We start from the raw sequence: 141756 nt of genomic DNA on the forward strand, positions 1-141756 counted from the left end.
GGACTCCAGCAACGGCCCAGAATTGCCACTGCTGCAAGGCAGCAAAGAGCAGGGCTCCCCAGGCAAAGCCGCTCTGCTCCTGGCTACTCAGCTCCAGGCTCCTCAGCTCCTGGCTCCTTTGCTCCAGCTCCTGCAGCAGCCGAGTCATCTCCTGGCTCAGCTGCTCCGCACGCTGCTGCATGCGCTCGCGTGTGGCCTCATCCAGCTCATCACCGACCATCTGCGGGTACTGGAGGAGGCTTTGCACAATGAGTGCGAAGAATTCTGTGACAGCCATGGCCTGCAGGAGGAGGGAGAGAAGGGGTTCAGTGGGGCTGGGATGGAGAGAGCTGGGGGCGCGGGGGGCGGCGGGGACAGGGACGGGAGTCGCAGGGATCTAGGGGAAGGTAGGAGAGGGGGCAAGGCATCTGGGAGGCAGCAAGGCCTGCTCTCAGCCCCGGCGGTGGCGGCGGCACAGCGCCCTGCTGCAGGAGCTCCCACGAGCGTGGTGAGAACCCACCCCCCTGGGGCTCCGCGTTCCTGCCCACGCCCTCCTCCAGCTCAGCCTCCCCCCGCGTGCGCACTCACCGCTGGCCCAGGCCGGACTGGGGCAGCGCTGCCTGCTGGCGCCCCTTATAACCACCCCCATTGTGACTCGTGCCCTGTGCTGTCACAGGCGCCAGAGCGCATCACAGGCACGCCCGCCAGCCAGCCCCAGCCTTTGGCCCTACCCCGGCTCAGCGACTCACAGCTGCCCCAGGCAGCCGAAGCCCCGACACCCACAAAGTGCAGACCCACCCGGCAGGACGTGGCTCCCAGGGGCTCCCTTTACAAAGCAGACAGAAGCCTCCCAAGCCCTTACCAAACATAAAATCGGGTGCCGTAACCCGTGGATGCTTGTTCCTTGAGATGCCATCCTGTGAGATGGGATCGGCTCCCTTGGTGCTGACCTCTGTGCTTGTGGACATGGGTGTGCTCTTGGGGCCTTCGTGACACCGATGGTGGGTGGTGGTGTATATCCTGGTGGTGGGGTGGGACCTGCCCATGGCAGGACCTCTGCTCCTGCTGTGCCACTGCGAGAGGACATTGCTTCCAAAGAGAAATTTCCCAGGGCGATGAGGGGGTGCGGGTGGAGATTTCCCAGGGGGAAACTCGCTCTGCCGATAGAGCAGCGTCTTCTCCATGTCCAGCATGTTCAGCTCTGCGGTACCAAGTCCCTGGGGAGTGTCTGGGACAGGCAGATTCTCTACCCGGAACCCAGTGAACAAGCCTCTTGCTTGGTCCCTGCCCAGACGGAGCTGCCAGGGAGTTTCCCGGCCCTTGTGAAATCGCCACCATGGCCATGGCAGTGCGAGGGGAAAGCAGGCGAAAATCATCTTTGTAGCCACTGTGGTCTTCACCGGCTGCTGCGCTGGGGAGACCATTGAGAGGAGGATGGTGCCGCTCTCGGCAGAGGGCTGCTGCGCAGGGATTTCCCTTTCCTTTCTGTGTCCCACGTTCTCCCCTCTTTTTCCCTGGGGTATGGGGTCAGGTGAATGCCATCAGCTCCCAACAAACCTGGCTTCTCAAAGGTAGAGCCATGATCAGAGAAGCCAAAACCTTGAGTACCAGCTACGCAGCCAGGCATTCAGTGCTCAGTTTGTCTGCTCCTCCTGAACCCCTTCCTCCTCCTGGCGGGATAGAGGAGAACACCACCTGTGCTCCTGATCCTTTTGGCCTTGCTCTGAGGGACACGCAGCCTCTTTTGCTGCTTCTAAGTTGCCTCGTCACAGTATTGTTTGACCCTACTTTGCATAGTAGGACTGGATGATATCCTGTACCATTCAGCAGGCTTGGCAGCCTCTCAGTGGCGTCAAGAATGTGAGCTGCTGGTGGGCAGCAAACTTCTCTAGACAAATTGTCTGGATGGCAAACAGGCGCTTCAGTGCCCCTCAGTAAGGAATCTCCAGTTGCTAATAGCTTACGCGCTTTCCTGGTGGCACTGGTTCTAATGCGGGCGGGTGGGTGGCTCACCTTTGCCTGCTTGACTTTTCCGGGATCCTGTCCCTTACTCACGTGCTCTGAATTCTCCAATCCCAGACTATCATGCCTGCTTCCTAGCCCCTGGAACACCTCTGTGAAACCCTCCCAGTATCTGGCATCATTGATAAGTAACTGTAGCAAGACCAACTCAGGGTCCTTTAGATCAAGAAGGAAGCAGGGGGATGGTGACGCCGCAGATTTATAGCTGCTTTGCAAAATAGTACTACGCGTGTGTTAAGTAGCGATTGGTCAAATCCTGTTGTACCTGGTCGCCCAGGAAAGGTATAAGAACCTCGTGTAAAACCTCGTTCGGGGTGCCCCAATTTGAATAGGACACCTCATGCGCACGAATAAAGAATTGCTCTTGTAATTCTGTCCTTTGCATCCTGGGTTCTCCCTGGGTCGGCACGGGCCCCTACAAAGTGATACACAGACACCCAGAAACGCAGCGCTTATTCAAACACACCATTTATTGGCAACTTGGCACAGAGTAAAGCTCCCAGAGGGAATAGACTCTCTCGAAGAGGCGGGGGCGGTCGCTGTCCAGGTGGTAGCGGGAGTCTCTGTCACAAGCCTTCTTGCAACAGCCTCTTCAGCTGCATCGGCTCAGACTCCCCAGAGTGTGCTTTTGCTCTGGAGGAAAGGTGTGTTCAGCAGTTCCCACTGCCAACTGAGCAGTGTCTTCTCCATATGCTGCGTGCTCGGTTCTGCGGCACCAGCCTCCCGGGGAGCGTCTAGGATGGGTAGACTCTCCACCCGGCCCCCAGTGAGCACACCGAGGCACATCAGCAGTGCCTCTTGCTTGGTCCTTGCACAGCCGGAGCTGCCAGCAAGAATGTCTGAGCCCCTGTGAAATGCCCTCCCGGCCGCAGCCAGTGCGAGGGGAAAGCAGGGCGAAACTCGTCTTTGTCGCCACCATCGTCATCACCGTCTGCTGCGCTGGGGACACCATTGAGAGGAGAACGCTGCTGCTCTTGGCAGAGGGCTGCTGCGCACGGGGTTTTCCCTTTCCTTCCTGTGTCCAGCCTTCTCCCCTCTTTTTCCCTGGGGTACGAGGTGGTTGTGTGCCATCAGCTGTGAGCCGTGCAAACATAGCTCTGTGCATGAAGACCTCTTTCATTGTCCATAGAACAGCAGCCTCGTGAGCCTATCTTGCAGCTCATCGAACTCACGCAGTGCCTCAGCGTGGGCAGCAGGATCCTGTGCCAGGTGCTGGAAGAGGTTGAGTGGCTCGGCCGTTTGGAAGGCTGGGGGCAAGGTGATCTCCTCGGGCACGGTCTCATTGCCAAAGAAGAAGTGATCAAGGCGTTTCTCCTCCAGGCAGCAGCGCAGGTACTGCATGATATCCTGCAGCCGCGGCAGGAAATCCCTCCTGCGCCAGCTTGACAGGGGTATGGAGGTCAGGAGGTGCATCACAACTGTCTTCAATATATAGGTGGAAAAGCCTGTGCCCACCAGGATGCGGGCGCAGATATGCAGGCATTTGAGGTGGCAGCTGTCATGTGGGGCTTGCCTGGCGATATGCCTGAAGAACTTCACCTCTGCCACAGCGTAGCTCTCTGGCCATGTCGTGCTTGGGGTGAAGATGGCCTCCGTAGTCTGGCTGCTCAGGAAGATGTCCGAGTCACCTTGCTGCACCCCAAACATCATCTCAATGGTGAGGCTCTCCGTGTGGCCTTTTGCCACCTGGAATTTGCAGGAGCGGCTGGAGGGCAGCACTTTTAAACAGCATTGGCACGACAGAGGCAAAATCACCCATGCTGCTTTCACCAATTGATGGAACTAGCGGGCAGTTTTCTGCCCATCTAGGTAGGATTCATCAGTGCAGAGGGTGCGTAGGAGGCTGGGGTCCTGATTCCTCCTCAGCTCCTCCTCGGGGTGGTGGAGAAAGCACAGCATCTGTCCTGCCAGCCACTCCCTCATGCAGATGCATACCAGCTCTACACCCATGGAGAAGGTCCTTGCCAGCATCTCCCCTGCAGTGCCCAGCTCCAGGTGGAAGGCATGCCCACGGGGGGGCTTGAGGGGCACAAGCAGGCGGTAGACAATGTCTTTCTCACGGGGACTCCAGCATTCAAAGGCGCTGCCCACCCCAATGGCTGATTGCAGCACTGGGAAGAAACTCTTTGACAAGAGCTGTTGAAGGCAAGGATGAAGTTGCCCATGAGCTCCTCTGCCAGCTGCCTCTCTTTGGCCATGTTCTGAACTGGCCACTGTATGTGCTCCTCCAAAAACCTTCCCACGTCATTTGCATCATCACTGTCATTATCTTCTTCCTCCTCCGCCTCCACCGGCTCCCTGTCGCTGCTGGAGCTTTCCTCGTCGCTGCTGATGTCTGGCTCATGTCTCTTTTTCCTGAGCCACCAGCAGAACCCAAAGAGCAGGACCAGGACTCCAGCAACGGCCCAGAATTGCCACTGCTGCAAGGCAGCAAAGAGCAGGGCTTCCCAGGCAAAGCCGCTCTGCTCCTGGCTACTCAGCTCCTGGCTCCTCAGCTCCTGGCTCCTTTGCTCCAGTTCCTGCAGCAGCCGAGTCATCTCCTGGCTCAGCTGCTCCGCACGCTGCTGCATGCGCTCGCGTGTGGCCTCATCCAGCTCATCACCGACCATCTGCGGGTACTGGAGGAGGCTTTGCACAATGAGTGCGAAGAATTCTGTGACAGCCATGGCCTGCAGGAGGAGGGAGAGAAGGGGTTCAGTGGGGCTGGGAGGGAGAGAGCTGGGGGCGCGGGGGGCGGCGGGGACAGGGACGGGAGTCGCAGGGATCTAGGGGAAGGTAGGAGAGGGGGCAAGGCATCTGGGAGGCAGCAAGGCCTGCTCTCAGCCCCGGCGGTGGCGGCGGCACAGCGCCCTGCTGCAGGAGCTCCCACGAGCGTGGTGAGAACCCACCCCCCTGGGGCTCCGCGTTCCTGCCCACGCCCTCCTCCAGCTCAGCCTCCCCCCGCGTGCGCACTCACCGCTGGCCCAGGCCGGACTGGGGCAGCGCTGCCTGCTGGCGCCCCTTATAACCACCCCCACTGTGACTCGTGCCCTGTGCTGTCACAGGCGCCAGAGCGCATCACAGGCACGCCCGCCAGCCAGCCCCAGCCTTTGGCCCTACCCCGGCTCAGCGACTCACAGCTGCCCCAGGCAGCCGAAGCCCCGACACCCACGAAGTACAGACCCACCCAGCAGGACGTGCCTCCCAGGGGCTCCCTTTACAAAGCAGACAGAAGCCTCCCAAGCCCTTACCAAACATAAAATCGGGTGTCGTGACTGGTGGATGCTTTGTTCCTTGAGATGCCATCCTGTGAGATGGGATCGGCTCCCTTGGTGTTTGCGGACATGGGTGTGCTCTTGGGGCCTTCGTGACACCGATGGTGGGTGGTGGCGTATATCCTGGTGGTGGGGTGGGACCTGCTCACGGCAGGACCTCTGCTCCTGCTGTGCCACTGCGAGAGGACATTGCTTCCAAAGAGACATTTCCCAAGGGCGATGAGGGGGTGCGGGTGGAGATTTCCCAGTGGGCAACTCATCCTGCTGATAGAGCAGCGTCTTCTCCATGTCCAGCATGTTCAGCTCTGCATAACAATCGTTGAGCTCTCTACAATCAAAACACTCCCTAACACAAAAAGCCACCCCACCGCCTCTGCTTCCTTCCCTATCCCTGCTGAAGAGCTTATAGCCATCCATACAGCACTCCAGTCATGCGAGTCGTCCCACCATGTTTCTGTGATGGCGACTATGTCATAGCTGTCCTGCTGCACAATGGCTTCCAGCTCCTCCTGTCTGCTGCCCATGCTGCGTGCATTGGAGTAGACGCACTTGAGCTGGGCTATCGATTTCGCCCCCAACATCGGCATGCCACCCCTAGGCTCATCTCTAGGGAGCCTGGTTTTATCCCCTTCCCCCTTCAAATCTAGTTTAAAGCCCTCTCAATGAGGCTTGCCAACTCATAAGTGAGAATCCTTTTCCCCCTTGGGGATAGTTGAACTCCACCTGCTGCCAGCAGGCCCGGTGCCCTGTAAACCGCCCCGTGGTCAAAAACCCCAAAATTCCAGCGACGGCACCAGCCTCTGAGCCACGTGTTAACCAGGTGCGTTTTCCTGTTCCTTTCAGTGTTCCTCTCTGCCACTGAAGGGATTGAGGAAAACACTACCTGTGCTCCTGATCCTTCAACCAGTCGCCCCAGTGCTCTGACGTCCCTTTTAATCACTTTTAGGCTTCTTTGCGCAACCTCGTCGCTGCCAAACCAACAGCAGGCAGTGATCAGTGGGCCGTACCAGACCTGGGAGTTTCCTAGTGACCTCTCTCACCCGGGCCCCAGGGAGGCAGCAGACCTCCCTGTGGGTCGGGCCCGGTCGGCACATTGGGCCCCCTGTTCCCCTCAGAAGGGAATCGCCTACGACAATTACCCTCCTTTTTGTCTTAGTACAGGTAGTCGTAATGCGTGGGGCAGACTGGCTCACCGGAGGCAACCCCCCGGATGGACTTTCATCCACATCCTCATTATCCTGGCCCTCAAGTTCCAGAGCCCCCTATCTGTTGTGTAAGGGCAACTGGGAAGGTGAGGGAGGCCGGGAGGGGATTCGCCTGGTGCCCCGAGCAGGGACCTCTTTCCATTCCCCTTTGTCTCTTTGGCCCCCTCCTTCTGCCTGGCAGGAAGAGGGTAAGGGATCCTCTGCTTCTTGTGGAGCCTCCATCAGCTGCCTTTGCCTCAGGGACGGTAGGGCGTAGCTCCACCAGTCTACCTCCCTCTCGCACTCCCTGATACTCCTCAGCCTCTCCACTTCCTCTTTCAGCTCTGCCACCAGGCTGAGCACATCGTTCACCTGGTCGCAGCGCACACAGGTGTCGTCTCCCCCGGCCTCTGGCACGAGCAACAGGCTCAGGCACTCCCGGCAGCCGGAGACCTGGACAGCCGTGTGCCTGAGCGGGAGCTCGGTCTGGGTCGCCACATTCCTTCTGGCAATGGCTTTCAGCCGAGTGGAGACCAGAGCTGGGCCTCTTCTGGGAGGGCCATGACCACTCGTCGAGAAAGCCTCTAGAGCCAGGAGGGAGGCCTGCGCCCTGCCCACATGCCTTCCCTGCACACCCTGCCTGTGTGAGCTGCCGCTCAAACTGACGTGCCGCGCCCTGTTTGCCCACCCTATTCACCGCACTCCCGGTCGCGTGCGCGCCATGGGGGCTGCTCTTGCACGTGAGGGGCTTTGGCCACCGCCGCTCTCGTCCCCGCCCACGCTGAGTCAGAGCTGCCGCTTGTCACCAGCTCGCTCTGCCGGCTCGGGGTGGGGGGTTAAGGGGCGGGGTTGGGCACCCTCTCTCTCCCTGCGCTTTTGCCTTTGCAGTTTTGCCGCGTTAGGAAGGGGCCCCTGGCGCGACCCTCCACTCCAGAGCCCTTCGCCTTCAGTGGCTTCAACTCGCTGCACCTCTCACTACACCCTTCAGCGGTTCTACTGGTAGGAGCTGGCATTTTGCTCTCGCATTGGGGCTGGAGGAGAGGTTATCGGCAGCTCAGAGCCCGGTGCCAGGAGAGATGGACAGCATGAGCCGGCCCTGACTAGGCCTGCGGCAAAAAAGGGCAAGAGCAGGGTTTGTAACAGCATGGCCCTTGGAGAGCCTGGAAAAGCCACGCCCCTTGGGCTGATGGGCAGTGGGCACCCGTTGGGCTTCTTTAGCACTCTGTCATGGACAGTACTTCTGGTGTGACAATTGTCGAAGATCTTGCAAATCTTCGCCCATATACCATCGTTGGATTTCCACTGGAGGTGTCCTGAATACAGATGTGAGTGCACCTCTTCTGCCACACAGCTGCCGTCAGGCCACTGCTTCTCCTAAATGTGGCATAGACTGCGCAAGTGCAGGCTTTGAACGGGAGACATCTGAAAAGCTTTCTTAAACCTTGCTGCACGTGTTAAGTCTCCCTCGTTAAGGTGGTGGGAACCTGAGCTTGCAGGTCACGAGAGGGTATGGTGAATGAGTCCCGTGCTCATAGAGGAGCCAGAGCAGCCAGAGGCCTGCTCTGCAGTCGAGGCACTTGTCCGCTGTGCAAAGGGCTCCCCACTCCGATACTGTGATACCCACCTCACTGGGGTTGCCCGAGGGCAATGCTGTTGGGCTCCCAGCGCTTGGTTGGCGTGTGGCTCCCAAGGAAGCCACTTCAGGCTCCCTGTGGCACAGAGGCAATGTGCACAGCTGTGGAGGGTGACAAATTATTCCGATGGTGCAAGCGCAGGAGCGTGAACAGTTACAGAATGAGTGAAACCAGAGCCCACCGCATCAGCTCTTCTGCAAAATGCTGCCTGACTCTGTGGCAGCTCAGCAGTCAGCACCCAATGCCCACGTTCCGCGACAAAGTGATACACGGACACCCAGAAACGCAGCGCTTATTCAAACACACCATTTATTGGCAACTTTGCACAGAGTAAAGCTCCCAGAGAGAATGGACTCTCTCGAAGAGTCGGGGGCGGTCGCTGTCCAGGTGGTAGCGGGAGTCTCTGTCACAAGCCTCCTTGCAACAGCCTCTTCAGCTGTATCGGCTCAGACTGCCCAGAGTGTGCTTTTGCTGTGGAGGAAAGGTCTGTTCAGCAGTTCCCACTGCCAACTGAGCAGTGTCTTCTCCATATGCGTTGTGCTCAGTTCTGCAGCACCAGCCTCCCGGGGAGTGTCTAGGACGGGTAGACTCTCCACCCGGACTCCAGTGAACACACGGAGGCACATCAGCAGTGCCTCTTGCTTGGTCCTTGCACAGCTGGAGCTGCCAGCAAGAATGTCTGAGCCCCTGTGAAATGCCTTCCCGGCCGCAGCCAGTGCGAGGGGAAAGCAGGGCGAAACTCGTCTTTGTCGCCACCATCGTCATCACCGTCTGCTGCGCTGGGGACACCATTGAGAGGAGAACGCTGCTGCTCTTGGCAGAGGGCTGCTGCGCGGGGTTTTCCCTTTTCTTCCTGTGTCCCGCCTACTCCCCTCTTTTCCCTGGGGTATGAGGTGGTCGTGTGCCATCAGCTGTGAGCCCCGCAAACACAGCTCTGCATGAAGACCTCTTTCATTGTCCATAGAACAGCAGCCTCGTGAGCGGATCTTGCAGCTCGTCGAACTCACGCAGTGCCTCAGCGTGGGCAGCAGGATCCTGTGCCAGGTGCTGGAAGAGGTTGAGTGGCTCAGCCGTTTGGAAGGCTGGGGCAAGGTGATCTCCTCGGGCATGGTCTCATTGCCAAAGAAGAAGTGATCAAGGTTTTTCTGCTCCAGGCAGCAGCGCAGGTACCGCATGATATCCTGCAGCCGCGGCAGGAAATCCCTCCTGCGCCAGCCTGACAGGGGTATGGAGGTCAGGAGGTGCATCACAACTGTCTTCAAAGTATAGGTGGAAAAGCCTGTGCCCACCAGGATGCGGGCGCAGATCTGCAGGCGTTTGAGGTGGCAGCTGTCATGCGGGGCCTGCCTGGCGATATGCCTGAAGAACTTCACCTCTGCCACAGCGTAGCTCTCTGGCCCTGCCGTGCTGCTGGTAACAACTGCCTCTGCCTACTCGATGCTCAGGAAGATGTCCGACTTGCCTTGCTGCACCCCAAAAATCATCTCAATCAGGAGGGATCTCTTGAAGGCATTTGTGATTTGGAGCTGGCAGGAGCGGCTGCGGGGCAGCACCGTTAGCCTGCATTTAGATGACAGAGGCAAAACTTCCCAGGTTGTTGTCAGCAGCTCTTGGAACCAGCAGGCAGTTTTCTCTATATCTAGGTAGGACCCGGTGCAGAGGGTGCGTAGGAGGCTGGGACCCTGTTTTTTTCTCAGCTCCTCCTCGTTGTGGTGGAGGAAGCACAGCATGTCCCCCACCAGTCGCTCCCTCATGCAGGTACAAACCAGCTCCACGCGGAGGAATGAGTTCTTTGCTGGTAGCTCCCCTGCAGTGCTCAGCTTCAGGTGGAAGGCGTGCCCAGTGGGGGCCTTCAGGGGTACCATGAAGCGGTAGACAGCATCATGCTTACGAGGAGTCCAGACATTGATGGCTCTGCTCACACTGATGGCTGGCTGCAGGTATGGTATGAAATCATCCCTGGAAAATATCTGACATGCAGAGAGAAGATTGTCCACCAGGTCCTTAACGAGTTTGGAACTGTAGGTCAGGTCCTGCACGTGCTCCTGGAAGCGATTTTTCAAAAATCTTCCCACTTCTAATGAAACAGCGGGGTTTTCTTCTTCCTCCTTCTTATCCTCCGTGCTTCTGGAGCTGCTCTCCTTGCTGCTGTTGGCTGGCTGACAGCTCCCTTTCCTGAGCCACCAGCAGAGCCCAAAGAGCAGGACCAGGACTCCAGCAACGGCCCAGAACTGCCACTGCTGCAAGGCAGCAAAGAGCAGGGCTCCCCAGGCAAAGCCGCTCTGCTCCTGGCTCCTCTGCTCCAGCTCCTGCAGCAGCCGAGTCATCTCCTGGCTCAGCTGCTCCGCACGCTGCTGCATGCACTCGCGCGTGGCCTCATCCAGCTCATCCCTGACCATCTGCGGGTACTGGATGATGCTTTGCACAATGAGTGCTAGGAGATTTGCAGCAGCCATGGCCTGCAGGAGGAGGGAGAGAAGGGGTTCAGTGGGGCTGGGAGGGAGGGAGCTGCTGGTGGTGGGGGGGCAGGGATGAGAGCCGCAGGGATCTGGGGACATGTAGGAGAGGTGGCGAGGCATCGTGGGAGGCAGGAGGGCCTGCTGTCAGCCCCGGCGGCGGCAGCAGCACAGTGCCCTGCCCAAGGCGCTCCCACGAGTGTCTGGGCCCTCGAGGCAGGGTGAGAACCCACCCCCCTGGGGCTCCGCGTTCCTGCCCACGCCCTCCTCCAGCTCAGCCTCCCCCCGCGTGCGCACTCACCGCTGGCCCAGGCCGGACTGGGGCAGCGCTGCCTGCTGGCGCCCCTTATAACCACCCCCATTGTGACTCGTGCCCTGTGCTGTCACAGGCGCCAGAGCGCATCACAGGCACGCCCGCCAGCCAGCCCCAGCCTTTGGCCCTACCCCGGCTCAGCGACTCACAGCTGCCCTGGGCTACTGGTTAACGCTGGACTAGAGTTAATTTTCTTCACAGGAGCTTGTGTCGTGCTTTATTTTGGATTTATTATCATCTGCCTGCCAACAGCAACCTCATAATCATAGAATACCCTGAGTTGGAAGGGAGCCACGAGGATCATTGAGTCCAACCGCTGACTCCATGCTGGGCAACCTTAAGGTTAAATCGTATATCAAAGAGCCTTGTCCAATTGCTTCTTGAATACCAGCAGGCTTCGGGCCGTGGCCGTTTCCTGGGGAGATCTTGTTCCACTGCCTGATACCCTCTCAGTGAAGCACTTTTTCCTAATATCCAAGCTGAAGTGCCCTTGACGCAGCTTTAAGCCATTCCTTTGCATCCTATGACTGGACCCCAGAGAGAAGAGATCAGCCCCTCCCTCTCCGCTCCCCGTCCTGAGGAAGTTGTAGGCAGCAATGAGGTCACCCCTCAGTCTCCTCTCCTCTAAGCTGAACAAACCCAGTGTCCTCAGCTGCGCCTCATAAGGACATGCCCGCTCGTCCTTTCACCATCTTTGTTGCCCTCCTTCAGGCACATTCTAACCCTTTTATAAGCTTCTTACACCATGGTGCCCAAAACTACGCACAGTACTCGAGGTGAGGCCGCACCAGTACTGGGTGTAGTGGCTCAATCCTTTCTTTTGACTGGCTAGCTCTGCTGTGCCTAATGTGCCCCAGGAGATGGCTGCGTCAAGGGGAGTGCATTCTCCACCCCTTATTCCATACCATTTACGTCATGCTCATGTCTCATGCTATCCAAAACAGTCTCTCTAACCACCACCCCCCTTCCCATCCTTTGATACAATACACAGATACCATTCCCTTAGTCTGTGGATCACCCCTGTGAAATGTCTGTAAAATGTCCATAAATGTCCACAAAACGTCCATTGAGTTAATTTAGTCCATGACTTTGGGCTCCATCTGTTATGGTGGTCACTCAGGACAGGAGAGATGTTGTATGGCATGGGGTTATTGGGCACTAAAGCCAGCTCAGGTGGGGTCACTGCTGCACTTGCACTGCTTCTTGTAAGGCTTGTCCTCCCTTGGTTCATGCAGTTCTTGCTGTAGTTATTCCTATAACATGCAACTCCAATCATGGGCTACAACAATTTAAAGGTATTTCCATTACAATCTCTACCCGTCTTCCCTTTGGACCAGACCACAGGGTTTAACATTGCAATGAAGTCCTCCCCTTGCCCCTGCTCCGGCTTGGACTTATCCACAGATTGCAGTCCCTTAGGGTTGTACCTGCTCCAAGTGGAGCCTTATCTGTGCACCACAGTCTCTTCAGGGGTATACCTGCTGCGGCATAGAGCTATCCACAGCCACAGTCACACTGAGGTGCACCTGTTCCAGCATGGCCTTATCCATGGGTCACAATACCTTCTGAGATATACCTGCTCCAGCATGGCCTTACCCACAGCCACAGTCCCTTCAGAAGTAAACCTGCTCCACCATTACCTTTCCCATGGCTGCAGTCTCTCCAGGGGTGTACCTGCTCTGTTGTGGGCTTATCCATGCCCACACGCTTTGAGGTGCTCCAGCATGACCTCATGCACAGCCACTGATGCTTCCAGGTGTACCTGCTGCAGCATGGACTTATCCTCGGCCACAGATGCTTCGAGGTGTACCTTCTCCTGCGTGGGCTTATCCTTGGGCCACAATCCCTTCAGTGGTACACCTGCTGCAGCACAGACATAACCCCGGCCACAGACGCGTCGAGATGTACCTGCTCTGATGTGGATTTATTCACAGCCACAGACGCTTCGGGGTGTCCTGCTCCCATGTGGACTCATCCAGTCCCTTTCACTCGAGTTCACACTGGAGTTCCAGCCTGTCCAGTACAGCAGCACAGAAAGAGCAGCGATGCCCTGGCCATCTGCCAGCCCAGGCGCATGGCCATTGCTGTTATCAAAATGTTCCTAGGCACAGCAGAGCAAGATGATAAGCAGTATGGCAGTACAGCAAGCAGCGAAAGCAAAAAGCAGCCACTAATGAGCGCTAGACTCTAATATACAGTAAGGCAAGCAAACCCCATGGCAAGCACAGGAGCCTGCCGATTAATAGCTAAACAGCAATAACAGCTATAAATTCGATCTAGCACATTCTAATCAAACCTGTCGTTATCTTGAACCCTTCGAGCGCCACACTGGGTGCCAAAAAGGACTGTCGTGGTTTAAGCCCAGCTGGCAACTAAAGACCACACAGCCACTCACTCACTCCCCCCAGGTGGGATGGGGGTGAGAATTGGAAGAGTAAAAGTGAGAAAACTCATGGGTTGAGATAAAGACAGTTTAATAGGTAAAGCAAAAGCTGCACAGGCAAGCAAAGCAAAACAAGGAATTCATTCACTACTTCCCATCGGCAGGCAGGTGTTCAACCATCTCCAGGAAAGCACGGCTCCATCACGCGTAACGGTTACTTGGGAAGACAAAGACCATCACTCCGAATGTCCCCCCCTTCCTTCTTCTTCTCCCAGCTTTATATGCTGAGCATGACATCATATGGTATGGAATGTCCCTTTGGTCAGTTGGGGTCAGCTGTCCCAGCTGTGTCCCCTCCCAACTTTCTGTGCACCCCCAGCCCACTCACTGGCGGGGCGGTGTGAGAAGCAGAAAAGGCCTCGACTCTGTGTAAGCACTGCTCAGCAGTAACTAAAACATCCCTGCTTTATCAACACTGTTTCCAGCAAAAATCCAAAACACAGCCCCATACGAGCTACTATGAAGAAAATTAGCTCTACCCTAGCCAAAACCAGCACAAATAGTTTCATGCCGCGACTGAAGCCAGCCATTGGGGTGGGCAGCGCCTTAGAAGGTTGGAGTCTCCGTGAGGATGATGCTGTCTCCAGCCTGCTCGTGCACCTGCAGCCCCGCTGTGGGCATGCCTTCCACCTGAAGCTGGGCACCACGGATGATATGCCGGTGAGGGAGTCCAGCTTCCACGTGGAGCCAGAGTGCACCTGCACGAGAGAGCAGCTGGTGGAGGACATGCTGTGCTTCCTCCACCACCTCAAGGAACAGCTGGGGAAAAATCAGGAGCCCAGCGTCCTAGGCACCCTCTGCACCGGCAATGATTCTGTAACTGAATCAGTGATTCTATAACTGTCCGTGCTCCTGCGCTGGCACCATCGGAATAATTTGTCACCCTCCACAGCTGTGCGCATTGCCTGTGTACCGCAGGGAGCCTGAAGTGGCTTCCTTGGGGGCCATACGCAAACCAAGTGCTGGGAGCCCGACAGCATTGCCCTTGGGCGACCCCAGTGAGGTGGGTATCATACTGTTGGAGTGGGGAGCCCTTTGCACAGCGGACAAGTGCCATGACTGTGGAGCTGGGCTGTGGATGCTCTGGCTCCTGTACAAGTGTGAGGCTCGTTCACCTTACCTTGTCATGACTCGCAAGCTCAGGTTCCCACCACCTTAACGAGGGAGACTTAACACGTGCAGCAAGGTTTAAGAAAGCTTTTCAGATGTCTCCCGTTCAAAGCCTGCACTTGCGCAGTCTATGCCACATTTAGGAGAAGCAGTGGCCTGACGGCAACTGTGTGGCAGAAGAGGTGCACTCGTATCTGCATTCGGGACACCTCCAGTGGAAATCCAACGATGGTATATGGGCGAAGATTTACAAGATCTTTGATAATTATCACATCAAAAGAACTGTCTGACTGTCCATGTCCGAGTGCTAGAGAAGGCCAGACTTCTCCCAGTCTTCAAGTTAGACATTGCCGAACATGGCCAGTTCTTCCATGATACGCAAAGCTACCAGAACCTTCCTCACCTAATGATGTATCTTTGGAAAATGAAGTTAAAATTAAGGTGAGATGCTATCTGCATCTTTCACATCAGTGGTTTTCATTCTGTGGCCTAATCTTTCTCCCCAAAATTTTGTTTCATTGGAAAATGGCCATAATAACGCTGTATTTACCATGCATCTTTGGTGTTTCAAAGAGCTATAGCACATTATGGTTTTGGTATATGAATGCAAGAAGAGAAACATGTTATTTAAGATCCCCTTGTGAATTTTTTCATTTGAATACAGCCATGGTATTCTTTTTTAGTGCTTTGCATCCCTCCAGCTTCAAAGAGCAAGCTTTGAGCTACAGTTAATGATCTTTTGCTGATCTCTCCTCTTGAACCTGTTGCTAGTTTCTTGGGGCTTGTTTCCCTCTTGTGTACCTTTGAGCTTTTGAACCAATGTAAATGCTTACCTAGCAGGTTCATCTCGCCAAGTTCTTTTGATCAAGGACAAGGCTGAGAATCCGGGGAACAAAGAAGAATGACAAGCACTGATTGACTCCATGAAGACAATGCAATCTGCTCAGCCCTCTGCATCCCAACAGATTGTTACCACAAAGTCAGGCTTGCCAATGACCCAGGCCATCACATTAACTGGTTCCCGTTCCAAGAGGGTCCGGGTTTTCCAGGCTCTTTGGCAATTTCCTGTCACTTCCTCAGACTTGCTTACCCTTCTGCAGTCTCTTCTCAGAGAGAAGAGTATCCTAGATTTAATTTTCTCTCTTTTGTATTCGGTAAAAATCCTGATACACTGACAACTCTGGTCACAGCAGCATTATTAAAAACTTTTCTTGACTAGTCTGTTTTCTGACTCCCAGAGGATAACTGGCACAGATAGCCAGATGCTGCAGGATGTCTGTCCCAGCTGTGTTCAGGCACAACTGAACACCCACAGTACAGCCCCTGGGTCCCAGCAGTGCCCCAGCCAGCAGCTGTTTCTTGCCCAAGAGCATGCTGCAGGACCCGCCTGGCAGCACTGGCAGCTTGCTGCCAGTTGTCATCTTTCCCTGAGTCCCTTGGCTGTCATGCTGCAGAGACACGATTCCTCTCAAGAAGGGAATTACTACAGTCCAGGGCTAGCTCCTGGGAGTCCCAAGATGCCAAGGAAGGAGGACTGTCAGGAGCAGGCTGCCTAAGAAGGAAGGTTGTTGTCTGGTTTTCTGTGCCACTGTGAAGACCTTTAAATGCCGAGAGTCTGTAGGCACAAGGGATGCTCACGTTGCAAGCTTACAAGCATGAGAAAAGCTCGCAAAGAAAGAAGTGCTTCAGGCAGTACATAGATTCATCCATGCCTGACACTATTCACTGTGTAATAGCCAGGTCGCAGTTGCATGTGAGCCTGCGGGCTATGACAGTGGCCCTGAGCAAGCATGCCAAGAGGTGTGCCTAGGTGCAGAGGTGGTTAAGGACAGCACAATGTCTAGAGAGGATCCCATAGGTTATACTGTCCCTGTCTGTGTGCAGAGGCTGCTCTGGGGGCAGTTGGTTTCAAGTCGGGGGTGCCCTGGCTTGGCAACAGGCTGATGCCGCAGCTCTGTCGACAGGTAGCAGGATCACAGCCATACGCTGCACCACACCACAGCTGTCTGGCACCACATGTCTCCGAGTAGGAAGGCTGAGGGAGATCTAATTGCTGTGTTCCACCACCCAGAGCCTGTCTTTTCTGAGAGGTGCACAGTGAAAGAACATAAGGAAATGGTCACACATTGCACCGAGGGAAGTATGCCATGAGAGCAGATAAGCCCTGGAAGAGATAGCCAGAACGGGTGGAGAATCTCCTTCTTTGGCATCTTTAAAAGTTCAGCTGGACAAGACCCTGAGCGACATGTCCTAACTTTGGTGTTGGCCCTGCTTTGAGTAGGGGGCTAGACTAAAGACCTCCAGAGGTCTCTCCCAACACAAATTCTCTATGTTACTCCGATTGTGACAGTGAGGATCAAATGGCCTTGGTGACCTTGTTGTGTGGGTGAAAGACCTTATAATGCAGGTGTTTCCATTGCTCTGGAGGCCTTCAGGTAGAGCTACCAGTAATGAAAGCATTGTCCAAAGATTGTTGGAGGGGGCACTGTTGATGCTGGGGGGAGTCTTTTCTTTGATAATGACAACAGCGTAGATGAGCTTGTACAAAACTGCATTAGTTGAATCCCTAATGTATATGATGAACAAAGAAAGAGCCAGCACATGTCCCCTGATGAGCTGTTAGTGATGGCAGATATATCACTGAGCAAAAGGAGTTGCTGTTTACAGTTGCCAACACTGTGACCAGGAATCACCCAGCACTTGGGCAGTTTTCCATGCTGGGCTGCCTGGCACAGCAGCCCTTACCTCCTGCATACTAGAGCTCTTATCTAAGTGTCAGCCAGCTAGCAAAGGCAAGTGATCAGCTTTAGCATTTTCTTCAGTCATGGAAATCAGCCCATTTCCTTGACAGCTGATAGTTATCTGCAGGAATTTGGCTTTGCAGATCTTAAATAACAAATCAGGAAGTCTGAAGATCTCTGTTGAAGAAAGCTTTGGCATAAGTCTTTAATAGCCTGGCATAAGATCACAGCGTAAAAACCAAAATGACCCATGTTAGAAGACTGAATGTTCTGACCACAGTTATGAGTAACAGGTATTTATAGGAGAACTGTAAGAAAGTGTAGAAGTGAGGGTCATCTAATGGTTTTAGCCCTAAGCACAACAGGAAGTACAACCACAATCACATGGTAAGGCATTTCCATGGCAACTGATAACATTTTCCATTAAGCTGGAATTAATTTCAGGCTATAATCTGCCTAAGGACACAGAACACATAAGGATGCAGTAAGATAGCTAACGCCGTATTTAAAAAAGGAAATGGCTGGACTGTGGGTGTGATGGGAGTGGGAAGGAGCAAGAGCAGGACTCAGCGTAAGAAAACCCTGTCCCAGCGTGTCATGTCACGGGCAGGAAATGCTCCCTGCCCTCCATTACCACCGGATCTCACTATGTGGGTTTCCCTGCAATGGACTGGGCAAATAATGCAGTTGGGAGAAGTCTGCATTGCTTCTCTTTCCCTGGTCCCATAACTGCATCATGGGTCTCTCCTAGCTTTGGAACAAAAAGTATCAATTAAGTGCCTTACCAGACACGCTGCCTCCATGGTTGCCAGGGCCCTGACCAGCCCCCCAGGGCTTCTCTCCACCCTGTCCATGGCCCAGGACCCCCCTCCAGCCTAAACCAGGGCTGTCAGTCCTGTCCCAGTGACACTGCAGGTTGTCAGTTTCCCCCAGCCTTGCCTGGCCTAGCCATGGGCCCCAACGAGCCAGGCCCACCATTGGGCCAACATCCCAGTCTGTCCTCGGCCTGGCCCCGTCCCCACAGACCTGTCCGGCCATCCCTGGACTTGACTCTGAGCTGCAGATCATCCTGCCTCACCAACATGATCCTGCTTGATGATCTGCAGGCATGATTGATCCTGCTGAGGGTCTCCAGGCCTGCTCTGTTCCCTGGATGGGAGTGGTGGGACAGGCCTTGGTGTTAGCACACTCAGCTCCTGACCCTCGGGCCCTGAGGAAGCTGCCGGCCCTCCCTGCACCCTGGCACAAGTGTCCACAGTGCTGTGATACCTAGGTTCTGCTGCAAGTCCTTGCTAGGAAACGACACCCCAACCCACTCACAGCCTCCTGCACCCTAATAGGTCCTGTTGTTGCTGTAACTGCAAGCACAGATTCAGTGGCAGTGGGGCAGTCCCAAGGGGAGGCTGAACTGGGCCAGCGGAAGTCCTCCTGTCAATTTATGAGTTGTGGAGAAGCGTTACTGCTTGATAGCTGGATCTGTTGGTTTCCCACAACTGAAAACTACAGTGATGAGGCATTACATCCTCTTCTTCAGCTCCTTGAGGAACGAGGGGCATTGAATAGGTCTGTTAGACCATCTGGCCCAAGGTCTTGGGGAATGTGAGAGAAGAACTGCCCTCACCAGTGATTTATTTTGATTAACTAGCATCTAGGAGGGTTGTATTAACTTGCATCTAGGTGGGGGATAATGGCTGCTAGTTCATCAGATAGACTGTCCCCATTTGCCTTCCCAGCTATCTAGACAGGTTATCACCCTGATTATGAAGCAGATGTGAGTTGCCAGCATCAGCCCTTGGATGAGGATGTTGTACCTACAGCAGCTCCCAGCACTTAGGAAATGCTTAGTTTCATGACTGGGGTGAGTGACATCAGGCTAACCCAGTGTGCAGATCCCTGGGGTGGGACGGAGTCAGTGATGGCGCTTTGGCTCAGCCCAGATCCCTCTTCTCTCAGTGACTCTCACTCAGTAGCTACAACAATTGGCACACCTCCAGCAGCCTCCACCAAGAGCGTGTTTTGCAGCTTTTAATCTAGGCAAAATAAGGAGAGGAACACAGTCACAGCTAACGGAAATTATTCTTACCTTTATGAGGAATGGCTTCAAGTGGAGCACTCCACTGAGTGAATATGGATTCCCCCTTTGATTTTTCCCCAAAGCAACTTATTTGTGAAGATCCCAGTAGTGAAAAGATACTGTGCTTTCTTTCCCTCTTTCCTTCTGCAAGTGTCAACCCAAGTATGAAAAAGATGCTGTCTGATGGGACACTCCTCTCATGTCAGAACAATCTGTAGTGATTACTAAAGATTCGCAGGCAGATATGAAGAAACAGACTGAGAAAAGATGTGTATTCCCTGTTGCAGAGCTAGAGGAAAACAAAGGTCACCAATCTTCTGAATGCTTCCTTGCAGTCAAGGGCTTCTGGAGATGCATGCACAAATAGCAAACCTGCTATCTTGGAGATGGGGCTAGAGGGAAACCCAGCTTAGTATATATACACTTCAGAGGAGACAGCATGAGAAAGATGAGGTTTCCTAGCACCTTACCCACCCTGCTGCAACTGAAGTCAGTATCAAAGTTCTCACCATCTTCCATGAGTTTCATTGTTTTCCATCCATTTTCCCTGAGATGTATTGAGGAAAGAATCCACCTGTATTATTTTCATGTCTGCTGTGCAGACGAGGAAATGCTGCATTTGTACATGTAAAGGGATTTCTCTTGTCTGAGAGACAGAAAAGGGTGAAGCCATAGGTGTCATTATTTGTATAGATTGACACGCGGAAACGAACTTCGTAACTCACACACAGTTATAAAGCAGGCATGTTTATTGTGGCGCCGGGTGCAAGGGGATTTCTCCACAAAGCTTGCACACAGGGTTAAAATCATGACAGGTATTTAAAACAGTTAACAAAGTTAGTTACGCCTACTGGTGCTACCCCTTAATTAACTATTGGTTAATACTTTTCTTACTTCATCTTAAAGTTACAGTTCTCTTTTAATTCACCACGCATGCTCAGAGAGTAGGGGGCTAAATTGGGTTGAGGCTTCTCTAGCTAGGAGGTGTGTTTTTTAGTATTAAAATGAGATTATAATGAGACAAGTTAACTCTAGGGCATTATTTTGGCAGTCTTTTCTATTTTTCTACCATTCGTCCTTGTGCTAATCATTATTGCTAGTTAGCAGAGAGTCAGTGGAGACAGTCTTTATCTCTAATATGACTAAGTACCGGGTGCAGTTGTTACAAAGTATCTTCTCTACACTTTTCTTTCTTACTTTTAACCCTTGTTTCTCAAGATGCCCTGTAACATTCCCCCCTTTTCTTTCCCTTAAGCAAATTCTTTTGCTCTTAAAAGTGGTTCGTTATGTTTCATCATTACTTTTAGTGTCCATACTTGCCCAATAATTTCCTTTAGTTTACACCAAAGGATAAGATTCACTATTGTTAATGTTGAGGTGGCTATTAGTAACACCAATATTGGGTGGGTCATTATGTTCAAGATTTTGGTAGCTGACGGGGAATAACCCCTAAACACATCCCACCAATTGTGCTCTCCGTCTGCCTTCACTCGTTCCACTACTTGGTGTATTTCCTCTGTATCATGATGGACAGTAATTAAAGTCTTTCTTCCACTTTCTTGAACTTGTTTTAACAATCTTTTTAAATTTTCATGTTGTAATAGTTTTCTTATTAGAGTGAGATTCATTCCAATAGGGGTGGGCTGTATATCCTGAATCTACGTATAATTAAATTGTAGCAATTGATAAGTAGTAACAGGAGCTGTGTAGTTCAAATCACATCCTGTAAGACTAACAAAGTTGTCCACCATTTGATCATCTACTTGTACAAGATCACATTGAGATCTCAGACAAACACATCCCATACCCCTGTAAATTATGATGGTTCTTAGGGTCTCGTTGGGATGCACCTCAAAGTGACAAACATTTTGTTCAGTGTCAAGACAAATATCTTGCCCTTTGATGGTGTTTCCTTCACAAATAAATCCTTGTTGGTCTCGTACGATACAGGCCTCGACATCAATAGTTTGCCACTTATTCCTGTTTTTCATAGCCCATACCCTATGTCCTAGGGGATAAAGTACAGTTCCATGGTAATTTAATCCTAGTGCAACAATTGGGTATATGTTATACACTAAAGCTTTGTATATTGTCAGTACAAAAGCTGTAGCTGTGTTGTTAGTAGGGTCAAAGGTAAAATTAACCAAATGCCACCACAATTGGAATCTCCTTTCAAATTTCGTTGCGTTATTCCAAATCACCTTTCGGATTTCTTTTGGTAGGATTCCGTCTTCACCTTCCCTAATGATTGCAGCTGCTATTGTCTGTAACCATAATTGAGCTTGGATACAACTGAGTGCTGTAGAAATGTTAGTCTGAGCCATGTCTAATGCATTTATAATCAATTCATTGTCCTTTTCATTAAGTTTTTCCCACTGTGGTAACATATTTGCTGTAAGCCATTGGCTGGTTCCTAAAGTTAGGAGGGAAGATCTTAAAGGGTTCTGTATTTTGTTTAGATCACTGGTCAGCGTTGGGAGTTTGTTCCTTATTATCTCAGTATCTATACTATTTAAAACTCCCAGTCCTGTTCCTACTGCACCATTCACGTCTCCTTTTTCTCATTCGGGAGGGAAGGGTCCTCTTATGTAACCATGACGTCCACCCTATGTGTAAGGGTCTTATAAATGATGAACAGGCTGGTTGAACGGTGGAAATATCGTTCTGTATTAATAATTCCACTCGCTTAAGAGACCATATTGGATTAGACATTACCTGTTGCTGACCAACATATTTAATTACGTATGGTCCTGTCAGATACACATACGGTCCTATTTGCTCAGGCTCTGTGGGACTTGATTTAGTAGCCTGAGTCGAGGAAGTGTAGGCAGGGGGAGTAGCGGTTTCCTCTGGTGTCTGCAACCGAAATCTAAAAGTTAGAGCTTGGGCCCCCTTTTGAGTTGCCCCCAGACATATTATGGTCACCGTTTGAATTGTATTGAAGGGATACCGACAAACGTCCTTTCTTTTACATATTGTGCTACCTGTTCTATTGGCAGAGTCCCAGACAGAATCATTTTTGACAGGAATTTGGGTCTGGAGAGGAAGCGGCTTACTTACATTAAGGAGTTTACAACCTATCTGGACCTCCTTTCCTTTCTCAATCATCCAGGTATAGACCAATTCTATTCTTTCCCATTCAGTTGGTCGCAGTGTCATGTTATTATTACATATTGCCACAGTTGCCAAATTCAACCCGTTCCTGAGCTTCCCATATACCCAAAATAAGCGTTTGTCCAAGGCCACTCCCAACAGTGGCTACAGTTCAGTAGAGTCATAAGAATCCATATCACCGCTTTCGAATGCGAAGCTTCAATGGTCCCATAGGTGTCAATTCCCATCATGGCTTAGGGGCTTTCTTCACTCTGGTGTGATGTACCCACGAGATCTGCTCTTTAATCTTGATCGCTGTAGGGGTTGTCAGCAGCACCTGGAAGGGGCCTTCCCATTTCGGTTTCAGAGGTGAATCTGTAAAGGACTTCACATACACATAATCACCAGGCTTAATATTATGCACCGGCCCATCAAGACCTCGGGCTCTGGTTCCTAAGACAAGTTTCTCTATCTCCCGAAGTTGTTTTTGCAGGTTTACAATATAATCAGATAACATTTCATCTCCAATCTGAGTTGATATTCCCGCCTGTACAATATAGGGCCTCCCGTACAGTATTTCAAAAGGGCTCAACTCCTCTTTAGTTCTGGGCTTAGTTCTAATTCTCAGGAGTGCCAGAGATTGTGGCAATCCGGCCTTCTCCTGCCCAATTTTACAATCTGTAACTTAATTAAGTGGTTCATCTTTTCCACTTGACCACTTGCTTGTGGCCTATATGAGGTATGTAACTGCCAATCTATTCCCAAGAGTCTACTAACTTGCTGAACAATTTTTGCAATGAAATGTGATTCTCTGTCCGAGGAGATTGTTGCAGGAATTCCAAATCTCGGTATTATTTCTTGTAATAGTGCTTTAGTTACTTCTCTAGCCTTATTAGTTCGGCAAGGGAATGCTTCTGGCCAGCCTGAAAAGGTGTCTGATAGAACCAGCAGATATCGAAACCCCCCTTTTCTTGGAAGTTCTGAGAAATCAATTTGCCACTGCTGCCCTGGATAGTTTCCTTTCCCTATCTGTCCAAGTTGGACTTTAGGGCTTACCTTAGGATTATTTTTCAAACATATTTCACACTGCTGTGTCACTCGTTTAACAGTGGTGTAGAGGTTCCGGGCAACTATACGCTGACTCAGATGTTTATACAAGGCCTCAGCTCCCCAGTGGGATTTCCTGTGTTCTGCTATAACTATGGCCCACAATAACGCAAATGGGATTATTATTTTGCCCTGCGGAGTCTTTGCCCACTTACCTTTCTCTACTTCTCCCCCTACATCTTCAACTAATTCCTGATCTTCTTTGGAATACCTGGGTTCACAATCAATTTGTATTTTACCGTCTGGGACCAAAGACTGCACCTCTCATTCACCTTTCTCAGCTGCTCTTTTGGCTTCTCGGTCTGCCATAGCATTGCCCAATTCTTGAGCGGTATGTCCTTTCTGATGAGCCTTGCGATGCATGATAGTCACTTTTTCAGGTTGCGGTACTGCTTCCAGGAGCCTAAGAATTTCTTCAGCATGTTTTATATGTTTCCCTTGGGTGGATAGGAGTCCCCTTTCTTTCAATATGGCTCCATGGGCATGGACTACCCCAAAAGCGTATTTGGAGTCTGTCCAGATATTAATCTTTTTGTCTTTGGCTAGCTCCAACGTTCGGGTTAAAGCGATTATTTCTGCTTTTTGTGCCGTAGTATTTGGGGCAAGGGCTGCGGATTCTATTACCTGATTCACGGTGGTTATTGCATACCCTGCTCTGTGGACGCCTTGTCGAACAAAGCTACTTCCATCTGTGTACCAGGAATCCTCAGCGTCTTCCAGTGGCTCCTCCTTTAGATCTGGTCGGCTGGAATAGACCGCTTCAATCCTTTCCAGGCAGTCACGTGATACCGGTTCTCCCGTGGTTCCACTGAGGAAAGTTGCTGGATTGACAATATTAGTAACAATTATTTCCACATCATCCTGTTCCACCAGAACAGCTTGATATTTAAGGAATCTCTGTGGTGAGAGCCAATGCCCCCCTTTTACCGCTAATACTGTGGATACAGTATGAGATGTCAGCACTGTAATCTTTTGGCCCAATGTAAATTTACGTGCTTCTTGAAAATTTAGCACCAATGCTGCTACCGCCCTTAAGCAGCTAGGCCAACCTTTACTTACTTCATCAAGTTGTTTGGAGAAATACGCCACTGCTCTTCTATATGGTCCCAAGTTTTGGGCTAGGATTCCCAGAGCTATTCCCTGTTTCTCATGGGAGAGCAACCAGAACGTCTTAGTAATATCTGGTAACCCCAAGGCAGGGGCTTCCATTAATTTCCTTTTCAGTTGCTGAAATGCTCTTTCTGCTTCCCCATTCCAGGTGAGGTCTTTTGGATTAGATTTTAACAGTTTATAGAGTGGTCTTACCAAGAGTCCGTAGTTATAGATCCATAGACAACACCATCCCGTCATCCCTAAAAACGTACGGAGTTCTTTAGCCATCTGTGGTCGAGGAGTTTGGCAGATGGCCTCCTTTCTTGCTGTTCCTAGGGTCCTTTGGCCAGCAGTTATCTCGTACCCGAGGTAAGTTACCTGCTGCTGAGCTATTTGGGCTTTCTGTGGAGAGACTCGATAGCCATTAAGTCCAAGGAAATTCAGCAGACTAACTGTCCATAGTATACATAGTTCTTTTGTTTTAGTGGCTATCAATAGATCATCTACATATTGTAACATTATTCCATCTCCATGTGGTTGCTCCCCCTGTTCCAAGTCTTTAGCTAGTTGGTTCCCAAAAAGAGTGGGGCTATTTTTAAACCCCTGTGGTAACACAGTCCACGTTAGTTGTGTCTTTCTCCCAGAGTCCGGGTTTTCCCCCTCAAATGCAAACAGCAACTGGCTCTCTGGAGTCAAAGGTAGGCAAAAGAAGGCGTCTTTTAGGTCCAATACGGTAAACCAGGCCAATTCAAGTGTCAACTTAGTTAATAATGTATATGGGTTTGCCACGACAGGATGCAAATCCTCAACAATTTTATTAATAGCTCTGAGGTCCTGTACCATTCGATAATTACCATCTGGCTTTTTGATAGGTAGAATGGGAGTGTTATATTCCGATTCATACTCTGTTAGTATCCCATATTTGATAAATCGGTTGATTATTGGTCGGATTCCTTCCCTATCTTCAGTTCTGAGGGGATATTGCTTAATTCTTACAGGCCGCGCCCCCAGTTTGAGCCTGATCATTATTGGGGAGGCATTTTTGCTTTCCCTGGTATTTCTGAGGCCCATACTCCTGGATATACTTGGTTCTGGATTTCGTCAGGTATTTCTGAGCTAACAGGAGTATCTATGAGGGCCAGACTCAGAAGTTCAATTAGCTGGTCATCCCCCACTCGAAGCTCTATTTTTCCTTTTTCAAATTTTATTTCCGCTTTTAGTTGTTCCAGTAAGTCTCGCCCCCAATTGAGGTTTTGGTGAGTTGGGCATATATAAGAATTTGTGTATCCCAAATTGTTTTCTCAATCTAAATTTAAGAGGCTTTGAAAAGTACGCCTTTTCACTTTGGCCAGTAGCTCCTTTACCGTTACAAAATCATCATCCGTAGGTTTTAAAGCTTGGTTAATAGGTTTCATCTTGAGAAAATAAAATCAAGGACAGGGTCTGCCCTTTCTCTGTGATTCTAAGCAGCTGTGCTGCTGCCTCCGAGAAGCACCTTTGAGGCAGGAGAGGCCCCCTTGGGCACACACCACGCAGCACCGAGCTCAGGCCTCGTCACAGTGGTTTTACTGGGCTCCAGCTCCGTTTCCTAGCTGGGGGAGGCCACGGGACCATTTCCCTGCTTCCACCCCATCTGGGAAAGGTGGTACCGGCTCCCCCTCAAAAACAACATCAGTTGCAACAAGATATTGTAATTCAAGGTTCCGTTAAAGGGCCATTTCTCCTCATCATTTTTATTAAAGTCTTTCTGCTCACACTCCCTCCTGGCAGCTCTCCTATCTCCTTCCAGTGAGCTAAAATACAGCCTAGAAGGCTCCTTTTCAATATTTTGCCACTTTGTTTACCTCCCATAATGAACACCCTGCCCACAGGGGCTTATTCCTCAGCCTAAGAATACAACTGGATTGAATTGACAACAATAATACCTTGTCCAAGGCAAAAGATGCAAGGGTGTACTCGCCCCACAGCGAATGCACCTAAATTCAAGACAATTGTCAAAAAGGAAATAATGTACTTATGACACTCCAAACACTTAGCACAAACAAACAAGCAGCACCAATGGCAAATCAGACAGTGCTCCACGCCAAATAAATCCGTCACTATTCTGTTCTACATTCCCCCCCCCCCCACATTCCAGCGACATTCTTACTGATTCCTTATACCTTTTATATTTTCACAAAGCACCTGCTTCCTTGACACTCACTACGCCAAAAATCATCTCGTCCCCAAACCGTACTCAAACGTTCTGTTTACAACCAAAACATTCAACAACATCATGAAAAATCCTGATATCTGTGTATAGGACAATAAGGGTTAACAATCAGTTCGGTTAACACAGTCTGTCATACGCTTCGTCCGTCTCCGGCCGCTCTCCTCGCGGAGAACATGGAACCGCGGATCAGGACCCCGCACTCGCCCCGCAGTCCGACTGCGTCTCACTCACTCAAACACTCACCCAACTTAAAACAACTAACAACAACATTAATTGTATATAATGAAGCACTTTTCACAAAATACACAGTACCGGGCACAAAACTTCTTAAGTATATAGATTGTAGTGACTATCATAAAATGCCAGTTATAGCCACAATAATATAAATTTCAATTCCCATGGGTTATAATAGTTGGTACAAACGATAGCAACTCTGCGTACTTCCCTTAATCAGGGATTCCCGCGTTCCTGTAGCTATCCCATACTCCCGCAATTTCAGCGAAGAGCACCCCCCGCGCGTACTTCCCTATCCAGGGATTCCCGCGCCCTCACTACTGGATTCCAATCCCTCCTGGGGCGAGCACCAATACTCTTTACCTCACGTAGGACATCTCCTCACGACTTACAGGTTCCCCTTCCTTAACATACCTGGTCCGCTGATGGTCCTTGTCTGTCCCTGCAGTGATCGGGCGAGCGAGGGAGGTCCTCCGAGAAATCTCGGGGCGCGCCAAGGATGTCCCCCTCTCAGCCGGTCCCGCAGCCGGGCAGAGAGGGTCCCATCTGGGGTGCCAAAATTGACACGCGGAAACGAACTTCGTAACTCACACACAGTTATAAAGCAGGCATGTTTATTGCGGCGCCGGGTGCAAGGGGATTTCTCCACAAAGCTTGCACACCGGGTTAAAATCATGACAGGTATTTAAAACAGTTAACAAAGTTAGTTACGCCTACTGGTGCTACCCCTTAATTAACTATTGGTTAATACTTTTCTTACTTCATCTTAAAGTTACAGTTCTCTATTAATTCACCACGCATGCTCGGAGAGTAGGGGGCTAAATTGGGTTGGGACTTCTCTAGCTAGGAGGTGTGTTTTTTAGTATTAAAATGAGATTATAATGAGACAAGTTAACTCTAGGGCACTATTTTGGCAGTCTTTTCTATTTTTCTACCATTCGTCCTTGTGCTAATCATTATTGCTAGTTAGCAGAGAGTCAGTGACGGCAATCTTTATCAGCAGAGAGTCAGTGAAGACAGTCTTTATCTCTAATATGACTAAGTACCGGGTGCAGTTGTTGCAAAGTATCTTCTCTACATTTTTCTTTCTTACTTTTAACCCTTATTTCTCAAGATGCCCTGTAGCAGGAGTCTGATCCACGCTCAATCCCTTCCAGTCTCACTCGCAAGGTCCCATCTGGGTCGCCAAAACTGTTACAAATCTGTAATATAAAAAGTCATCTACACAATGTACGTAGGTGAGCAGGTGCTTCTTTATTGCAGCGCTGGACACACAGGGGATCACTCCACCTAGTACCGCGTGCTTAGTTTCTCGGCTGCAAAAGTTATATACAATCAAAGTATACATATTCATCATATGTCCAAGAAACAGTTAACACATTCATACAATTTCCGAGAACTCATTAATCTATGTAAATGCTCGTGACCCATGTGCCTCCAGGTACACAGCTGGTCGGCTAAGATCCTCTGGTGGTCGTCCATAGTCTTCCTCATGGCATTCGCTAGTTGAACCCAATCTTTGCGCATGCTCAGCTTACTTGCAAAATTCCATTCTTGGAATCTTCCTAAGTTTTCCTCCGTTTACTGACCAGGCCTACAATTTATCATTCTCTTGACTAGCAAATCCTACCTATTCACAATGCTACATTGTTCAGCAGTTAGTTGATGGTTAAATCACAGATAAGTCATACCTAGTTATCATTACACAAAATACATAATTTAATTTTTCATTAATCGCTCTCTTGATTATACCATTCTATCAATATCCTTACTTGAAATAATCAATGTTTATTTCTATTAATACCTATTGTTTGGCATTCTTGATATTCAAATCAAGATGGGAAACGTAAGGAAATTTCCAAGCAGCATCACTGGTTCCTATCAGGTCACATTGTTACAGGACTCAAACAAAACTTCTCTATTGGATTCTTCATTGTTCCATCCTGTTACGATTAGTTCCTTACTATGGAACAGTGACTACCTGGTGAGGTTCCTACCAGTATAGTTTCAAACTTAACAATCCTAACTTATACATTTCTACATTATTATTTTATTTATTAATCAAACTTAACTTTTCTGTATGATCAAACGGTGATTATTTGAAAATTAGAGTATTTGCAAGATCGTAGTCTTCACCGACTGCAGCGCTGGGGAGACCATTGAGAGGAGGATGGTGCCGCTCTCGGCAGAGGGCTGCTGTGCAGGGATTTCCCTTTCCTTTCTGTGTCCCACGTTCTCCCCTCTTTTTCCCTGGGGTATGGGGTCAGGTGAATGCCATCAGCTCCCAACAAACCTGGCTTCTCAAAGGTAGAGCCATGATCAGAGAAGCCAAAACCTTGAGTACCAGCTACGCAGCCAGGCATTCAGTGCTCAGTTTGTCTGCTCCTTCCCGAACCCCTTCCTCCTCCTGGTGAGATAGAGGAGAACACCACCTGTGCTCCTGATCCTTTTGGCCTTGCTCCGAGGGACACGCAGCCTCTTTTGCCGCTTCTAAGTTGCCTCGTCACAGTATTGTTTGACCCTACTTTGCGTAGCAGGACTGGATGATATCTTGTACCATTCAGCAGGCTTGGCAGCCTCTCAGTGGCGTCAGGAATGTGAGCTGCTGGTGGGCAGCAAACTTCTCTAGACAAATTGTCTGGATGGCAAACAGGCGCTTCAGTGCCCCTCAGTAAGGAATCTCCAGTTGCTAATAGCTTACGCGCTTTCCTGGTGGCACTGGTTCTAATGCGGGCGGGTGGGTGGCTCACCTTTGCCTGCTTGACTTTTCCGGGATCCTGTCCCTTACTCACGTGCTCTGAATTCTCCAATCCCAGACTATCATGCCTGCTTCCTAGCCCCTGGAACACCTCTGTGAAACCCTCCCCGTATCTGGCATCATTGATAAGTAACTGTAGCAAGACCAACTCAGGGTCGTTTAGATCAAGAAGGAAGCAGGGGGATGGTGACGCCGCAGATTTATAGCTGCTTTGCAAAATAGTAGTACGCGTGTGTTAAGTAGCGATTGGTCAAATCCTGTTGTACCTGGTCGCCCAGTGTCGCGTTAAAAAGAATGCAGTTTGGAAATTTGTCTGTCAGAGTCCCAGGACTTTCACTGACCCATTTATCAGAGCCCCAACAAAAGGACTTGCACTGAGCAGATGCACAAAAATCGAAATTAGTTATTTTATTGAAAGCGACAGAAACAGATTCGAGATTGCCGTTGATAAATTCACTAACTACAATAGTGCTACTAATTAAGGTTAATATTGCTAGCAAACTTGATAGTAATACAAGAACCCGGGGATGACTTTCACCCAGAGGGTGAGAGGCGCAGCGCTTACCCAGAGAGGCGTCCCTGCCTGGGGTGGAGGAAGAGAACACAGCCCGTCGACTGGTCCGTCAGGTATCGAGGTTCTTCTCTCCCACCTTAACAATCATTTTCTCTGTCTTTTATCCCCAAAACTATGAGGTTCCCCCCCCATATGTGACGTGTAGCATGATTTGGGTGGAGAGACGAGTGCTATAGTCATATATGTTTAGCATGACCTCTATAATCTTCATTAGCATATGCAGGGGTGTGAGTTGTAATATGCATTTCACAGGTAATGAGGCAAAGGTCAGTTATCGGACACGAAGCCTTTTCAAAGAACAAAGGACCTCTCACATTCCTGTTATCTTACTGTCTTTGCTGACCATAAGCAGGGCTGTCCTGCCTCCACAGGGCCCCCTCCTTATCTGCACCCTGTGTTAGCCGGGTGAGTCTCCACTTCCCCGGGTCGCACAAGAGATAGCAAGGGCAGTCTTAACAGATCTTTGTGCACAGGAATCCCACCTCATTATCCAAATTCCACACCCAGGAAAGGTATAAGAACCTCGTGTAAAACCTCGTTCGGGGTGCCCCAATTTGAATAGGACACCTCATGCGCACGAATAAAGAATTGCTCTTGTAATTCTGTCCTTTGCATCCTGGGTTCTCCCTGGGTCGGCACGGGCCCCTACAAAGTGATACACAGACACCCAGAAACGCAGCGCTTATTCAAACACACCATTTATTGGCAACTTTGCACAGAGTAAAGCTCCCAGAGGGAATGGACTCTCTCAAAAAGGCAGGGGTGGTCGCTGTCCAGGTGGTAGCGGGAGTCTCTGTCACAAGCCTCCTTGCAACAGCCTCTTCAGCTGCATCGGCTCAGACTCCCCAGAGTGTGCTTTTGCTCTGGAGGAAAGGTCTGTTCAGCAGTTCCCACTGCCAACTGAGCAGTGTCTTCTCCATATGCTGCATGCTCGGTTCTGCGGCACCAGCCTCCCGGGGAGCGTCTAGGATGGGTAGACTCTCCACCCGGCCCCCAGTGAGCACACCGAGGCACATCAGCAGTGCCTCTTGCTTGGTCCTTGCACAGCCGGAGCTGCCAGCAAGAATGTCTGAGCCCCTGTGAAATGCCATCCCGGCCGCAGCCAGTGCGAGGGGAAAGCAGGGCGAAACTCGTCTTTGTCGCCACCATCGTCATCACCATCTGCTGCGCTGGGGACACCATTGAGAGGAGAACGCTGCTGCTCTTGGCAGAGGGCTGCTGCGCACGGGGTTTTCCCTTTCCTTCCTGTGTCCAGCCTTCTCCCCTCTTTTTCCCTGGGGTACGAGGTGGTTGTGTGCCATCAGCTGTGAGCCGCGCAAACACAGCTCTGCATGAAGACCTCTTTCATTGTCCATAGAACAGCAGCCTCGTGAGCCTATCTTGCAGCTCATCGAACTCACGCAGTGCCTCAGCATGGGCAGCAGGATCCTGTGCCAGGTGCTGGAAGAGGTTGAGTGGCTCGGCCGTTTGGAAGGCTGGGGGCAAGGTGATCTCCTCGGGCACGGTCTCATTGCCAAAGAAGAAGTGATCAAGGCGTTTCTCCTCCAGGCAGCAGCGCAGGTACTGCATGATATCCTGCAGCCGTGGCAGGAAATCTCCCCCCTGGTGCCCAGCTCCAGGTGGAAGGCATGCCTACGGGGGGGCCGAAGGGGCACAAGCAGGCAGTAGACAGCATCATCCTCATGGGGACTCCAACCTTCAAAGGCACTGCCCACCCCAATGGCTGGTTGCAGCACCGGGAAGAACGTATTTGACAAGAGCACTTGGAAGACACGGAGGAGGTCACGCACCAGCTCCTCCACCAGGTTCCTGTAGGCCAGCTTTTGCACTGGCCACTGGATGCGCTTTGCAAACACCCTGCTCACATCCCTCTCATCATCAGCATCTTCTCCTTCACTTTCTTCCACCTCCTGCTCCTCTTCCTCCTCCTGCTCTGTGTTGCTGCTGGAGCTTTCCTCTTCCCCGCTGCTGTCCACCTCACGGCTTCTTTTCGTGCGCTGCCAGCAGAGCGCAAAGAGCAGGACCAGGACTCCAGCAACGGCCCAGAATTGCCACTGCTGCAAGGCAGCAAAGAGCAGGGCTCCCCAGGCAAAGCCGCTCTGCTCCTGGCTACTCAGCTCCAGGCTCCTCAGCTCCTGGCTCCTTTGCTCCAGCTCCTGCAGCAGCCGAGTCATCTCCTGGCTCAGCTGCTCCGCACGCTGCTGCATGCGCTCGCGTGTGGCCTCATCCAGCTCATCACCGACCATCTGCGGGTACTGGAGGAGGCTTTGCACAATGAGTGCGAAGAATTCTGTGACAGCCATGGCCTGCAGGAGGAGGGAGAGAAGGGGTTCAGTGGGGCTGGGATGGAGAGAGCTGGGGGCGCGGGGGGCGGCGGGGACAGGGACGGGAGTCGCAGGGATCTAGGGGAAGGTAGGAGAGGGGGCAAGGCATCTGGGAGGCAGCAAGGCCTGCTCTCAGCCCCGGCGGTGGCGGCGGCACAGCGCCCTGCTGCAGGAGCTCCCACGAGCGTGGTGAGAACCCACCCCCCTGGGGCTCCGCGTTCCTGCCCACGCCCTCCTCCAGCTCAGCCTCCCCCCGCGTGCGCACTCACCGCTGGCCCAGGCCGGACTGGGGCAGCGCTGCCTGCTGGCGCCCCTTATAACCACCCCCATTGTGACTCGTGCCCTGTGCTGTCACAGGCGCCAGAGCGCATCACAGGCACGCCCGCCAGCCAGCCCCAGCCTTTGGCCCTACCCCGGCTCAGCGACTCACAGCTGCCCCAGGCAGCCGAAGCCCCGACACCCACAAAGTGCAGACCCACCCGGCAGGACGTGGCTCCCAGGGGCTCCCTTTACAAAGCAGACAGAAGCCTCCCAAGCCCTTACCAAACATAAAATCGGGTGCCGTAACCCGTGGATGCTTGTTCCTTGAGATGCCATCCTGTGAGATGGGATCGGCTCCCTTGGTGCTGACCTCTGTGCTTGTGGACATGGGTGTGCTCTTGGGGCCTTCGTGACACCGATGGTGGGTGGTGGTGTATATCCTGGTGGTGGGGTGGGACCTGCCCATGGCAGGACCTCTGCTCCTGCTGTGCCACTGCGAGAGGACATTGCTTCCAAAGAGAAATTTCCCAGGGCGATGAGGGGGTGCGGGTGGAGATTTCCCAGGGGGAAACTCGCTCTGCCGATAGAGCAGCGTCTTCTCCATGTCCAGCATGTTCAGCTCTGCGGTACCAAGTCCCTGGGGAGTGTCTGGGACAGGCAGATTCTCTACCCGGAACCCAGTGAACAAGCCTCTTGCTTGGTCCCTGCCCAGACGGAGCTGCCAGGGAGTTTCCCGGCCCTTGTGAAATCGCCACCATGGCCATGGCAGTGCGAGGGGAAAGCAGGCGAAAATCATCTTTGTAGCCACTGTGGTCTTCACCGGCTGCTGCGCTGGGGAGACCATTGAGAGGAGGATGGTGCCGCTCTCGGCAGAGGGCTGCTGCGCAGGGATTTCCCTTTCCTTTCTGTGTCCCACGTTCTCCCCTCTTTTTCCCTGGGGTATGGGGTCAGGTGAATGCCATCAGCTCCCAACAAACCTGGCTTCTCAAAGGTAGAGCCATGATCAGAGAAGCCAAAACCTTGAGTACCAGCTACGCAGCCAGGCATTCAGTGCTCAGTTTGTCTGCTCCTCCTGAACCCCTTCCTCCTCCTGGCGGGATAGAGGAGAACACCACCTGTGCTCCTGATCCTTTTGGCCTTGCTCTGAGGGACACGCAGCCTCTTTTGCTGCTTCTAAGTTGCCTCGTCACAGTATTGTTTGACCCTACTTTGCATAGTAGGACTGGATGATATCCTGTACCATTCAGCAGGCTTGGCAGCCTCTCAGTGGCGTCAAGAATGTGAGCTGCTGGTGGGCAGCAAACTTCTCTAGACAAATTGTCTGGATGGCAAACAGGCGCTTCAGTGCCCCTCAGTAAGGAATCTCCAGTTGCTAATAGCTTACGCGCTTTCCTGGTGGCACTGGTTCTAATGCGGGCGGGTGGGTGGCTCACCTTTGCCTGCTTGACTTTTCCGGGATCCTGTCCCTTACTCACGTGCTCTGAATTCTCCAATCCCAGACTATCATGCCTGCTTCCTAGCCCCTGGAACACCTCTGTGAAACCCTCCCAGTATCTGGCATCATTGATAAGTAACTGTAGCAAGACCAACTCAGGGTCCTTTAGATCAAGAAGGAAGCAGGGGGATGGTGACGCCGCAGATTTATAGCTGCTTTGCAAAATAGTACTACGCGTGTGTTAAGTAGCGATTGGTCAAATCCTGTTGTACCTGGTCGCCCAGGAAAGGTATAAGAACCTCGTGTAAAACCTCGTTCGGGGTGCCCCAATTTGAATAGGACACCTCATGCGCACGAATAAAGAATTGCTCTTGTAATTCTGTCCTTTGCATCCTGGGTTCTCCCTGGGTCGGCACGGGCCCCTACAAAGTGATACACAGACACCCAGAAACGCAGCGCTTATTCAAACACACCATTTATTGGCAACTTGGCACAGAGTAAAGCTCCCAGAGGGAATAGACTCTCTCGAAGAGGCGGGGGCGGTCGCTGTCCAGGTGGTAGCGGGAGTCTCTGTCACAAGCCTTCTTGCAACAGCCTCTTCAGCTGCATCGGCTCAGACTCCCCAGAGTGTGCTTTTGCTCTGGAGGAAAGGTGTGTTCAGCAGTTCCCACTGCCAACTGAGCAGTGTCTTCTCCATATGCTGCGTGCTCGGTTCTGCGGCACCAGCCTCCCGGGGAGCGTCTAGGATGGGTAGACTCTCCACCCGGCCCCCAGTGAGCACACCGAGGCACATCAGCAGTGCCTCTTGCTTGGTCCTTGCACAGCCGGAGCTGCCAGCAAGAATGTCTGAGCCCCTGTGAAATGCCCTCCCGGCCGCAGCCAGTGCGAGGGGAAAGCAGGGCGAAACTCGTCTTTGTCGCCACCATCGTCATCACCGTCTGCTGCGCTGGGGACACCATTGAGAGGAGAACGCTGCTGCTCTTGGCAGAGGGCTGCTGCGCACGGGGTTTTCCCTTTCCTTCCTGTGTCCAGCCTTCTCCCCTCTTTTTCCCTGGGGTACGAGGTGGTTGTGTGCCATCAGCTGTGAGCCGTGCAAACATAGCTCTGTGCATGAAGACCTCTTTCATTGTCCATAGAACAGCAGCCTCGTGAGCCTATCTTGCAGCTCATCGAACTCACGCAGTGCCTCAGCGTGGGCAGCAGGATCCTGTGCCAGGTGCTGGAAGAGGTTGAGTGGCTCGGCCGTTTGGAAGGCTGGGGGCAAGGTGATCTCCTCGGGCACGGTCTCATTGCCAAAGAAGAAGTGATCAAGGCGTTTCTCCTCCAGGCAGCAGCGCAGGTACTGCATGATATCCTGCAGCCGCGGCAGGAAATCCCTCCTGCGCCAGCTTGACAGGGGTATGGAGGTCAGGAGGTGCATCACAACTGTCTTCAATATATAGGTGGAAAAGCCTGTGCCCACCAGGATGCGGGCGCAGATATGCAGGCATTTGAGGTGGCAGCTGTCATGTGGGGCTTGCCTGGCGATATGCCTGAAGAACTTCACCTCTGCCACAGCGTAGCTCTCTGGCCATGTCGTGCTTGGGGTGAAGATGGCCTCCGTAGTCTGGCTGCTCAGGAAGATGTCCGAGTCACCTTGCTGCACCCCAAACATCATCTCAATGGTGAGGCTCTCCGTGTGGCCTTTTGCCACCTGGAATTTGCAGGAGCGGCTGGAGGGCAGCACTTTTAAACAGCATTGGCACGACAGAGGCAAAATCACCCATGCTGCTTTCACCAATTGATGGAACTAGCGGGCAGTTTTCTGCCCATCTAGGTAGGATTCATCAGTGCAGAGGGTGCGTAGGAGGCTGGGGTCCTGATTCCTCCTCAGCTCCTCCTCGGGGTGGTGGAGAAAGCACAGCATCTGTCCTGCCAGCCACTCCCTCATGCAGATGCATACCAGCTCTACACCCATGGAGAAGGTCCTTGCCAGCATCTCCCCTGCAGTGCCCAGCTCCAGGTGGAAGGCATGCCCACGGGGGGGCTTGAGGGGCACAAGCAGGCGGTAGACAATGTCTTTCTCACGGGGACTCCAGCATTCAAAGGCACTGCCCACCCCAATGGCTGATTGCAGCACTGGGAAGAAACTCTTTGACAAGAGCTGTTGAAGGCAAGGATGAAGTTGCCCATGAGCTCCTCTGCCAGCTGCCTCTCTTTGGCCATGTTCTGAACTGGCCACTGTATGTGCTCCTCCAAAAACCTTCCCACGTCATTTGCATCATCACTGTCATTATCTTCTTCCTCCTCCGCCTCCACCGGCTCCCTGTCGCTGCTGGAGCTTTCCTCGTCGCTGCTGATGTCTGGCTCATGTCTCTTTTTCCTGAGCCACCAGCAGAACCCAAAGAGCAGGACCAGGACTCCAGCAACGGCCCAGAATTGCCACTGCTGCAAGGCAGCAAAGAGCAGGGCTTCCCAGGCAAAGCCGCTCTGCTCCTGGCTACTCAGCTCCTGGCTCCTCAGCTCCTGGCTCCTTTGCTCCAGTTCCTGCAGCAGCCGAGTCATCTCCTGGCTCAGCTGCTCCGCACGCTGCTGCATGCGCTCGCGTGTGGCCTCATCCAGCTCATCACCGACCATCTGCGGGTACTGGAGGAGGCTTTGCACAATGAGTGCGAAGAATTCTGTGACAGCCATGGCCTGCAGGAGGAGGGAGAGAAGGGGTTCAGTGGGGCTGGGAGGGAGAGAGCTGGGGGCGCGGGGGGCGGCGGGGACAGGGACGGGAGTCGCAGGGATCTAGGGGAAGGTAGGAGAGGGGGCAAGGCATCTGGGAGGCAGCAAGGCCTGCTCTCAGCCCCGGCGGTGGCGGCGGCACAGCGCCCTGCTGCAGGAGCTCCCACGAGCGTGGTGAGAACCCACCCCCCTGGGGCTCCGCGTTCCTGCCCACGCCCTCCTCCAGCTCAGCCTCCCCCCGCGTGCGCACTCACCGCTGGCCCAGGCCGGACTGGGGCAGCGCTGCCTGCTGGCGCCCCTTATAACCACCCCCACTGTGACTCGTGCCCTGTGCTGTCACAGGCGCCAGAGCGCATCACAGGCACGCCCGCCAGCCAGCCCCAGCCTTTGGCCCTACCCCGGCTCAGCGACTCACAGCTGCCCCAGGCAGCCGAAGCCCCGACACCCACGAAGTACAGACCCACCCAGCAGGACGTGCCTCCCAGGGGCTCCCTTTACAAAGCAGACAGAAGCCTCCCAAGCCCTTACCAAACATAAAATCGGGTGTCGTGACTGGTGGATGCTTTGTTCCTTGAGATGCCATCCTGTGAGATGGGATCGGCTCCCTTGGTGTTTGCGGACATGGGTGTGCTCTTGGGGCCTTCGTGACACCGATGGTGGGTGGTGGCGTATATCCTGGTGGTGGGGTGGGACCTGCTCACGGCAGGACCTCTGCTCCTGCTGTGCCACTGCGAGAGGACATTGCTTCCAAAGAGACATTTCCCAAGGGCGATGAGGGGGTGCGGGTGGAGATTTCCCAGTGGGCAACTCATCCTGCTGATAGAGCAGCGTCTTCTCCATGTCCAGCATGTTCAGCTCTGCATAACAATCGTTGAGCTCTCTACAATCAAAACACTCCCTAACACAAAAAGCCACCCCACCGCCTCTGCTTCCTTCCCTATCCCTGCTGAAGAGCTTATAGCCATCCATACAGCACTCCAGTCATGCGAGTCGTCCCACCATGTTTCTGTGATGGCGACTATGTCATAGCTGTCCTGCTGCACAATGGCTTCCAGCTCCTCCTGTCTGCTGCCCATGCTGCGTGCATTGGAGTAGACGCACTTGAGCTGGGCTATCGATTTCGCCCCCAACATCGGCATGCCACCCCTAGGCTCATCTCTAGGGAGCCTGGTTTTATCCCCTTCCCCCTTCAAATCTAGTTTAAAGCCCTCTCAATGAGGCTTGCCAACTCATAAGTGAGAATCCTTTTCCCCCTTGGGGATAGTTGAACTCCACCTGCTGCCAGCAGGCCCGGTGCCCTGTAAACCGCCCCGTGGTCAAAAACCCCAAAATTCCAGCGACGGCACCAGCCTCTGAGCCACGTGTTAACCAGGTGCGTTTTCCTGTTCCTTTCAGTGTTCCTCTCTGCCACTGAAGGGATTGAGGAAAACACTACCTGTGCTCCTGATCCTTCAACCAGTCGCCCCAGTGCTCTGACGTCCCTTTTAATCACTTTTAGGCTTCTTTGCGCAACCTCGTCGCTGCCAAACCAACAGCAGGCAGTGATCAGTGGGCCGTACCAGACCTGGGAGTTTCCTAGTGACCTCTCTCACCCGGGCCCCAGGGAGGCAGCAGACCTCCCTGTGGGTCGGGCCCGGTCGGCACATTGGGCCCCCTGTTCCCCTCAGAAGGGAATCGCCTACGACAATTACCCTCCTTTTTGTCTTAGTACAGGTAGTCGTAATGCGTGGGGCAGACTGGCTCACCGGAGGCAACCCCCCGGATGGACTTTCATCCACATCCTCATTATCCTGGCCCTCAAGTTCCAGAGCCCCCTATCTGTTGTGTAAGGGCAACTGGGAAGGTGAGGGAGGCCGGGAGGGGATTCGCCTGGTGCCCCGAGCAGGGGCCTCTTTCCATTCCCCTTTGTCTCTTTGGCCCCCTCCTTCTGCCTGGCAGGAAGAGGGTAAGGGATCCTCTGCTTCTTGTGGAGCCTCCATCAGCTGCCTTTGCCTCAGGGACGGTAGGGCGTAGCTCCACCAGTCTACCTCCCTCTCGCACTCCCTGATACTCCTCAGCCTCTCCACTTCCTCTTTCAGCTCTGCCACCAGGCTGAGCACATCGTTCACCTGGTCGCAGCGCACACAGGTGTCGTCTCCCCCGGCCTCTGGCACGAGCAACAGGCTCAGGCACTCCCGGCAGCCGGAGACCTGGACAGCCGTGTGCCTGAGCGGGAGCTCGGTCTGGGTCGCCACATTCCTTCTGGCAATGGCTTTCAGCCGAGTGGAGACCAGAGCTGGGCCTCTTCTGGGAGGGCCATGACCACTCGTCGAGAAAGCCTCTAGAGCCAGGAGGGAGGCCTGCGCCCTGCCCACATGCCTTCCCTGCACACCCTGCCTGTGTGAGCTGCCGCTCAAACTGACGTGCCGCGCCCTGTTTGCCCACCCTATTCACCGCACTCCCGGTCGCGTGCGCGCCATGGGGGCTGCTCTTGCACGTGAGGGGCTTTGGCCACCGCCGCTCTCGTCCCCGCCCACGCTGAGTCAGAGCTGCCGCTTGTCACCAGCTCGCTCTGCCGGCTCGGGGTGGGGGGTTAAGGGGCGGGGTTGGGCACCCTCTCTCTCCCTGCGCTTTTGCCTTTGCAGTTTTGCCGCGTTAGGAAGGGGCCCCTGGCGCGACCCTCCACTCCAGAGCCCTTCGCCTTCAGTGGCTTCAACTCGCTGCACCTCTCACTACACCCTTCAGCGGTTCTACTGGTAGGAGCTGGCATTTTGCTCTCGCATTGGGGCTGGAGGAGAGGTTATCGGCAGCTCAGAGCCCGGTGCCAGGAGAGATGGACAGCATGAGCCGGCCCTGACTAGGCCTGCGGCAAAAAAGGGCAAGAGCAGGGTTTGTAACAGCATGGCCCTTGGAGAGCCTGGAAAAGCCACGCCCCTTGGGCTGATGGGCAGTGGGCACCCGTTGGGCTTCTTTAGCACTCTGTCATGGACAGTACTTCTGGTGTGACAATTGTCGAAGATCTTGCAAATCTTCGCCCATATACCATCGTTGGATTTCCACTGGAGGTGTCCTGAATACAGATGTGAGTGCACCTCTTCTGCCACACAGCTGCCGTCAGGCCACTGCTTCTCCTAAATGTGGCATAGACTGCGCAAGTGCAGGCTTTGAACGGGAGACATCTGAAAAGCTTTCTTAAACCTTGCTGCACGTGTTAAGTCTCCCTCGTTAAGGTGGTGGGAACCTGAGCTTGCAGGTCACGAGAGGGTATGGTGAATGAGTCCCGTGCTCATAGAGGAGCCAGAGCAGCCAGAGGCCTGCTCTGCAGTCGAGGCACTTGTCCGCTGTGCAAAGGGCTCCCCACTCCGATACTGTGATACCCACCTCACTGGGGTTGCCCGAGGGCAATGCTGTTGGGCTCCCAGCGCTTGGTTGGCGTGTGGCTCCCAAGGAAGCCACTTCAGGCTCCCTGTGGCACAGAGGCAATGTGCACAGCTGTGGAGGGTGACAAATTATTCCGATGGTGCAAGCGCAGGAGCGTGAACAGTTACAGAATGAGTGAAACCAGAGCCCACCGCATCAGCTCTTCTGCAAAATGCTGCCTGACTCTGTGGCAGCTCAGCAGTCAGCACCCAATGCCCACGTTCCGCGACAAAGTGATACACGGACACCCAGAAACGCAGCGCTTATTCAAACACACCATTTATTGGCAACTTTGCACAGAGTAAAGCTCCCAGAGAGAATGGACTCTCTCGAAGAGTCGGGGGCGGTCGCTGTCCAGGTGGTAGCGGGAGTCTCTGTCACAAGCCTCCTTGCAACAGCCTCTTCAGCTGTATCGGCTCAGACTGCCCAGAGTGTGCTTTTGCTGTGGAGGAAAGGTCTGTTCAGCAGTTCCCACTGCCAACTGAGCAGTGTCTTCTCCATATGCGTTGTGCTCAGTTCTGCAGCACCAGCCTCCCGGGGAGTGTCTAGGACGGGTAGACTCTCCACCCGGACTCCAGTGAACACACGGAGGCACATCAGCAGTGCCTCTTGCTTGGTCCTTGCACAGCTGGAGCTGCCAGCAAGAATGTCTGAGCCCCTGTGAAATGCCTTCCCGGCCGCAGCCAGTGCGAGGGGAAAGCAGGGCGAAACTCGTCTTTGTCGCCACCATCGTCATCACCGTCTGCTGCGCTGGGGACACCATTGAGAGGAGAACGCTGCTGCTCTTGGCAGAGGGCTGCTGCGCACGGGGTTTTCCCTTTTCTTCCTGTGTCCCGCCTACTCCCCTCTTTTCCCTGGGGTATGAGGTGGTCGTGTGCCATCAGCTGTGAGCCCCGCAAACACAGCTCTGCATGAAGACCTCTTTCATTGTCCATAGAACAGCAGCCTCGTGAGCGGATCTTGCAGCTCGTCGAACTCACGCAGTGCCTCAGCGTGGGCAGCAGGATCCTGTGCCAGGTGCTGGAAGAGGTTGAGTGGCTCAGCCGTTTGGAAGGCTGGGGCAAGGTGATCTCCTCGGGCATGGTCTCATTGCCAAAGAAGAAGTGATCAAGGTTTTTCTGCTCCAGGCAGCAGCGCAGGTACCGCATGATATCCTGCAGCCGCGGCAGGAAATCCCTCCTGCGCCAGCCTGACAGGGGTATGGAGGTCAGGAGGTGCATCACAACTGTCTTCAAAGTATAGGTGGAAAAGCCTGTGCCCACCAGGATGCGGGCGCAGATCTGCAGGCGTTTGAGGTGGCAGCTGTCATGCGGGGCCTGCCTGGCGATATGCCTGAAGAACTTCACCTCTGCCACAGCGTAGCTCTCTGGCCCTGCCGTGCTGCTGGTAACAACTGCCTCTGCCTACTCGATGCTCAGGAAGATGTCCGACTTGCCTTGCTGCACCCCAAAAATCATCTCAATCAGGAGGGATCTCTTGAAGGCATTTGTGATTTGGAGCTGGCAGGAGCGGCTGCGGGGCAGCACCGTTAGCCTGCATTTAGATGACAGAGGCAAAACTTCCCAGGTTGTTGTCAGCAGCTCTTGGAACCAGCAGGCAGTTTTCTCTATATCTAGGTAGGACCCGGTGCAGAGGGTGCGTAGGAGGCTGGGACCCTGTTTTTTTCTCAGCTCCTCCTCGTTGTGGTGGAGGAAGCACAGCATGTCCCCCACCAGTCGCTCCCTCATGCAGGTACAAACCAGCTCCACGCGGAGGAATGAGTTCTTTGCTGGTAGCTCCCCTGCAGTGCTCAGCTTCAGGTGGAAGGCGTGCCCAGTGGGGGCCTTCAGGGGTACCATGAAGCGGTAGACAGCATCATGCTTACGAGGAGTCCAGACATTGATGGCTCTGCTCACACTGATGGCTGGCTGCAGGTATGGTATGAAATCATCCCTGGAAAATATCTGACATGCAGAGAGAAGATTGTCCACCAGGTCCTTAACGAGTTTGGAACTGTAGGTCAGGTCCTGCACGTGCTCCTGGAAGCGATTTTTCAAAAATCTTCCCACTTCTAATGAAACAGCGGGGTTTTCTTCTTCCTCCTTCTTATCCTCCGTGCTTCTGGAGCTGCTCTCCTTGCTGCTGTTGGCTGGCTGACAGCTCCCTTTCCTGAGCCACCAGCAGAGCCCAAAGAGCAGGACCAGGACTCCAGCAACGGCCCAGAACTGCCACTGCTGCAAGGCAGCAAAGAGCAGGGCTCCCCAGGCAAAGCCGCTCTGCTCCTGGCTCCTCTGCTCCAGCTCCTGCAGCAGCCGAGTCATCTCCTGGCTCAGCTGCTCCGCACGCTGCTGCATGCACTCGCGCGTGGCCTCATCCAGCTCATCCCTGACCATCTGCGGGTACTGGATGATGCTTTGCACAATGAGTGCTAGGAGATTTGCAGCAGCCATGGCCTGCAGGAGGAGGGAGAGAAGGGGTTCAGTGGGGCTGGGAGGGAGGGAGCTGCTGGTGGTGGGGGGGCAGGGATGAGAGCCGCAGGGATCTGGGGACATGTAGGAGAGGTGGCGAGGCATCGTGGGAGGCAGGAAGGCCTGCTGTCAGCCCCGGCGGCGGCAGCAGCACAGTGCCCTGCCCAAGGCGCTCCCACGAGTGTCTGGGCCCTCGAGGCAGGGTGAGAACCCACCCCCCTGGGGCTCCGCGTTCCTGCCCACGCCCTCCTCCAGCTCAGCCTCCCCCCGCGTGCGCACTCACTGCTGGCCCAGGCCGGACTGGGGCAGCGCTGCCTGCTGGCGCCCCTTATAACCACCCCCATTGTGACTCGTGCCCTGTGCTGTCACAGGCGCCAGAGCGCATCACAGGCACGCCCGCCAGCCAGCCCCAGCCTTTGGCCCTACCCCGGCTCAGCGACTCACAGCTGCCCTGGGCTACTGGTTAACGCTGGACTAGAGTTAATTTTCTTCACAGGAGCTTGTGTCGTGCTTTATTTTGGATTTATTATCATCTGCCTGCCAACAGCAACCTCATAATCATAGAATACCCTGAGTTGGAAGGGAGCCACGAGGATCATTGAGTCCAACCGCTGACTCCATGCTGGGCAACCTTAAGGTTAAATCGTATATCAAAGAGCCTTGTCCAATTGCTTCTTGAATACCAGCAGGCTTCGGGCCGTGGCCGTTTCCTGGGGAGATCTTGTTCCACTGCCTGATACCCTCTCAGTGAAGCACTTTTTCCTAATATCCAAGCTGAAGTGCCCTTGACGCAGCTTTAAGCCATTCCTTTGCATCCTATGACTGGACCCCAGAGAGAAGAGATCAGCCCCTCCCTCTCCGCTCCCCGTCCTGAGGAAGTTGTAGGCAGCAATGAGGTCACCCCTCAGTCTCCTCTCCTCTAAGCTGAACAAACCCAGTGTCCTCAGCTGCGCCTCATAAGGACATGCCCGCTCGTCCTTTCACCATCTTTGTTGCCCTCCTTCAGGCACATTCTAACCCTTTTATAAGCTTCTTACACCATGGTGCCCAAAACTACGCACAGTACTCGAGGTGAGGCCGCACCAGTACTGGGTGTAGTGGCTCAATCCTTTCTTTTGACTGGCTAGCTCTGCTGTGCCTAATGTGCCCCAGGAGATGGCTGCGTCAAGGGGAGTGCATTCTCCACCCCTTATTCCATACCATTTACGTCATGCTCATGTCTCATGCTATCCAAAACAGTCTCTCTAACCACCACCCCCCTTCCCATCCTTTGATACAATACACAGATACCATTCCCTTAGTCTGTGGATCACCCCTGTGAAATGTCTGTAAAATGTCCATAAATGTCCACAAAACGTCCATTGAGTTAATTTAGTCCATGACTTTGGGCTCCATCTGTTATGGTGGTCACTCAGGACAGGAGAGATGTTGTATGGCATGGGGTTATTGGGCACTAAAGCCAGCTCAGGTGGGGTCACTGCTGCACTTGCACTGCTTCTTGTAAGGCTTGTCCTCCCTTGGTTCATGCAGTTCTTGCTGTAGTTATTCCTATAACATGCAACTCCAATCATGGGCTACAACAATTTAAAGGTATTTCCATTACAATCTCTACCCGTCTTCCCTTTGGACCAGACCACAGGGTTTAACATTGCAATGAAGTCCTCCCCTTGCCCCTGCTCCGGCTTGGACTTATCCACAGATTGCAGTCCCTTAGGGTTGTACCTGCTCCAAGTGGAGCCTTATCTGTGCACCACAGTCTCTTCAGGGGTATACCTGCTGCGGCATAGAGCTATCCACAGCCACAGTCACACTGAGGTGCACCTGTTCCAGCATGGCCTTATCCATGGGTCACAATACCTTCTGAGATATACCTGCTCCAGCATGGCCTTACCCACAGCCACAGTCCCTTCAGAAGTAAACCTGCTCCACCATTACCTTTCCCATGGCTGCAGTCTCTCCAGGGGTGTACCTGCTCTGTTGTGGGCTTATCCATGCCCACACGCTTTGAGGTGCTCCAGCATGACCTCATGCACAGCCACTGATGCTTCCAGGTGTACCTGCTGCAGCATGGACTTATCCTCGGCCACAGATGCTTCGAGGTGTACCTTCTCCTGCGTGGGCTTATCCTTGGGCCACAATCCCTTCAGTGGTACACCTGCTGCAGCACAGACATAACCCCGGCCACAGACGCGTCGAGATGTACCTGCTCTGATGTGGATTTATTCACAGCCACAGACGCTTCGGGGTGTCCTGCTCCCATGTGGACTCATCCAGTCCCTTTGACTCGAGTTCACACTGGAGTTCCAGCCTGTCCAGTACAGCAGCACAGAAAGAGCAGCGATGCCCTGGCCATCTGCCAGCCCAGGCGCATGGCCATTGCTGTTATCAAAATGTTCCTAGGCACAGCAGAGCAAGATGATAAGCAGTATGGCAGTACAGCAAGCAGCGAAAGCAAAAAGCAGCCACTAATGAGCGCTAGACTCTAATATACAGTAAGGCAAGCAAACCCCATGGCAAGCACAGGAGCCTGCCGATTAATAGCTAAACAGCAATAACAGCTATAAATTCGATCTAGCACATTCTAATCAAACCTGTCGTTATCTTGAACCCTTCGAGCGCCACACTGGGTGCCAAAAAGGACTGTCGTGGTTTAAGCCCAGCTGGCAACTAAAGACCACACAGCCACTCACTCACTCCCCCCAGGTGGGATGGGGGTGAGAATTGGAAGAGTAAAAGTGAGAAAACTCATGGGTTGAGATAAAGACAGTTTAATAGGTAAAGCAAAAGCTGCACAGGCAAGCAAAGCAAAACAAGGAATTCATTCACTACTTCCCATCGGCAGGCAGGTGTTCAACCATCTCCAGGAAAGCACGGCTCCATCACGCGTAACGGTTACTTGGGAAGACAAAGACCATCACTCCGAATGTCCCCCCCTTCCTTCTTCTTCTCCCAGCTTTATATGCTGAGCATGACATCATATGGTATGGAATGTCCCTTTGGTCAGTTGGGGTCAGCTGTCCCAGCTGTGTCCCCTCCCAACTTTCTGTGCACCCCCAGCCCACTCACTGGCGGGGCGGTGTGAGAAGCAGAAAAGGCCTCGACTCTGTGTAAGCACTGCTCAGCAGTAACTAAAACATCCCTGCTTTATCAACACTGTTTCCAGCAAAAATCCAAAACACAGCCCCATACGAGCTACTATGAAGAAAATTAGCTCTACCCTAGCCAAAACCAGCACAAATAGTTTCATGCCGCGACTGAAGCCAGCCATTGGGGTGGGCAGCGCCTTAGAAGGTTGGAGTCTCCGTGAGGATGATGCTGTCTCCAGCCTGCTCGTGCACCTGCAGCCCCGCTGTGGGCATGCCTTCCACCTGAAGCTGGGCACCACGGATGATATGCCGGTGAGGGAGTCCAGCTTCCACGTGGAGCCAGAGTGCACCTGCACGAGAGAGCAGCTGGTGGAGGACATGCTGTGCTTCCTCCACCACCTCAAGGAACAGCTGGGGAAAAATCAGGAGCCCAGCGTCCTAGGCACCCTCTGCACCGGCAATGATTCTGTAACTGAATCAGTGATTCTATAACTGTCCGTGCTCCTGCGCTGGCACCATCGGAATAATTTGTCACCCTCCACAGCTGTGCGCATTGCCTGTGTACCGCAGGGAGCCTGAAGTGGCTTCCTTGGGGGCCATACGCAAACCAAGTGCTGGGAGCCCGACAGCATTGCCCTTGGGCGACCCCAGTGAGGTGGGTATCATACTGTTGGAGTGGGGAGCCCTTTGCACAGCGGACAAGTGCCATGACTGTGGAGCTGGGCTGTGGATGCTCTGGCTCCTGTACAAGTGTGAGGCTCGTTCACCTTACCTTGTCATGACTCGCAAGCTCAGGTTCCCACCACCTTAACGAGGGAGACTTAACACGTGCAGCAAGGTTTAAGAAAGCTTTTCAGATGTCTCCCGTTCAAAGCCTGCACTTGCGCAGTCTATGCCACATTTAGGAGAAGCAGTGGCCTGACGGCAACTGTGTGGCAGAAGAGGTGCACTCGTATCTGCATTCGGGACACCTCCAGTGGAAATCCAACGATGGTATATGGGCGAAGATTTACAAGATCTTTGATAATTATCACATCAAAAGAACTGTCTGACTGTCCATGTCCGAGTGCTAGAGAAGGCCAGACTTCTCCCAGTCTTCAAGTTAGACATTGCCGAACATGGCCAGTTCTTCCATGATACGCAAAGCTACCAGAACCTTCCTCACCTAATGATGTATCTTTGGAAAATGAAGTTAAAATTAAGGTGAGATGCTATCTGCATCTTTCACATCAGTGGTTTTCATTCTGTGGCCTAATCTTTCTCCCCAAAATTTTGTTTCATTGGAAAATGGCCATAATAACGCTGTATTTACCATGCATCTTTGGTGTTTCAAAGAGCTATAGCACATTATGGTTTTGGTATATGAATGCAAGAAGAGAAACATGTTATTTAAGATCCCCTTGTGAATTTTTTCATTTGAATACAGCCATGGTATTCTTTTTTAGTGCTTTGCATCCCTCCAGCTTCAAAGAGCAAGCTTTGAGCTACAGTTAATGATCTTTTGCTGATCTCTCCTCTTGAACCTGTTGCTAGTTTCTTGGGGCTTGTTTCCCTCTTGTGTACCTTTGAGCTTTTGAACCAATGTAAATGCTTACCTAGCAGGTTCATCTCGCCAAGTTCTTTTGATCAAGGACAAGGCTGAGAATCCGGGGAACAAAGAAGAATGACAAGCACTGATTGACTCCATGAAGACAATGCAATCTGCTCAGCCCTCTGCATCCCAACAGATTGTTACCACAAAGTCAGGCTTGCCAATGACCCAGGCCATCACATTAACTGGTTCCCGTTCCAAGAGGGTCCGGGTTTTCCAGGCTCTTTGGCAATTTCCTGTCACTTCCTCAGACTTGCTTACCCTTCTGCAGTCTCTTCTCAGAGAGAAGAGTATCCTAGATTTAATTTTCTCTCTTTTGTATTCGGTAAAAATCCTGATACACTGACAACTCTGGTCACAGCAGCATTATTAAAAACTTTTCTTGACTAGTCTGTTTTCTGACTCCCAGAGGATAACTGGCACAGATAGCCAGATGCTGCAGGATGTCTGTCCCAGCTGTGTTCAGGCACAACTGAACACCCACAGTACAGCCCCTGGGTCCCAGCAGTGCCCCAGCCAGCAGCTGTTTCTTGCCCAAGAGCATGCTGCAGGACCCGCCTGGCAGCACTGGCAGCTTGCTGCCAGTTGTCATCTTTCCCTGAGTCCCTTGGCTGTCATGCTGCAGAGACACGATTCCTCTCAAGAAGGGAATTACTACAGTCCAGGGCTAGCTCCTGGGAGTCCCAAGATGCCAAGGAAGGAGGACTGTCAGGAGCAGGCTGCCTAAGAAGGAAGGTTGTTGTCTGGTTTTCTGTGCCACTGTGAAGACCTTTAAATGCCGAGAGTCTGTAGGCACAAGGGATGCTCACGTTGCAAGCTTACAAGCATGAGAAAAGCTCGCAAAGAAAGAAGTGCTTCAGGCAGTACATAGATTCATCCATGCCTGACACTATTCACTGTGTAATAGCCAGGTCGCAGTTGCATGTGAGCCTGCGGGCTATGACAGTGGCCCTGAGCAAGCATGCCAAGAGGTGTGCCTAGGTGCAGAGGTGGTTAAGGACAGCACAATGTCTAGAGAGGATCCCATAGGTTATACTGTCCCTGTCTGTGTGCAGAGGCTGCTCTGGGGGCAGTTGGTTTCAAGTCGGGGGTGCCCTGGCTTGGCAACAGGCTGATGCCGCAGCTCTGTCGACAGGTAGCAGGATCACAGCCATACGCTGCACCACACCACAGCTGTCTGGCACCACATGTCTCCGAGTAGGAAGGCTGAGGGAGATCTAATTGCTGTGTTCCACCACCCAGAGCCTGTCTTTTCTGAGAGGTGCACAGTGAAAGAACATAAGGAAATGGTCACACATTGCACCGAGGGAAGTATGCCATGAGAGCAGATAAGCCCTGGAAGAGATAGCCAGAACGGGTGGAGAATCTCCTTCTTTGGCATCTTTAAAAGTTCAGCTGGACAAGACCCTGAGCGACATGTCCTAACTTTGGTGTTGGCCCTGCTTTGAGTAGGGGGCTAGACTAAAGACCTCCAGAGGTCTCTCCCAACACAAATTCTCTATGTTACTCCGATTGTGACAGTGAGGATCAAATGGCCTTGGTGACCTTGTTGTGTGGGTGAAAGACCTTATAATGCAGGTGTTTCCATTGCTCTGGAGGCCTTCAGGTAGAGCTACCAGTAATGAAAGCATTGTCCAAAGATTGTTGGAGGGGGCACTGTTGATGCTGGGGGGAGTCTTTTCTTTGATAATGACAACAGCGTAGATGAGCTTGTACAAAACTGCATTAGTTGAATCCCTAATGTATATGATGAACAAAGAAAGAGCCAGCACATGTCCCCTGATGAGCTGTTAGTGATGGCAGATATATCACTGAGCAAAAGGAGTTGCTGTTTACAGTTGCCAACACTGTGACCAGGAATCACCCAGCACTTGGGCAGTTTTCCATGCTGGGCTGCCTGGCACAGCAGCCCTTACCTCCTGCATACTAGAGCTCTTATCTAAGTGTCAGCCAGCTAGCAAAGGCAAGTGATCAGCTTTAGCATTTTCTTCAGTCATGGAAATCAGCCCATTTCCTTGACAGCTGATAGTTATCTGCAGGAATTTGGCTTTGCAGATCTTAAATAACAAATCAGGAAGTCTGAAGATCTCTGTTGAAGAAAGCTTTGGCATAAGTCTTTAATAGCCTGGCATAAGATCACAGCGTAAAAACCAAAATGACCCATGTTAGAAGACTGAATGTTCTGACCACAGTTATGAGTAACAGGTATTTATAGGAGAACTGTAAGAAAGTGTAGAAGTGAGGGTCATCTAATGGTTTTAGCCCTAAGCACAACAGGAAGTACAACCACAATCACATGGTAAGGCATTTCCATGGCAACTGATAACATTTTCCATTAAGCTGGAATTAATTTCAGGCTATAATCTGCCTAAGGACACAGAACACATAAGGATGCAGTAAGATAGCTAACGCCGTATTTAAAAAAGGAAATGGCTGGACTGTGGGTGTGATGGGAGTGGGAAGGAGCAAGAGCAGGACTCAGCGTAAGAAAACCCTGTCCCAGCGTGTCATGTCACGGGCAGGAAATGCTCCCTGCCCTCCATTACCACCGGATCTCACTATGTGGGTTTCCCTGCAATGGACTGGGCAAATAATGCAGTTGGGAGAAGTCTGCATTGCTTCTCTTTCCCTGGTCCCATAACTGCATCATGGGTCTCTCCTAGCTTTGGAACAAAAAGTATCAATTAAGTGCCTTACCAGACACGCTGCCTCCATGGTTGCCAGGGCCCTGACCAGCCCCCCAGGGCTTCTCTCCACCCTGTCCATGGCCCAGGACCCCCCTCCAGCCTAAACCAGGGCTGTCAGTCCTGTCCCAGTGACACTGCAGGTTGTCAGTTTCCCCCAGCCTTGCCTGGCCTAGCCATGGGCCCCAACGAGCCAGGCCCACCATTGGGCCAACATCCCAGTCTGTCCTCGGCCTGGCCCCGTCCCCACAGACCTGTCCGGCCATCCCTGGACTTGACTCTGAGCTGCAGATCATCCTGCCTCACCAACATGATCCTGCTTGATGATCTGCAGGCATGATTGATCCTGCTGAGGGTCTCCAGGCCTGCTCTGTTCCCTGGATGGGAGTGGTGGGACAGGCCTTGGTGTTAGCACACTCAGCTCCTGACCCTCGGGCCCTGAGGAAGCTGCCGGCCCTCCCTGCACCCTGGCACAAGTGTCCACAGTGCTGTGATACCTAGGTTCTGCTGCAAGTCCTTGCTAGGAAACGACACCCCAACCCACTCACAGCCTCCTGCACCCTAATAGGTCCTGTTGTTGCTGTAACTGCAAGCACAGATTCAGTGGCAGTGGGGCAGTCCCAAGGGGAGGCTGAACTGGGCCAGCGGAAGTCCTCCTGTCAATTTATGAGTTGTGGAGAAGCGTTACTGCTTGATAGCTGGATCTGTTGGTTTCCCACAACTGAAAACTACAGTGATGAGGCATTACATCCTCTTCTTCAGCTCCTTGAGGAACGAGGGGCATTGAATAGGTCTGTTAGACCATCTGGCCCAAGGTCTTGGGGAATGTGAGAGAAGAACTGCCCTCACCAGTGATTTATTTTGATTAACTAGCATCTAGGAGGGTTGTATTAACTTGCATCTAGGTGGGGGATAATGGCTGCTAGTTCATCAGATAGACTGTCCCCATTTGCCTTCCCAGCTATCTAGACAGGTTATCACCCTGATTATGAAGCAGATGTGAGTTGCCAGCATCAGCCCTTGGATGAGGATGTTGTACCTACAGCAGCTCCCAGCACTTAGGAAATGCTTAGTTTCATGACTGGGGTGAGTGACATCAGGCTAACCCAGTGTGCAGATCCCTGGGGTGGGACGGAGTCAGTGATGGCGCTTTGGCTCAGCCCAGATCCCTCTTCTCTCAGTGACTCTCACTCAGTAGCTACAACAATTGGCACACCTCCAGCAGCCTCCACCAAGAGCGTGTTTTGCAGCTTTTAATCTAGGCAAAATAAGGAGAGGAACACAGTCACAGCTAACGGAAATTATTCTTACCTTTATGAGGAATGGCTTCAAGTGGAGCACTCCACTGAGTGAATATGGATTCCCCCTTTGATTTTTCCCCAAAGCAACTTATTTGTGAAGATCCCAGTAGTGAAAAGATACTGTGCTTTCTTTCCCTCTTTCCTTCTGCAAGTGTCAACCCAAGTATGAAAAAGATGCTGTCTGATGGGACACTCCTCTCATGTCAGAACAATCTGTAGTGATTACTAAAGATTCGCAGGCAGATATGAAGAAACAGACTGAGAAAAGATGTGTATTCCCTGTTGCAGAGCTAGAGGAAAACAAAGGTCACCAATCTTCTGAATGCTTCCTTGCAGTCAAGGGCTTCTGGAGATGCATGCACAAATAGCAAACCTGCTATCTTGGAGATGGGGCTAGAGGGAAACCCAGCTTAGTATATATACACTTCAGAGGAGACAGCATGAGAAAGATGAGGTTTCCTAGCACCTTACCCACCCTGCTGCAACTGAAGTCAGTATCAAAGTTCTCACCGTCTTCCATGAGTTTCATTGTTTTCCATCCATTTTCCCTGAGATGTATTGAGGAAAGAATCCACCTGTATTATTTTCATGTCTGCTGTGCAGACAAGGAAATGCTGCATTTGTACATGTAAAGGGATTTCTCTTGTCTGAGAGACAGAAAAGGGTGAAGCCATAGGTGTCATTATTTGTATAGATTGACACGCGGAAACGAACTTCGTAACTCACACACAGTTATAAAGCAGGCATGTTTATTGTGGCGCCGGGTGCAAGGGGATTTCTCCACAAAGCTTGCACACAGGGTTAAAATCATGACAGGTATTTAAAACAGTTAACAAAGTTAGTTACGCCTACTGGTGCTACCCCTTAATTAACTATTGGTTAATACTTTTCTTACTTCATCTTAAAGTTACAGTTCTCTTTTAATTCACCACGCATGCTCAGAGAGTAGGGGGCTCAATTGGGTTGAGGCTTCTCTAGCTAGGAGGTGTGTTTTTTAGTATTAAAATGAGATTATAATGAGACAAGTTAACTCTAGGGCACTATTTTGGCAGTCTTTTCTATTTTCCTACGATTCGTCCTTGCGCTAATCATTATTGCTAGTTAGCAGAGAGTCAGTGGAGACAGTCTTTATCTCTAATATGTCTAAGTACCGGGTGCAGTTGTTACAAAGTATCTTCTCTACACTTTTCTTTCTTACTTTTAGCCCTTGTTTCTCAAGATGCCCTGTAACATTCCCCCCTTTTCTTTCCCTTAAGCAAATTCTTTTGCTCTTAAAAGTGGTTTGTTATGTTTCATCATTACTTTTAGTGTCCATACTTGCCCAATAATTTCCTTTAGTTTACACCAAAGGATAAGATTCACTATTGTTAATGTTGTGGTGGCTATTAGTAACCCCAATATCGGGTGGGTCATTATGTTTAAGATTTTGGTAGCTGACGGGGAATAACCCCTAAACACATCCCACCAATTGTGCTCTCCGTCTGCCTTCACTCGTTCCACTACTTGGTGTATTTCCTCTGTATCATGATGGACAGTAATTAAAGTCTTTCTTCCACTTCCTTGAACTTGTTTTAACAATCTTTTTAAATTTTCATGTTGTAATAGTTTTTTTATTAGAGTGAGATTCATTCCAATAGGGGTGGGCTGTATATCCTGAATCTACGTATAATTAAATTGTAGCAATTGATAAGTAGTAACAGGAGCTGTGTAGTTAAAATCACATCCTGTAAGACTAACAAAGTTGTCCACCATTTGATCATCTGCTTGTACAAGATCACATTGAGATCTCAGACAAACACATCCCATACCCCTGTAAATTATGATGGTTCTTAGGGTCTCGTTGGGATGCACCTCAAAGTGACAAACATTTTGTTCAGTGTCAAGACAAATATCTTGCCCTTTGATGGTGTTTCCTTCACAAATAAATCCTTGCTGGTCTCGTACGATACAGGCCTCGACATTAATAGTTTGCCACTTATTCCTGTTTTTCATAGCCCATACCCTATGTCCTAGGGGATAAAGCACAGTTCCATGGTAATTTAATCCTAGTGCAACAATCGGGTATATGTTATACACTAAAGCTTTATATATTGTTAGTACAAAAGCTGTAGCTGTGTTGTTAGTAGGGTCAAAGGTAAAATTAACCAAATGCCACCACAATTGGAATCTCCTTTCAAATTTCGTTGCGTTATTCCAAATCACCTTTCGGATTTCTTTTGGTAGGATTCCGTCTTCTCCTTCCCTAATGATTGCAGCTGCTATTGTCTGTAACCATAATTGAGCTTGGATACAACTGAGTGCTGTAGAAACATTAGTCTGAGCCATGTCTAATGCATTTATAATCAATTCATTGTCCTTTCATTAAGCTTTTCCCACTGTGGTAACATATTTGCTGTAAGCCATTGGCTGGTTCCTAAAGTTAGGAGGGAAGATCTTAAAGGGTTCTGTATTTTGTTTAGATCACTGGTCAGCGTTGGGAGTTTGTTCCTTATTATCTCAGTATCTATACTATTTAAAACTCCCAGTCCTGTTCCTACTGCACCAATCACATGTCTCCTTTTTCTCTTTCGGGAAGGAAGGGTCCTCTTATGTAACCATGACGTCCACCCTATGTGTAAGGGTCTTATAAATGATGAACAGGCTGGTTGAACGGTGGAAATATCGTTCTGTATTAATAATTCCACTCGCTTAAGAGACCATATTGGATTAGACATTACCTGTTGCTGACCGACATATTTAATTACGTATGCTCCTGTCGGATACACATATGGTCCTATTTGCTCAGGCTCTGTGGGACTTGATTTAGTAGCCTGAGTCGAGGAAGTGTAGGCAGGGGGAGTAGTGGTTTCCTCTGGTGTCTGCAACCGAAATCTAAAAGTTAGAGCTTGGGCCCCCTTTTGAGTTGCCCCCAGACATATTATGGTCACCGTTTGAATTGTATTGAAGGGATACCGACAAATGTCCTTTCTTTTACATATTGTGCTACCTGTTCTATTGGCAGAGTCCCAGACAGAATCATTTTTGACAGGAATTTGGGTCTGGAGAGGAAGCGGGTTACTTACATTAAGGAGTTTACAACCTATCTGGACCTCCTTTCCTTTCTCAATCATCCAGGTATAGACCAATTCTATTCTTTCCCATTCAGTTGGTCGCAGTGTCATGTTATTATTACATATTGCCACAGTTGCCAAATTCAACCCGTTCCCGAGCTTCCCATATACCCAAAATAAGCGTTTGTCCAAGGCCACTCCCAACAGTGGCTACAGTTCAGTAGAGTCATAAGAATCCATATCACCGCTTTCGAATGCGAAGCTTCAATGGTCCCATAGGTGTCAATTCCCATCATGGCTTAGGGGCTTTCTTCACTCTGGTGTGATGTACCCACGAGATCTGCTCTTTAATCTTGATCGCTGTAGGGGTTGTCAGCAGCACCTGGAAGGGGCCTTCCCATTTCGGTTTCAGAGGTGAATCTGTAAAGGACTTCACATACACATAATCACCAGGCTTAATATTATGCACCGGCCCATCAAGACCTCGGGCTCTGGTTCCTAAGACAAGTTTCTCTATCTCCCGAAGTTGTTTTTGCAGGTTTACAATATAATCAGATAACATTTCATCTCCAATCTGAGTTGATATTCCCGCCTGTACAATATAGGGCCTCCCGTACAGTATTTCAAAAGGGCTCAACTCCTCTTTAGTTCTGGGCTTAGTTCTAATTCTCAGGAGTGCCAGAGATTGTGGCAATCCGGCCTTCTCCTGCCCAATTTTACAATCTGTAACTTAATTAAGTGGTTCATCTTTTCCACTTGACCACTTGCTTGTGGCCTATATGAGGTATGTAACTGCCAATCTATTCCCAAGAGTCTACTAACTTGCTGAACAATTTTTGCAATGAAATGTGATTCTCTGTCCGAGGAGATTGTTGCAGGAATTCCAAATCTCGGTATTATTTCTTGTAATAGTGCTTTAGTTACTTCTCTAGCCTTATTAGTTCGGCAAGGGAATGCTTCTGGCCAGCCTGAAAAGGTGTCTGATAGAACCAGCAGATATCGAAACCCCCCTTTTCTTGGAAGTTCTGAGAAATCAATTTGCCACTGCTGCCCTGGATAGTTTCCTTTCCCTATCTGTCCAAGTTGGACTTTAGGGCTTACCTTAGGATTATTTTTCAAACATATTTCACACTGCTGTGTCACTCGTTTAACAGTGGTGTAGAGGTTCCGGGCAACTATACGCTGACTCAGATGTTTATACAAGGCCTCAGCTCCCCAGTGGGATTTCCTGTGTTCTGCTATAACTATGGCCCACAATAACGCAAATGGGATTATTATTTTGCCCTGCGGAGTCTTTGCCCACTTACCTTTCTCTACTTCTCCCCCTACATCTTCAACTAATTCCTGATCTTCTTTGGAATACCTGGGTTCACAATCAATTTGTATTTTACCGTCTGGGACCAAAGACTGCACCTCTCATTCACCTTTCTCAGCTGCTCTTTTGGCTTCTCGGTCTGCCATAGCATTGCCCAATTCTTGAGCGGTATGTCCTTTCTGATGAGCCTTGCGATGCATGATAGTCACTTTTTCAGGTTGCGGTACTGCTTCCAGGAGCCTAAGAATTTCTTCAGCATGTTTTATATGTTTCCCTTGGGTGGATAGGAGTCCCCTTTCTTTCAATATGGCTCCATGGGCATGGACTACCCCAAAAGCGTATTTGGAGTCTGTCCAGATATTAATCTTTTTGTCTTTGGCTAGCTCCAACGTTCGGGTTAAAGCGATTATTTCTGCTTTTTGTGCCGTAGTATTTGGGGCAAGGGCTGCGGATTCTATTACCTGATTCACGGTGGTTATTGCATACCCTGCTCTGTGGACGCCTTGTCGAACAAAGCTACTTCCATCTGTGTACCAGGAATCCTCAGCGTCTTCCAGTGGCTCCTCCTTTAGATCTGGTCGGCTGGAATAGACCGCTTCAATCCTTTCCAGGCAGTCACGTGATACCGGTTCTCCCGTGGTTCCACTGAGGAAAGTTGCTGGATTGACAATATTAGTAACAATTATTTCCACATCATCCTGTTCCACCAGAACAGCTTGATATTTAAGGAATCTCTGTGGTGAGAGCCAATGCCCCCCTTTTACCGCTAATACTGTGGATACAGTATGAGATGTCAGCACTGTAATCTTTTGGCCCAATGTAAATTTACGTGCTTCTTGAAAATTTAGCACCAATGCTGCTACCGCCCTTAAGCAGCTAGGCCAACCTTTACTTACTTCATCAAGTTGTTTGGAGAAATACGCCACTGCTCTTCTATATGGTCCCAAGTTTTGGGCTAGGATTCCCAGAGCTATTCCCTGTTTCTCATGGGAGAGCAACCAGAACGTCTTAGTAATATCTGGTAACCCCAAGGCAGGGGCTTCCATTAATTTCCTTTTCAGTTGCTGAAATGCTCTTTCTGCTTCCCCATTCCAGGTGAGGTCTTTTGGATTAGATTTTAACAGTTTATAGAGTGGTCTTACCAAGAGTCCGTAGTTATAGATCCATAGACAACACCATCCCGTCATCCCTAAAAACGTACGGAGTTCTTTAGCCATCTGTGGTCGAGGAGTTTGGCAGATGGCCTCCTTTCTTGCTGTTCCTAGGGTCCTTTGGCCAGCAGTTATCTCGTACCCGAGGTAAGTTACCTGCTGCTGAGCTATTTGGGCTTTCTGTGGAGAGACTCGATAGCCATTAAGTCCAAGGAAATTCAGCAGACTAACTGTCCATAGTATACATAGTTCTTTTGTTTTAGTGGCTATCAATAGATCATCTACATATTGTAACATTATTCCATCTCCATGTGGTTGCTCCCCCTGTTCCAAGTCTTTAGCTAGTTGGTTCCCAAAAAGAGTGGGGCTATTTTTAAACCCCTGTGGTAACACAGTCCACGTTAGTTGTGTCTTTCTCCCAGAGTCCGGGTTTTCCCCCTCAAATGCAAACAGCAACTGGCTCTCTGGAGTCAAAGGTAGGCAAAAGAAGGCGTCTTTTAGGTCCAATACGGTAAACCAGGCCAATTCAAGTGTCAACTTAGTTAATAATGTATATGGGTTTGCCACGACAGGATGCAAATCCTCAACAATTTTATTAATAGCTCTGAGGTCCTGTACCATTCGATAATTACCATCTGGCTTTTTGATAGGTAGAATGGGAGTGTTATATTCCGATTCATACTCTGTTAGTATCCCATATTTGATAAATCGGTTGATTATTGGTCGGATTCCTTCCCTATCTTCAGTTCTGAGGGGATATTGCTTAATTCTTACAGGCCGCGCCCCCAGTTTGAGCCTGATCATTATTGGGGAGGCATTTTTGCTTTCCCTGGTATTTCTGAGGCCCATACTCCTGGATATACTTGGTTCTGGATTTCGTCAGGTATTTCTGAGCTAACAGGAGTATCTATGAGGGCCAGACTCAGAAGTTCAATTAGCTGGTCATCCCCCACTCGAAGCTCTATTTTTCCTTTTTCAAATTTTATTTCCGCTTTTAGTTGTTCCAGTAAGTCTCGCCCCCAATTGAGGTTTTGGTGAGTTGGGCATATATAAGAATTTGTGTATCCCAAATTGTTTTCTCAATCTAAATTTAAGAGGCTTTGAAAAGTACGCCTTTTCACTTTGGCCAGTAGCTCCTTTACCGTTACAAAATCATCATCCGTAGGTTTTAAAGCTTGGTTAATAGGTTTCATCTTGAGAAAATAAAATCAAGGACAGGGTCTGCCCTTTCTCTGTGATTCTAAGCAGCTGTGCTGCTGCCTCCGAGAAGCACCTTTGAGGCAGGAGAGGCCCCCTTGGGCACACACCACGCAGCACCGAGCTCAGGCCTCGTCACAGTGGTTTTACTGGGCTCCAGCTCCGTTTCCTAGCTGGGGGAGGCCACGGGACCATTTCCCTGCTTCCACCCCATCTGGGAAAGGTGGTACCGGCTCCCCCTCAAAAACAACATCAGTTGCAACAAGATATTGTAATTCAAGGTTCCGTTAAAGGGCCATTTCTCCTCATCATTTTTATTAAAGTCTTTCTGCTCACACTCCCTCCTGGCAGCTCTCCTATCTCCTTCCAGTGAGCTAAAATACAGCCTAGAAGGCTCCTTTTCAATATTTTGCCACTTTGTTTACCTCCCATAATGAACACCCTGCCCACAGGGGCTTATTCCTCAGCCTAAGAATACAACTGGATTGAATTGACAACAATAATACCTTGTCCAAGGCAAAAGATGCAAGGGTGTACTCGCCCCACAGCGAATGCACCTAAATTCAAGACAATTGTCAAAAAGGAAATAATGTACTTATGACACTCCAAACACTTAGCACAAACAAACAAGCAACACCAATGGCAAATCAGACAGTGCTCCACGCCAAATAAATCCGTCACTATTCTGTTCTACATTCCCCCCCCCCCCACATTCCAGCGACATTCTTACTGATTCCTTATACCTTTTATATTTTCACAAAGCACCTGCTTCCTTGACACTCACTACGCCAAAAATCATCTCGTCCCCAAACCGTACTCAAACGTTCTGTTTACAACCAAAACATTCAACAACATCATGAAAAATCCTGATATCTGTGTATAGGACAATAAGGGTTAACAATCAGTTCGGTTAACACAGTCTGTCATACGCTTCGTCCGTCTCCGGCCGCTCTCCTCGCGGAGAACATGGAACCGCGGATCAGGACCCCGCACTCGCCCCGCAGTCCGACTGCGTCTCACTCACTCAAACACTCACCCAACTTAAAACAACTAACAACAACATTAATTGTATATAATGAAGCACTTTTCACAAAATACACAGTACCGGGCACAAAACTTCTTAAGTATATAGATTGTAGTGACTATCATAAAATGCCAGTTATAGCCACAATAATATAAATTTCAATTCCCATGGGTTATAATAGTTGGTACAAACGATAGCAACTCTGCGTACTTCCCTTAATCAGGGATTCCCGCGTTCCTGTAGCTATCCCATACTCCCGCAATTTCAGCGAAGAGCACCCCCCGCGCGTACTTCCCTATCCAGGGATTCCCGCGCCCTCACTACTGGATTCCAATCCCTCCTGGGGCGAGCACCAATACTCTTTACCTCACGTAGGACATCTCCTCACGACTTACAGGTTCCCCTTCCTTAACATACCTGGTCCGCTGATGGTCCTTGTCTGTCCCTGCAGTGATCGGGCGAGCGAGGGAGGTCCTCCGAGAAATCTCGGGGCGCGCCAAGGATGTCCCCCTCTCAGCCGGTCCCGCAGCCGGGCAGAGAGGGTCCCATCTGGGGTGCCAAAATTGACACGCGGAAACGAACTTCGTAACTCACACACAGTTATAAAGCAGGCATGTTTATTGCGGCGCCGGGTGCAAGGGGATTTCTCCACAAAGCTTGCACACCGGGTTAAAATCATGACAGGTATTTAAAACAGTTAACAAAGTTAGTTACGCCTACTGGTGCTACCCCTTAATTAACTATTGGTTAATACTTTTCTTACTTCATCTTAAAGTTACAGTTCTCTATTAATTCACCACGCATGCTCGGAGAGTAGGGGGCTAAATTGGGTTGGGGCTTCTCTAGCTAGGAGGTGTGTTTTTTAGTATTAAAATGAGATTATAATGAGACAAGTTAACTCTAGGGCACTATTTTGGCAGTCTTTTCTATTTTTCTACCATTCGTCCTTGTGCTAATCATTATTGCTAGTTAGCAGAGAGTCAGTGACGGCAATCTTTATCAGCAGAGAGTCAGTGAAGACAGTCTTTATCTCTAATATGACTAAGTACCGGGTGCAGTTGTTGCAAAGTATCTTCTCTACATTTTTCTTTCTTACTTTTAACCCTTATTTCTCAAGATGCCCTGTAGCAGGAGTCTGATCCACGCTCAATCCCTTCCAGTCTCACTCGCAAGGTCCCATCTGGGTCGCCAAAACTGTTACAAATCTGTAATATAAAAAGTCATCTACACAATGTACGTAGGTGAGCAGGTGCTTCTTTATTGCAGCGCTGGACACACAGGGGATCACTCCACCTAGTACCGCGTGCTTAGTTTCTCGGCTGCAAAAGTTATATACAATCAAAGTATACATATTCATCATATGTCCAAGAAACAGTTAACACATTCATACAATTTCCGAGAACTCATTAATCTATGTAAATGCTCGTGACCCATGTGCCTCCAGGTACACAGCTGGTCGGCTAAGATCCTCTGGTGGTCGTCCATAGTCTTCCTCATGGCATTCGCTAGTTGAACCCAATCTTTGCGCATGCTCAGCTTACTTGCAAAATTCCATTCTTGGAATCTTCCTAAGTTTTCCTCCGTTTACTGACCAGGCCTACAATTTATCATTCTCTTGACTAGCAAATCCTACCTATTCACAATGCTACATTGTTCAGCAGTTAGTTGATGGTTAAATCACAGATAAGTCATACCTAGTTATCATTACACAAAATACATAATTTAATTTTTCATTAATCGCTCTCTTGATTATACCATTCTATCAATATCCTTACTTGAAATAATCAATGTTTATTTCTATTAATACCTATTGTTTGGCATTCTTGATATTCAAATCAAGATGGGAAACGTAAGGAAATTTCCAAGCAGCATCACTGGTTCCTATCAGGTCACATTGTTACAGGACTCAAACAAAACTTCTCTATTGGATTCTTCATTGTTCCATCCTGTTACGATTAGTTCCTTACTATGGAACAGTGACTACCTGGTGAGGTTCCTACCAGTATAGTTTCAAACTTAACAATCCTAACTTATACATTTCTACATTATTATTTTATTTATTAATCAAACTTAACTTTTCTGTATGATCAAACGGTGATTATTTGAAAATTAGAGTATTTGCAAGATCGTAGTCTTCACCGACTGCAGCGCTGGGGAGACCATTGAGAGGAGGATGGTGCCGCTCTCGGCAGAGGGCTGCTGTGCAGGGATTTCCCTTTCCTTTCTGTGTCCCACGTTCTCCCCTCTTTTTCCCTGGGGTATGGGGTCAGGTGAATGCCATCAGCTCCCAACAAACCTGGCTTCTCAAAGGTAGAGCCATGATCAGAGAAGCCAAAACCTTGAGTACCAGCTACGCAGCCAGGCATTCAGTGCTCAGTTTGTCTGCTCCTTCCCGAACCCCTTCCTCCTCCTGGTGAGATAGAGGAGAACACCACCTGTGCTCCTGATCCTTTTGGCCTTGCTCCGAGGGACACGCAGCCTCTTTTGCCGCTTCTAAGTTGCCTCGTCACAGTATTGTTTGACCCTACTTTGCGTAGCAGGACTGGATGATATCTTGTACCATTCAGCAGGCTTGGCAGCCTCTCAGTGGCGTCAGGAATGTGAGCTGCTGGTGGGCAGCAAACTTCTCTAGACAAATTGTCTGGATGGCAAACAGGCGCTTCAGTGCCCCTCAGTAAGGAATCTCCAGTTGCTAATAGCTTACGCGCTTTCCTGGTGGCACTGGTTCTAATGCGGGCGGGTGGGTGGCTCACCTTTGCCTGCTTGACTTTTCCGGGATCCTGTCCCTTACTCACGTGCTCTGAATTCTCCAATCCCAGACTATCATGCCTGCTTCCTAGCCCCTGGAACACCTCTGTGAAACCCTCCCCGTATCTGGCATCATTGATAAGTAACTGTAGCAAGACCAACTCAGGGTCGTTTAGATCAAGAAGGAAGCAGGGGGATGGTGACGCCGCAGATTTATAGCTGCTTTGCAAAATAGTAGTACGCGTGTGTTAAGTAGCGATTGGTCAAATCCTGTTGTACCTGGTCGCCCAGTGTCGCGTTAAAAAGAATGCAGTTTGGAAATTTGTCTGTCAGAGTCCCAGGACTTTCACTGACCCATTTATCAGAGCCCCAACAAAAGGACTTGCACTGAGCAGATGCACAAAAATCGAAATTAGTTATTTTATTGAAAGCGACAGAAACAGATTCGAGATTGCCGTTGATAAATTCACTAACTACAATAGTGCTACTAATTAAGGTTAATATTGCTAGCAAACTTGATAGTAATACAAGAACCCGGGGATGACTTTCACCCAGAGGGTGAGAGGCGCAGCGCTTACCCAGAGAGGCGTCCCTGCCTGGGGTGGAGGAAGAGAACACAGCCCGTCGACTGGTCCGTCAGGTATCGAGGTTCTTCTCTCCCACCTTAACAATCATTTTCTCTGTCTTTTATCCCCAAAACTATGAGGTTCCCCCCCCATATGTGACGTGTAGCATGATTTGGGTGGAGAGACGAGTGCTATAGTCATATATGTTTAGCATGACCTCTATAATCTTCATTAGCATATGCAGGGGTGTGAGTTGTAATATGCATTTCACAGGTAATGAGGCAAAGGTCAGTTATCGGACACGAAGCCTTTTCAAAGAACAAAGGACCTCTCACATTCCTGTTATCTTACTGTCTTTGCTGACCATAAGCAGGGCTGTCCTGCCTCCACAGGGCCCCCTCCTTATCTGCACCCTGTGTTAGCCGGGTGAGTCTCCACTTCCCCGGGTCGCACAAGAGATAGCAAGGGCAGTCTTAACAGATCTTTGTGCACAGGAATCCCACCTCATTATCCAAATTCCACACCCAGGAAAGGTATAAGAACCTCGTGTAAAACCTCGTTCGGGGTGCCCCAATTTGAATAGGACACCTCATGCGCACGAATAAAGAATTGCTCTTGTAATTCTGTCCTTTGCATCCTGGGTTCTCCCTGGGTCGGCACGGGCCCCTACAAAGTGATACACAGACACCCAGAAACGCAGCGCTTATTCAAACACACCATTTATTGGCAACTTTGCACAGAGTAAAGCTCCCAGAGGGAATGGACTCTCTCAAAAAGGCAGGGGTGGTCGCTGTCCAGGTGGTAGCGGGAGTCTCTGTCACAAGCCTCCTTGCAACAGCCTCTTCAGCTGCATCGGCTCAGACTCCCCAGAGTGTGCTTTTGCTCTGGAGGAAAGGTCTGTTCAGCAGTTCCCACTGCCAACTGAGCAGTGTCTTCTCCATATGCTGCATGCTCGGTTCTGCGGCACCAGCCTCCCGGGGAGCGTCTAGGATGGGTAGACTCTCCACCCGGCCCCCAGTGAGCACACCGAGGCACATCAGCAGTGCCTCTTGCTTGGTCCTTGCACAGCCGGAGCTGCCAGCAAGAATGTCTGAGCCCCTGTGAAATGCCATCCCGGCCGCAGCCAGTGCGAGGGGAAAGCAGGGCGAAACTCGTCTTTGTCGCCACCATCGTCATCACCATCTGCTGCGCTGGGGACACCATTGAGAGGAGAACGCTGCTGCTCTTGGCAGAGGGCTGCTGCGCACGGGGTTTTCCCTTTCCTTCCTGTGTCCAGCCTTCTCCCCTCTTTTTCCCTGGGGTACGAGGTGGTTGTGTGCCATCAGCTGTGAGCCGCGCAAACACAGCTCTGCATGAAGACCTCTTTCATTGTCCATAGAACAGCAGCCTCGTGAGCCTATCTTGCAGCTCATCGAACTCACGCAGTGCCTCAGCATGGGCAGCAGGATCCTGTGCCAGGTGCTGGAAGAGGTTGAGTGGCTCGGCCGTTTGGAAGGCTGGGGGCAAGGTGATCTCCTCGGGCACGGTCTCATTGCCAAAGAAGAAGTGATCAAGGCGTTTCTCCTCCAGGCAGCAGCGCAGGTACTGCATGATATCCTGCAGCCGTGGCAGGAAATCTCCCCCCTGGTGCCCAGCTCCAGGTGGAAGGCATGCCTACGGGGGGGCCGAAGGGGCACAAGCAGGCAGTAGACAGCATCATCCTCATGGGGACTCCAACCTTCAAAGGCACTGCCCACCCCAATGGCTGGTTGCAGCACCGGGAAGAACGTATTTGACAAGAGCACTTGGAAGACACGGAGGAGGTCACGCACCAGCTCCTCCACCAGGTTCCTGTAGGCCAGCTTTTGCACTGGCCACTGGATGCGCTTTGCAAACACCCTGCTCACATCCCTCTCATCATCAGCATCTTCTCCTTCACTTTCTTCCACCTCCTGCTCCTCTTCCTCCTCCTGCTCTGTGTTGCTGCTGGAGCTTTCCTCTTCCCCGCTGCTGTCCACCTCACGGCTTCTTTTCGTGCGCTGCCAGCAGAGCGCAAAGAGCAGGACCAGGACTCCAGCAACGGCCCAGAATTGCCACTGCTGCAAGGCAGCAAAGAGCAGGGCTCCCCAGGCAAAGCCGCTCTGCTCCTGGCTACTCAGCTCCAGGCTCCTCAGCTCCTGGCTCCTTTGCTCCAGCTCCTGCAGCAGCCGAGTCATCTCCTGGCTCAGCTGCTCCGCACGCTGCTGCATGCGCTCGTGTGTGGCCTCATCCAGCTCATCACCGACCATCTGCGGGTACTGGAGGAGGCTTTGCACAATGAGTGCGAAGAATTCTGTGACAGCCATGGCCTGCAGGAGGAGGGAGAGAAGGGGTTCAGTGGGGCTGGGATGGAGAGAGCTGGGGGCGCGGGGGGCGGCGGGGACAGGGACGGGAGTCGCAGGGATCTAGGGGAAGGTAGGAGAGGGGGCAAGGCATCTGGGAGGCAGCAAGGCCTGCTCTCAGCCCCGGCGGTGGCGGCGGCACAGCGCCCTGCTGCAGGAGCTCCCACGAGCGTGGTGAGAACCCACCCCCCTGGGGCTCCGCGTTCCTGCCCACGCCCTCCTCCAGCTCAGCCTCCCCCCGCGTGCGCACTCACCGCTGGCCCAGGCCGGACTGGGGCAGCGCTGCCTGCTGGCGCCCCTTATAACCACCCCCATTGTGACTCGTGCCCTGTGCTGTCACAGGCGCCAGAGCGCATCACAGGCACGCCCGCCAGCCAGCCCCAGCCTTTGGCCCTACCCCGGCTCAGCGACTCACAGCTGCCCCAGGCAGCCGAAGCCCCGACACCCACAAAGTGCAGACCCACCCGGCAGGACGTGGCTCCCAGGGGCTCCCTTTACAAAGCAGACAGAAGCCTCCCAAGCCCTTACCAAACATAAAATCGGGTGCCGTAACCCGTGGATGCTTGTTCCTTGAGATGCCATCCTGTGAGATGGGATCGGCTCCCTTGGTGCTGACCTCTGTGCTTGTGGACATGGGTGTGCTCTTGGGGCCTTCGTGACACCGATGGTGGGTGGTGGTGTATATCCTGGTGGTGGGGTGGGACCTGCCCATGGCAGGACCTCTGCTCCTGCTGTGCCACTGCGAGAGGACATTGCTTCCAAAGAGAAATTTCCCAGGGCGATGAGGGGGTGCGGGTGGAGATTTCCCAGGGGGAAACTCGCTCTGCCGATAGAGCAGCGTCTTCTCCATGTCCAGCATGTTCAGCTCTGCGGTACCAAGTCCCTGGGGAGTGTCTGGGACAGGCAGATTCTCTACCCGGAACCCAGTGAACAAGCCTCTTGCTTGGTCCCTGCCCAGACGGAGCTGCCAGGGAGTTTCCCGGCCCTTGTGAAATCGCCACCATGGCCATGGCAGTGCGAGGGGAAAGCAGGCGAAAATCATCTTTGTAGCCACTGTGGTCTTCACCGGCTGCTGCGCTGGGGAGACCATTGAGAGGAGGATGGTGCCGCTCTCGGCAGAGGGCTGCTGCGCAGGGATTTCCCTTTCCTTTCTGTGTCCCACGTTCTCCCCTCTTTTTCCCTGGGGTATGGGGTCAGGTGAATGCCATCAGCTCCCAACAAACCTGGCTTCTCAAAGGTAGAGCCATGATCAGAGAAGCCAAAACCTTGAGTACCAGCTACGCAGCCAGGCATTCAGTGCTCAGTTTGTCTGCTCCTCCTGAACCCCTTCCTCCTCCTGGCGGGATAGAGGAGAACACCACCTGTGCTCCTGATCCTTTTGGCCTTGCTCTGAGGGACACGCAGCCTCTTTTGCTGCTTCTAAGTTGCCTCGTCACAGTATTGTTTGACCCTACTTTGCATAGTAGGACTGGATGATATCCTGTACCATTCAGCAGGCTTGGCAGCCTCTCAGTGGCGTCAAGAATGTGAGCTGCTGGTGGGCAGCAAACTTCTCTAGACAAATTGTCTGGATGGCAAACAGGCGCTTCAGTGCCCCTCAGTAAGGAATCTCCAGTTGCTAATAGCTTACGCGCTTTCCTGGTGGCACTGGTTCTAATGCGGGCGGGTGGGTGGCTCACCTTTGCCTGCTTGACTTTTCCGGGATCCTGTCCCTTACTCACGTGCTCTGAATTCTCCAATCCCAGACTATCATGCCTGCTTCCTAGCCCCTGGAACACCTCTGTGAAACCCTCCCAGTATCTGGCATCATTGATAAGTAACTGTAGCAAGACCAACTCAGGGTCCTTTAGATCAAGAAGGAAGCAGGGGGATGGTGACGCCGCAGATTTATAGCTGCTTTGCAAAATAGTACTACGCGTGTGTTAAGTAGCGATTGGTCAAATCCTGTTGTACCTGGTCGCCCAGGAAAGGTATAAGAACCTCGTGTAAAACCTCGTTCGGGGTGCCCCAATTTGAATAGGACACCTCATGCGCACGAATAAAGAATTGCTCTTGTAATTCTGTCCTTTGCATCCTGGGTTCTCCCTGGGTCGGCACGGGCCCCTACAAAGTGATACACAGACACCCAGAAACGCAGCGCTTATTCAAACACACCATTTATTGGCAACTTGGCACAGAGTAAAGCTCCCAGAGGGAATAGACTCTCTCGAAGAGGCGGGGGCGGTCGCTGTCCAGGTGGTAGCGGGAGTCTCTGTCACAAGCCTTCTTGCAACAGCCTCTTCAGCTGCATCGGCTCAGACTCCCCAGAGTGTGCTTTTGCTCTGGAGGAAAGGTGTGTTCAGCAGTTCCCACTGCCAACTGAGCAGTGTCTTCTCCATATGCTGCGTGCTCGGTTCTGCGGCACCAGCCTCCCGGGGAGCGTCTAGGATGGGTAGACTCTCCACCCGGCCCCCAGTGAGCACACCGAGGCACATCAGCAGTGCCTCTTGCTTGGTCCTTGCACAGCCGGAGCTGCCAGCAAGAATGTCTGAGCCCCTGTGAAATGCCCTCCCGGCCGCAGCCAGTGCGAGGGGAAAGCAGGGCGAAACTCGTCTTTGTCGCCACCATCGTCATCACCGTCTGCTGCGCTGGGGACACCATTGAGAGGAGAACGCTGCTGCTCTTGGCAGAGGGCTGCTGCGCACGGGGTTTTCCCTTTCCTTCCTGTGTCCAGCCTTCTCCCCTCTTTTTCCCTGGGGTACGAGGTGGTTGTGTGCCATCAGCTGTGAGCCGTGCAAACATAGCTCTGTGCATGAAGACCTCTTTCATTGTCCATAGAACAGCAGCCTCGTGAGCCTATCTTGCAGCTCATCGAACTCACGCAGTGCCTCAGCGTGGGCAGCAGGATCCTGTGCCAGGTGCTGGAAGAGGTTGAGTGGCTCGGCCGTTTGGAAGGCTGGGGGCAAGGTGATCTCCTCGGGCACGGTCTCATTGCCAAAGAAGAAGTGATCAAGGCGTTTCTCCTCCAGGCAGCAGCGCAGGTACTGCATGATATCCTGCAGCCGCGGCAGGAAATCCCTCCTGCGCCAGCTTGACAGGGGTATGGAGGTCAGGAGGTGCATCACAACTGTCTTCAATATATAGGTGGAAAAGCCTGTGCCCACCAGGATGCGGGCGCAGATATGCAGGCATTTGAGGTGGCAGCTGTCATGTGGGGCTTGCCTGGCGATATGCCTGAAGAACTTCACCTCTGCCACAGCGTAGCTCTCTGGCCATGTCGTGCTTGGGGTGAAGATGGCCTCCGTAGTCTGGCTGCTCAGGAAGATGTCCGAGTCACCTTGCTGCACCCCAAACATCATCTCAATGGTGAGGCTCTCCGTGTGGCCTTTTGCCACCTGGAATTTGCAGGAGCGGCTGGAGGGCAGCACTTTTAAACAGCATTGGCACGACAGAGGCAAAATCACCCATGCTGCTTTCACCAATTGATGGAACTAGCGGGCAGTTTTCTGCCCATCTAGGTAGGATTCATCAGTGCAGAGGGTGCGTAGGAGGCTGGGGTCCTGATTCCTCCTCAGCTCCTCCTCGGGGTGGTGGAGAAAGCACAGCATCTGTCCTGCCAGCCACTCCCTCATGCAGATGCATACCAGCTCTACACCCATGGAGAAGGTCCTTGCCAGCATCTCCCCTGCAGTGCCCAGCTCCAGGTGGAAGGCATGCCCACGGGGGGGCTTGAGGGGCACAAGCAGGCGGTAGACAATGTCTTTCTCACGGGGACTCCAGCATTCAAAGGCGCTGCCCACCCCAATGGCTGATTGCAGCACTGGGAAGAAACTCTTTGACAAGAGCTGTTGAAGGCAAGGATGAAGTTGCCCATGAGCTCCTCTGCCAGCTGCCTCTCTTTGGCCATGTTCTGAACTGGCCACTGTATGTGCTCCTCCAAAAACCTTCCCACGTCATTTGCATCATCACTGTCATTATCTTCTTCCTCCTCCGCCTCCACCGGCTCCCTGTCGCTGCTGGAGCTTTCCTCGTCGCTGCTGATGTCTGGCTCATGTCTCTTTTTCCTGAGCCACCAGCAGAACCCAAAGAGCAGGACCAGGACTCCAGCAACGGCCCAGAATTGCCACTGCTGCAAGGCAGCAAAGAGCAGGGCTTCCCAGGCAAAGCCGCTCTGCTCCTGGCTACTCAGCTCCTGGCTCCTCAGCTCCTGGCTCCTTTGCTCCAGTTCCTGCAGCAGCCGAGTCATCTCCTGGCTCAGCTGCTCCGCACGCTGCTGCATGCGCTCGCGTGTGGCCTCATCCAGCTCATCACCGACCATCTGCGGGTACTGGAGGAGGCTTTGCACAATGAGTGCGAAGAATTCTGTGACAGCCATGGCCTGCAGGAGGAGGGAGAGAAGGGGTTCAGTGGGGCTGGGAGGGAGAGAGCTGGGGGCGCGGGGGGCGGCGGGGACAGGGACGGGAGTCGCAGGGATCTAGGGGAAGGTAGGAGAGGGGGCAAGGCATCTGGGAGGCAGCAAGGCCTGCTCTCAGCCCCGGCGGTGGCGGCGGCACAGCGCCCTGCTGCAGGAGCTCCCACGAGCGTGGTGAGAACCCACCCCCCTGGGGCTCCGCGTTCCTGCCCACGCCCTCCTCCAGCTCAGCCTCCCCCCGCGTGCGCACTCACCGCTGGCCCAGGCCGGACTGGGGCAGCGCTGCCTGCTGGCGCCCCTTATAACCACCCCCACTGTGACTCGTGCCCTGTGCTGTCACAGGCGCCAGAGCGCATCACAGGCACGCCCGCCAGCCAGCCCCAGCCTTTGGCCCTACCCCGGCTCAGCGACTCACAGCTGCCCCAGGCAGCCGAAGCCCCGACACCCACGAAGTACAGACCCACCCAGCAGGACGTGCCTCCCAGGGGCTCCCTTTACAAAGCAGACAGAAGCCTCCCAAGCCCTTACCAAACATAAAATCGGGTGTCGTGACTGGTGGATGCTTTGTTCCTTGAGATGCCATCCTGTGAGATGGGATCGGCTCCCTTGGTGTTTGCGGACATGGGTGTGCTCTTGGGGCCTTCGTGACACCGATGGTGGGTGGTGGCGTATATCCTGGTGGTGGGGTGGGACCTGCTCACGGCAGGACCTCTGCTCCTGCTGTGCCACTGCGAGAGGACATTGCTTCCAAAGAGACATTTCCCAAGGGCGATGAGGGGGTGCGGGTGGAGATTTCCCAGTGGGCAACTCATCCTGCTGATAGAGCAGCGTCTTCTCCATGTCCAGCATGTTCAGCTCTGCATAACAATCGTTGAGCTCTCTACAATCAAAACACTCCCTAACACAAAAAGCCACCCCACCGCCTCTGCTTCCTTCCCTATCCCTGCTGAAGAGCTTATAGCCATCCATACAGCACTCCAGTCATGCGAGTCGTCCCACCATGTTTCTGTGATGGCGACTATGTCATAGCTGTCCTGCTGCACAATGGCTTCCAGCTCCTCCTGTCTGCTGCCCATGCTGCGTGCATTGGAGTAGACGCACTTGAGCTGGGCTATCGATTTCGCCCCCAACATCGGCATGCCACCCCTAGGCTCATCTCTAGGGAGCCTGGTTTTATCCCCTTCCCCCTTCAAATCTAGTTTAAAGCCCTCTCAATGAGGCTTGCCAACTCATAAGTGAGAATCCTTTTCCCCCTTGGGGATAGTTGAACTCCACCTGCTGCCAGCAGGCCCGGTGCCCTGTAAACCGCCCCGTGGTCAAAAACCCCAAAATTCCAGCGACGGCACCAGCCTCTGAGCCACGTGTTAACCAGGTGCGTTTTCCTGTTCCTTTCAGTGTTCCTCTCTGCCACTGAAGGGATTGAGGAAAACACTACCTGTGCTCCTGATCCTTCAACCAGTCGCCCCAGTGCTCTGACGTCCCTTTTAATCACTTTTAGGCTTCTTTGCGCAACCTCGTCGCTGCCAAACCAACAGCAGGCAGTGATCAGTGGGCCGTACCAGACCTGGGAGTTTCCTAGTGACCTCTCTCACCCGGGCCCCAGGGAGGCAGCAGACCTCCCTGTGGGTCGGGCCCGGTCGGCACATTGGGCCCCCTGTTCCCCTCAGAAGGGAATCGCCTACGACAATTACCCTCCTTTTTGTCTTAGTACAGGTAGTCGTAATGCGTGGGGCAGACTGGCTCACCGGAGGCAACCCCCCGGATGGACTTTCATCCACATCCTCATTATCCTGGCCCTCAAGTTCCAGAGCCCCCTATCTGTTGTGTAAGGGCAACTGGGAAGGTGAGGGAGGCCGGGAGGGGATTCGCCTGGTGCCCCGAGCAGGGACCTCTTTCCATTCCCCTTTGTCTCTTTGGCCCCCTCCTTCTGCCTGGCAGGAAGAGGGTAAGGGATCCTCTGCTTCTTGTGGAGCCTCCATCAGCTGCCTTTGCCTCAGGGACGGTAGGGCGTAGCTCCACCAGTCTACCTCCCTCTCGCACTCCCTGATACTCCTCAGCCTCTCCACTTCCTCTTTCAGCTCTGCCACCAGGCTGAGCACATCGTTCACCTGGTCGCAGCGCACACAGGTGTCGTCTCCCCCGGCCTCTGGCACGAGCAACAGGCTCAGGCACTCCCGGCAGCCGGAGACCTGGACAGCCGTGTGCCTGAGCGGGAGCTCGGTCTGGGTCGCCACATTCCTTCTGGCAATGGCTTTCAGCCGAGTGGAGACCAGAGCTGGGCCTCTTCTGGGAGGGCCATGACCACTCGTCGAGAAAGCCTCTAGAGCCAGGAGGGAGGCCTGCGCCCTGCCCACATGCCTTCCCTGCACACCCTGCCTGTGTGAGCTGCCGCTCAAACTGACGTGCCGCGCCCTGTTTGCCCACCCTATTCACCGCACTCCCGGTCGCGTGCGCGCCATGGGGGCTGCTCTTGCACGTGAGGGGCTTTGGCCACCGCCGCTCTCGTCCCCGCCCACGCTGAGTCAGAGCTGCCGCTTGTCACCAGCTCGCTCTGCCGGCTCGGGGTGGGGGGTTAAGGGGCGGGGTTGGGCACCCTCTCTCTCCCTGCGCTTTTGCCTTTGCAGTTTTGCCGCGTTAGGAAGGGGCCCCTGGCGCGACCCTCCACTCCAGAGCCCTTCGCCTTCAGTGGCTTCAACTCGCTGCACCTCTCACTACACCCTTCAGCGGTTCTACTGGTAGGAGCTGGCATTTTGCTCTCGCATTGGGGCTGGAGGAGAGGTTATCGGCAGCTCAGAGCCCGGTGCCAGGAGAGATGGACAGCATGAGCCGGCCCTGACTAGGCCTGCGGCAAAAAAGGGCAAGAGCAGGGTTTGTAACAGCATGGCCCTTGGAGAGCCTGGAAAAGCCACGCCCCTTGGGCTGATGGGCAGTGGGCACCCGTTGGGCTTCTTTAGCACTCTGTCATGGACAGTACTTCTGGTGTGACAATTGTCGAAGATCTTGCAAATCTTCGCCCATATACCATCGTTGGATTTCCACTGGAGGTGTCCTGAATACAGATGTGAGTGCACCTCTTCTGCCACACAGCTGCCGTCAGGCCACTGCTTCTCCTAAATGTGGCATAGACTGCGCAAGTGCAGGCTTTGAACGGGAGACATCTGAAAAGCTTTCTTAAACCTTGCTGCACGTGTTAAGTCTCCCTCGTTAAGGTGGTGGGAACCTGAGCTTGCAGGTCACGAGAGGGTATGGTGAATGAGTCCCGTGCTCATAGAGGAGCCAGAGCAGCCAGAGGCCTGCTCTGCAGTCGAGGCACTTGTCCGCTGTGCAAAGGGCTCCCCACTCCGATACTGTGATACCCACCTCACTGGGGTTGCCCGAGGGCAATGCTGTTGGGCTCCCAGCGCTTGGTTGGCGTGTGGCTCCCAAGGAAGCCACTTCAGGCTCCCTGTGGCACAGAGGCAATGTGCACAGCTGTGGAGGGTGACAAATTATTCCGATGGTGCAAGCGCAGGAGCGTGAACAGTTACAGAATGAGTGAAACCAGAGCCCACCGCATCAGCTCTTCTGCAAAATGCTGCCTGACTCTGTGGCAGCTCAGCAGTCAGCACCCAATGCCCACGTTCCGCGACAAAGTGATACACGGACACCCAGAAACGCAGCGCTTATTCAAACACACCATTTATTGGCAACTTTGCACAGAGTAAAGCTCCCAGAGAGAATGGACTCTCTCGAAGAGTCGGGGGCGGTCGCTGTCCAGGTGGTAGCGGGAGTCTCTGTCACAAGCCTCCTTGCAACAGCCTCTTCAGCTGTATCGGCTCAGACTGCCCAGAGTGTGCTTTTGCTGTGGAGGAAAGGTCTGTTCAGCAGTTCCCACTGCCAACTGAGCAGTGTCTTCTCCATATGCGTTGTGCTCAGTTCTGCAGCACCAGCCTCCCGGGGAGTGTCTAGGACGGGTAGACTCTCCACCCGGACTCCAGTGAACACACGGAGGCACATCAGCAGTGCCTCTTGCTTGGTCCTTGCACAGCTGGAGCTGCCAGCAAGAATGTCTGAGCCCCTGTGAAATGCCTTCCCGGCCGCAGCCAGTGCGAGGGGAAAGCAGGGCGAAACTCGTCTTTGTCGCCACCATCGTCATCACCGTCTGCTGCGCTGGGGACACCATTGAGAGGAGAACGCTGCTGCTCTTGGCAGAGGGCTGCTGCGCGGGGTTTTCCCTTTTCTTCCTGTGTCCCGCCTACTCCCCTCTTTTCCCTGGGGTATGAGGTGGTCGTGTGCCATCAGCTGTGAGCCCCGCAAACACAGCTCTGCATGAAGACCTCTTTCATTGTCCATAGAACAGCAGCCTCGTGAGCGGATCTTGCAGCTCGTCGAACTCACGCAGTGCCTCAGCGTGGGCAGCAGGATCCTGTGCCAGGTGCTGGAAGAGGTTGAGTGGCTCAGCCGTTTGGAAGGCTGGGGCAAGGTGATCTCCTCGGGCATGGTCTCATTGCCAAAGAAGAAGTGATCAAGGTTTTTCTGCTCCAGGCAGCAGCGCAGGTACCGCATGATATCCTGCAGCCGCGGCAGGAAATCCCTCCTGCGCCAGCCTGACAGGGGTATGGAGGTCAGGAGGTGCATCACAACTGTCTTCAAAGTATAGGTGGAAAAGCCTGTGCCCACCAGGATGCGGGCGCAGATCTGCAGGCGTTTGAGGTGGCAGCTGTCATGCGGGGCCTGCCTGGCGATATGCCTGAAGAACTTCACCTCTGCCACAGCGTAGCTCTCTGGCCCTGCCGTGCTGCTGGTAACAACTGCCTCTGCCTACTCGATGCTCAGGAAGATGTCCGACTTGCCTTGCTGCACCCCAAAAATCATCTCAATCAGGAGGGATCTCTTGAAGGCATTTGTGATTTGGAGCTGGCAGGAGCGGCTGCGGGGCAGCACCGTTAGCCTGCATTTAGATGACAGAGGCAAAACTTCCCAGGTTGTTGTCAGCAGCTCTTGGAACCAGCAGGCAGTTTTCTCTATATCTAGGTAGGACCCGGTGCAGAGGGTGCGTAGGAGGCTGGGACCCTGTTTTTTTCTCAGCTCCTCCTCGTTGTGGTGGAGGAAGCACAGCATGTCCCCCACCAGTCACTCCCTCATGCAGGTACAAACCAGCTCCACGCGGAGGAATGAGTTCTTTGCTGGTAGCTCCCCTGCAGTGCTCAGCTTCAGGTGGAAGGCGTGCCCAGTGGGGGCCTTCAGGGGTACCATGAAGCGGTAGACAGCATCATGCTTACGAGGAGTCCAGACATTGATGGCTCTGCTCACACTGATGGCTGGCTGCAGGTATGGTATGAAATCATCCCTGGAAAATATCTGACATGCAGAGAGAAGATTGTCCACCAGGTCCTTAACGAGTTTGGAACTGTAGGTCAGGTCCTGCACGTGCTCCTGGAAGCGATTTTTCAAAAATCTTCCCACTTCTAATGAAACAGCGGGGTTTTCTTCTTCCTCCTTCTTATCCTCCGTGCTTCTGGAGCTGCTCTCCTTGCTGCTGTTGGCTGGCTGACAGCTCCCTTTCCTGAGCCACCAGCAGAGCCCAAAGAGCAGGACCAGGACTCCAGCAACGGCCCAGAACTGCCACTGCTGCAAGGCAGCAAAGAGCAGGGCTCCCCAGGCAAAGCCGCTCTGCTCCTGGCTCCTCTGCTCCAGCTCCTGCAGCAGCCGAGTCATCTCCTGGCTCAGCTGCTCCGCACGCTGCTGCATGCACTCGCGCGTGGCCTCATCCAGCTCATCCCTGACCATCTGCGGGTACTGGATGATGCTTTGCACAATGAGTGCTAGGAGATTTGCAGCAGCCATGGCCTGCAGGAGGAGGGAGAGAAGGGGTTCAGTGGGGCTGGGAGGGAGGGAGCTGCTGGTGGTGGGGGGGCAGGGATGAGAGCCGCAGGGATCTGGGGACATGTAGGAGAGGTGGCGAGGCATCGTGGGAGGCAGGAGGGCCTGCTGTCAGCCCCGGCGGCGGCAGCAGCACAGTGCCCTGCCCAAGGCGCTCCCACGAGTGTCTGGGCCCTCGAGGCAGGGTGAGAACCCACCCCCCTGGGGCTCCGCGTTCCTGCCCACGCCCTCCTCCAGCTCAGCCTCCCCCCGCGTGCGCACTCACCGCTGGCCCAGGCCGGACTGGGGCAGCGCTGCCTGCTGGCGCCCCTTATAACCACCCCCATTGTGACTCGTGCCCTGTGCTGTCACAGGCGCCAGAGCGCATCACAGGCACGCCCGCCAGCCAGCCCCAGCCTTTGGCCCTACCCCGGCTCAGCGACTCACAGCTGCCCTGGGCTACTGGTTAACGCTGGACTAGAGTTAATTTTCTTCACAGGAGCTTGTGTCGTGCTTTATTTTGGATTTATTATCATCTGCCTGCCAACAGCAACCTCATAATCATAGAATACCCTGAGTTGGAAGGGAGCCACGAGGATCATTGAGTCCAACCGCTGACTCCATGCTGGGCAACCTTAAGGTTAAATCGTATATCAAAGAGCCTTGTCCAATTGCTTCTTGAATACCAGCAGGCTTCGGGCCGTGGCCGTTTCCTGGGGAGATCTTGTTCCACTGCCTGATACCCTCTCAGTGAAGCACTTTTTCCTAATATCCAAGCTGAAGTGCCCTTGACGCAGCTTTAAGCCATTCCTTTGCATCCTATGACTGGACCCCAGAGAGAAGAGATCAGCCCCTCCCTCTCCGCTCCCCGTCCTGAGGAAGTTGTAGGCAGCAATGAGGTCACCCCTCAGTCTCCTCTCCTCTAAGCTGAACAAACCCAGTGTCCTCAGCTGCGCCTCATAAGGACATGCCCGCTCGTCCTTTCACCATCTTTGTTGCCCTCCTTCAGGCACATTCTAACCCTTTTATAAGCTTCTTACACCATGGTGCCCAAAACTACGCACAGTACTCGAGGTGAGGCCGCACCAGTACTGGGTGTAGTGGCTCAATCCTTTCTTTTGACTGGCTAGCTCTGCTGTGCCTAATGTGCCCCAGGAGATGGCTGCGTCAAGGGGAGTGCATTCTCCACCCCTTATTCCATACCATTTACGTCATGCTCATGTCTCATGCTATCCAAAACAGTCTCTCTAACCACCACCCCCCTTCCCATCCTTTGATACAATACACAGATACCATTCCCTTAGTCTGTGGATCACCCCTGTGAAATGTCTGTAAAATGTCCATAAATGTCCACAAAACGTCCATTGAGTTAATTTAGTCCATGACTTTGGGCTCCATCTGTTATGGTGGTCACTCAGGACAGGAGAGATGTTGTATGGCATGGGGTTATTGGGCACTAAAGCCAGCTCAGGTGGGGTCACTGCTGCACTTGCACTGCTTCTTGTAAGGCTTGTCCTCCCTTGGTTCATGCAGTTCTTGCTGTAGTTATTCCTATAACATGCAACTCCAATCATGGGCTACAACAATTTAAAGGTATTTCCATTACAATCTCTACCCGTCTTCCCTTTGGACCAGACCACAGGGTTTAACATTGCAATGAAGTCCTCCCCTTGCCCCTGCTCCGGCTTGGACTTATCCACAGATTGCAGTCCCTTAGGGTTGTACCTGCTCCAAGTGGAGCCTTATCTGTGCACCACAGTCTCTTCAGGGGTATACCTGCTGCGGCATAGAGCTATCCACAGCCACAGTCACACTGAGGTGCACCTGTTCCAGCATGGCCTTATCCATGGGTCACAATACCTTCTGAGATATACCTGCTCCAGCATGGCCTTACCCACAGCCACAGTCCCTTCAGAAGTAAACCTGCTCCACCATTACCTTTCCCATGGCTGCAGTCTCTCCAGGGGTGTACCTGCTCTGTTGTGGGCTTATCCATGCCCACACGCTTTGAGGTGCTCCAGCATGACCTCATGCACAGCCACTGATGCTTCCAGGTGTACCTGCTGCAGCATGGACTTATCCTCGGCCACAGATGCTTCGAGGTGTACCTTCTCCTGCGTGGGCTTATCCTTGGGCCACAATCCCTTCAGTGGTACACCTGCTGCAGCACAGACATAACCCCGGCCACAGACGCGTCGAGATGTACCTGCTCTGATGTGGATTTATTCACAGCCACAGACGCTTCGGGGTGTCCTGCTCCCATGTGGACTCATCCAGTCCCTTTCACTCGAGTTCACACTGGAGTTCCAGCCTGTCCAGTACAGCAGCACAGAAAGAGCAGCGATGCCCTGGCCATCTGCCAGCCCAGGCGCATGGCCATTGCTGTTATCAAAATGTTCCTAGGCACAGCAGAGCAAGATGATAAGCAGTATGGCAGTACAGCAAGCAGCGAAAGCAAAAAGCAGCCACTAATGAGCGCTAGACTCTAATATACAGTAAGGCAAGCAAACCCCATGGCAAGCACAGGAGCCTGCCGATTAATAGCTAAACAGCAATAACAGCTATAAATTCGATCTAGCACATTCTAATCAAACCTGTCGTTATCTTGAACCCTTCGAGCGCCACACTGGGTGCCAAAAAGGACTGTCGTGGTTTAAGCCCAGCTGGCAACTAAAGACCACACAGCCACTCACTCACTCCCCCCAGGTGGGATGGGGGTGAGAATTGGAAGAGTAAAAGTGAGAAAACTCATGGGTTGAGATAAAGACAGTTTAATAGGTAAAGCAAAAGCTGCACAGGCAAGCAAAGCAAAACAAGGAATTCATTCACTACTTCCCATCGGCAGGCAGGTGTTCAACCATCTCCAGGAAAGCACGGCTCCATCACGCGTAACGGTTACTTGGGAAGACAAAGACCATCACTCCGAATGTCCCCCCCTTCCTTCTTCTTCTCCCAGCTTTATATGCTGAGCATGACATCATATGGTATGGAATGTCCCTTTGGTCAGTTGGGGTCAGCTGTCCCAGCTGTGTCCCCTCCCAACTTTCTGTGCACCCCCAGCCCACTCACTGGCGGGGCGGTGTGAGAAGCAGAAAAGGCCTCGACTCTGTGTAAGCACTGCTCAGCAGTAACTAAAACATCCCTGCTTTATCAACACTGTTTCCAGCAAAAATCCAAAACACAGCCCCATACGAGCTACTATGAAGAAAATTAGCTCTACCCTAGCCAAAACCAGCACAAATAGTTTCATGCCGCGACTGAAGCCAGCCATTGGGGTGGGCAGCGCCTTAGAAGGTTGGAGTCTCCGTGAGGATGATGCTGTCTCCAGCCTGCTCGTGCACCTGCAGCCCCGCTGTGGGCATGCCTTCCACCTGAAGCTGGGCACCACGGATGATATGCCGGTGAGGGAGTCCAGCTTCCACGTGGAGCCAGAGTGCACCTGCACGAGAGAGCAGCTGGTGGAGGACATGCTATGCTTCCTCCACCACCTCAAGGAACAGCTGGGGAAAAATCAGGAGCCCAGCGTCCTAGGCACCCTCTGCACCGGCAATGATTCTGTAACTGAATCAGTGATTCTATAACTGTCCGTGCTCCTGCGCTGGCACCATCGGAATAATTTGTCACCCTCCACAGCTGTGCGCATTGCCTGTGTACCGCAGGGAGCCTGAAGTGGCTTCCTTGGGGGCCATACGCAAACCAAGTGCTGGGAGCCCGACAGCATTGCCCTTGGGCGACCCCAGTGAGGTGGGTATCATACTGTTGGAGTGGGGAGCCCTTTGCACAGCGGACAAGTGCCATGACTGTGGAGCTGGGCTGTGGATGCTCTGGCTCCTGTACAAGTGTGAGGCTCGTTCACCTTACCTTGTCATGACTCGCAAGCTCAGGTTCCCACCACCTTAACGAGGGAGACTTAACACGTGCAGCAAGGTTTAAGAAAGCTTTTCAGATGTCTCCCGTTCAAAGCCTGCACTTGCGCAGTCTATGCCACATTTAGGAGAAGCAGTGGCCTGACGGCAACTGTGTGGCAGAAGAGGTGCACTCGTATCTGCATTCGGGACACCTCCAGTGGAAATCCAACGATGGTATATGGGCGAAGATTTACAAGATCTTTGATAATTATCACATCAAAAGAACTGTCTGACTGTCCATGTCCGAGTGCTAGAGAAGGCCAGACTTCTCCCAGTCTTCAAGTTAGACATTGCCGAACATGGCCAGTTCTTCCATGATACGCAAAGCTACCAGAACCTTCCTCACCTAATGATGTATCTTTGGAAAATGAAGTTAAAATTAAGGTGAGATGCTATCTGCATCTTTCACATCAGTGGTTTTCATTCTGTGGCCTAATCTTTCTCCCCAAAATTTTGTTTCATTGGAAAATGGCCATAATAACGCTGTATTTACCATGCATCTTTGGTGTTTCAAAGAGCTATAGCACATTATGGTTTTGGTATATGAATGCAAGAAGAGAAACATGTTATTTAAGATCCCCTTGTGAATTTTTTCATTTGAATACAGCCATGGTATTCTTTTTTAGTGCTTTGCATCCCTCCAGCTTCAAAGAGCAAGCTTTGAGCTACAGTTAATGATCTTTTGCTGATCTCTCCTCTTGAACCTGTTGCTAGTTTCTTGGGGCTTGTTTCCCTCTTGTGTACCTTTGAGCTTTTGAACCAATGTAAATGCTTACCTAGCAGGTTCATCTCGCCAAGTTCTTTTGATCAAGGACAAGGCTGAGAATCCGGGGAACAAAGAAGAATGACAAGCACTGATTGACTCCATGAAGACAATGCAATCTGCTCAGCCCTCTGCATCCCAACAGATTGTTACCACAAAGTCAGGCTTGCCAATGACCCAGGCCATCACATTAACTGGTTCCCGTTCCAAGAGGGTCCGGGTTTTCCAGGCTCTTTGGCAATTTCCTGTCACTTCCTCAGACTTGCTTACCCTTCTGCAGTCTCTTCTCAGAGAGAAGAGTATCCTAGATTTAATTTTCTCTCTTTTGTATTCGGTAAAAATCCTGATACACTGACAACTCTGGTCACAGCAGCATTATTAAAAACTTTTCTTGACTAGTCTGTTTTCTGACTCCCAGAGGATAACTGGCACAGATAGCCAGATGCTGCAGGATGTCTGTCCCAGCTGTGTTCAGGCACAACTGAACACCCACAGTACAGCCCCTGGGTCCCAGCAGTGCCCCAGCCAGCAGCTGTTTCTTGCCCAAGAGCATGCTGCAGGACCCGCCTGGCAGCACTGGCAGCTTGCTGCCAGTTGTCATCTTTCCCTGAGTCCCTTGGCTGTCATGCTGCAGAGACACGATTCCTCTCAAGAAGGGAATTACTACAGTCCAGGGCTAGCTCCTGGGAGTCCCAAGATGCCAAGGAAGGAGGACTGTCAGGAGCAGGCTGCCTAAGAAGGAAGGTTGTTGTCTGGTTTTCTGTGCCACTGTGAAGACCTTTAAATGCCGAGAGTCTGTAGGCACAAGGGATGCTCACGTTGCAAGCTTACAAGCATGAGAAAAGCTCGCAAAGAAAGAAGTGCTTCAGGCAGTACATAGATTCATCCATGCCTGACACTATTCACTGTGTAATAGCCAGGTCGCAGTTGCATGTGAGCCTGCGGGCTATGACAGTGGCCCTGAGCAAGCATGCCAAGAGGTGTGCCTAGGTGCAGAGGTGGTTAAGGACAGCACAATGTCTAGAGAGGATCCCATAGGTTATACTGTCCCTGTCTGTGTGCAGAGGCTGCTCTGGGGGCAGTTGGTTTCAAGTCGGGGGTGCCCTGGCTTGGCAACAGGCTGATGCCGCAGCTCTGTCGACAGGTAGCAGGATCACAGCCATACGCTGCACCACACCACAGCTGTCTGGCACCACATGTCTCCGAGTAGGAAGGCTGAGGGAGATCTAATTGCTGTGTTCCACCACCCAGAGCCTGTCTTTTCTGAGAGGTGCACAGTGAAAGAACATAAGGAAATGGTCACACATTGCACCGAGGGAAGTATGCCATGAGAGCAGATAAGCCCTGGAAGAGATAGCCAGAACGGGTGGAGAATCTCCTTCTTTGGCATCTTTAAAAGTTCAGCTGGACAAGACCCTGAGCGACATGTCCTAACTTTGGTGTTGGCCCTGCTTTGAGTAGGGGGCTAGACTAAAGACCTCCAGAGGTCTCTCCCAACACAAATTCTCTATGTTACTCCGATTGTGACAGTGAGGATCAAATGGCCTTGGTGACCTTGTTGTGTGGGTGAAAGACCTTATAATGCAGGTGTTTCCATTGCTCTGGAGGCCTTCAGGTAGAGCTACCAGTAATGAAAGCATTGTCCAAAGATTGTTGGAGGGGGCACTGTTGATGCTGGGGGGAGTCTTTTCTTTGATAATGACAACAGCGTAGATGAGCTTGTACAAAACTGCATTAGTTGAATCCCTAATGTATATGATGAACAAAGAAAGAGCCAGCACATGTCCCCTGATGAGCTGTTAGTGATGGCAGATATATCACTGAGCAAAAGGAGTTGCTGTTTACAGTTGCCAACACTGTGACCAGGAATCACCCAGCACTTGGGCAGTTTTCCATGCTGGGCTGCCTGGCACAGCAGCCCTTACCTCCTGCATACTAGAGCTCTTATCTAAGTGTCAGCCAGCTAGCAAAGGCAAGTGATCAGCTTTAGCATTTTCTTCAGTCATGGAAATCAGCCCATTTCCTTGACAGCTGATAGTTATCTGCAGGAATTTGGCTTTGCAGATCTTAAATAACAAATCAGGAAGTCTGAAGATCTCTGTTGAAGAAAGCTTTGGCATAAGTCTTTAATAGCCTGGCATAAGATCACAGCGTAAAAACCAAAATGACCCATGTTAGAAGACTGAATGTTCTGACCACAGTTATGAGTAACAGGTATTTATAGGAGAACTGTAAGAAAGTGTAGAAGTGAGGGTCATCTAATGGTTTTAGCCCTAAGCACAACAGGAAGTACAACCACAATCACATGGTAAGGCATTTCCATGGCAACTGATAACATTTTCCATTAAGCTGGAATTAATTTCAGGCTATAATCTGCCTAAGGACACAGAACACATAAGGATGCAGTAAGATAGCTAACGCCGTATTTAAAAAAGGAAATGGCTGGACTGTGGGTGTGATGGGAGTGGGAAGGAGCAAGAGCAGGACTCAGCGTAAGAAAACCCTGTCCCAGCGTGTCATGTCACGGGCAGGAAATGCTCCCTGCCCTCCATTACCACCGGATCTCACTATGTGGGTTTCCCTGCAATGGACTGGGCAAATAATGCAGTTGGGAGAAGTCTGCATTGCTTCTCTTTCCCTGGTCCCATAACTGCATCATGGGTCTCTCCTAGCTTTGGAACAAAAAGTATCAATTAAGTGCCTTACCAGACACGCTGCCTCCATGGTTGCCAGGGCCCTGACCAGCCCCCCAGGGCTTCTCTCCACCCTGTCCATGGCCCAGGACCCCCCTCCAGCCTAAACCAGGGCTGTCAGTCCTGTCCCAGTGACACTGCAGGTTGTCAGTTTCCCCCAGCCTTGCCTGGCCTAGCCATGGGCCCCAACGAGCCAGGCCCACCATTGGGCCAACATCCCAGTCTGTCCTCGGCCTGGCCCCGTCCCCACAGACCTGTCCGGCCATCCCTGGACTTGACTCTGAGCTGCAGATCATCCTGCCTCACCAACATGATCCTGCTTGATGATCTGCAGGCATGATTGATCCTGCTGAGGGTCTCCAGGCCTGCTCTGTTCCCTGGATGGGAGTGGTGGGACAGGCCTTGGTGTTAGCACACTCAGCTCCTGACCCTCGGGCCCTGAGGAAGCTGCCGGCCCTCCCTGCACCCTGGCACAAGTGTCCACAGTGCTGTGATACCTAGGTTCTGCTGCAAGTCCTTGCTAGGAAACGACACCCCAACCCACTCACAGCCTCCTGCACCCTAATAGGTCCTGTTGTTGCTGTAACTGCAAGCACAGATTCAGTGGCAGTGGGGCAGTCCCAAGGGGAGGCTGAACTGGGCCAGCGGAAGTCCTCCTGTCAATTTATGAGTTGTGGAGAAGCGTTACTGCTTGATAGCTGGATCTGTTGGTTTCCCACAACTGAAAACTACAGTGATGAGGCATTACATCCTCTTCTTCAGCTCCTTGAGGAACGAGGGGCATTGAATAGGTCTGTTAGACCATCTGGCCCAAGGTCTTGGGGAATGTGAGAGAAGAACTGCCCTCACCAGTGATTTATTTTGATTAACTAGCATCTAGGAGGGTTGTATTAACTTGCATCTAGGTGGGGGATAATGGCTGCTAGTTCATCAGATAGACTGTCCCCATTTGCCTTCCCAGCTATCTAGACAGGTTATCACCCTGATTATGAAGCAGATGTGAGTTGCCAGCATCAGCCCTTGGATGAGGATGTTGTACCTACAGCAGCTCCCAGCACTTAGGAAATGCTTAGTTTCATGACTGGGGTGAGTGACATCAGGCTAACCCAGTGTGCAGATCCCTGGGGTGGGACGGAGTCAGTGATGGCGCTTTGGCTCAGCCCAGATCCCTCTTCTCTCAGTGACTCTCACTCAGTAGCTACAACAATTGGCACACCTCCAGCAGCCTCCACCAAGAGCGTGTTTTGCAGCTTTTAATCTAGGCAAAATAAGGAGAGGAACACAGTCACAGCTAACGGAAATTATTCTTACCTTTATGAGGAATGGCTTCAAGTGGAGCACTCCACTGAGTGAATATGGATTCCCCCTTTGATTTTTCCCCAAAGCAACTTATTTGTGAAGATCCCAGTAGTGAAAAGATACTGTGCTTTCTTTCCCTCTTTCCTTCTGCAAGTGTCAACCCAAGTATGAAAAAGATGCTGTCTGATGGGACACTCCTCTCATGTCAGAACAATCTGTAGTGATTACTAAAGATTCGCAGGCAGATATGAAGAAACAGACTGAGAAAAGATGTGTATTCCCTGTTGCAGAGCTAGAGGAAAACAAAGGTCACCAATCTTCTGAATGCTTCCTTGCAGTCAAGGGCTTCTGGAGATGCATGCACAAATAGCAAACCTGCTATCTTGGAGATGGGGCTAGAGGGAAACCCAGCTTAGTATATATACACTTCAGAGGAGACAGCATGAGAAAGATGAGGTTTCCTAGCACCTTACCCACCCTGCTGCAACTGAAGTCAGTATCAAAGTTCTCACCGTCTTCCATGAGTTTCATTGTTTTCCATCCATTTTCCCTGAGATGTATTGAGGAAAGAATCCACCTGTATTATTTTCATGTCTGCTGTGCAGACAAGGAAATGCTGCATTTGTACATGTAAAGGGATTTCTCTTGTCTGAGAGACAGAAAAGGGTGAAGCCATAGGTGTCATTATTTGTATAGATTGACACGCGGAAACGAACTTCGTAACTCACACACAGTTATAAAGCAGGCATGTTTATTGTGGCGCCGGGTGCAAGGGGATTTCTCCACAAAGCTTGCACACAGGGTTAAAATCATGACAGGTATTTAAAACAGTTAACAAAGTTAGTTACGCCTACTGGTGCTACCCCTTAATTAACTATTGGTTAATACTTTTCTTACTTCATCTTAAAGTTACAGTTCTCTTTTAATTCACCACGCATGCTCAGAGAGTAGGGGGCTCAATTGGGTTGAGGCTTCTCTAGCTAGGAGGTGTGTTTTTTAGTATTAAAATGAGATTATAATGAGACAAGTTAACTCTAGGGCACTATTTTGGCAGTCTTTTCTATTTTCCTACGATTCGTCCTTGCGCTAATCATTATTGCTAGTTAGCAGAGAGTCAGTGGAGACAGTCTTTATCTCTAATATGTCTAAGTACCGGGTGCAGTTGTTACAAAGTATCTTCTCTACACTTTTCTTTCTTACTTTTAGCCCTTGTTTCTCAAGATGCCCTGTAACATTCCCCCCTTTTCTTTCCCTTAAGCAAATTCTTTTGCTCTTAAAAGTGGTTTGTTATGTTTCATCATTACTTTTAGTGTCCATACTTGCCCAATAATTTCCTTTAGTTTACACCAAAGGATAAGATTCACTATTGTTAATGTTGTGGTGGCTATTAGTAACCCCAATATCGGGTGGGTCATTATGTTTAAGATTTTGGTAGCTGACGGGGAATAACCCCTAAACACATCCCACCAATTGTGCTCTCCGTCTGCCTTCACTCGTTCCACTACTTGGTGTATTTCCTCTGTATCATGATGGACAGTAATTAAAGTCTTTCTTCCACTTCCTTGAACTTGTTTTAACAATCTTTTTAAATTTTCATGTTGTAATAGTTTTTTTATTAGAGTGAGATTCATTCCAATAGGGGTGGGCTGTATATCCTGAATCTACGTATAATTAAATTGTAGCAATTGATAAGTAGTAACAGGAGCTGTGTAGTTAAAATCACATCCTGTAAGACTAACAAAGTTGTCCACCATTTGATCATCTGCTTGTACAAGATCACATTGAGATCTCAGACAAACACATCCCATACCCCTGTAAATTATGATGGTTCTTAGGGTCTCGTTGGGATGCACCTCAAAGTGACAAACATTTTGTTCAGTGTCAAGACAAATATCTTGCCCTTTGATGGTGTTTCCTTCACAAATAAATCCTTGCTGGTCTCGTACGATACAGGCCTCGACATTAATAGTTTGCCACTTATTCCTGTTTTTCATAGCCCATACCCTATGTCCTAGGGGATAAAGCACAGTTCCATGGTAATTTAATCCTAGTGCAACAATCGGGTATATGTTATACACTAAAGCTTTATATATTGTTAGTACAAAAGCTGTAGCTGTGTTGTTAGTAGGGTCAAAGGTAAAATTAACCAAATGCCACCACAATTGGAATCTCCTTTCAAATTTCGTTGCGTTATTCCAAATCACCTTTCGGATTTCTTTTGGTAGGATTCCGTCTTCTCCTTCCCTAATGATTGCAGCTGCTATTGTCTGTAACCATAATTGAGCTTGGATACAACTGAGTGCTGTAGAAACATTAGTCTGAGCCATGTCTAATGCATTTATAATCAATTCATTGTCCTTTCATTAAGCTTTTCCCACTGTGGTAACATATTTGCTGTAAGCCATTGGCTGGTTCCTAAAGTTAGGAGGGAAGATCTTAAAGGGTTCTGTATTTTGTTTAGATCACTGGTCAGCGTTGGGAGTTTGTTCCTTATTATCTCAGTATCTATACTATTTAAAACTCCCAGTCCTGTTCCTACTGCACCAATCACATGTCTCCTTTTTCTCTTTCGGGAAGGAAGGGTCCTCTTATGTAACCATGACGTCCACCCTATGTGTAAGGGTCTTATAAATGATGAACAGGCTGGTTGAACGGTGGAAATATCGTTCTGTATTAATAATTCCACTCGCTTAAGAGACCATATTGGATTAGACATTACCTGTTGCTGACCGACATATTTAATTACGTATGCTCCTGTCGGATACACATATGGTCCTATTTGCTCAGGCTCTGTGGGACTTGATTTAGTAGCCTGAGTCGAGGAAGTGTAGGCAGGGGGAGTAGTGGTTTCCTCTGGTGTCTGCAACCGAAATCTAAAAGTTAGAGCTTGGGCCCCCTTTTGAGTTGCCCCCAGACATATTATGGTCACCGTTTGAATTGTATTGAAGGGATACCGACAAATGTCCTTTCTTTTACATATTGTGCTACCTGTTCTATTGGCAGAGTCCCAGACAGAATCATTTTTGACAGGAATTTGGGTCTGGAGAGGAAGCGGCTTACTTACATTAAGGAGTTTACAACCTATCTGGACCTCCTTTCCTTTCTCAATCATCCAGGTATAGACCAATTCTATTCTTTCCCATTCAGTTGGTCGCAGTGTCATGTTATTATTACATATTGCCACAGTTGCCAAATTCAACCCGTTCCCGAGCTTCCCATATACCCAAAATAAGCGTTTGTCCAAGGCCACTCCCAACAGTGGCTACAGTTCAGTAGAGTCATAAGAATCCATATCACCGCTTTCGAATGCGAAGCTTCAATGGTCCCATAGGTGTCAATTCCCATCATGGCTTAGGGGCTTTCTTCACTCTGGTGTGATGTACCCACGAGATCTGCTCTTTAATCTTGATCGCTGTAGGGGTTGTCAGCAGCACCTGGAAGGGGCCTTCCCATTTCGGTTTCAGAGGTGAATCTGTAAAGGACTTCACATACACATAATCACCAGGCTTAATATTATGCACCGGCCCATCAAGACCTCGGGCTCTGGTTCCTAAGACAAGTTTCTCTATCTCCCGAAGTTGTTTTTGCAGGTTTACAATATAATCAGATAACATTTCATCTCCAATCTGAGTTGATATTCCCGCCTGTACAATATAGGGCCTCCCGTACAGTATTTCAAAAGGGCTCAACTCCTCTTTAGTTCTGGGCTTAGTTCTAATTCTCAGGAGTGCCAGAGATTGTGGCAATCCGGCCTTCTCCTGCCCAATTTTACAATCTGTAACTTAATTAAGTGGTTCATCTTTTCCACTTGACCACTTGCTTGTGGCCTATATGAGGTATGTAACTGCCAATCTATTCCCAAGAGTCTACTAACTTGCTGAACAATTTTTGCAATGAAATGTGATTCTCTGTCCGAGGAGATTGTTGCAGGAATTCCAAATCTCGGTATTATTTCTTGTAATAGTGCTTTAGTTACTTCTCTAGCCTTATTAGTTCGGCAAGGGAATGCTTCTGGCCAGCCTGAAAAGGTGTCTGATAGAACCAGCAGATATCGAAACCCCCCTTTTCTTGGAAGTTCTGAGAAATCAATTTGCCACTGCTGCCCTGGATAGTTTCCTTTCCCTATCTGTCCAAGTTGGACTTTAGGGCTTACCTTAGGATTATTTTTCAAACATATTTCACACTGCTGTGTCACTCGTTTAACAGTGGTGTAGAGGTTCCGGGCAACTATACGCTGACTCAGATGTTTATACAAGGCCTCAGCTCCCCAGTGGGATTTCCTGTGTTCTGCTATAACTATGGCCCACAATAACGCAAATGGGATTATTATTTTGCCCTGCGGAGTCTTTGCCCACTTACCTTTCTCTACTTCTCCCCCTACATCTTCAACTAATTCCTGATCTTCTTTGGAATACCTGGGTTCACAATCAATTTGTATTTTACCGTCTGGGACCAAAGACTGCACCTCTCATTCACCTTTCTCAGCTGCTCTTTTGGCTTCTCGGTCTGCCATAGCATTGCCCAATTCTTGAGCGGTATGTCCTTTCTGATGAGCCTTGCGATGCATGATAGTCACTTTTTCAGGTTGCGGTACTGCTTCCAGGAGCCTAAGAATTTCTTCAGCATGTTTTATATGTTTCCCTTGGGTGGATAGGAGTCCCCTTTCTTTCAATATGGCTCCATGGGCATGGACTACCCCAAAAGCGTATTTGGAGTCTGTCCAGATATTAATCTTTTTGTCTTTGGCTAGCTCCAACGTTCGGGTTAAAGCGATTATTTCTGCTTTTTGTGCCGTAGTATTTGGGGCAAGGGCTGCGGATTCTATTACCTGATTCACGGTGGTTATTGCATACCCTGCTCTGTGGACGCCTTGTCGAACAAAGCTACTTCCATCTGTGTACCAGGAATCCTCAGCGTCTTCCAGTGGCTCCTCCTTTAGATCTGGTCGGCTGGAATAGACCGCTTCAATCCTTTCCAGGCAGTCACGTGATACCGGTTCTCCCGTGGTTCCACTGAGGAAAGTTGCTGGATTGACAATATTAGTAACAATTATTTCCACATCATCCTGTTCCACCAGAACAGCTTGATATTTAAGGAATCTCTGTGGTGAGAGCCAATGCCCCCCTTTTACCGCTAATACTGTGGATACAGTATGAGATGTCAGCACTGTAATCTTTTGGCCCAATGTAAATTTACGTGCTTCTTGAAAATTTAGCACCAATGCTGCTACCGCCCTTAAGCAGCTAGGCCAACCTTTACTTACTTCATCAAGTTGTTTGGAGAAATACGCCACTGCTCTTCTATATGGTCCCAAGTTTTGGGCTAGGATTCCCAGAGCTATTCCCTGTTTCTCATGGGAGAGCAACCAGAACGTCTTAGTAATATCTGGTAACCCCAAGGCAGGGGCTTCCATTAATTTCCTTTTCAGTTGCTGAAATGCTCTTTCTGCTTCCCCATTCCAGGTGAGGTCTTTTGGATTAGATTTTAACAGTTTATAGAGTGGTCTTACCAAGAGTCCGTAGTTATAGATCCATAGACAACACCATCCCGTCATCCCTAAAAACGTACGGAGTTCTTTAGCCATCTGTGGTCGAGGAGTTTGGCAGATGGCCTCCTTTCTTGCTGTTCCTAGGGTCCTTTGGCCAGCAGTTATCTCGTACCCGAGGTAAGTTACCTGCTGCTGAGCTATTTGGGCTTTCTGTGGAGAGACTCGATAGCCATTAAGTCCAAGGAAATTCAGCAGACTAACTGTCCATAGTATACATAGTTCTTTTGTTTTAGTGGCTATCAATAGATCATCTACATATTGTAACATTATTCCATCTCCATGTGGTTGCTCCCCCTGTTCCAAGTCTTTAGCTAGTTGGTTCCCAAAAAGAGTGGGGCTATTTTTAAACCCCTGTGGTAACACAGTCCACGTTAGTTGTGTCTTTCTCCCAGAGTCCGGGTTTTCCCCCTCAAATGCAAACAGCAACTGGCTCTCTGGAGTCAAAGGTAGGCAAAAGAAGGCGTCTTTTAGGTCCAATACGGTAAACCAGGCCAATTCAAGTGTCAACTTAGTTAATAATGTATATGGGTTTGCCACGACAGGATGCAAATCCTCAACAATTTTATTAATAGCTCTGAGGTCCTGTACCATTCGATAATTACCATCTGGCTTTTTGATAGGTAGAATGGGAGTGTTATATTCCGATTCATACTCTGTTAGTATCCCATATTTGATAAATCGGTTGATTATTGGTCGGATTCCTTCCCTATCTTCAGTTCTGAGGGGATATTGCTTAATTCTTACAGGCCGCGCCCCCAGTTTGAGCCTGATCATTATTGGGGAGGCATTTTTGCTTTCCCTGGTATTTCTGAGGCCCATACTCCTGGATATACTTGGTTCTGGATTTCGTCAGGTATTTCTGAGCTAACAGGAGTATCTATGAGGGCCAGACTCAGAAGTTCAATTAGCTGGTCATCCCCCACTCGAAGCTCTATTTTTCCTTTTTCAAATTTTATTTCCGCTTTTAGTTGTTCCAGTAAGTCTCGCCCCCAATTGAGGTTTTGGTGAGTTGGGCATATATAAGAATTTGTGTATCCCAAATTGTTTTCTCAATCTAAATTTAAGAGGCTTTGAAAAGTACGCCTTTTCACTTTGGCCAGTAGCTCCTTTACCGTTACAAAATCATCATCCGTAGGTTTTAAAGCTTGGTTAATAGGTTTCATCTTGAGAAAATAAAATCAAGGACAGGGTCTGCCCTTTCTCTGTGATTCTAAGCAGCTGTGCTGCTGCCTCCGAGAAGCACCTTTGAGGCAGGAGAGGCCCCCTTGGGCACACACCACGCAGCACCGAGCTCAGGCCTCGTCACAGTGGTTTTACTGGGCTCCAGCTCCGTTTCCTAGCTGGGGGAGGCCACGGGACCATTTCCCTGCTTCCACCCCATCTGGGAAAGGTGGTACCGGCTCCCCCTCAAAAACAACATCAGTTGCAACAAGATATTGTAATTCAAGGTTCCGTTAAAGGGCCATTTCTCCTCATCATTTTTATTAAAGTCTTTCTGCTCACACTCCCTCCTGGCAGCTCTCCTATCTCCTTCCAGTGAGCTAAAATACAGCCTAGAAGGCTCCTTTTCAATATTTTGCCACTTTGTTTACCTCCCATAATGAACACCCTGCCCACAGGGGCTTATTCCTCAGCCTAAGAATACAACTGGATTGAATTGACAACAATAATACCTTGTCCAAGGCAAAAGATGCAAGGGTGTACTCGCCCCACAGCGAATGCACCTAAATTCAAGACAATTGTCAAAAAGGAAATAATGTACTTATGACACTCCAAACACTTAGCACAAGCAAACAAGCAACACCAATGGCAAATCAGACAGTGCTCCACGCCAAATAAATCCGTCACTATTCTGTTCTACATTCCCCCCCCCCCCACATTCCAGCGACATTCTTACTGATTCCTTATACCTTTTATATTTTCACAAAGCACCTGCTTCCTTGACACTCACTACGCCAAAAATCATCTCGTCCCCAAACCGTACTCAAACGTTCTGTTTACAACCAAAACATTCAACAACATCATGAAAAATCCTGATATCTGTGTATAGGACAATAAGGGTTAACAATCAGTTCGGTTAACACAGTCTGTCATACGCTTCGTCCGTCTCCGGCCGCTCTCCTCGCGGAGAACATGGAACCGCGGATCAGGACCCCGCACTCGCCCCGCAGTCCGACTGCGTCTCACTCACTCAAACACTCACCCAACTTAAAACAACTAACAACAACATTAATTGTATATAATGAAGCACTTTTCACAAAATACACAGTACCGGGCACAAAACTTCTTAAGTATATAGATTGTAGTGACTATCATAAAATGCCAGTTATAGCCACAATAATATAAATTTCAATTCCCATGGGTTATAATAGTTGGTACAAACGATAGCAACTCTGCGTACTTCCCTTAATCAGGGATTCCCGCGTTCCTGTAGCTATCCCATACTCCCGCAATTTCAGCGAAGAGCACCCCCCGCGCGTACTTCCCTATCCAGGGATTCCCGCGCCCTCACTACTGGATTCCAATCCCTCCTGGGGCGAGCACCAATACTCTTTACCTCACGTAGGACATCTCCTCACGACTTACAGGTTCCCCTTCCTTAACATACCTGGTCCGCTGATGGTCCTTGTCTGTCCCTGCAGTGATCGGGCGAGCGAGGGAGGTCCTCCGAGAAATCTCGGGGCGCGCCAAGGATGTCCCCCTCTCAGCCGGTCCCGCAGCCGGGCAGAGAGGGTCCCATCTGGGGTGCCAAAATTGACACGCGGAAACGAACTTCGTAACTCACACACAGTTATAAAGCAGGCATGTTTATTGCGGCGCCGGGTGCAAGGGGATTTCTCCACAAAGCTTGCACACCGGGTTAAAATCATGACAGGTATTTAAAACAGTTAACAAAGTTAGTTACGCCTACTGGTGCTACCCCTTAATTAACTATTGGTTAATACTTTTCTTACTTCATCTTAAAGTTACAGTTCTCTATTAATTCACCACGCATGCTCGGAGAGTAGGGGGCTAAATTGGGTTGGGGCTTCTCTAGCTAGGAGGTGTGTTTTTTAGTATTAAAATGAGATTATAATGAGACAAGTTAACTCTAGGGCACTATTTTGGCAGTCTTTTCTATTTTTCTACCATTCGTCCTTGTGCTAATCATTATTGCTAGTTAGCAGAGAGTCAGTGACGGCAATCTTTATCAGCAGAGAGTCAGTGAAGACAGTCTTTATCTCTAATATGACTAAGTACCGGGTGCAGTTGTTGCAAAGTATCTTCTCTACATTTTTCTTTCTTACTTTTAACCCTTATTTCTCAAGATGCCCTGTAGCAGGAGTCTGATCCACGCTCAATCCCTTCCAGTCTCACTCGCAAGGTCCCATCTGGGTCGCCAAAACTGTTACAAATCTGTAATATAAAAAGTCATCTACACAATGTACGTAGGTGAGCAGGTGCTTCTTTATTGCAGCGCTGGACACACAGGGGATCACTCCACCTAGTACCGCGTGCTTAGTTTCTCGGCTGCAAAAGTTATATACAATCAAAGTATACATATTCATCATATGTCCAAGAAACAGTTAACACATTCATACAATTTCCGAGAACTCATTAATCTATGTAAATGCTCGTGACCCATGTGCCTCCAGGTACACAGCTGGTCGGCTAAGATCCTCTGGTGGTCGTCCATAGTCTTCCTCATGGCATTCGCTAGTTGAACCCAATCTTTGCGCATGCTCAGCTTACTTGCAAAATTCCATTCTTGGAATCTTCCTAAGTTTTCCTCCGTTTACTGACCAGGCCTACAATTTATCATTCTCTTGACTAGCAAATCCTACCTATTCACAATGCTACATTGTTCAGCAGTTAGTTGATGGTTAAATCACAGATAAGTCATACCTAGTTATCATTACACAAAATACATAATTTAATTTTTCATTAATCGCTCTCTTGATTATACCATTCTATCAATATCCTTACTTGAAATAATCAATGTTTATTTCTATTAATACCTATTGTTTGGCATTCTTGATATTCAAATCAAGATGGGAAACGTAAGGAAATTTCCAAGCAGCATCACTGGTTCCTATCAGGTCACATTGTTACAGGACTCAAACAAAACTTCTCTATTGGATTCTTCATTGTTCCATCCTGTTACGATTAGTTCCTTACTATGGAACAGTGACTACCTGGTGAGGTTCCTACCAGTATAGTTTCAAACTTAACAATCCTAACTTATACATTTCTACATTATTATTTTATTTATTAATCAAACTTAACTTTTCTGTATGATCAAACGGTGATTATTTGAAAATTAGAGTATTTGCAAGATCGTAGTCTTCACCGACTGCAGCGCTGGGGAGACCATTGAGAGGAGGATGGTGCCGCTCTCGGCAGAGGGCTGCTGTGCAGGGATTTCCCTTTCCTTTCTGTGTCCCACGTTCTCCCCTCTTTTTCCCTGGGGTATGGGGTCAGGTGAATGCCATCAGCTCCCAACAAACCTGGCTTCTCAAAGGTAGAGCCATGATCAGAGAAGCCAAAACCTTGAGTACCAGCTACGCAGCCAGGCATTCAGTGCTCAGTTTGTCTGCTCCTTCCCGAACCCCTTCCTCCTCCTGGTGAGATAGAGGAGAACACCACCTGTGCTCCTGATCCTTTTGGCCTTGCTCCGAGGGACACGCAGCCTCTTTTGCCGCTTCTAAGTTGCCTCGTCACAGTATTGTTTGACCCTACTTTGCGTAGCAGGACTGGATGATATCTTGTACCATTCAGCAGGCTTGGCAGCCTCTCAGTGGCGTCAGGAATGTGAGCTGCTGGTGGGCAGCAAACTTCTCTAGACAAATTGTCTGGATGGCAAACAGGCGCTTCAGTGCCCCTCAGTAAGGAATCTCCAGTTGCTAATAGCTTACGCGCTTTCCTGGTGGCACTGGTTCTAATGCGGGCGGGTGGGTGGCTCACCTTTGCCTGCTTGACTTTTCCGGGATCCTGTCCCTTACTCACGTGCTCTGAATTCTCCAATCCCAGACTATCATGCCTGCTTCCTAGCCCCTGGAACACCTCTGTGAAACCCTCCCCGTATCTGGCATCATTGATAAGTAACTGTAGCAAGACCAACTCAGGGTCGTTTAGATCAAGAAGGAAGCAGGGGGATGGTGACGCCGCAGATTTATAGCTGCTTTGCAAAATAGTAGTACGCGTGTGTTAAGTAGCGATTGGTCAAATCCTGTTGTACCTGGTCGCCCAGTGTCGCGTTAAAAAGAATGCAGTTTGGAAATTTGTCTGTCAGAGTCCCAGGACTTTCACTGACCCATTTATCAGAGCCCCAACAAAAGGACTTGCACTGAGCAGATGCACAAAAATCGAAATTAGTTATTTTATTGAAAGCGACAGAAACAGATTCGAGATTGCCGTTGATAAATTCACTAACTACAATAGTGCTACTAATTAAGGTTAATATTGCTAGCAAACTTGATAGTAATACAAGAACCCGGGGATGACTTTCACCCAGAGGGTGAGAGGCGCAGCGCTTACCCAGAGAGGCGTCCCTGCCTGGGGTGGAGGAAGAGAACACAGCCCGTCGACTGGTCCGTCAGGTATCGAGGTTCTTCTCTCCCACCTTAACAATCATTTTCTCTGTCTTTTATCCCCAAAACTATGAGGTTCCCCCCCCATATGTGACGTGTAGCATGATTTGGGTGGAGAGACGAGTGCTATAGTCATATATGTTTAGCATGACCTCTATAATCTTCATTAGCATATGCAGGGGTGTGAGTTGTAATATGCATTTCACAGGTAATGAGGCAAAGGTCAGTTATCGGACACGAAGCCTTTTCAAAGAACAAAGGACCTCTCACATTCCTGTTATCTTACTGTCTTTGCTGACCATAAGCAGGGCTGTCCTGCCTCCACAGGGCCCCCTCCTTATCTGCACCCTGTGTTAGCCGGGTGAGTCTCCACTTCCCCGGGTCGCACAAGAGATAGCAAGGGCAGTCTTAACAGATCTTTGTGCACAGGAATCCCACCTCATTATCCAAATTCCACACCCAGGAAAGGTATAAGAACCTCGTGTAAAACCTCGTTCGGGGTGCCCCAATTTGAATAGGACACCTCATGCGCACGAATAAAGAATTGCTCTTGTAATTCTGTCCTTTGCATCCTGGGTTCTCCCTGGGTCGGCACGGGCCCCTACAAAGTGATACACAGACACCCAGAAACGCAGCGCTTATTCAAACACACCATTTATTGGCAACTTTGCACAGAGTAAAGCTCCCAGAGGGAATGGACTCTCTCAAAAAGGCAGGGGTGGTCGCTGTCCAGGTGGTAGCGGGAGTCTCTGTCACAAGCCTCCTTGCAACAGCCTCTTCAGCTGCATCGGCTCAGACTCCCCAGAGTGTGCTTTTGCTCTGGAGGAAAGGTCTGTTCAGCAGTTCCCACTGCCAACTGAGCAGTGTCTTCTCCATATGCTGCATGCTCGGTTCTGCGGCACCAGCCTCCCGGGGAGCGTCTAGGATGGGTAGACTCTCCACCCGGCCCCCAGTGAGCACACCGAGGCACATCAGCAGTGCCTCTTGCTTGGTCCTTGCACAGCCGGAGCTGCCAGCAAGAATGTCTGAGCCCCTGTGAAATGCCATCCCGGCCGCAGCCAGTGCGAGGGGAAAGCAGGGCGAAACTCGTCTTTGTCGCCACCATCGTCATCACCATCTGCTGCGCTGGGGACACCATTGAGAGGAGAACGCTGCTGCTCTTGGCAGAGGGCTGCTGCGCACGGGGTTTTCCCTTTCCTTCCTGTGTCCAGCCTTCTCCCCTCTTTTTCCCTGGGGTACGAGGTGGTTGTGTGCCATCAGCTGTGAGCCGCGCAAACACAGCTCTGCATGAAGACCTCTTTCATTGTCCATAGAACAGCAGCCTCGTGAGCCTATCTTGCAGCTCATCGAACTCACGCAGTGCCTCAGCATGGGCAGCAGGATCCTGTGCCAGGTGCTGGAAGAGGTTGAGTGGCTCGGCCGTTTGGAAGGCTGGGGGCAAGGTGATCTCCTCGGGCACGGTCTCATTGCCAAAGAAGAAGTGATCAAGGCGTTTCTCCTCCAGGCAGCAGCGCAGGTACTGCATGATATCCTGCAGCCGTGGCAGGAAATCTCCCCCCTGGTGCCCAGCTCCAGGTGGAAGGCATGCCTACGGGGGGGCCGAAGGGGCACAAGCAGGCAGTAGACAGCATCATCCTCATGGGGACTCCAACCTTCAAAGGCACTGCCCACCCCAATGGCTGGTTGCAGCACCGGGAAGAACGTATTTGACAAGAGCACTTGGAAGACACGGAGGAGGTCACGCACCAGCTCCTCCACCAGGTTCCTGTAGGCCAGCTTTTGCACTGGCCACTGGATGCGCTTTGCAAACACCCTGCTCACATCCCTCTCATCATCAGCATCTTCTCCTTCACTTTCTTCCACCTCCTGCTCCTCTTCCTCCTCCTGCTCTGTGTTGCTGCTGGAGCTTTCCTCTTCCCCGCTGCTGTCCACCTCACGGCTTCTTTTCGTGCGCTGCCAGCAGAGCGCAAAGAGCAGGACCAGGACTCCAGCAACGGCCCAGAATTGCCACTGCTGCAAGGCAGCAAAGAGCAGGGCTCCCCAGGCAAAGCCGCTCTGCTCCTGGCTACTCAGCTCCAGGCTCCTCAGCTCCTGGCTCCTTTGCTCCAGCTCCTGCAGCAGCCGAGTCATCTCCTGGCTCAGCTGCTCCGCACGCTGCTGCATGCGCTCGCGTGTGGCCTCATCCAGCTCATCACCGACCATCTGCGGGTACTGGAGGAGGCTTTGCACAATGAGTGCGAAGAATTCTGTGACAGCCATGGCCTGCAGGAGGAGGGAGAGAAGGGGTTCAGTGGGGCTGGGATGGAGAGAGCTGGGGGCGCGGGGGGCGGCGGGGACAGGGACGGGAGTCGCAGGGATCTAGGGGAAGGTAGGAGAGGGGGCAAGGCATCTGGGAGGCAGCAAGGCCTGCTCTCAGCCCCGGCGGTGGCGGCGGCACAGCGCCCTGCTGCAGGAGCTCCCACGAGCGTGGTGAGAACCCACCCCCCTGGGGCTCCGCGTTCCTGCCCACGCCCTCCTCCAGCTCAGCCTCCCCCCGCGTGCGCACTCACCGCTGGCCCAGGCCGGACTGGGGCAGCGCTGCCTGCTGGCGCCCCTTATAACCACCCCCATTGTGACTCGTGCCCTGTGCTGTCACAGGCGCCAGAGCGCATCACAGGCACGCCCGCCAGCCAGCCCCAGCCTTTGGCCCTACCCCGGCTCAGCGACTCACAGCTGCCCCAGGCAGCCGAAGCCCCGACACCCACAAAGTGCAGACCCACCCGGCAGGACGTGGCTCCCAGGGGCTCCCTTTACAAAGCAGACAGAAGCCTCCCAAGCCCTTACCAAACATAAAATCGGGTGCCGTAACCCGTGGATGCTTGTTCCTTGAGATGCCATCCTGTGAGATGGGATCGGCTCCCTTGGTGCTGACCTCTGTGCTTGTGGACATGGGTGTGCTCTTGGGGCCTTCGTGACACCGATGGTGGGTGGTGGTGTATATCCTGGTGGTGGGGTGGGACCTGCCCATGGCAGGACCTCTGCTCCTGCTGTGCCACTGCGAGAGGACATTGCTTCCAAAGAGAAATTTCCCAGGGCGATGAGGGGGTGCGGGTGGAGATTTCCCAGGGGGAAACTCGCTCTGCCGATAGAGCAGCGTCTTCTCCATGTCCAGCATGTTCAGCTCTGCGGTACCAAGTCCCTGGGGAGTGTCTGGGACAGGCAGATTCTCTACCCGGAACCCAGTGAACAAGCCTCTTGCTTGGTCCCTGCCCAGACGGAGCTGCCAGGGAGTTTCCCGGCCCTTGTGAAATCGCCACCATGGCCATGGCAGTGCGAGGGGAAAGCAGGCGAAAATCATCTTTGTAGCCACTGTGGTCTTCACCGGCTGCTGCGCTGGGGAGACCATTGAGAGGAGGATGGTGCCGCTCTCGGCAGAGGGCTGCTGCGCAGGGATTTCCCTTTCCTTTCTGTGTCCCACGTTCTCCCCTCTTTTTCCCTGGGGTATGGGGTCAGGTGAATGCCATCAGCTCCCAACAAACCTGGCTTCTCAAAGGTAGAGCCATGATCAGAGAAGCCAAAACCTTGAGTACCAGCTACGCAGCCAGGCATTCAGTGCTCAGTTTGTCTGCTCCTCCTGAACCCCTTCCTCCTCCTGGCGGGATAGAGGAGAACACCACCTGTGCTCCTGATCCTTTTGGCCTTGCTCTGAGGGACACGCAGCCTCTTTTGCTGCTTCTAAGTTGCCTCGTCACAGTATTGTTTGACCCTACTTTGCATAGTAGGACTGGATGATATCCTGTACCATTCAGCAGGCTTGGCAGCCTCTCAGTGGCGTCAAGAATGTGAGCTGCTGGTGGGCAGCAAACTTCTCTAGACAAATTGTCTGGATGGCAAACAGGCGCTTCAGTGCCCCTCAGTAAGGAATCTCCAGTTGCTAATAGCTTACGCGCTTTCCTGGTGGCACTGGTTCTAATGCGGGCGGGTGGGTGGCTCACCTTTGCCTGCTTGACTTTTCCGGGATCCTGTCCCTTACTCACGTGCTCTGAATTCTCCAATCCCAGACTATCATGCCTGCTTCCTAGCCCCTGGAACACCTCTGTGAAACCCTCCCAGTATCTGGCATCATTGATAAGTAACTGTAGCAAGACCAACTCAGGGTCCTTTAGATCAAGAAGGAAGCAGGGGGATGGTGACGCCGCAGATTTATAGCTGCTTTGCAAAATAGTACTACGCGTGTGTTAAGTAGCGATTGGTCAAATCCTGTTGTACCTGGTCGCCCAGGAAAGGTATAAGAACCTCGTGTAAAACCTCGTTCGGGGTGCCCCAATTTGAATAGGACACCTCATGCGCACGAATAAAGAATTGCTCTTGTAATTCTGTCCTTTGCATCCTGGGTTCTCCCTGGGTCGGCACGGGCCCCTACAAAGTGATACACAGACACCCAGAAACGCAGCGCTTATTCAAACACACCATTTATTGGCAACTTGGCACAGAGTAAAGCTCCCAGAGGGAATAGACTCTCTCGAAGAGGCGGGGGCGGTCGCTGTCCAGGTGGTAGCGGGAGTCTCTGTCACAAGCCTTCTTGCAACAGCCTCTTCAGCTGCATCGGCTCAGACTCCCCAGAGTGTGCTTTTGCTCTGGAGGAAAGGTGTGTTCAGCAGTTCCCACTGCCAACTGAGCAGTGTCTTCTCCATATGCTGCGTGCTCGGTTCTGCGGCACCAGCCTCCCGGGGAGCGTCTAGGATGGGTAGACTCTCCACCCGGCCCCCAGTGAGCACACCGAGGCACATCAGCAGTGCCTCTTGCTTGGTCCTTGCACAGCCGGAGCTGCCAGCAAGAATGTCTGAGCCCCTGTGAAATGCCCTCCCGGCCGCAGCCAGTGCGAGGGGAAAGCAGGGCGAAACTCGTCTTTGTCGCCACCATCGTCATCACCGTCTGCTGCGCTGGGGACACCATTGAGAGGAGAACGCTGCTGCTCTTGGCAGAGGGCTGCTGCGCACGGGGTTTTCCCTTTCCTTCCTGTGTCCAGCCTTCTCCCCTCTTTTTCCCTGGGGTACGAGGTGGTTGTGTGCCATCAGCTGTGAGCCGTGCAAACATAGCTCTGTGCATGAAGACCTCTTTCATTGTCCATAGAACAGCAGCCTCGTGAGCCTATCTTGCAGCTCATCGAACTCACGCAGTGCCTCAGCGTGGGCAGCAGGATCCTGTGCCAGGTGCTGGAAGAGGTTGAGTGGCTCGGCCGTTTGGAAGGCTGGGGGCAAGGTGATCTCCTCGGGCACGGTCTCATTGCCAAAGAAGAAGTGATCAAGGCGTTTCTCCTCCAGGCAGCAGCGCAGGTACTGCATGATATCCTGCAGCCGCGGCAGGAAATCCCTCCTGCGCCAGCTTGACAGGGGTATGGAGGTCAGGAGGTGCATCACAACTGTCTTCAATATATAGGTGGAAAAGCCTGTGCCCACCAGGATGCGGGCGCAGATATGCAGGCATTTGAGGTGGCAGCTGTCATGTGGGGCTTGCCTGGCGATATGCCTGAAGAACTTCACCTCTGCCACAGCGTAGCTCTCTGGCCATGTCGTGCTTGGGGTGAAGATGGCCTCCGTAGTCTGGCTGCTCAGGAAGATGTCCGAGTCACCTTGCTGCACCCCAAACATCATCTCAATGGTGAGGCTCTCCGTGTGGGCTTTTGCCACCTGGAATTTGCAGGAGCGGCTGGAGGGCAGCACTTTTAAACAGCATTGGCACGACAGAGGCAAAATCACCCATGCTGCTTTCACCAATTGATGGAACTAGCGGGCAGTTTTCTGCCCATCTAGGTAGGATTCATCAGTGCAGAGGGTGCGTAGGAGGCTGGGGTCCTGATTCCTCCTCAGCTCCTCCTCGGGGTGGTGGAGAAAGCACAGCATCTGTCCTGCCAGCCACTCCCTCATGCAGATGCATACCAGCTCTACACCCATGGAGAAGGTCCTTGCCAGCATCTCCCCTGCAGTGCCCAGCTCCAGGTGGAAGGCATGCCCACGGGGGGGCTTGAGGGGCACAAGCAGGCGGTAGACAATGTCTTTCTCACGGGGACTCCAGCATTCAAAGGCGCTGCCCACCCCAATGGCTGATTGCAGCACTGGGAAGAAACTCTTTGACAAGAGCTGTTGAAGGCAAGGATGAAGTTGCCCATGAGCTCCTCTGCCAGCTGCCTCTCTTTGGCCATGTTCTGAACTGGCCACTGTATGTGCTCCTCCAAAAACCTTCCCACGTCATTTGCATCATCACTGTCATTATCTTCTTCCTCCTCCGCCTCCACCGGCTCCCTGTCGCTGCTGGAGCTTTCCTCGTCGCTGCTGATGTCTGGCTCATGTCTCTTTTTCCTGAGCCACCAGCAGAACCCAAAGAGCAGGACCAGGACTCCAGCAACGGCCCAGAATTGCCACTGCTGCAAGGCAGCAAAGAGCAGGGCTTCCCAGGCAAAGCCGCTCTGCTCCTGGCTACTCAGCTCCTGGCTCCTCAGCTCCTGGCTCCTTTGCTCCAGTTCCTGCAGCAGCCGAGTCATCTCCTGGCTCAGCTGCTCCGCACGCTGCTGCATGCGCTCGCGTGTGGCCTCATCCAGCTCATCACCGACCATCTGCGGGTACTGGAGGAGGCTTTGCACAATGAGTGCGAAGAATTCTGTGACAGCCATGGCCTGCAGGAGGAGGGAGAGAAGGGGTTCAGTGGGGCTGGGAGGGAGAGAGCTGGGGGCGCGGGGGGCGGCGGGGACAGGGACGGGAGTCGCAGGGATCTAGGGGAAGGTAGGAGAGGGGGCAAGGCATCTGGGAGGCAGCAAGGCCTGCTCTCAGCCCCGGCGGTGGCGGCGGCACAGCGCCCTGCTGCAGGAGCTCCCACGAGCGTGGTGAGAACCCACCCCCCTGGGGCTCCGCGTTCCTGCCCACGCCCTCCTCCAGCTCAGCCTCCCCCCGCGTGCGCACTCACCGCTGGCCCAGGCCGGACTGGGGCAGCGCTGCCTGCTGGCGCCCCTTATAACCACCCCCATTGTGACTCGTGCCCTGTGCTGTCACAGGCGCCAGAGCGCATCACAGGCACGCCCGCCAGCCAGCCCCAGCCTTTGGCCCTACCCCGGCTCAGCGACTCACAGCTGCCCCAGGCAGCCGAAGCCCCGACACCCACAAAGTGCAGACCCACCCGGCAGGACGTGGCTCCCAGGGGCTCCCTTTACAAAGCAGACAGAAGCCTCCCAAGCCCTTACCAAACATAAAATCGGGTGCCGTAACCCGTGGATGCTTGTTCCTTGAGATGCCATCCTGTGAGATGGGATCGGCTCCCTTGGTGCTGACCTCTGTGCTTGTGGACATGGGTGTGCTCTTGGGGCCTTCGTGACACCGATGGTGGGTGGTGGTGTATATCCTGGTGGTGGGGTGGGACCTGCCCATGGCAGGACCTCTGCTCCTGCTGTGCCACTGCGAGAGGACATTGCTTCCAAAGAGAAATTTCCCAGGGCGATGAGGGGGTGCGGGTGGAGATTTCCCAGGGGGAAACTCGCTCTGCCGATAGAGCAGCGTCTTCTCCATGTCCAGCATGTTCAGCTCTGCGGTACCAAGTCCCTGGGGAGTGTCTGGGACAGGCAGATTCTCTACCCGGAACCCAGTGAACAAGCCTCTTGCTTGGTCCCTGCCCAGACGGAGCTGCCAGGGAGTTTCCCGGCCCTTGTGAAATCGCCACCATGGCCATGGCAGTGCGAGGGGAAAGCAGGCGAAAATCATCTTTGTAGCCACTGTGGTCTTCACCGGCTGCTGCGCTGGGGAGACCATTGAGAGGAGGATGGTGCCGCTCTCGGCAGAGGGCTGCTGCGCAGGGATTTCCCTTTCCTTTCTGTGTCCCACGTTCTCCCCTCTTTTTCCCTGGGGTATGGGGTCAGGTGAATGCCATCAGCTCCCAACAAACCTGGCTTCTCAAAGGTAGAGCCATGATCAGAGAAGCCAAAACCTTGAGTACCAGCTACGCAGCCAGGCATTCAGTGCTCAGTTTGTCTGCTCCTCCTGAACCCCTTCCTCCTCCTGGCGGGATAGAGGAGAACACCACCTGTGCTCCTGATCCTTTTGGCCTTGCTCTGAGGGACACGCAGCCTCTTTTGCTGCTTCTAAGTTGCCTCGTCACAGTATTGTTTGACCCTACTTTGCATAGTAGGACTGGATGATATCCTGTACCATTCAGCAGGCTTGGCAGCCTCTCAGTGGCGTCAAGAATGTGAGCTGCTGGTGGGCAGCAAACTTCTCTAGACAAATTGTCTGGATGGCAAACAGGCGCTTCAGTGCCCCTCAGTAAGGAATCTCCAGTTGCTAATAGCTTACGCGCTTTCCTGGTGGCACTGGTTCTAATGCGGGCGGGTGGGTGGCTCACCTTTGCCTGCTTGACTTTTCCGGGATCCTGTCCCTTACTCACGTGCTCTGAATTCTCCAATCCCAGACTATCATGCCTGCTTCCTAGCCCCTGGAACACCTCTGTGAAACCCTCCCAGTATCTGGCATCATTGATAAGTAACTGTAGCAAGACCAACTCAGGGTCCTTTAGATCAAGAAGGAAGCAGGGGGATGGTGACGCCGCAGATTTATAGCTGCTTTGCAAAATAGTACTACGCGTGTGTTAAGTAGCGATTGGTCAAATCCTGTTGTACCTGGTCGCCCAGGAAAGGTATAAGAACCTCGTGTAAAACCTCGTTCGGGGTGCCCCAATTTGAATAGGACACCTCATGCGCACGAATAAAGAATTGCTCTTGTAATTCTGTCCTTTGCATCCTGGGTTCTCCCTGGGTCGGCACGGGCCCCTACAAAGTGATACACAGACACCCAGAAACGCAGCGCTTATTCAAACACACCATTTATTGGCAACTTGGCACAGAGTAAAGCTCCCAGAGGGAATAGACTCTCTCGAAGAGGCGGGGGCGGTCGCTGTCCAGGTGGTAGCGGGAGTCTCTGTCACAAGCCTTCTTGCAACAGCCTCTTCAGCTGCATCGGCTCAGACTCCCCAGAGTGTGCTTTTGCTCTGGAGGAAAGGTGTGTTCAGCAGTTCCCACTGCCAACTGAGCAGTGTCTTCTCCATATGCTGCGTGCTCGGTTCTGCGGCACCAGCCTCCCGGGGAGCGTCTAGGATGGGTAGACTCTCCACCCGGCCCCCAGTGAGCACACCGAGGCACATCAGCAGTGCCTCTTGCTTGGTCCTTGCACAGCCGGAGCTGCCAGCAAGAATGTCTGAGCCCCTGTGAAATGCCCTCCCGGCCGCAGCCAGTGCGAGGGGAAAGCAGGGCGAAACTCGTCTTTGTCGCCACCATCGTCATCACCGTCTGCTGCGCTGGGGACACCATTGAGAGGAGAACGCTGCTGCTCTTGGCAGAGGGCTGCTGCGCACGGGGTTTTCCCTTTCCTTCCTGTGTCCAGCCTTCTCCCCTCTTTTTCCCTGGGGTACGAGGTGGTTGTGTGCCATCAGCTGTGAGCCGTGCAAACATAGCTCTGTGCATGAAGACCTCTTTCATTGTCCATAGAACAGCAGCCTCGTGAGCCTATCTTGCAGCTCATCGAACTCACGCAGTGCCTCAGCGTGGGCAGCAGGATCCTGTGCCAGGTGCTGGAAGAGGTTGAGTGGCTCGGCCGTTTGGAAGGCTGGGGGCAAGGTGATCTCCTCGGGCACGGTCTCATTGCCAAAGAAGAAGTGATCAAGGCGTTTCTCCTCCAGGCAGCAGCGCAGGTACTGCATGATATCCTGCAGCCGCGGCAGGAAATCCCTCCTGCGCCAGCTTGACAGGGGTATGGAGGTCAGGAGGTGCATCACAACTGTCTTCAATATATAGGTGGAAAAGCCTGTGCCCACCAGGATGCGGGCGCAGATATGCAGGCATTTGAGGTGGCAGCTGTCATGTGGGGCTTGCCTGGCGATATGCCTGAAGAACTTCACCTCTGCCACAGCGTAGCTCTCTGGCCATGTCGTGCTTGGGGTGAAGATGGCCTCCGTAGTCTGGCTGCTCAGGAAGATGTCCGAGTCACCTTGCTGCACCCCAAACATCATCTCAATGGTGAGGCTCTCCGTGTGGCCTTTTGCCACCTGGAATTTGCAGGAGCGGCTGGAGGGCAGCACTTTTAAACAGCATTGGCACGACAGAGGCAAAATCACCCATGCTGCTTTCACCAATTGATGGAACTAGCGGGCAGTTTTCTGCCCATCTAGGTAGGATTCATCAGTGCAGAGGGTGCGTAGGAGGCTGGGGTCCTGATTCCTCCTCAGCTCCTCCTCGGGGTGGTGGAGAAAGCACAGCATCTGTCCTGCCAGCCACTCCCTCATGCAGATGCATACCAGCTCTACACCCATGGAGAAGGTCCTTGCCAGCATCTCCCCTGCAGTGCCCAGCTCCAGGTGGAAGGCATGCCCACGGGGGGGCTTGAGGGGCACAAGCAGGCGGTAGACAATGTCTTTCTCACGGGGACTCCAGCATTCAAAGGCGCTGCCCACCCCAATGGCTGATTGCAGCACTGGGAAGAAACTCTTTGACAAGAGCTGTTGAAGGCAAGGATGAAGTTGCCCATGAGCTCCTCTGCCAGCTGCCTCTCTTTGGCCATGTTCTGAACTGGCCACTGTATGTGCTCCTCCAAAAACCTTCCCACGTCATTTGCATCATCACTGTCATTATCTTCTTCCTCCTCCGCCTCCACCGGCTCCCTGTCGCTGCTGGAGCTTTCCTCGTCACTGCTGATGTCTGGCTCATGTCTCTTTTTCCTGAGCCACCAGCAGAACCCAAAGAGCAGGACCAGGACTCCAGCAACGGCCCAGAATTGCCACTGCTGCAAGGCAGCAAAGAGCAGGGCTTCCCAGGCAAAGCCGCTCTGCTCCTGGCTACTCAGCTCCTGGCTCCTCAGCTCCTGGCTCCTTTGCTCCAGTTCCTGCAGCAGCCGAGTCATCTCCTGGCTCAGCTGCTCCGCACGCTGCTGCATGCGCTCGCGTGTGGCCTCATCCAGCTCATCACCGACCATCTGCGGGTACTGGAGGAGGCTTTGCACAATGAGTGCGAAGAATTCTGTGACAGCCATGGCCTGCAGGAGGAGGGAGAGAAGGGGTTCAGTGGGGCTGGGAGGGAGAGAGCTGGGGGCGCGGGGGGCGGCGGGGACAGGGACGGGAGTCGCAGGGATCTAGGGGAAGGTAGGAGAGGGGGCAAGGCATCTGGGAGGCAGCAAGGCCTGCTCTCAGCCCCGGCGGTGGCGGCGGCACAGCGCCCTGCTGCAGGAGCTCCCACGAGCGTGGTGAGAACCCACCCCCCTGGGGCTCCGCGTTCCTGCCCACGCCCTCCTCCAGCTCAGCCTCCCCCCGCGTGCGCACTCACCGCTGGCCCAGGCCGGACTGGGGCAGCGCTGCCTGCTGGCGCCCCTTATAACCACCCCCACTGTGACTCGTGCCCTGTGCTGTCACAGGCGCCAGAGCGCATCACAGGCACGCCCGCCAGCCAGCCCCAGCCTTTGGCCCTACCCCGGCTCAGCGACTCACAGCTGCCCCAGGCAGCCGAAGCCCCGACACCCACGAAGTACAGACCCACCCAGCAGGACGTGCCTCCCAGGGGCTCCCTTTACAAAGCAGACAGAAGCCTCCCAAGCCCTTACCAAACATAAAATCGGGTGTCGTGACTGGTGGATGCTTTGTTCCTTGAGATGCCATCCTGTGAGATGGGATCGGCTCCCTTGGTGTTTGCGGACATGGGTGTGCTCTTGGGGCCTTCGTGACACCGATGGTGGGTGGTGGCGTATATCCTGGTGGTGGGGTGGGACCTGCTCACGGCAGGACCTCTGCTCCTGCTGTGCCACTGCGAGAGGACATTGCTTCCAAAGAGACATTTCCCAAGGGCGATGAGGGGGTGCGGGTGGAGATTTCCCAGTGGGCAACTCATCCTGCTGATAGAGCAGCGTCTTCTCCATGTCCAGCATGTTCAGCTCTGCATAACAATCGTTGAGCTCTCTACAATCAAAACACTCCCTAACACAAAAAGCCACCCCACCGCCTCTGCTTCCTTCCCTATCCCTGCTGAAGAGCTTATAGCCATCCATACAGCACTCCAGTCATGCGAGTCGTCCCACCATGTTTCTGTGATGGCGACTATGTCATAGCTGTCCTGCTGCACAATGGCTTCCAGCTCCTCCTGTCTGCTGCCCATGCTGCGTGCATTGGAGTAGACGCACTTGAGCTGGGCTATCGATTTCGCCCCCAACATCGGCATGCCACCCCTAGGCTCATCTCTAGGGAGCCTGGTTTTATCCCCTTCCCCCTTCAAATCTAGTTTAAAGCCCTCTCAATGAGGCTTGCCAACTCATAAGTGAGAATCCTTTTCCCCCTTGGGGATAGTTGAACTCCACCTGCTGCCAGCAGGCCCGGTGCCCTGTAAACCGCCCCGTGGTCAAAAACCCCAAAATTCCAGCGACGGCACCAGCCTCTGAGCCACGTGTTAACCAGGTGCGTTTTCCTGTTCCTTTCAGTGTTCCTCTCTGCCACTGAAGGGATTGAGGAAAACACTACCTGTGCTCCTGATCCTTCAACCAGTCGCCCCAGTGCTCTGACGTCCCTTTTAATCACTTTTAGGCTTCTTTGCGCAACCTCGTCGCTGCCAAACCAACAGCAGGCAGTGATCAGTGGGCCGTACCAGACCTGGGAGTTTCCTAGTGACCTCTCTCACCCGGGCCCCAGGGAGGCAGCAGACCTCCCTGTGGGTCGGGCCCGGTCGGCACATTGGGCCCCCTGTTCCCCTCAGAAGGGAATCGCCTACGACAATTACCCTCCTTTTTGTCTTAGTACAGGTAGTCGTAATGCGTGGGGCAGACTGGCTCACCGGAGGCAACCCCCCGGATGGACTTTCATCCACATCCTCATTATCCTGGCCCTCAAGTTCCAGAGCCCCCTATCTGTTGTGTAAGGGCAACTGGGAAGGTGAGGGAGGCCGGGAGGGGATTCGCCTGGTGCCCCGAGCAGGGACCTCTTTCCATTCCCCTTTGTCTCTTTGGCCCCCTCCTTCTGCCTGGCAGGAAGAGGGTAAGGGATCCTCTGCTTCTTGTGGAGCCTCCATCAGCTGCCTTTGCCTCAGGGACGGTAGGGCGTAGCTCCACCAGTCTACCTCCCTCTCGCACTCCCTGATACTCCTCAGCCTCTCCACTTCCTCTTTCAGCTCTGCCACCAGGCTGAGCACATCGTTCACCTGGTCGCAGCGCACACAGGTGTCGTCTCCCCCGGCCTCTGGCACGAGCAACAGGCTCAGGCACTCCCGGCAGCCGGAGACCTGGACAGCCGTGTGCCTGAGCGGGAGCTCGGTCTGGGTCGCCACATTCCTTCTGGCAATGGCTTTCAGCCGAGTGGAGACCAGAGCTGGGCCTCTTCTGGGAGGGCCATGACCACTCGTCGAGAAAGCCTCTAGAGCCAGGAGGGAGGCCTGCGCCCTGCCCACATGCCTTCCCTGCACACCCTGCCTGTGTGAGCTGCCGCTCAAACTGACGTGCCGCGCCCTGTTTGCCCACCCTATTCACCGCACTCCCGGTCGCGTGCGCGCCATGGGGGCTGCTCTTGCACGTGAGGGGCTTTGGCCACCGCCGCTCTCGTCCCCGCCCACGCTGAGTCAGAGCTGCCGCTTGTCACCAGCTCGCTCTGCCGGCTCGGGGTGGGGGGTTAAGGGGCGGGGTTGGGCACCCTCTCTCTCCCTGCGCTTTTGCCTTTGCAGTTTTGCCGCGTTAGGAAGGGGCCCCTGGCGCGACCCTCCACTCCAGAGCCCTTCGCCTTCAGTGGCTTCAACTCGCTGCACCTCTCACTACACCCTTCAGCGGTTCTACTGGTAGGAGCTGGCATTTTGCTCTCGCATTGGGGCTGGAGGAGAGGTTATCGGCAGCTCAGAGCCCGGTGCCAGGAGAGATGGACAGCATGAGCCGGCCCTGACTAGGCCTGCGGCAAAAAAGGGCAAGAGCAGGGTTTGTAACAGCATGGCCCTTGGAGAGCCTGGAAAAGCCACGCCCCTTGGGCTGATGGGCAGTGGGCACCCGTTGGGCTTCTTTAGCACTCTGTCATGGACAGTACTTCTGGTGTGACAATTGTCGAAGATCTTGCAAATCTTCGCCCATATACCATCGTTGGATTTCCACTGGAGGTGTCCTGAATACAGATGTGAGTGCACCTCTTCTGCCACACAGCTGCCGTCAGGCCACTGCTTCTCCTAAATGTGGCATAGACTGCGCAAGTGCAGGCTTTGAACGGGAGACATCTGAAAAGCTTTCTTAAACCTTGCTGCACGTGTTAAGTCTCCCTCGTTAAGGTGGTGGGAACCTGAGCTTGCAGGTCACGAGAGGGTATGGTGAATGAGTCCCGTGCTCATAGAGGAGCCAGAGCAGCCAGAGGCCTGCTCTGCAGTCGAGGCACTTGTCCGCTGTGCAAAGGGCTCCCCACTCCGATACTGTGATACCCACCTCACTGGGGTTGCCCGAGGGCAATGCTGTTGGGCTCCCAGCGCTTGGTTGGCGTGTGGCTCCCAAGGAAGCCACTTCAGGCTCCCTGTGGCACAGAGGCAATGTGCACAGCTGTGGAGGGTGACAAATTATTCCGATGGTGCAAGCGCAGGAGCGTGAACAGTTACAGAATGAGTGAAACCAGAGCCCACCGCATCAGCTCTTCTGCAAAATGCTGCCTGACTCTGTGGCAGCTCAGCAGTCAGCACCCAATGCCCACGTTCCGCGACAAAGTGATACACGGACACCCAGAAACGCAGCGCTTATTCAAACACACCATTTATTGGCAACTTTGCACAGAGTAAAGCTCCCAGAGAGAATGGACTCTCTCGAAGAGTCGGGGGCGGTCGCTGTCCAGGTGGTAGCGGGAGTCTCTGTCACAAGCCTCCTTGCAACAGCCTCTTCAGCTGTATCGGCTCAGACTGCCCAGAGTGTGCTTTTGCTGTGGAGGAAAGGTCTGTTCAGCAGTTCCCACTGCCAACTGAGCAGTGTCTTCTCCATATGCGTTGTGCTCAGTTCTGCAGCACCAGCCTCCCGGGGAGTGTCTAGGACGGGTAGACTCTCCACCCGGACTCCAGTGAACACACGGAGGCACATCAGCAGTGCCTCTTGCTTGGTCCTTGCACAGCTGGAGCTGCCAGCAAGAATGTCTGAGCCCCTGTGAAATGCCTTCCCGGCCGCAGCCAGTGCGAGGGGAAAGCAGGGCGAAACTCGTCTTTGTCGCCACCATCGTCATCACCGTCTGCTGCGCTGGGGACACCATTGAGAGGAGAACGCTGCTGCTCTTGGCAGAGGGCTGCTGCGCGGGGTTTTCCCTTTTCTTCCTGTGTCCCGCCTACTCCCCTCTTTTCCCTGGGGTATGAGGTGGTCGTGTGCCATCAGCTGTGAGCCCCGCAAACACAGCTCTGCATGAAGACCTCTTTCATTGTCCATAGAACAGCAGCCTCGTGAGCGGATCTTGCAGCTCGTCGAACTCACGCAGTGCCTCAGCGTGGGCAGCAGGATCCTGTGCCAGGTGCTGGAAGAGGTTGAGTGGCTCAGCCGTTTGGAAGGCTGGGGCAAGGTGATCTCCTCGGGCATGGTCTCATTGCCAAAGAAGAAGTGATCAAGGTTTTTCTGCTCCAGGCAGCAGCGCAGGTACCGCATGATATCCTGCAGCCGCGGCAGGAAATCCCTCCTGCGCCAGCCTGACAGGGGTATGGAGGTCAGGAGGTGCATCACAACTGTCTTCAAAGTATAGGTGGAAAAGCCTGTGCCCACCAGGATGCGGGCGCAGATCTGCAGGCGTTTGAGGTGGCAGCTGTCATGCGGGGCCTGCCTGGCGATATGCCTGAAGAACTTCACCTCTGCCACAGCGTAGCTCTCTGGCCCTGCCGTGCTGCTGGTAACAACTGCCTCTGCCTACTCGATGCTCAGGAAGATGTCCGACTTGCCTTGCTGCACCCCAAAAATCATCTCAATCAGGAGGGATCTCTTGAAGGCATTTGTGATTTGGAGCTGGCAGGAGCGGCTGCGGGGCAGCACCGTTAGCCTGCATTTAGATGACAGAGGCAAAACTTCCCAGGTTGTTGTCAGCAGCTCTTGGAACCAGCAGGCAGTTTTCTCTATATCTAGGTAGGACCCGGTGCAGAGGGTGCGTAGGAGGCTGGGACCCTGTTTTTTTCTCAGCTCCTCCTCGTTGTGGTGGAGGAAGCACAGCATGTCCCCCACCAGTCGCTCCCTCATGCAGGTACAAACCAGCTCCACGCGGAGGAATGAGTTCTTTGCTGGTAGCTCCCCTGCAGTGCTCAGCTTCAGGTGGAAGGCGTGCCCAGTGGGGGCCTTCAGGGGTACCATGAAGCGGTAGACAGCATCATGCTTACGAGGAGTCCAGACATTGATGGCTCTGCTCACACTGATGGCTGGCTGCAGGTATGGTATGAAATCATCCCTGGAAAATATCTGACATGCAGAGAGAAGATTGTCCACCAGGTCCTTAACGAGTTTGGAACTGTAGGTCAGGTCCTGCACGTGCTCCTGGAAGCGATTTTTCAAAAATCTTCCCACTTCTAATGAAACAGCGGGGTTTTCTTCTTCCTCCTTCTTATCCTCCGTGCTTCTGGAGCTGCTCTCCTTGCTGCTGTTGGCTGGCTGACAGCTCCCTTTCCTGAGCCACCAGCAGAGCCCAAAGAGCAGGACCAGGACTCCAGCAACGGCCCAGAACTGCCACTGCTGCAAGGCAGCAAAGAGCAGGGCTCCCCAGGCAAAGCCGCTCTGCTCCTGGCTCCTCTGCTCCAGCTCCTGCAGCAGCCGAGTCATCTCCTGGCTCAGCTGCTCCGCACGCTGCTGCATGCACTCGCGCGTGGCCTCATCCAGCTCATCCCTGACCATCTGCGGGTACTGGATGATGCTTTGCACAATGAGTGCTAGGAGATTTGCAGCAGCCATGGCCTGCAGGAGGAGGGAGAGAAGGGGTTCAGTGGGGCTGGGAGGGAGGGAGCTGCTGGTGGTGGGGGGGCAGGGATGAGAGCCGCAGGGATCTGGGGACATGTAGGAGAGGTGGCGAGGCATCGTGGGAGGCAGGAGGGCCTGCTGTCAGCCCCGGCGGCGGCAGCAGCACAGTGCCCTGCCCAAGGCGCTCCCACGAGTGTCTGGGCCCTCGAGGCAGGGTGAGAACCCACCCCCCTGGGGCTCCGCGTTCCTGCCCACGCCCTCCTCCAGCTCAGCCTCCCCCCGCGTGCGCACTCACCGCTGGCCCAGGCCGGACTGGGGCAGCGCTGCCTGCTGGCGCCCCTTATAACCACCCCCATTGTGACTCGTGCCCTGTGCTGTCACAGGCGCCAGAGCGCATCACAGGCACGCCCGCCAGCCAGCCCCAGCCTTTGGCCCTACCCCGGCTCAGCGACTCACAGCTGCCCTGGGCTACTGGTTAACGCTGGACTAGAGTTAATTTTCTTCACAGGAGCTTGTGTCGTGCTTTATTTTGGATTTATTATCATCTGCCTGCCAACAGCAACCTCATAATCATAGAATACCCTGAGTTGGAAGGGAGCCACGAGGATCATTGAGTCCAACCGCTGACTCCATGCTGGGCAACCTTAAGGTTAAATCGTATATCAAAGAGCCTTGTCCAATTGCTTCTTGAATACCAGCAGGCTTCGGGCCGTGGCCGTTTCCTGGGGAGATCTTGTTCCACTGCCTGATACCCTCTCAGTGAAGCACTTTTTCCTAATATCCAAGCTGAAGTGCCCTTGACGCAGCTTTAAGCCATTCCTTTGCATCCTATGACTGGACCCCAGAGAGAAGAGATCAGCCCCTCCCTCTCCGCTCCCCGTCCTGAGGAAGTTGTAGGCAGCAATGAGGTCACCCCTCAGTCTCCTCTCCTCTAAGCTGAACAAACCCAGTGTCCTCAGCTGCGCCTCATAAGGACATGCCCGCTCGTCCTTTCACCATCTTTGTTGCCCTCCTTCAGGCACATTCTAACCCTTTTATAAGCTTCTTACACCATGGTGCCCAAAACTACGCACAGTACTCGAGGTGAGGCCGCACCAGTACTGGGTGTAGTGGCTCAATCCTTTCTTTTGACTGGCTAGCTCTGCTGTGCCTAATGTGCCCCAGGAGATGGCTGCGTCAAGGGGAGTGCATTCTCCACCCCTTATTCCATACCATTTACGTCATGCTCATGTCTCATGCTATCCAAAACAGTCTCTCTAACCACCACCCCCCTTCCCATCCTTTGATACAATACACAGATACCATTCCCTTAGTCTGTGGATCACCCCTGTGAAATGTCTGTAAAATGTCCATAAATGTCCACAAAACGTCCATTGAGTTAATTTAGTCCATGACTTTGGGCTCCATCTGTTATGGTGGTCACTCAGGACAGGAGAGATGTTGTATGGCATGGGGTTATTGGGCACTAAAGCCAGCTCAGGTGGGGTCACTGCTGCACTTGCACTGCTTCTTGTAAGGCTTGTCCTCCCTTGGTTCATGCAGTTCTTGCTGTAGTTATTCCTATAACATGCAACTCCAATCATGGGCTACAACAATTTAAAGGTATTTCCATTACAATCTCTACCCGTCTTCCCTTTGGACCAGACCACAGGGTTTAACATTGCAATGAAGTCCTCCCCTTGCCCCTGCTCCGGCTTGGACTTATCCACAGATTGCAGTCCCTTAGGGTTGTACCTGCTCCAAGTGGAGCCTTATCTGTGCACCACAGTCTCTTCAGGGGTATACCTGCTGCGGCATAGAGCTATCCACAGCCACAGTCACACTGAGGTGCACCTGTTCCAGCATGGCCTTATCCATGGGTCACAATACCTTCTGAGATATACCTGCTCCAGCATGGCCTTACCCACAGCCACAGTCCCTTCAGAAGTAAACCTGCTCCACCATTACCTTTCCCATGGCTGCAGTCTCTCCAGGGGTGTACCTGCTCTGTTGTGGGCTTATCCATGCCCACACGCTTTGAGGTGCTCCAGCATGACCTCATGCACAGCCACTGATGCTTCCAGGTGTACCTGCTGCAGCATGGACTTATCCTCGGCCACAGATGCTTCGAGGTGTACCTTCTCCTGCGTGGGCTTATCCTTGGGCCACAATCCCTTCAGTGGTACACCTGCTGCAGCACAGACATAACCCCGGCCACAGACGCGTCGAGATGTACCTGCTCTGATGTGGATTTATTCACAGCCACAGACGCTTCGGGGTGTCCTGCTCCCATGTGGACTCATCCAGTCCCTTTCACTCGAGTTCACACTGGAGTTCCAGCCTGTCCAGTACAGCAGCACAGAAAGAGCAGCGATGCCCTGGCCATCTGCCAGCCCAGGCGCATGGCCATTGCTGTTATCAAAATGTTCCTAGGCACAGCAGAGCAAGATGATAAGCAGTATGGCAGTACAGCAAGCAGCGAAAGCAAAAAGCAGCCACTAATGAGCGCTAGACTCTAATATACAGTAAGGCAAGCAAACCCCATGGCAAGCACAGGAGCCTGCCGATTAATAGCTAAACAGCAATAACAGCTATAAATTCGATCTAGCACATTCTAATCAAACCTGTCGTTATCTTGAACCCTTCGAGCGCCACACTGGGTGCCAAAAAGGACTGTCGTGGTTTAAGCCCAGCTGGCAACTAAAGACCACACAGCCACTCACTCACTCCCCCCAGGTGGGATGGGGGTGAGAATTGGAAGAGTAAAAGTGAGAAAACTCATGGGTTGAGATAAAGACAGTTTAATAGGTAAAGCAAAAGCTGCACAGGCAAGCAAAGCAAAACAAGGAATTCATTCACTACTTCCCATCGGCAGGCAGGTGTTCAACCATCTCCAGGAAAGCACGGCTCCATCACGCGTAACGGTTACTTGGGAAGACAAAGACCATCACTCCGAATGTCCCCCCCTTCCTTCTTCTTCTCCCAGCTTTATATGCTGAGCATGACATCATATGGTATGGAATGTCCCTTTGGTCAGTTGGGGTCAGCTGTCCCAGCTGTGTCCCCTCCCAACTTTCTGTGCACCCCCAGCCCACTCACTGGCGGGGCGGTGTGAGAAGCAGAAAAGGCCTCGACTCTGTGTAAGCACTGCTCAGCAGTAACTAAAACATCCCTGCTTTATCAACACTGTTTCCAGCAAAAATCCAAAACACAGCCCCATACGAGCTACTATGAAGAAAATTAGCTCTACCCTAGCCAAAACCAGCACAAATAGTTTCATGCCGCGACTGAAGCCAGCCATTGGGGTGGGCAGCGCCTTAGAAGGTTGGAGTCTCCGTGAGGATGATGCTGTCTCCAGCCTGCTCGTGCACCTGCAGCCCCGCTGTGGGCATGCCTTCCACCTGAAGCTGGGCACCACGGATGATATGCCGGTGAGGGAGTCCAGCTTCCACGTGGAGCCAGAGTGCACCTGCACGAGAGAGCAGCTGGTGGAGGACATGCTGTGCTTCCTCCACCACCTCAAGGAACAGCTGGGGAAAAATCAGGAGCCCAGCGTCCTAGGCACCCTCTGCACCGGCAATGATTCTGTAACTGAATCAGTGATTCTATAACTGTCCGTGCTCCTGCGCTGGCACCATCGGAATAATTTGTCACCCTCCACAGCTGTGCGCATTGCCTGTGTACCGCAGGGAGCCTGAAGTGGCTTCCTTGGGGGCCATACGCAAACCAAGTGCTGGGAGCCCGACAGCATTGCCCTTGGGCGACCCCAGTGAGGTGGGTATCATACTGTTGGAGTGGGGAGCCCTTTGCACAGCGGACAAGTGCCATGACTGTGGAGCTGGGCTGTGGATGCTCTGGCTCCTGTACAAGTGTGAGGCTCGTTCACCTTACCTTGTCATGACTCGCAAGCTCAGGTTCCCACCACCTTAACGAGGGAGACTTAACACGTGCAGCAAGGTTTAAGAAAGCTTTTCAGATGTCTCCCGTTCAAAGCCTGCACTTGCGCAGTCTATGCCACATTTAGGAGAAGCAGTGGCCTGACGGCAACTGTGTGGCAGAAGAGGTGCACTCGTATCTGCATTCGGGACACCTCCAGTGGAAATCCAACGATGGTATATGGGCGAAGATTTACAAGATCTTTGATAATTATCACATCAAAAGAACTGTCTGACTGTCCATGTCCGAGTGCTAGAGAAGGCCAGACTTCTCCCAGTCTTCAAGTTAGACATTGCCGAACATGGCCAGTTCTTCCATGATACGCAAAGCTACCAGAACCTTCCTCACCTAATGATGTATCTTTGGAAAATGAAGTTAAAATTAAGGTGAGATGCTATCTGCATCTTTCACATCAGTGGTTTTCATTCTGTGGCCTAATCTTTCTCCCCAAAATTTTGTTTCATTGGAAAATGGCCATAATAACGCTGTATTTACCATGCATCTTTGGTGTTTCAAAGAGCTATAGCACATTATGGTTTTGGTATATGAATGCAAGAAGAGAAACATGTTATTTAAGATCCCCTTGTGAATTTTTTCATTTGAATACAGCCATGGTATTCTTTTTTAGTGCTTTGCATCCCTCCAGCTTCAAAGAGCAAGCTTTGAGCTACAGTTAATGATCTTTTGCTGATCTCTCCTCTTGAACCTGTTGCTAGTTTCTTGGGGCTTGTTTCCCTCTTGTGTACCTTTGAGCTTTTGAACCAATGTAAATGCTTACCTAGCAGGTTCATCTCGCCAAGTTCTTTTGATCAAGGACAAGGCTGAGAATCCGGGGAACAAAGAAGAATGACAAGCACTGATTGACTCCATGAAGACAATGCAATCTGCTCAGCCCTCTGCATCCCAACAGATTGTTACCACAAAGTCAGGCTTGCCAATGACCCAGGCCATCACATTAACTGGTTCCCGTTCCAAGAGGGTCCGGGTTTTCCAGGCTCTTTGGCAATTTCCTGTCACTTCCTCAGACTTGCTTACCCTTCTGCAGTCTCTTCTCAGAGAGAAGAGTATCCTAGATTTAATTTTCTCTCTTTTGTATTCGGTAAAAATCCTGATACACTGACAACTCTGGTCACAGCAGCATTATTAAAAACTTTTCTTGACTAGTCTGTTTTCTGACTCCCAGAGGATAACTGGCACAGATAGCCAGATGCTGCAGGATGTCTGTCCCAGCTGTGTTCAGGCACAACTGAACACCCACAGTACAGCCCCTGGGTCCCAGCAGTGCCCCAGCCAGCAGCTGTTTCTTGCCCAAGAGCATGCTGCAGGACCCGCCTGGCAGCACTGGCAGCTTGCTGCCAGTTGTCATCTTTCCCTGAGTCCCTTGGCTGTCATGCTGCAGAGACACGATTCCTCTCAAGAAGGGAATTACTACAGTCCAGGGCTAGCTCCTGGGAGTCCCAAGATGCCAAGGAAGGAGGACTGTCAGGAGCAGGCTGCCTAAGAAGGAAGGTTGTTGTCTGGTTTTCTGTGCCACTGTGAAGACCTTTAAATGCCGAGAGTCTGTAGGCACAAGGGATGCTCACGTTGCAAGCTTACAAGCATGAGAAAAGCTCGCAAAGAAAGAAGTGCTTCAGGCAGTACATAGATTCATCCATGCCTGACACTATTCACTGTGTAATAGCCAGGTCGCAGTTGCATGTGAGCCTGCGGGCTATGACAGTGGCCCTGAGCAAGCATGCCAAGAGGTGTGCCTAGGTGCAGAGGTGGTTAAGGACAGCACAATGTCTAGAGAGGATCCCATAGGTTATACTGTCCCTGTCTGTGTGCAGAGGCTGCTCTGGGGGCAGTTGGTTTCAAGTCGGGGGTGCCCTGGCTTGGCAACAGGCTGATGCCGCAGCTCTGTCGACAGGTAGCAGGATCACAGCCATACGCTGCACCACACCACAGCTGTCTGGCACCACATGTCTCCGAGTAGGAAGGCTGAGGGAGATCTAATTGCTGTGTTCCACCACCCAGAGCCTGTCTTTTCTGAGAGGTGCACAGTGAAAGAACATAAGGAAATGGTCACACATTGCACCGAGGGAAGTATGCCATGAGAGCAGATAAGCCCTGGAAGAGATAGCCAGAACGGGTGGAGAATCTCCTTCTTTGGCATCTTTAAAAGTTCAGCTGGACAAGACCCTGAGCGACATGTCCTAACTTTGGTGTTGGCCCTGCTTTGAGTAGGGGGCTAGACTAAAGACCTCCAGAGGTCTCTCCCAACACAAATTCTCTATGTTACTCCGATTGTGACAGTGAGGATCAAATGGCCTTGGTGACCTTGTTGTGTGGGTGAAAGACCTTATAATGCAGGTGTTTCCATTGCTCTGGAGGCCTTCAGGTAGAGCTACCAGTAATGAAAGCATTGTCCAAAGATTGTTGGAGGGGGCACTGTTGATGCTGGGGGGAGTCTTTTCTTTGATAATGACAACAGCGTAGATGAGCTTGTACAAAACTGCATTAGTTGAATCCCTAATGTATATGATGAACAAAGAAAGAGCCAGCACATGTCCCCTGATGAGCTGTTAGTGATGGCAGATATATCACTGAGCAAAAGGAGTTGCTGTTTACAGTTGCCAACACTGTGACCAGGAATCACCCAGCACTTGGGCAGTTTTCCATGCTGGGCTGCCTGGCACAGCAGCCCTTACCTCCTGCATACTAGAGCTCTTATCTAAGTGTCAGCCAGCTAGCAAAGGCAAGTGATCAGCTTTAGCATTTTCTTCAGTCATGGAAATCAGCCCATTTCCTTGACAGCTGATAGTTATCTGCAGGAATTTGGCTTTGCAGATCTTAAATAACAAATCAGGAAGTCTGAAGATCTCTGTTGAAGAAAGCTTTGGCATAAGTCTTTAATAGCCTGGCATAAGATCACAGCGTAAAAACCAAAATGACCCATGTTAGAAGACTGAATGTTCTGACCACAGTTATGAGTAACAGGTATTTATAGGAGAACTGTAAGAAAGTGTAGAAGTGAGGGTCATCTAATGGTTTTAGCCCTAAGCACAACAGGAAGTACAACCACAATCACATGGTAAGGCATTTCCATGGCAACTGATAACATTTTCCATTAAGCTGGAATTAATTTCAGGCTATAATCTGCCTAAGGACACAGAACACATAAGGATGCAGTAAGATAGCTAACGCCGTATTTAAAAAAGGAAATGGCTGGACTGTGGGTGTGATGGGAGTGGGAAGGAGCAAGAGCAGGACTCAGCGTAAGAAAACCCTGTCCCAGCGTGTCATGTCACGGGCAGGAAATGCTCCCTGCCCTCCATTACCACCGGATCTCACTATGTGGGTTTCCCTGCAATGGACTGGGCAAATAATGCAGTTGGGAGAAGTCTGCATTGCTTCTCTTTCCCTGGTCCCATAACTGCATCATGGGTCTCTCCTAGCTTTGGAACAAAAAGTATCAATTAAGTGCCTTACCAGACACGCTGCCTCCATGGTTGCCAGGGCCCTGACCAGCCCCCCAGGGCTTCTCTCCACCCTGTCCATGGCCCAGGACCCCCCTCCAGCCTAAACCAGGGCTGTCAGTCCTGTCCCAGTGACACTGCAGGTTGTCAGTTTCCCCCAGCCTTGCCTGGCCTAGCCATGGGCCCCAACGAGCCAGGCCCACCATTGGGCCAACATCCCAGTCTGTCCTCGGCCTGGCCCCGTCCCCACAGACCTGTCCGGCCATCCCTGGACTTGACTCTGAGCTGCAGATCATCCTGCCTCACCAACATGATCCTGCTTGATGATCTGCAGGCATGATTGATCCTGCTGAGGGTCTCCAGGCCTGCTCTGTTCCCTGGATGGGAGTGGTGGGACAGGCCTTGGTGTTAGCACACTCAGCTCCTGACCCTCGGGCCCTGAGGAAGCTGCCGGCCCTCCCTGCACCCTGGCACAAGTGTCCACAGTGCTGTGATACCTAGGTTCTGCTGCAAGTCCTTGCTAGGAAACGACACCCCAACCCACTCACAGCCTCCTGCACCCTAATAGGTCCTGTTGTTGCTGTAACTGCAAGCACAGATTCAGTGGCAGTGGGGCAGTCCCAAGGGGAGGCTGAACTGGGCCAGCGGAAGTCCTCCTGTCAATTTATGAGTTGTGGAGAAGCGTTACTGCTTGATAGCTGGATCTGTTGGTTTCCCACAACTGAAAACTACAGTGATGAGGCATTACATCCTCTTCTTCAGCTCCTTGAGGAACGAGGGGCATTGAATAGGTCTGTTAGACCATCTGGCCCAAGGTCTTGGGGAATGTGAGAGAAGAACTGCCCTCACCAGTGATTTATTTTGATTAACTAGCATCTAGGAGGGTTGTATTAACTTGCATCTAGGTGGGGGATAATGGCTGCTAGTTCATCAGATAGACTGTCCCCATTTGCCTTCCCAGCTATCTAGACAGGTTATCACCCTGATTATGAAGCAGATGTGAGTTGCCAGCATCAGCCCTTGGATGAGGATGTTGTACCTACAGCAGCTCCCAGCACTTAGGAAATGCTTAGTTTCATGACTGGGGTGAGTGACATCAGGCTAACCCAGTGTGCAGATCCCTGGGGTGGGACGGAGTCAGTGATGGCGCTTTGGCTCAGCCCAGATCCCTCTTCTCTCAGTGACTCTCACTCAGTAGCTACAACAATTGGCACACCTCCAGCAGCCTCCACCAAGAGCGTGTTTTGCAGCTTTTAATCTAGGCAAAATAAGGAGAGGAACACAGTCACAGCTAACGGAAATTATTCTTACCTTTATGAGGAATGGCTTCAAGTGGAGCACTCCACTGAGTGAATATGGATTCCCCCTTTGATTTTTCCCCAAAGCAACTTATTTGTGAAGATCCCAGTAGTGAAAAGATACTGTGCTTTCTTTCCCTCTTTCCTTCTGCAAGTGTCAACCCAAGTATGAAAAAGATGCTGTCTGATGGGACACTCCTCTCATGTCAGAACAATCTGTAGTGATTACTAAAGATTCGCAGGCAGATATGAAGAAACAGACTGAGAAAAGATGTGTATTCCCTGTTGCAGAGCTAGAGGAAAACAAAGGTCACCAATCTTCTGAATGCTTCCTTGCAGTCAAGGGCTTCTGGAGATGCATGCACAAATAGCAAACCTGCTATCTTGGAGATGGGGCTAGAGGGAAACCCAGCTTAGTATATATACACTTCAGAGGAGACAGCATGAGAAAGATGAGGTTTCCTAGCACCTTACCCACCCTGCTGCAACTGAAGTCAGTATCAAAGTTCTCACCGTCTTCCATGAGTTTCATTGTTTTCCATCCATTTTCCCTGAGATGTATTGAGGAAAGAATCCACCTGTATTATTTTCATGTCTGCTGTGCAGACAAGGAAATGCTGCATTTGTACATGTAAAGGGATTTCTCTTGTCTGAGAGACAGAAAAGGGTGAAGCCATAGGTGTCATTATTTGTATAGATTGACACGCGGAAACGAACTTCGTAACTCACACACAGTTATAAAGCAGGCATGTTTATTGTGGCGCCGGGTGCAAGGGGATTTCTCCACAAAGCTTGCACACAGGGTTAAAATCATGACAGGTATTTAAAACAGTTAACAAAGTTAGTTACGCCTACTGGTGCTACCCCTTAATTAACTATTGGTTAATACTTTTCTTACTTCATCTTAAAGTTACAGTTCTCTTTTAATTCACCACGCATGCTCAGAGAGTAGGGGGCTCAATTGGGTTGAGGCTTCTCTAGCTAGGAGGTGTGTTTTTTAGTATTAAAATGAGATTATAATGAGACAAGTTAACTCTAGGGCACTATTTTGGCAGTCTTTTCTATTTTCCTACGATTCGTCCTTGCGCTAATCATTATTGCTAGTTAGCAGAGAGTCAGTGGAGACAGTCTTTATCTCTAATATGTCTAAGTACCGGGTGCAGTTGTTACAAAGTATCTTCTCTACACTTTTCTTTCTTACTTTTAGCCCTTGTTTCTCAAGATGCCCTGTAACATTCCCCCCTTTTCTTTCCCTTAAGCAAATTCTTTTGCTCTTAAAAGTGGTTTGTTATGTTTCATCATTACTTTTAGTGTCCATACTTGCCCAATAATTTCCTTTAGTTTACACCAAAGGATAAGATTCACTATTGTTAATGTTGTGGTGGCTATTAGTAACCCCAATATCGGGTGGGTCATTATGTTTAAGATTTTGGTAGCTGACGGGGAATAACCCCTAAACACATCCCACCAATTGTGCTCTCCGTCTGCCTTCACTCGTTCCACTACTTGGTGTATTTCCTCTGTATCATGATGGACAGTAATTAAAGTCTTTCTTCCACTTCCTTGAACTTGTTTTAACAATCTTTTTAAATTTTCATGTTGTAATAGTTTTTTTATTAGAGTGAGATTCATTCCAATAGGGGTGGGCTGTATATCCTGAATCTACGTATAATTAAATTGTAGCAATTGATAAGTAGTAACAGGAGCTGTGTAGTTAAAATCACATCCTGTAAGACTAACAAAGTTGTCCACCATTTGATCATCTGCTTGTACAAGATCACATTGAGATCTCAGACAAACACATCCCATACCCCTGTAAATTATGATGGTTCTTAGGGTCTCGTTGGGATGCACCTCAAAGTGACAAACATTTTGTTCAGTGTCAAGACAAATATCTTGCCCTTTGATGGTGTTTCCTTCACAAATAAATCCTTGCTGGTCTCGTACGATACAGGCCTCGACATTAATAGTTTGCCACTTATTCCTGTTTTTCATAGCCCATACCCTATGTCCTAGGGGATAAAGCACAGTTCCATGGTAATTTAATCCTAGTGCAACAATCGGGTATATGTTATACACTAAAGCTTTATATATTGTTAGTACAAAAGCTGTAGCTGTGTTGTTAGTAGGGTCAAAGGTAAAATTAACCAAATGCCACCACAATTGGAATCTCCTTTCAAATTTCGTTGCGTTATTCCAAATCACCTTTCGGATTTCTTTTGGTAGGATTCCGTCTTCTCCTTCCCTAATGATTGCAGCTGCTATTGTCTGTAACCATAATTGAGCTTGGATACAACTGAGTGCTGTAGAAACATTAGTCTGAGCCATGTCTAATGCATTTATAATCAATTCATTGTCCTTTCATTAAGCTTTTCCCACTGTGGTAACATATTTGCTGTAAGCCATTGGCTGGTTCCTAAAGTTAGGAGGGAAGATCTTAAAGGGTTCTGTATTTTGTTTAGATCACTGGTCAGCGTTGGGAGTTTGTTCCTTATTATCTCAGTATCTATACTATTTAAAACTCCCAGTCCTGTTCCTACTGCACCAATCACATGTCTCCTTTTTCTCTTTCGGGAAGGAAGGGTCCTCTTATGTAACCATGACGTCCACCCTATGTGTAAGGGTCTTATAAATGATGAACAGGCTGGTTGAACGGTGGAAATATCGTTCTGTATTAATAATTCCACTCGCTTAAGAGACCATATTGGATTAGACATTACCTGTTGCTGACCGACATATTTAATTACGTATGCTCCTGTCGGATACACATATGGTCCTATTTGCTCAGGCTCTGTGGGACTTGATTTAGTAGCCTGAGTCGAGGAAGTGTAGGCAGGGGGAGTAGTGGTTTCCTCTGGTGTCTGCAACCGAAATCTAAAAGTTAGAGCTTGGGCCCCCTTTTGAGTTGCCCCCAGACATATTATGGTCACCGTTTGAATTGTATTGAAGGGATACCGACAAATGTCCTTTCTTTTACATATTGTGCTACCTGTTCTATTGGCAGAGTCCCAGACAGAATCATTTTTGACAGGAATTTGGGTCTGGAGAGGAAGCGGGTTACTTACATTAAGGAGTTTACAACCTATCTGGACCTCCTTTCCTTTCTCAATCATCCAGGTATAGACCAATTCTATTCTTTCCCATTCAGTTGGTCGCAGTGTCATGTTATTATTACATATTGCCACAGTTGCCAAATTCAACCCGTTCCCGAGCTTCCCATATACCCAAAATAAGCGTTTGTCCAAGGCCACTCCCAACAGTGGCTACAGTTCAGTAGAGTCATAAGAATCCATATCACCGCTTTCGAATGCGAAGCTTCAATGGTCCCATAGGTGTCAATTCCCATCATGGCTTAGGGGCTTTCTTCACTCTGGTGTGATGTACCCACGAGATCTGCTCTTTAATCTTGATCGCTGTAGGGGTTGTCAGCAGCACCTGGAAGGGGCCTTCCCATTTCGGTTTCAGAGGTGAATCTGTAAAGGACTTCACATACACATAATCACCAGGCTTAATATTATGCACCGGCCCATCAAGACCTCGGGCTCTGGTTCCTAAGACAAGTTTCTCTATCTCCCGAAGTTGTTTTTGCAGGTTTACAATATAATCAGATAACATTTCATCTCCAATCTGAGTTGATATTCCCGCCTGTACAATATAGGGCCTCCCGTACAGTATTTCAAAAGGGCTCAACTCCTCTTTAGTTCTGGGCTTAGTTCTAATTCTCAGGAGTGCCAGAGATTGTGGCAATCCGGCCTTCTCCTGCCCAATTTTACAATCTGTAACTTAATTAAGTGGTTCATCTTTTCCACTTGACCACTTGCTTGTGGCCTATATGAGGTATGTAACTGCCAATCTATTCCCAAGAGTCTACTAACTTGCTGAACAATTTTTGCAATGAAATGTGATTCTCTGTCCGAGGAGATTGTTGCAGGAATTCCAAATCTCGGTATTATTTCTTGTAATAGTGCTTTAGTTACTTCTCTAGCCTTATTAGTTCGGCAAGGGAATGCTTCTGGCCAGCCTGAAAAGGTGTCTGATAGAACCAGCAGATATCGAAACCCCCCTTTTCTTGGAAGTTCTGAGAAATCAATTTGCCACTGCTGCCCTGGATAGTTTCCTTTCCCTATCTGTCCAAGTTGGACTTTAGGGCTTACCTTAGGATTATTTTTCAAACATATTTCACACTGCTGTGTCACTCGTTTAACAGTGGTGTAGAGGTTCCGGGCAACTATACGCTGACTCAGATGTTTATACAAGGCCTCAGCTCCCCAGTGGGATTTCCTGTGTTCTGCTATAACTATGGCCCACAATAACGCAAATGGGATTATTATTTTGCCCTGCGGAGTCTTTGCCCACTTACCTTTCTCTACTTCTCCCCCTACATCTTCAACTAATTCCTGATCTTCTTTGGAATACCTGGGTTCACAATCAATTTGTATTTTACCGTCTGGGACCAAAGACTGCACCTCTCATTCACCTTTCTCAGCTGCTCTTTTGGCTTCTCGGTCTGCCATAGCATTGCCCAATTCTTGAGCGGTATGTCCTTTCTGATGAGCCTTGCGATGCATGATAGTCACTTTTTCAGGTTGCGGTACTGCTTCCAGGAGCCTAAGAATTTCTTCAGCATGTTTTATATGTTTCCCTTGGGTGGATAGGAGTCCCCTTTCTTTCAATATGGCTCCATGGGCATGGACTACCCCAAAAGCGTATTTGGAGTCTGTCCAGATATTAATCTTTTTGTCTTTGGCTAGCTCCAACGTTCGGGTTAAAGCGATTATTTCTGCTTTTTGTGCCGTAGTATTTGGGGCAAGGGCTGCGGATTCTATTACCTGATTCACGGTGGTTATTGCATACCCTGCTCTGTGGACGCCTTGTCGAACAAAGCTACTTCCATCTGTGTACCAGGAATCCTCAGCGTCTTCCAGTGGCTCCTCCTTTAGATCTGGTCGGCTGGAATAGACCGCTTCAATCCTTTCCAGGCAGTCACGTGATACCGGTTCTCCCGTGGTTCCACTGAGGAAAGTTGCTGGATTGACAATATTAGTAACAATTATTTCCACATCATCCTGTTCCACCAGAACAGCTTGATATTTAAGGAATCTCTGTGGTGAGAGCCAATGCCCCCCTTTTACCGCTAATACTGTGGATACAGTATGAGATGTCAGCACTGTAATCTTTTGGCCCAATGTAAATTTACGTGCTTCTTGAAAATTTAGCACCAATGCTGCTACCGCCCTTAAGCAGCTAGGCCAACCTTTACTTACTTCATCAAGTTGTTTGGAGAAATACGCCACTGCTCTTCTATATGGTCCCAAGTTTTGGGCTAGGATTCCCAGAGCTATTCCCTGTTTCTCATGGGAGAGCAACCAGAACGTCTTAGTAATATCTGGTAACCCCAAGGCAGGGGCTTCCATTAATTTCCTTTTCAGTTGCTGAAATGCTCTTTCTGCTTCCCCATTCCAGGTGAGGTCTTTTGGATTAGATTTTAACAGTTTATAGAGTGGTCTTACCAAGAGTCCGTAGTTATAGATCCATAGACAACACCATCCCGTCATCCCTAAAAACGTACGGAGTTCTTTAGCCATCTGTGGTCGAGGAGTTTGGCAGATGGCCTCCTTTCTTGCTGTTCCTAGGGTCCTTTGGCCAGCAGTTATCTCGTACCCGAGGTAAGTTACCTGCTGCTGAGCTATTTGGGCTTTCTGTGGAGAGACTCGATAGCCATTAAGTCCAAGGAAATTCAGCAGACTAACTGTCCATAGTATACATAGTTCTTTTGTTTTAGTGGCTATCAATAGATCATCTACATATTGTAACATTATTCCATCTCCATGTGGTTGCTCCCCCTGTTCCAAGTCTTTAGCTAGTTGGTTCCCAAAAAGAGTGGGGCTATTTTTAAACCCCTGTGGTAACACAGTCCACGTTAGTTGTGTCTTTCTCCCAGAGTCCGGGTTTTCCCCCTCAAATGCAAACAGCAACTGGCTCTCTGGAGTCAAAGGTAGGCAAAAGAAGGCGTCTTTTAGGTCCAATACGGTAAACCAGGCCAATTCAAGTGTCAACTTAGTTAATAATGTATATGGGTTTGCCACGACAGGATGCAAATCCTCAACAATTTTATTAATAGCTCTGAGGTCCTGTACCATTCGATAATTACCATCTGGCTTTTTGATAGGTAGAATGGGAGTGTTATATTCCGATTCATACTCTGTTAGTATCCCATATTTGATAAATCGGTTGATTATTGGTCGGATTCCTTCCCTATCTTCAGTTCTGAGGGGATATTGCTTAATTCTTACAGGCCGCGCCCCCAGTTTGAGCCTGATCATTATTGGGGAGGCATTTTTGCTTTCCCTGGTATTTCTGAGGCCCATACTCCTGGATATACTTGGTTCTGGATTTCGTCAGGTATTTCTGAGCTAACAGGAGTATCTATGAGGGCCAGACTCAGAAGTTCAATTAGCTGGTCATCCCCCACTCGAAGCTCTATTTTTCCTTTTTCAAATTTTATTTCCGCTTTTAGTTGTTCCAGTAAGTCTCGCCCCCAATTGAGGTTTTGGTGAGTTGGGCATATATAAGAATTTGTGTATCCCAAATTGTTTTCTCAATCTAAATTTAAGAGGCTTTGAAAAGTACGCCTTTTCACTTTGGCCAGTAGCTCCTTTACCGTTACAAAATCATCATCCGTAGGTTTTAAAGCTTGGTTAATAGGTTTCATCTTGAGAAAATAAAATCAAGGACAGGGTCTGCCCTTTCTCTGTGATTCTAAGCAGCTGTGCTGCTGCCTCCGAGAAGCACCTTTGAGGCAGGAGAGGCCCCCTTGGGCACACACCACGCAGCACCGAGCTCAGGCCTCGTCACAGTGGTTTTACTGGGCTCCAGCTCCGTTTCCTAGCTGGGGGAGGCCACGGGACCATTTCCCTGCTTCCACCCCATCTGGGAAAGGTGGTACCGGCTCCCCCTCAAAAACAACATCAGTTGCAACAAGATATTGTAATTCAAGGTTCCGTTAAAGGGCCATTTCTCCTCATCATTTTTATTAAAGTCTTTCTGCTCACACTCCCTCCTGGCAGCTCTCCTATCTCCTTCCAGTGAGCTAAAATACAGCCTAGAAGGCTCCTTTTCAATATTTTGCCACTTTGTTTACCTCCCATAATGAACACCCTGCCCACAGGGGCTTATTCCTCAGCCTAAGAATACAACTGGATTGAATTGACAACAATAATACCTTGTCCAAGGCAAAAGATGCAAGGGTGTACTCGCCCCACAGCGAATGCACCTAAATTCAAGACAATTGTCAAAAAGGAAATAATGTACTTATGACACTCCAAACACTTAGCACAAGCAAACAAGCAACACCAATGGCAAATCAGACAGTGCTCCACGCCAAATAAATCCGTCACTATTCTGTTCTACATTCCCCCCCCCCCCACATTCCAGCGACATTCTTACTGATTCCTTATACCTTTTATATTTTCACAAAGCACCTGCTTCCTTGACACTCACTACGCCAAAAATCATCTCGTCCCCAAACCGTACTCAAACGTTCTGTTTACAACCAAAACATTCAACAACATCATGAAAAATCCTGATATCTGTGTATAGGACAATAAGGGTTAACAATCAGTTCGGTTAACACAGTCTGTCATACGCTTCGTCCGTCTCCGGCCGCTCTCCTCGCGGAGAACATGGAACCGCGGATCAGGACCCCGCACTCGCCCCGCAGTCCGACTGCGTCTCACTCACTCAAACACTCACCCAACTTAAAACAACTAACAACAACATTAATTGTATATAATGAAGCACTTTTCACAAAATACACAGTACCGGGCACAAAACTTCTTAAGTATATAGATTGTAGTGACTATCATAAAATGCCAGTTATAGCCACAATAATATAAATTTCAATTCCCATGGGTTATAATAGTTGGTACAAACGATAGCAACTCTGCGTACTTCCCTTAATCAGGGATTCCCGCGTTCCTGTAGCTATCCCATACTCCCGCAATTTCAGCGAAGAGCACCCCCCGCGCGTACTTCCCTATCCAGGGATTCCCGCGCCCTCACTACTGGATTCCAATCCCTCCTGGGGCGAGCACCAATACTCTTTACCTCACGTAGGACATCTCCTCACGACTTACAGGTTCCCCTTCCTTAACATACCTGGTCCGCTGATGGTCCTTGTCTGTCCCTGCAGTGATCGGGCGAGCGAGGGAGGTCCTCCGAGAAATCTCGGGGCGCGCCAAGGATGTCCCCCTCTCAGCCGGTCCCGCAGCCGGGCAGAGAGGGTCCCATCTGGGGTGCCAAAATTGACACGCGGAAACGAACTTCGTAACTCACACACAGTTATAAAGCAGGCATGTTTATTGCGGCGCCGGGTGCAAGGGGATTTCTCCACAAAGCTTGCACACCGGGTTAAAATCATGACAGGTATTTAAAACAGTTAACAAAGTTAGTTACGCCTACTGGTGCTACCCCTTAATTAACTATTGGTTAATACTTTTCTTACTTCATCTTAAAGTTACAGTTCTCTATTAATTCACCACGCATGCTCGGAGAGTAGGGGGCTAAATTGGGTTGGGGCTTCTCTAGCTAGGAGGTGTGTTTTTTAGTATTAAAATGAGATTATAATGAGACAAGTTAACTCTAGGGCACTATTTTGGCAGTCTTTTCTATTTTTCTACCATTCGTCCTTGTGCTAATCATTATTGCTAGTTAGCAGAGAGTCAGTGACGGCAATCTTTATCAGCAGAGAGTCAGTGAAGACAGTCTTTATCTCTAATATGACTAAGTACCGGGTGCAGTTGTTGCAAAGTATCTTCTCTACATTTTTCTTTCTTACTTTTAACCCTTATTTCTCAAGATGCCCTGTAGCAGGAGTCTGATCCACGCTCAATCCCTTCCAGTCTCACTCGCAAGGTCCCATCTGGGTCGCCAAAACTGTTACAAATCTGTAATATAAAAAGTCATCTACACAATGTACGTAGGTGAGCAGGTGCTTCTTTATTGCAGCGCTGGACACACAGGGGATCACTCCACCTAGTACCGCGTGCTTAGTTTCTCGGCTGCAAAAGTTATATACAATCAAAGTATACATATTCATCATATGTCCAAGAAACAGTTAACACATTCATACAATTTCCGAGAACTCATTAATCTATGTAAATGCTCGTGACCCATGTGCCTCCAGGTACACAGCTGGTCGGCTAAGATCCTCTGGTGGTCGTCCATAGTCTTCCTCATGGCATTCGCTAGTTGAACCCAATCTTTGCGCATGCTCAGCTTACTTGCAAAATTCCATTCTTGGAATCTTCCTAAGTTTTCCTCCGTTTACTGACCAGGCCTACAATTTATCATTCTCTTGACTAGCAAATCCTACCTATTCACAATGCTACATTGTTCAGCAGTTAGTTGATGGTTAAATCACAGATAAGTCATACCTAGTTATCATTACACAAAATACATAATTTAATTTTTCATTAATCGCTCTCTTGATTATACCATTCTATCAATATCCTTACTTGAAATAATCAATGTTTATTTCTATTAATACCTATTGTTTGGCATTCTTGATATTCAAATCAAGATGGGAAACGTAAGGAAATTTCCAAGCAGCATCACTGGTTCCTATCAGGTCACATTGTTACAGGACTCAAACAAAACTTCTCTATTGGATTCTTCATTGTTCCATCCTGTTACGATTAGTTCCTTACTATGGAACAGTGACTACCTGGTGAGGTTCCTACCAGTATAGTTTCAAACTTAACAATCCTAACTTATACATTTCTACATTATTATTTTATTTATTAATCAAACTTAACTTTTCTGTATGATCAAACGGTGATTATTTGAAAATTAGAGTATTTGCAAGATCGTAGTCTTCACCGACTGCAGCGCTGGGGAGACCATTGAGAGGAGGATGGTGCCGCTCTCGGCAGAGGGCTGCTGTGCAGGGATTTCCCTTTCCTTTCTGTGTCCCACGTTCTCCCCTCTTTTTCCCTGGGGTATGGGGTCAGGTGAATGCCATCAGCTCCCAACAAACCTGGCTTCTCAAAGGTAGAGCCATGATCAGAGAAGCCAAAACCTTGAGTACCAGCTACGCAGCCAGGCATTCAGTGCTCAGTTTGTCTGCTCCTTCCCGAACCCCTTCCTCCTCCTGGTGAGATAGAGGAGAACACCACCTGTGCTCCTGATCCTTTTGGCCTTGCTCCGAGGGACACGCAGCCTCTTTTGCCGCTTCTAAGTTGCCTCGTCACAGTATTGTTTGACCCTACTTTGCGTAGCAGGACTGGATGATATCTTGTACCATTCAGCAGGCTTGGCAGCCTCTCAGTGGCGTCAGGAATGTGAGCTGCTGGTGGGCAGCAAACTTCTCTAGACAAATTGTCTGGATGGCAAACAGGCGCTTCAGTGCCCCTCAGTAAGGAATCTCCAGTTGCTAATAGCTTACGCGCTTTCCTGGTGGCACTGGTTCTAATGCGGGCGGGTGGGTGGCTCACCTTTGCCTGCTTGACTTTTCCGGGATCCTGTCCCTTACTCACGTGCTCTGAATTCTCCAATCCCAGACTATCATGCCTGCTTCCTAGCCCCTGGAACACCTCTGTGAAACCCTCCCCGTATCTGGCATCATTGATAAGTAACTGTAGCAAGACCAACTCAGGGTCGTTTAGATCAAGAAGGAAGCAGGGGGATGGTGACGCCGCAGATTTATAGCTGCTTTGCAAAATAGTAGTACGCGTGTGTTAAGTAGCGATTGGTCAAATCCTGTTGTACCTGGTCGCCCAGTGTCGCGTTAAAAAGAATGCAGTTTGGAAATTTGTCTGTCAGAGTCCCAGGACTTTCACTGACCCATTTATCAGAGCCCCAACAAAAGGACTTGCACTGAGCAGATGCACAAAAATCGAAATTAGTTATTTTATTGAAAGCGACAGAAACAGATTCGAGATTGCCGTTGATAAATTCACTAACTACAATAGTGCTACTAATTAAGGTTAATATTGCTAGCAAACTTGATAGTAATACAAGAACCCGGGGATGACTTTCACCCAGAGGGTGAGAGGCGCAGCGCTTACCCAGAGAGGCGTCCCTGCCTGGGGTGGAGGAAGAGAACACAGCCCGTCGACTGGTCCGTCAGGTATCGAGGTTCTTCTCTCCCACCTTAACAATCATTTTCTCTGTCTTTTATCCCCAAAACTATGAGGTTCCCCCCCCATATGTGACGTGTAGCATGATTTGGGTGGAGAGACGAGTGCTATAGTCATATATGTTTAGCATGACCTCTATAATCTTCATTAGCATATGCAGGGGTGTGAGTTGTAATATGCATTTCACAGGTAATGAGGCAAAGGTCAGTTATCGGACACGAAGCCTTTTCAAAGAACAAAGGACCTCTCACATTCCTGTTATCTTACTGTCTTTGCTGACCATAAGCAGGGCTGTCCTGCCTCCACAGGGCCCCCTCCTTATCTGCACCCTGTGTTAGCCGGGTGAGTCTCCACTTCCCCGGGTCGCACAAGAGATAGCAAGGGCAGTCTTAACAGATCTTTGTGCACAGGAATCCCACCTCATTATCCAAATTCCACACCCAGGAAAGGTATAAGAACCTCGTGTAAAACCTCGTTCGGGGTGCCCCAATTTGAATAGGACACCTCATGCGCACGAATAAAGAATTGCTCTTGTAATTCTGTCCTTTGCATCCTGGGTTCTCCCTGGGTCGGCACGGGCCCCTACAAAGTGATACACAGACACCCAGAAACGCAGCGCTTATTCAAACACACCATTTATTGGCAACTTTGCACAGAGTAAAGCTCCCAGAGGGAATGGACTCTCTCAAAAAGGCAGGGGTGGTCGCTGTCCAGGTGGTAGCGGGAGTCTCTGTCACAAGCCTCCTTGCAACAGCCTCTTCAGCTGCATCGGCTCAGACTCCCCAGAGTGTGCTTTTGCTCTGGAGGAAAGGTCTGTTCAGCAGTTCCCACTGCCAACTGAGCAGTGTCTTCTCCATATGCTGCATGCTCGGTTCTGCGGCACCAGCCTCCCGGGGAGCGTCTAGGATGGGTAGACTCTCCACCCGGCCCCCAGTGAGCACACCGAGGCACATCAGCAGTGCCTCTTGCTTGGTCCTTGCACAGCCGGAGCTGCCAGCAAGAATGTCTGAGCCCCTGTGAAATGCCATCCCGGCCGCAGCCAGTGCGAGGGGAAAGCAGGGCGAAACTCGTCTTTGTCGCCACCATCGTCATCACCATCTGCTGCGCTGGGGACACCATTGAGAGGAGAACGCTGCTGCTCTTGGCAGAGGGCTGCTGCGCACGGGGTTTTCCCTTTCCTTCCTGTGTCCAGCCTTCTCCCCTCTTTTTCCCTGGGGTACGAGGTGGTTGTGTGCCATCAGCTGTGAGCCGCGCAAACACAGCTCTGCATGAAGACCTCTTTCATTGTCCATAGAACAGCAGCCTCGTGAGCCTATCTTGCAGCTCATCGAACTCACGCAGTGCCTCAGCATGGGCAGCAGGATCCTGTGCCAGGTGCTGGAAGAGGTTGAGTGGCTCGGCCGTTTGGAAGGCTGGGGGCAAGGTGATCTCCTCGGGCACGGTCTCATTGCCAAAGAAGAAGTGATCAAGGCGTTTCTCCTCCAGGCAGCAGCGCAGGTACTGCATGATATCCTGCAGCCGTGGCAGGAAATCTCCCCCCTGGTGCCCAGCTCCAGGTGGAAGGCATGCCTACGGGGGGGCCGAAGGGGCACAAGCAGGCAGTAGACAGCATCATCCTCATGGGGACTCCAACCTTCAAAGGCACTGCCCACCCCAATGGCTGGTTGCAGCACCGGGAAGAACGTATTTGACAAGAGCACTTGGAAGACACGGAGGAGGTCACGCACCAGCTCCTCCACCAGGTTCCTGTAGGCCAGCTTTTGCACTGGCCACTGGATGCGCTTTGCAAACACCCTGCTCACATCCCTCTCATCATCAGCATCTTCTCCTTCACTTTCTTCCACCTCCTGCTCCTCTTCCTCCTCCTGCTCTGTGTTGCTGCTGGAGCTTTCCTCTTCCCCGCTGCTGTCCACCTCACGGCTTCTTTTCGTGCGCTGCCAGCAGAGCGCAAAGAGCAGGACCAGGACTCCAGCAACGGCCCAGAATTGCCACTGCTGCAAGGCAGCAAAGAGCAGGGCTCCCCAGGCAAAGCCGCTCTGCTCCTGGCTACTCAGCTCCAGGCTCCTCAGCTCCTGGCTCCTTTGCTCCAGCTCCTGCAGCAGCCGAGTCATCTCCTGGCTCAGCTGCTCCGCACGCTGCTGCATGCGCTCGCGTGTGGCCTCATCCAGCTCATCACCGACCATCTGCGGGTACTGGAGGAGGCTTTGCACAATGAGTGCGAAGAATTCTGTGACAGCCATGGCCTGCAGGAGGAGGGAGAGAAGGGGTTCAGTGGGGCTGGGATGGAGAGAGCTGGGGGCGCGGGGGGCGGCGGGGACAGGGACGGGAGTCGCAGGGATCTAGGGGAAGGTAGGAGAGGGGGCAAGGCATCTGGGAGGCAGCAAGGCCTGCTCTCAGCCCCGGCGGTGGCGGCGGCACAGCGCCCTGCTGCAGGAGCTCCCACGAGCGTGGTGAGAACCCACCCCCCTGGGGCTCCGCGTTCCTGCCCACGCCCTCCTCCAGCTCAGCCTCCCCCCGCGTGCGCACTCACCGCTGGCCCAGGCCGGACTGGGGCAGCGCTGCCTGCTGGCGCCCCTTATAACCACCCCCATTGTGACTCGTGCCCTGTGCTGTCACAGGCGCCAGAGCGCATCACAGGCACGCCCGCCAGCCAGCCCCAGCCTTTGGCCCTACCCCGGCTCAGCGACTCACAGCTGCCCCAGGCAGCCGAAGCCCCGACACCCACAAAGTGCAGACCCACCCGGCAGGACGTGGCTCCCAGGGGCTCCCTTTACAAAGCAGACAGAAGCCTCCCAAGCCCTTACCAAACATAAAATCGGGTGCCGTAACCCGTGGATGCTTGTTCCTTGAGATGCCATCCTGTGAGATGGGATCGGCTCCCTTGGTGCTGACCTCTGTGCTTGTGGACATGGGTGTGCTCTTGGGGCCTTCGTGACACCGATGGTGGGTGGTGGTGTATATCCTGGTGGTGGGGTGGGACCTGCCCATGGCAGGACCTCTGCTCCTGCTGTGCCACTGCGAGAGGACATTGCTTCCAAAGAGAAATTTCCCAGGGCGATGAGGGGGTGCGGGTGGAGATTTCCCAGGGGGAAACTCGCTCTGCCGATAGAGCAGCGTCTTCTCCATGTCCAGCATGTTCAGCTCTGCGGTACCAAGTCCCTGGGGAGTGTCTGGGACAGGCAGATTCTCTACCCGGAACCCAGTGAACAAGCCTCTTGCTTGGTCCCTGCCCAGACGGAGCTGCCAGGGAGTTTCCCGGCCCTTGTGAAATCGCCACCATGGCCATGGCAGTGCGAGGGGAAAGCAGGCGAAAATCATCTTTGTAGCCACTGTGGTCTTCACCGGCTGCTGCGCTGGGGAGACCATTGAGAGGAGGATGGTGCCGCTCTCGGCAGAGGGCTGCTGCGCAGGGATTTCCCTTTCCTTTCTGTGTCCCACGTTCTCCCCTCTTTTTCCCTGGGGTATGGGGTCAGGTGAATGCCATCAGCTCCCAACAAACCTGGCTTCTCAAAGGTAGAGCCATGATCAGAGAAGCCAAAACCTTGAGTACCAGCTACGCAGCCAGGCATTCAGTGCTCAGTTTGTCTGCTCCTCCTGAACCCCTTCCTCCTCCTGGCGGGATAGAGGAGAACACCACCTGTGCTCCTGATCCTTTTGGCCTTGCTCTGAGGGACACGCAGCCTCTTTTGCTGCTTCTAAGTTGCCTCGTCACAGTATTGTTTGACCCTACTTTGCATAGTAGGACTGGATGATATCCTGTACCATTCAGCAGGCTTGGCAGCCTCTCAGTGGCGTCAAGAATGTGAGCTGCTGGTGGGCAGCAAACTTCTCTAGACAAATTGTCTGGATGGCAAACAGGCGCTTCAGTGCCCCTCAGTAAGGAATCTCCAGTTGCTAATAGCTTACGCGCTTTCCTGGTGGCACTGGTTCTAATGCGGGCGGGTGGGTGGCTCACCTTTGCCTGCTTGACTTTTCCGGGATCCTGTCCCTTACTCACGTGCTCTGAATTCTCCAATCCCAGACTATCATGCCTGCTTCCTAGCCCCTGGAACACCTCTGTGAAACCCTCCCAGTATCTGGCATCATTGATAAGTAACTGTAGCAAGACCAACTCAGGGTCCTTTAGATCAAGAAGGAAGCAGGGGGATGGTGACGCCGCAGATTTATAGCTGCTTTGCAAAATAGTACTACGCGTGTGTTAAGTAGCGATTGGTCAAATCCTGTTGTACCTGGTCGCCCAGGAAAGGTATAAGAACCTCGTGTAAAACCTCGTTCGGGGTGCCCCAATTTGAATAGGACACCTCATGCGCACGAATAAAGAATTGCTCTTGTAATTCTGTCCTTTGCATCCTGGGTTCTCCCTGGGTCGGCACGGGCCCCTACAAAGTGATACACAGACACCCAGAAACGCAGCGCTTATTCAAACACACCATTTATTGGCAACTTGGCACAGAGTAAAGCTCCCAGAGGGAATAGACTCTCTCGAAGAGGCGGGGGCGGTCGCTGTCCAGGTGGTAGCGGGAGTCTCTGTCACAAGCCTTCTTGCAACAGCCTCTTCAGCTGCATCGGCTCAGACTCCCCAGAGTGTGCTTTTGCTCTGGAGGAAAGGTGTGTTCAGCAGTTCCCACTGCCAACTGAGCAGTGTCTTCTCCATATGCTGCGTGCTCGGTTCTGCGGCACCAGCCTCCCGGGGAGCGTCTAGGATGGGTAGACTCTCCACCCGGCCCCCAGTGAGCACACCGAGGCACATCAGCAGTGCCTCTTGCTTGGTCCTTGCACAGCCGGAGCTGCCAGCAAGAATGTCTGAGCCCCTGTGAAATGCCCTCCCGGCCGCAGCCAGTGCGAGGGGAAAGCAGGGCGAAACTCGTCTTTGTCGCCACCATCGTCATCACCGTCTGCTGCGCTGGGGACACCATTGAGAGGAGAACGCTGCTGCTCTTGGCAGAGGGCTGCTGCGCACGGGGTTTTCCCTTTCCTTCCTGTGTCCAGCCTTCTCCCCTCTTTTTCCCTGGGGTACGAGGTGGTTGTGTGCCATCAGCTGTGAGCCGTGCAAACATAGCTCTGTGCATGAAGACCTCTTTCATTGTCCATAGAACAGCAGCCTCGTGAGCCTATCTTGCAGCTCATCGAACTCACGCAGTGCCTCAGCGTGGGCAGCAGGATCCTGTGCCAGGTGCTGGAAGAGGTTGAGTGGCTCGGCCGTTTGGAAGGCTGGGGGCAAGGTGATCTCCTCGGGCACGGTCTCATTGCCAAAGAAGAAGTGATCAAGGCGTTTCTCCTCCAGGCAGCAGCGCAGGTACTGCATGATATCCTGCAGCCGCGGCAGGAAATCCCTCCTGCGCCAGCTTGACAGGGGTATGGAGGTCAGGAGGTGCATCACAACTGTCTTCAATATATAGGTGGAAAAGCCTGTGCCCACCAGGATGCGGGCGCAGATATGCAGGCATTTGAGGTGGCAGCTGTCATGTGGGGCTTGCCTGGCGATATGCCTGAAGAACTTCACCTCTGCCACAGCGTAGCTCTCTGGCCATGTCGTGCTTGGGGTGAAGATGGCCTCCGTAGTCTGGCTGCTCAGGAAGATGTCCGAGTCACCTTGCTGCACCCCAAACATCATCTCAATGGTGAGGCTCTCCGTGTGGCCTTTTGCCACCTGGAATTTGCAGGAGCGGCTGGAGGGCAGCACTTTTAAACAGCATTGGCACGACAGAGGCAAAATCACCCATGCTGCTTTCACCAATTGATGGAACTAGCGGGCAGTTTTCTGCCCATCTAGGTAGGATTCATCAGTGCAGAGGGTGCGTAGGAGGCTGGGGTCCTGATTCCTCCTCAGCTCCTCCTCGGGGTGGTGGAGAAAGCACAGCATCTGTCCTGCCAGCCACTCCCTCATGCAGATGCATACCAGCTCTACACCCATGGAGAAGGTCCTTGCCAGCATCTCCCCTGCAGTGCCCAGCTCCAGGTGGAAGGCATGCCCACGGGGGGGCTTGAGGGGCACAAGCAGGCGGTAGACAATGTCTTTCTCACGGGGACTCCAGCATTCAAAGGCGCTGCCCACCCCAATGGCTGATTGCAGCACTGGGAAGAAACTCTTTGACAAGAGCTGTTGAAGGCAAGGATGAAGTTGCCCATGAGCTCCTCTGCCAGCTGCCTCTCTTTGGCCATGTTCTGAACTGGCCACTGTATGTGCTCCTCCAAAAACCTTCCCACGTCATTTGCATCATCACTGTCATTATCTTCTTCCTCCTCCGCCTCCACCGGCTCCCTGTCGCTGCTGGAGCTTTCCTCGTCGCTGCTGATGTCTGGCTCATGTCTCTTTTTCCTGAGCCACCAGCAGAACCCAAAGAGCAGGACCAGGACTCCAGCAACGGCCCAGAATTGCCACTGCTGCAAGGCAGCAAAGAGCAGGGCTTCCCAGGCAAAGCCGCTCTGCTCCTGGCTACTCAGCTCCTGGCTCCTCAGCTCCTGGCTCCTTTGCTCCAGTTCCTGCAGCAGCCGAGTCATCTCCTGGCTCAGCTGCTCCGCACGCTGCTGCATGCGCTCGCGTGTGGCCTCATCCAGCTCATCACCGACCATCTGCGGGTACTGGAGGAGGCTTTGCACAATGAGTGCGAAGAATTCTGTGACAGCCATGGCCTGCAGGAGGAGGGAGAGAAGGGGTTCAGTGGGGCTGGGAGGGAGAGAGCTGGGGGCGCGGGGGGCGGCGGGGACAGGGACGGGAGTCGCAGGGATCTAGGGGAAGGTAGGAGAGGGGGCAAGGCATCTGGGAGGCAGCAAGGCCTGCTCTCAGCCCCGGCGGTGGCGGCGGCACAGCGCCCTGCTGCAGGAGCTCCCACGAGCGTGGTGAGAACCCACCCCCCTGGGGCTCCGCGTTCCTGCCCACGCCCTCCTCCAGCTCAGCCTCCCCCCGCGTGCGCACTCACCGCTGGCCCAGGCCGGACTGGGGCAGCGCTGCCTGCTGGCGCCCCTTATAACCACCCCCACTGTGACTCGTGCCCTGTGCTGTCACAGGCGCCAGAGCGCATCACAGGCACGCCCGCCAGCCAGCCCCAGCCTTTGGCCCTACCCCGGCTCAGCGACTCACAGCTGCCCCAGGCAGCCGAAGCCCCGACACCCACGAAGTACAGACCCACCCAGCAGGACGTGCCTCCCAGGGGCTCCCTTTACAAAGCAGACAGAAGCCTCCCAAGCCCTTACCAAACATAAAATCGGGTGTCGTGACTGGTGGATGCTTTGTTCCTTGAGATGCCATCCTGTGAGATGGGATCGGCTCCCTTGGTGTTTGCGGACATGGGTGTGCTCTTGGGGCCTTCGTGACACCGATGGTGGGTGGTGGCGTATATCCTGGTGGTGGGGTGGGACCTGCTCACGGCAGGACCTCTGCTCCTGCTGTGCCACTGCGAGAGGACATTGCTTCCAAAGAGACATTTCCCAAGGGCGATGAGGGGGTGCGGGTGGAGATTTCCCAGTGGGCAACTCATCCTGCTGATAGAGCAGCGTCTTCTCCATGTCCAGCATGTTCAGCTCTGCATAACAATCGTTGAGCTCTCTACAATCAAAACACTCCCTAACACAAAAAGCCACCCCACCGCCTCTGCTTCCTTCCCTATCCCTGCTGAAGAGCTTATAGCCATCCATACAGCACTCCAGTCATGCGAGTCGTCCCACCATGTTTCTGTGATGGCGACTATGTCATAGCTGTCCTGCTGCACAATGGCTTCCAGCTCCTCCTGTCTGCTGCCCATGCTGCGTGCATTGGAGTAGACGCACTTGAGCTGGGCTATCGATTTCGCCCCCAACATCGGCATGCCACCCCTAGGCTCATCTCTAGGGAGCCTGGTTTTATCCCCTTCCCCCTTCAAATCTAGTTTAAAGCCCTCTCAATGAGGCTTGCCAACTCATAAGTGAGAATCCTTTTCCCCCTTGGGGATAGTTGAACTCCACCTGCTGCCAGCAGGCCCGGTGCCCTGTAAACCGCCCCGTGGTCAAAAACCCCAAAATTCCAGCGACGGCACCAGCCTCTGAGCCACGTGTTAACCAGGTGCGTTTTCCTGTTCCTTTCAGTGTTCCTCTCTGCCACTGAAGGGATTGAGGAAAACACTACCTGTGCTCCTGATCCTTCAACCAGTCGCCCCAGTGCTCTGACGTCCCTTTTAATCACTTTTAGGCTTCTTTGCGCAACCTCGTCGCTGCCAAACCAACAGCAGGCAGTGATCAGTGGGCCGTACCAGACCTGGGAGTTTCCTAGTGACCTCTCTCACCCGGGCCCCAGGGAGGCAGCAGACCTCCCTGTGGGTCGGGCCCGGTCGGCACATTGGGCCCCCTGTTCCCCTCAGAAGGGAATCGCCTACGACAATTACCCTCCTTTTTGTCTTAGTACAGGTAGTCGTAATGCGTGGGGCAGACTGGCTCACCGGAGGCAACCCCCCGGATGGACTTTCATCCACATCCTCATTATCCTGGCCCTCAAGTTCCAGAGCCCCCTATCTGTTGTGTAAGGGCAACTGGGAAGGTGAGGGAGGCCGGGAGGGGATTCGCCTGGTGCCCCGAGCAGGGACCTCTTTCCATTCCCCTTTGTCTCTTTGGCCCCCTCCTTCTGCCTGGCAGGAAGAGGGTAAGGGATCCTCTGCTTCTTGTGGAGCCTCCATCAGCTGCCTTTGCCTCAGGGACGGTAGGGCGTAGCTCCACCAGTCTACCTCCCTCTCGCACTCCCTGATACTCCTCAGCCTCTCCACTTCCTCTTTCAGCTCTGCCACCAGGCTGAGCACATCGTTCACCTGGTCGCAGCGCACACAGGTGTCGTCTCCCCCGGCCTCTGGCACGAGCAACAGGCTCAGGCACTCCCGGCAGCCGGAGACCTGGACAGCCGTGTGCCTGAGCGGGAGCTCGGTCTGGGTCGCCACATTCCTTCTGGCAATGGCTTTCAGCCGAGTGGAGACCAGAGCTGGGCCTCTTCTGGGAGGGCCATGACCACTCGTCGAGAAAGCCTCTAGAGCCAGGAGGGAGGCCTGCGCCCTGCCCACATGCCTTCCCTGCACACCCTGCCTGTGTGAGCTGCCGCTCAAACTGACGTGCCGCGCCCTGTTTGCCCACCCTATTCACCGCACTCCCGGTCGCGTGCGCGCCATGGGGGCTGCTCTTGCACGTGAGGGGCTTTGGCCACCGCCGCTCTCGTCCCCGCCCACGCTGAGTCAGAGCTGCCGCTTGTCACCAGCTCGCTCTGCCGGCTCGGGGTGGGGGGTTAAGGGGCGGGGTTGGGCACCCTCTCTCTCCCTGCGCTTTTGCCTTTGCAGTTTTGCCGCGTTAGGAAGGGGCCCCTGGCGCGACCCTCCACTCCAGAGCCCTTCGCCTTCAGTGGCTTCAACTCGCTGCACCTCTCACTACACCCTTCAGCGGTTCTACTGGTAGGAGCTGGCATTTTGCTCTCGCATTGGGGCTGGAGGAGAGGTTATCGGCAGCTCAGAGCCCGGTGCCAGGAGAGATGGACAGCATGAGCCGGCCCTGACTAGGCCTGCGGCAAAAAAGGGCAAGAGCAGGGTTTGTAACAGCATGGCCCTTGGAGAGCCTGGAAAAGCCACGCCCCTTGGGCTGATGGGCAGTGGGCACCCGTTGGGCTTCTTTAGCACTCTGTCATGGACAGTACTTCTGGTGTGACAATTGTCGAAGATCTTGCAAATCTTCGCCCATATACCATCGTTGGATTTCCACTGGAGGTGTCCTGAATACAGATGTGAGTGCACCTCTTCTGCCACACAGCTGCCGTCAGGCCACTGCTTCTCCTAAATGTGGCATAGACTGCGCAAGTGCAGGCTTTGAACGGGAGACATCTGAAAAGCTTTCTTAAACCTTGCTGCACGTGTTAAGTCTCCCTCGTTAAGGTGGTGGGAACCTGAGCTTGCAGGTCACGAGAGGGTATGGTGAATGAGTCCCGTGCTCATAGAGGAGCCAGAGCAGCCAGAGGCCTGCTCTGCAGTCGAGGCACTTGTCCGCTGTGCAAAGGGCTCCCCACTCCGATACTGTGATACCCACCTCACTGGGGTTGCCCGAGGGCAATGCTGTTGGGCTCCCAGCGCTTGGTTGGCGTGTGGCTCCCAAGGAAGCCA

At 51.8% G+C, this 141756-nt stretch overlaps 3 protein-coding genes and 7 pseudogenes across 3 annotated transcripts; all 10 read right to left on the reverse strand.

Annotated features, from left to right (window-relative positions):
- Positions 1-3117: 3117 nt before the first annotated feature.
- Positions 3118-4571, reverse strand: LOC132321861 (inositol 1,4,5-trisphosphate receptor-interacting protein-like 1; annotated as a pseudogene).
- Positions 4572-9024: 4453 nt separating this feature from the next.
- Positions 9025-32583, reverse strand: LOC132321851 (inositol 1,4,5-trisphosphate receptor-interacting protein-like 1). The gene is given in 4 exon segments (XM_059835262.1): positions 9025-9161; positions 9164-9916; positions 31917-32124; positions 32524-32583. Coding segments are annotated over 4 exon segments (1158 nt in total).
- A 2840-nt stretch (positions 32584-35423) lies between these two features.
- Positions 35424-36877, reverse strand: LOC132321860 (inositol 1,4,5-trisphosphate receptor-interacting protein-like 1; annotated as a pseudogene).
- Positions 36878-41332: 4455 nt separating this feature from the next.
- On the reverse strand, positions 41333-64892 carry LOC132321852 (inositol 1,4,5-trisphosphate receptor-interacting protein-like 1). Its single transcript, XM_059835263.1, is given in 4 exon segments — positions 41333-41469; positions 41472-42224; positions 64226-64433; positions 64833-64892. Coding segments are annotated over 4 exon segments (1158 nt in total).
- Positions 64893-67732: 2840 nt separating this feature from the next.
- LOC132321857 (inositol 1,4,5-trisphosphate receptor-interacting protein-like 1) lies at positions 67733-69186 on the reverse strand (annotated as a pseudogene).
- Positions 69187-73639: 4453 nt separating this feature from the next.
- On the reverse strand, positions 73640-97199 carry LOC132321853 (inositol 1,4,5-trisphosphate receptor-interacting protein-like 1; annotated as a pseudogene).
- A 2840-nt stretch (positions 97200-100039) lies between these two features.
- Positions 100040-101493, reverse strand: LOC132321856 (inositol 1,4,5-trisphosphate receptor-interacting protein-like 1; annotated as a pseudogene).
- Positions 101494-104429: 2936 nt separating this feature from the next.
- LOC132321859 (inositol 1,4,5-trisphosphate receptor-interacting protein-like 1) lies at positions 104430-105883 on the reverse strand (annotated as a pseudogene).
- A 4453-nt stretch (positions 105884-110336) lies between these two features.
- On the reverse strand, positions 110337-133896 carry LOC132321854 (inositol 1,4,5-trisphosphate receptor-interacting protein-like 1). Its single transcript, XM_059835264.1, is given in 4 exon segments — positions 110337-110473; positions 110476-111228; positions 133230-133437; positions 133837-133896. Coding segments are annotated over 4 exon segments (1158 nt in total).
- Positions 133897-136736: 2840 nt separating this feature from the next.
- On the reverse strand, positions 136737-138190 carry LOC132321858 (inositol 1,4,5-trisphosphate receptor-interacting protein-like 1; annotated as a pseudogene).
- Between the last annotated feature and the right edge of the window lie 3566 nt (positions 138191-141756).

This window comes from Gavia stellata, unplaced genomic scaffold (assembly GCF_030936135.1).
Source record: "Gavia stellata isolate bGavSte3 unplaced genomic scaffold, bGavSte3.hap2 HAP2_SCAFFOLD_150, whole genome shotgun sequence".
NCBI lineage: Eukaryota > Metazoa > Chordata > Aves > Gaviiformes > Gaviidae > Gavia > Gavia stellata.